The sequence below is a fragment of the Odontesthes bonariensis genome, chromosome 13, assembly GCF_027942865.1.
Source record: "Odontesthes bonariensis isolate fOdoBon6 chromosome 13, fOdoBon6.hap1, whole genome shotgun sequence".
Taxonomy (NCBI): Eukaryota; Metazoa; Chordata; class Actinopteri; order Atheriniformes; family Atherinopsidae; genus Odontesthes; species Odontesthes bonariensis.
In genome coordinates this window covers 12,446,134-12,549,364 of record NC_134518.1, presented here as the reverse complement: position 1 = coordinate 12,549,364, position 103,231 = coordinate 12,446,134, and the positions used below count along the sequence as shown (strand labels likewise).

Sequence of the window (103,231 nt, the reverse complement as noted above, 5' to 3'; positions counted from 1 at the left end):
ACCTCTTTACTCTCGGATTCGTCCTTTTCGCAGACACACGCATGTTGGGGGGGGGGGGGGTGAAAAACTCGGTGTTCCGACATCTGCTTGTTGTTCCCTCTCGTGTCACATGGGGGCAGTGTTGTCCCACCCAGACTTCTCAAAATGCCTTTGACGTCACACGTGGTGTCAACTCCAACATATGCATCTTTTTTTTTTTCAGTATGTGGGGGAAATGGGTTTTCTCAGACAGTATATATATATCTTGTATGTGACGCCTTTTTTATATTTCTCATCAAAGGGCCTTTTAGCACAAGTAACGCTTTGTTGTGTGGGGACGGTGTCATAGTTTTATGATAAAAGTGAGCTGATGAGGAAGAAGAAGAAGAAGAAAGGATGAAAGCAGCAGAGACTTCTGTTTTAAGTGCATGATTAATACACAGGCGGGCAGATCAGAATGGAGCCTGCCAGAGAGCTCTCTTCATGTCCAGCTTGTAATGCATGAAGAGGCTCGTCTTTCGCCGCGTCAGTCCGCTTGTCACATGTCGGCCGTCAGAGTAGAAGGTGCAGAAAAGCATTTCCTCCCGCAGCCTCGTTGGATGGTCTTCAGAGCTGTCAGCCCTTCTTTAGTGACGTGCAGAAGAAAGACCAGAGAGAGATTTTTTTTTTTTTTTTTTTTTTTTTTTTTTTTGAGCAGCGTGTAGCAACTGATGAATCAGTTTTTATGAAAGTTCCTTCTATGTCTCATCCTGATGTGCCTACTTCTGTCACTGTTGCCCGTTCCCGCTGCAAGTGCGTCTGTTTGGCTGACTTTGGTTTAATCGTGTTGCAGGGGTCAGGGCTGCTGAGTTTAAATCAGAACCATGGGCTCAGTTTGGCTTTTAGTTGGTATTTACCCCTGATAACCCAAAAGGCCTCCACCTACCCTATCAGTTCAACTCGTGTTGAAACCTCAGAGGGTCAAGGAGGACTGGGAACCAGGACTCGCACTGGGGCACTCGCCCCGCAGGCTCTGGATGATGAATCGTGGTCATTTAGAACATGTTTGCTTTTCAATTGTAGCACAACTTTCACAACATAATTGATCATAGCTCACCGAATGGCTGTTGTATGTATGGGATTAGACCTGGCCGAGTCTTCTGCGAGAAGATAAAGCAACAGAATGTTAATGCCACGGATTAATCATTAATGGGTGCACTGGTTGTAATCTCTTTAGTTTGTAAGGGCAGAGGAAAGCAGCTGACCCTGGAAAATCATTTACCAGGACCTACCTAAGATTAGAAACAGGGAGTTGAGCACACAGATGGACCAGCTCCCCCTGGCCTACAATACTCAGCCTCTTGTGCACCTCACGGGTCACGGTGCACTTCTTCATATTTACTTCACATTTTTCATTCCTGCACCGTGCATCCACCACAATACCTGGCAAGCAAATAAAGACGGGGAGAGAATCTTTCCTGGGTTAACAGGAGACGCTCTGTGGGTTGTAACAGAGATGTCAAGGTGAATGTGAAATGAGACGACACATCAATGCCCTTCATTATGAGGAGCAGGTTTCATGAGACAGGCCTGAACAGGTCAGAGATTCCAGTAGAAAGCTATGAATAGAGCGCCGTGGGAACCTACTGTCTGCCTCCTGTCGGTTTTCTACGTATTGACACACGGGCAGAGCAGCTAAAGGTATGTTGAATGAGTGAACGAGTGACAGGGCTATTGTACTTGGGGGGGGATAGAAGCAGAGGATTAGCCTCCCTTTGGCACCGATGGTCCACAGTGTGGAGGGAATCTGTCATCAACAGAGCTGCAGGTGGTCCAGAGGTCTGAGCGGGGCATTCGACCCCGAAAAAGCGAGAAAACAAGGCGAGTTTTCAGCTGGGAGCGGGGTGATGTTTACCCTGAGCTCCCCTGGAATCTGATTCTCTCCTCTCCTCGCCTCTCCTCATTGTTGCGGAGCCACTTTCACTCGTCCCAGCGGGCCCGAGCTGTGCAGCGAGCACAATAACGCTTCTCCCCGCTGGAAGGGGAAACGAGATTATGGTTTTTCAATTAGATGGAGACTCCTGAAAACATGCAAGCTAGTCTGGTAGCAGTACTCCACGCAAAAGGCCAACATTTCTGCTCCTCCATTTCCAAATCCCCTGAGGCTCATTCAAAGGTGACCTACGGATGACTGAATGGATTTCTGGGCCAAGCCAGCCCAGCTAAATCATAAGTCTCTGTAAAGTTTGGATGAGTGTCTTATAAGGGCGTGATGAGACAGGTCTCATAAAGATGATAGAGAGCCCTGCATGTCACCAGCCCCTGCCAGGAAACCCCTGTGATGTATGAGGGCCAGGAGACCTCTTCTAATAAGACTCATCTCTTTAATTGGCTTTATGATACGGCTGTGCAAATGGCCCAGGGTGTGTCTGTGTGCCTTTTTAATGTGCGCGCGATGTCCCCGTCTGCATTATGTCCATTTTTTTTTTTTGCATGTATCTGGACTTGTCTGCACGCGTGCACGTGGGTGTGTGGCTCACACTCGTGCCTGCTATTAAAATTCTCACTTCCTTTCCCTTTGGGATACGAGACGAGGAGCCTCATTAGAAAGGGACCACTTCTATTGCTGGCCAAGATTTAACACCTCACCCGCTAATAATTTATTCAACCTATTCTTCTGAGTATTGCGTGCACTGGTCGATAGGGGTTAGGTTATGTAAGGGTGCAACAGTGCGTAGTTTGAATGTGATATGATGATAATTATAAATCCAAGGAAGGCGGCAGATGGCGAGGCACTTTATAAGCTCTGCAGGTAGAAGTATAACTGCTCTGCTGCTCCCAGATCAGTCCTCAGGAAAAGAGGATGGGGGGGGGGGGCTAAATTAGAGGTATTCAAAGACAAGAAGAGAGAGTGCAGACACAGTAAGAGAGAGCTGGTACTCGTTAGCACGCTATTCATCAGTCTTGTGAGGTCAGGGTTCAGGGAGCCCCGAGGCTCGGTGTGCGACCGGTCACCTCTCACCCCTGACCCCCAACCAGCACCTGGAGCTGAGGTATTTCCTCATAACATTTACTGGTAACATTGTGTCTTTATTTGCTGATTCGCAGCCAGCGGGCTGGCGGCCTCCAAGTCCAGACTGAATGGATCCCGGCGACAGTGGTTGTGGATTTGCATTCACCTTAGCAGCTAAATCGACTGCTCTTGCTCAAGCTGTCGAATCGGGCCAGATGGGAGTGGATGGCACGCGCAGACGGAAAGGAGGAAATCCAAAGACGACAGGGAGGTACAGGAGACAGAACGGCTGGAGGAGGTGGAGGAGGGAGGTCAGGGTCACAGCTGCGATAAAGGGGTCAGAATGAAAGATGTTGCTTCAGACGGGCCGTGAGGAAAATAAACATCCTCCCTAAAAATAGTTTAGAATCCCGTTCGTGTGTCCCAGCTCTTACTTCAGCCAGGTGTCCGGAGGCTTCGCTCCCCATAACTGACCCGGGACCTGCTCGCTTTTCAAAGTAAACCGGCCTCATAACGTAAGAAATGTGTCTGAAAGCTTTGATCTTGACTCCCCTCAAAAACTCAGAGGACAAACAGTCTGTGAATATTTGAACCCCTCATATAAATATGACATGCCTGTCTTAACTTCATATCAGCCCCTGGCCCCTGAAGCTCAACTCTGACCTTTCAGCGTGACCCACGCCGCTGACTTTCCTCCCCTCCGTATGTCTTCATTTCCCTTCGTGTGTTTCTGTTGAGCCGAGCCGAGCTGAAAACAAAAATCAATTTGAATACTTGAATGTTTTAACGTGCGTCTGGCTGATGATCACATTGCACTATGATTGAACCCAAACGTTTGAGGCAAATAAGACGAGCAGGAACGCACAAATCTGAACCTTCCTCTGCCTATATTTCATCGCCTATTTTCAACAAGGTTGTAGCCCCTTCAATCCCCTGTCCCTCTTCCGGTACCCCTCCTTCCTCTGTTTGTGCCTGCAGAGCTACTTTGTTGTGCCTTTAGTGGCGGGGTTTGTAGATGGAGCAGATGCTGGAGCAGATATTCCCTGATCTTGCAGCGAGCTGAGATAAGAGCAGATTTATGCCCGAGTGAGGGAGCATGGGAGTAATTGCTGAGGCTTTGATGATGCGGCTGAGAGCACTCGTGTACCCTCGGCTGCTTACTAACAAGTACATCCTCAGATTTAGGGGTTTGTCTCCCCGGGTTTCGAGTATGCTTTTCTCTGTATATCCTTGTTTGCCAAAGGTGTGTTTGTGCAACAGTGCGTGGCGGGGAGTGATGCCTTCTTTTGAGAGCGGCCATTGTGCACGTAGCTGTGAGTACATCGGCTGTGATAAGTCTTGTCTTCCTGTTCCGAAGGCGTGTCACCGTTAGTCTTATGTGTGTAAGTGCACATGTATTGGGGGCCTCCTCCAGGATTTTTATGACCTCTTTATTTATAGCTGCCCAGAATGGCGCTCAGCTGGAAACGTGTGACATAATCGGGATGACAGATAACATTCTGTTTGCAGATAAAGCTCTCTTGTGGGTTTCCTGCGACTCAAATGCAAGTGTATTTCCCTTGAAAATAGATGACGACAACCACTTCATGTGAAATAAAAGCACATTCAGATGATGTTCCTCTGCCGGGATTATTAGGCCTGCATGCGGGGTCACACTCAGAATATAAATGTACGATCAAAGACTCGGCAGCCTGCACAATTTACTCAGCACCTGCCGCAGGATAAAGGCTGCTGATGAGGTTGTTGGGTCTACTTTATGCTGGACTCTGATTAGAGGTGGATGTTAGTGGCTCTTCAGCCGAGCATTGAAGAGAGGTGAGTGATCTGTTCTGTGTCCTGTGATGATGATGTCACCGAGGACATGTCAGTGACACCAGGCAGCAACAATGACATGTTGATCCCAGGAGCTTTGGAGGCTGACCTGATGCTTGACTGGTACAAGAAGGTACAGACAGGACTGATATCTTTGTGAGCCCTCCAAACACACACATACACACGATCAGAGGCATGCCAAAGACACACACACACGCACACACGCACACAAATAAATCTTATCTCTCTGCCTGTCCTCCCCATTAACGTAGGTCTTAGTGTTTTTCTCAGGGGCCTAGAATAATTCCAACTACTGGAGCCGTGTGAGGCTCTTAGCTCTGCTGGGAGAGACACTTAGAGGGGTATCTACTGTAGGGAGTGAGGTGATAAGTGGAAGATCATTAGAGGCCCAGAGCTGTAGCCAAATAGAATTAAATGACGCACACTACAAGATCATAACGTAGGCCAAAATCAGTAAGGACGCTGGGATCAAATTAGATGCTAAATCCTTCTGTATCATTTAGCAACAATAATTTCTTCACCACGTCAGCGCTGTGGGCTACTTGTTTCAATTCCAGTCCCACCAAAGAGAGCCAGCGCACAGTTCAGAGGGGGAGAGCAGTGAGTCAGATCCTATGCTCCAATTATATCTGCATCCTGCAGTTTGCTCTTTAAAGCAAACGCACACATTCTCAAATAAGACCCAGGCAGAGAGACACACTTTGAAATCCACACTGCGCGCATAGCTGCCAAGAAATGCATGTAGCAGTCAGAAAAACAGACTCACACATGCCGTGCCCCCCCCCCCCCCCCCAACACACACACACACACACACACACACACACTTGAACAGGAGCTTGTTGACCATCACACAGCTGAGGGACTGTGAAGAAGAAGGGGGTGAGCTCACAGAGGTCGCTTTGAAGTTTCTATTGAGGTCTTTGTCCCATTCAGGCTGCTGGCAGTAGACATCTCTACTTGGGGCTTGGCCCCTCCCATCATCACACCGTCTCACACAAAAAGAAGGAAGAAAAAAAAGCAGGCACGTCCACAGGTCCTGTCCATCACACAGGCCTTAATTAGAGTGGATTCAAATGCACCCTTTTGTACCCTTCTCACTCTCCTCTCTTTCTTTAACCCCCACCCTCACTCATTTCACTCTCTTTCACCAGCTCCCACCCTCTCTTTTTCTCCCATTTCTCACTCTTTCTCCTAACCCTTTTCCACTTTTGTTGCCCTCCTTTTCTTGGCAGGGAGTGGGGCACCTCTCCAGACGTTTTTTTTTTTTTTTTTTTGTATGCCATAAGCCCCCTTCTATGCACCCCCTCCCAGAGTCGGGTAGCTGAGTGTGACCTAATGTTTGACAGACAAGTAGCCCTAGAGAAAAGACTCATCTATCAGAGGCTTGTAATTCTATTAGAACGGACAGAACCCCCCACTCCTCAGCATTTGGCATATTCTCTACATCAGTTTAGCTCTTCTTTAAATCCTCCGGGCCATAGGCCACAAAATACTAACAAATAGTCACAGTGAGTTAGTAACACATATGTGACTCTTCCCATTTTTTCCATTGGAATTTGTCCTGTTTTTCTTGAAAGATATCTATATTTTCTCTGAAATTCTAATCTCATCTGATTGGCCAAGAGGGAACTGTGGCAAAGTGAGAAATCCAGCTACTAGCCAGGATTCTTATCAAGATTCCACTTAGTTTATATGTCAGCAAAGATCGTTACATGAAAATGTGTCTTTTCTCCGCTTGTTGCAAAGAGAAGAGAAGCCGGGATGTTAAATCAAGGAGAACTTGTTTAGCGTAGATTGTTATTTGTCTGTAATCAGTGCTTTCCTGTCAGTCATGATGGCTGAGATGAGTAAAAGGGAACCGAGAAAGTGAAGCAACCGAATGAGAGAGGAGAGGAGGAAGACGTCTGGACGGCAATCAAGTGTACCACAAACAGGAAATGGAAGTCTGCGGATGCCCCAGCTGTTGCATTTGGCCTCGCTGCAGTTGCAGTTAAATCAAAGCAGCATGAATAGCTCCTACAACAACCTTCAAGTGTCAGCCTCCAAAAATAGTTTGTTTACATTAGTAGAGTTTTCCCATTGCTTTAGCTGGCTGAGTGTTTAGAATGAATCGGTGTTGTTTGCGTTTATGCCCTTGTGTTTCCTTCAGCTAAGAATTTACAGTGCGTGAGATGGACAGGAAACATACACTGCTAAGTGCTTGTGTGTGTCTGTGAGGATGTGTTGTCTCAGTGGTTAATGGCTGTTCGATATTGATTACAGCTGGAACATCCGAGTCACATGTTCCTTGTCCTCTTCAGATAACGAGGGTTAACCACTTGACCCAGTGCATGCCAAAGAGAGGGTCCGCTCATACCTGGATCTATAGCCTGGGCTAAGGCCACATCTCCCACTGCTCTACCAAGGCCACAGCCCTTTGGCTTCCAACTCAGCCCATAGATCAAAGCTGTGTCAAGGAGCCACACAAGAGGGAAATGTGCCAGACTTCATTAAGGGCAGATTAAAAAACAAGAGGACAGCCCTTTAACTGTGATTTATTTCCACTTTGAGGTTGCTGGACTAACTTCAGCAGCTTCATCCCGGAATGATGATGTCATGCCTTCGGTGTTTGCTATGTGTAAATATCAGATTGGGAAGGAACCATGTCCTCAGCAGCAGGGTTCATCTTGCATCTTGGAGAAAATGGAAGCAGCAGCAAATGTCTTGCTATCTTTCGTTTAAAACTCGTGACAGAAGATCAGGAAACGAATTGAAAAGTATTCAGTGATATTTTTGGAAGCCGTGTAAATGTTTTGGTCGTCTACTTATGCAAAATATCCGCTGTTATCAAACCCAGACAGAGAGAATTTCCTGTTTCTATATTGTTAATCAGTACATGTATTTTTAGACAGGCTTCCAACTGGGTTGAGGGATGTAAAGTCAGCTTGACTGTGAGTTCATCTCTAAAAAGTTTGACGGGAGTTGCTCGTTGAAGGGATTGCTAAGAACGTTTGCATTTCAAAGTAATCTTTAGCTTTGTGAATGCTGGCAACCCAATAACCCTCAGAGTGTTCAGAGAGGTGTGGTGGGAAACCAAATGTGTACGAAAGCATACAAAAAGAAAAAAATTCAGTTAAAGTCAGAGTAAAGCTGTCTGTATCGTGAGTCTGAGATGCTCAAATAAACCACACAACAGGGCAAACGGAGCAGAGTTTGCCTGAACCAAACCAAACTGCTTGGCAGTAAAATCAGGAGCGTACACTACAAATATTAAATATTTCAGTCCCCTCCCAGCTATGGACTAAGCTAACAATACCGTTGAATTGTGCAAACCATATTTTCGTGGAAACTACATCCTGCCGAGTATTCAGCAAAGATATTGGCACTTTTTCTGCTTAAAGATTTGAAAACTAGCGGGTGAAACATGAGGCAGGTGTTGGGGGTGATCCCCCCGCTATCTATCATCATGACTTTGCGTAAAACCAGCCCACTGAGTGTCCACCAACATGGTCGACTAGTTCGGGAGTAATGCCATGTTTGGTGGCCTATTTATGATGTAATGGTGGTAGTGTGGGGTCGGCTTTAGCCCAGCTTTAACATTCACTCTACTACATCTTAGTGCTCTGATTTTTGCATATTGTCTGATCGTCTGTCTTCTAATGTTTGAGATCCACCAACAACAGGGCGCTAGTCTCCCCTACAGAGGAAACTGCCCATGAATTGCTTTCTACTGTATCTACTCTTGCTGATCTACATCATTATGAAACATGCTTGCATAGCAGCCAGTTTGGCATGCAACAAACAGAGAATTAGCAGCTGTCTGCACTCTGCCATTTATTTATTTTTTTTTAAACTGTTGACAAATTAGAGGAAAATGAGTGTTTCTGCTCAGGGTCTTGAGAGACAGGAACTAAAATTGAGCCGTAAGCAGAAAGAAATGGACAAAAGGTGCTGCAGCAAAGTACAATGTGAGTTTATGAGATTATGAGAATAATGAGTTTTTCCAAATGTCAAATTATGTTAACCCTTTTAGATTACCCTGGAGATAGAACTATGAGCAAATAAGCACAATGTGGGTTACTGTATTTGATAGTGAAAACACAGACGAGCTGATAAATAAAAGATCCACAAGTCTGAACATCTGTCGACAGCACAACAATCACAAAATAAAGTCAGACAGTATTCCTCACAGTATCAACATGTTTTTATCGTTACCCATCAATGCCGGTGAGTAGTAACATCCCTAATATGCATTCATGGTTCCCTAAGGATCAGTCCTAATGCTGACCACCTGATATCTTCTGTAGTGCCACCAGCAGGCTGACATTTCTGTTTTTTTTATAGCAAAGCAGCAAGAGACACATTGGATGGACTGCTGTAAAATCCGGTACAGATGGTTTTCAAGACTTCCTTAACTTCCTCTAATGCTACTTGACATTTGCGATGCTTGGTAGCCATTCATCTTGTCACGGATTGCCAAGAAATCTGTACATTTATGTTTCTCTCAGGATGATGTGTTCCGCTGGTGCTAACATCTGGCGAAAATTTCAATAAACCCAGTGCTTTGGATTAGAATAATTGCTAAATTTCCTAATCACCTTCAGCTGCACTTTGTAACTCTGAGGCTAAGATGGGGAACACAGTAAACACGGTGGCATAGACTCTGCGTGATATCTGCTCAGCATCTGAGTGATTATGATGTTGTTTTCTGGATTTTAAGCTGTTGTTTGGACACACCAAGTGAAACATGCTTAGCAATTGTGAAACACTTTGTGGCACGTTTTCTGTACTGAAGGATTCATTCAATAATTAAAAAAAAAAAAACAATTAGCGAGAAGCTGTTTTCCGTTCTGAAGCTTCGGAAGAGTGGCTGTATTTCAGCTTCTGTGGAATCAAAGTGCATACCAGCTATTTATAGAACCACCTTTACACATTAACATGATGATCTCATTCCTTGAAAATGCCACTGTTTCGTAGGTAGCTGTCTGAAGCGGGGGGAAAAAAAACCCTCATATTGTTTTCCATAGTGTGACTCAACATGCTCAATGCCCTCCTTTGTCCCTTATATGTTCTGTGGTGTGTTTCCCACCGAATAAAGCGTGTAGAAATAGTTCTGTAGAGTAACGTGGACAGTCCATCTGTCACACGGCCATCCATAATCCTCTTGTACAGAATGTGATGGTATTTTTGCTCATGTGAATGTGTTTTGCTACATACTGCTGTAAAAGATTAGTTTCGGTAGTTCCCAGGACAAATCTCTTCATCATATTGCACGATGCCGATGATGTGTTTTTGGACTCTGCTGAGCTCAGGCCGTGGTTGGATCACACGCTTACGACGACAGCTTGAACACCATCGTCCTCCCGGAGCCATTTTCCCATTGGCCGGTCAGCTTTGGCAGCAGCTGTGGCGGCCATCAAAGCTGTACACCGGAGGCATCTCATTGGCTAGCAGGAGATCAGGTATCTGTCTGTGACCGACTGATTGGCCTTCGAGTTATCAGGTATCCCAGACGTTCCGGACATCAGGCGGAACATACCAGCTCTGTGGCAACTGGCCTGTGTTTGCTGCTGCCACGGCAACACTCTAAAGGCCTGTAGTTGGGCTCTGGAGGATGCTGCCATGACACTTTTGTGGCCCCTGTTATCTCTTCCTCTCTCTCACACACGGACCACACAAATATAAATACACTCAGATAACTTTAGTGGATAATAATTAAGAGCAGGAAGCTTGTGCTGAGCTTATTATTTCACAAAAATCTATGGGCTGTCGATGTACAAGAAGATTTAATCATATATATAAAAAAATAATCAGACAAGTCTGGAAAAGTCTGCATTCTTCATAATTACACATAATTCCCCTCTGAAAGTCTATAAATTGATTCCATCACCACCGTTAGGGGGCAGCATTGATTGAATAAATGCCACAAAATGAAGAGAAACTCTCCCACATACACGCACACAAAGGGGGCAGAGACATGGACATGATCAATTATGTGTCAAGCATTTCTTCCTCAGTGAATGAATGGCTCTGTGACTATAGGCTACCGTCCGTCTATTGTCAATTGACACTGGAGACGAAGTTCTCATGCAGTTCATTATCCCGAAAGAGGACAACGAGAAAGCGATCCAAAGAGGCCATTAATCATCATCATTCCCTTCAGAGAGGAATGACGAAGCAATCAAACCACCAGATACTGTAATTGTATGTAGTCGATTGTAAAATAATGTTTATAGAATACAATAAAATAACACCATAAACAGTTCATGATCTCCAGGACCAAGCAAGTCCTGGACTTAAAGGGGCCAAACTTTTCTCACAGTAAGCACTTTCACGCGCACTCCCAGGAGCCCATCGCCTTCGTTTTCAGTATGACGAATAACTCCAAAGTCCATTTGAGTTTGGGTCTACGGCACAGGCAGAAGTGGTCGAGTCGGTGATGCGGGGGTCAACCCAATAACACCACCTCCCCACCTCCCCACCTCCCCACTCCATCCACCCCTTCACGTCCCCATAAATGCCTTCGCTTCCTGCTTCGAGTTCGGACAGAGCGCTGTGATTGGCCGCGGCTCTCACTGTGGGCTGGTCGAACTCCCCCTTCCTCCCTCCCTCCCTCTCCTCGGCTCGGGTTACAGTTGAGCTCGAGCTGTTGCACACACTCACACACCCGGAGCACAGACTGTTTCAGACGCTTTGTCAAAAAGAAAAAAAAAAAGATACCGGCACGGAAATGTCGGTGAGCTGAATCAGAGACACCTCGAAGGCTGGCGAGCGGCACTTTTTTTTTTTTTTTTAGGCTGTCCAAACGGCATTAAAAAAAACCCCCCAACCTTCGGTAGTTACGCACCGGCCGCGCAGCATGCCCGAGGTGGACTAGAAGCTGCCCCTGCTGGAGCGCAACACGCACGCGGAACGGCGCTGAGAGCCGGGGGGGATATTTACAAAAGAAACTCAATTCCTTTGCAAGGGAAGAATAGCAGAAGGGGAGGAGGAGTGAAAGATAACACTGGAATGAAGAGGACCTCGAGATTCCTGGCGTGCTGCGGAGTTGTGACTGATGGATGAACGCGGTCATCTGTAGGCTATATACGGCGACAGGTACACGCACCATCGGGGGAGCTCCGACAAAAGACGCGGCGCTGAGCCTCACCGACAGCCGCAGCGCCGGACTGCGTCCCCACAAAACTCCGCCACCGGTTTAGAGCAGCCTCACCGCGCACTGACAGACAGATCGTTGAGTTTTCCTCCACAGGGTTAAAAAGAAAGAAAGAAAGAGAGGAGGAAAAAAAAAAGGTGGTCTTTTTTGTCTCAGCCACAGGTCATACAGGACACTCGGGGCTGCTTTCCCCCACGATCAGGCACCGGGCGCTTCCTCGCGCGTCTCGCGGACAGTTAAGTCAAGGACACGGGGGTCTGGGGCAGATTTTAAAGGAGCCGGGCAGAGGGACATGTATCTGATATCGACCTCACATGCTCCCGACTGATCGTTGCTCACCTTCCCACCGGGCGAACCGCAGATAGGCTGCCAGGCGCACCGTCCGCCTCTCCGAGTTATCGGCTGCACTGTCTACGTCCTCTTTTTTTTTCTCTTTAAAATAAAAAGAAGAAACAGAAACAGAATGGCGGGACTCGCTTGTTGGAAGTATTACCTCTGGATCTTTATTTTAATGTGCAGGTCGGCACTGCCCTCGGCGAAATCACTGGAGACTATAATTTGGAGCTCGCAGAATACCAAGTAAGTCTCGTCTTTCTCATTTGTTCAAGCATGTAAACTCCGGTGGGTGTGTGCGTAATGGCAGACTAACGTGAGTGGAAAAGTTGCCATCCCGAGCGAGCTTTGTAAATAAATGTTGCGACTGAAAGTGAAATTTGTGCCGCTTTACATGTCGGTCCCGCACCCCGGACTTTCAGTGGGGATGTATTCTCAGATGGGGAATTTCCCAACACGCAAATGAAACAGTAAGTAAAGGCTTACACAATGTTAAGCAGGCCTCTCTTAAATCACCATAATTGGTGGTTAATTATAGTCATTTCTGATAGCATTACATGCTTTTTTTTTTCTTTTCTTTTTCATTTTTCAACCTGGTGGCAAAGCCTGCTTGGACGTCTCCGAGCTGGGAGAGTTTTTTTTAAAATTATTTTTTTCTTTTCTTTTACCCTCTGTTCTCTGCACAGGCTACTAATTAGTGTTATTAGCTAATGGCAAACAGTCAAGTAAAGCACACACAAAGTGTGTCAAGGTGTTGCACAGCGTTTTTCTCCACTGAGCTAAGCCTCGTTGGCAAACCCAAAGTTGCTTCTTGGGCAGATCCCATTTTGGATTTGCCCACAGAAATGCCTGATAAAGTGGTCTCGCATATCACAGAGGCCAAAGCCTGGATTGCAAATAATTGTTCTTAATTGTCATGGCTGGCATCCACATGGATTTCTTCACATGGAAACAAGAGCAAGATTCTCTGAAGCGGAGCAGTTGAACTTTACCCCCCCCCTCCCTCCTCCTCCTTAAATAATTCATTTTGTTCCCCTCCAAACAAGCAGACTGAGCCCAAATTAGTGATAACACATATCTCTGGCAACAATTATCACCCACTTAGACATGGCTCCTGCATTTACATCATGTTGGAAAGCATTCATATGGGGGAAATAAAGTGAGAAAAATCTGCATGGTAGGAGTTGACCTTCATTTGAGCTCACAGCACCGGGGGGAATTGGAGAGTAGCTTGGGCAGCTTATAACTAGAACTTACTCATTCAAGTGAATCCATGATTTATCCCCCAAATGTCAGATGTCATAGGGGCTCGTTGTGCAGTCAGCGAGTACGAATATTGCTGCCATGTTCACTGGAGTGTGTATATATGTGTGTGTGTGTGTGTGTGTGTGTGTGTGTGTGTGGCCCCGGCCCTAATGGTGAGACTACGGCCCATCAGATTTTATTTGACTATGGCTGCTGGGGTAGTGGAACAATGAGCGTCATCAGAGAAATATATACATGGACCAAAAAAAAACAAAAACCCCAACACCTTCAGTCAAAGTGAGGAAAAAAAAAAGAATAAAAGTAGGGGAGACATTTATTGATTGATGATGTCACCTGGAGGGAATGTCTCAGAAGGTTACCACGCTGCTTTTGAGCGGATCGGGAGATCATTTCTCCATCTGTTTCTCCTCTCTGCTCCTTGTAAAGAAAGAGGAAAAAAATAAAAAATCCCCACGCCGGCTGAATATTTCATAAAGTTCACAGTGGAACAATAATGCACTCTGCAAAGTGTTCTCCCGAGCTAATTATCCCGCCGCTCTGCGCTTAGGAAACAAAAGACAATTATCTCGCTGTGTGTGGAGGACTTTCACAATAACAAAAGACAAACCTGTTTTTCCTCTGAAATGTATCAGTCAGCAGCACGGTCTGAAAGGCAATAAAAATGGAATACTTGCGCAGCAATCAGCATCCGTCTTCTCTGTGTGTTATTACAAGCTCCATCTCTCTGTCTCGGCCTATATCGCTCCATAGCGATAACAGAAGGAGACTATAGAAATGTACAGTATGCTATCTGGTGACTTATCGAGATTTACGATGTCTTACTTCCTGTTCCTGCTTTGGGGAACACTCCTGCCACTGTTAATAAATTAATCTGGCCCTCCGCTCGCACACTGTACCGCATGCACACAAAATATAACAATACCCGCACCTCCCCACAGGCCGTGAGTTATGAGGCAAAGTATAGAAACCCAGCAGGACTGGGCCACTGTGGTGTGTGTGTGCGTGTGTGTTTGTTTTGTTTTCTTTCTTCCATTTTTTTAAAAAAAAAGGTGCAGGCGAACCGTATGTGCGGGTCCCTCGGTACCGTCCCGTTGTTATGGATTTTCATGTGAGGATGCAATCACTCCAGCTCCTCCATTATCAATTACTGGGCTTTGCTTAATTGATTTCCTCCCAGCGTGCTTGAACAGGCAACATACATCATCACTGTAGCGCTGACTTGAGAGAAAAATAATAAGAGGGAACTTCCTTGAGTTTTGGTTTGGCTGCGGGGTGTTTTTTGATATTTAATTTGAGGCCGGGTGAGCGGATTGGCGAAGGGGGGGCTGAGGCTGGACGTGTCGATGTTCCCCGGCCGGTAAAGAACCGTCTTAACATTTGATCAGAGCAAATTGGATTAGTTCTCATTTGGCTGAGTGGGATTACCCCAGAAAATGTCACTTTGTTATGACTAATCGCGTCCCATCGGTTTGGCTGAAGCTAAAACGGCTCCATACAGGCACACTACTTACACCGTGTAAACACGCACTGACACTTACTGTCCTCAGGAATGCCGCAGCGATGCCAATTTAATGATAATCTGACAGGGTTGCTGAGAGTGGCTCCTGCACGTCCTCTAACCCTCCTCAGCTAATATTTACCTCATGACCTGGAGCCACCACGGCCTGTTTGCAGCAGATCAGGAGACAAACAAGTTGACGGGGGGAAGAGAGGAAGATGGAAAACACACTTGCACACCTCTGAAAGCGTACAGCAAAGCAACAGCCACAGGCTGGCCGAGAGTCTGCTGCACTGCTTTTGAACTCTTCCCCGTTCTGGCGAGGCTTTGGAAACCGTTTGCAGGCATTTTTTGGCCTCGGTGTCGGTTTTTTGAGGCCCACAGAAGCGCACAAAATAGCATGAGAAAAAGAGGCGTTTGTGCTGATTACAGTCAAGTTGAGCCTCTGTTGCTGTGGGTCTCTACTTATTTTGCTGTCGGTTGACCTCATCTGTCTGGCTCACAAATTCACAGTTTTAGTTTATGTCATGCTTCAGTGGGTTTGAGATTAAGCTGAACTTGATTATAGCTCTGATATTTATCAAACATGTTGACATTTCTCCAAACCAGAAAAAACAATATTGTGTCTTATTTTTCTTTTCTTTTTCGACTGGACTTTGAGATGATGTGGCAGAAAGTTGTTAATTCTGTTCCAGAACAAGACAATTTTGTTTCCTTTGTGTTGGTTATGTTTCCTTATTTAGCTTTTCCCCAATAAGATAATCGAGGGGGGGGGGGGGGGGACGACATTTTTTGGGATGAGGTAATGAGGACAAACATTGTCTTTGCTTTTAGACGCTTCGCTTGTCAAAGCAAACGTTTTAACAGTTTGTTCCTGACCACTTCAGAACCTTCGTGTTCTCCACGTTCCAATAATGCCATTTGAATGTAAAAGCGATTTCAGTAGCTGGTTTTAAAAAAAAAAACAACAAAAAAAACAAGCTTGAAACTGACGCAACTTGTTGAACAAGAGCCGCATGAAACTTCAGGACTAGATGAAAAACAGGATTTGGTTGAGAGTCGCTGGTTTTGCTTCTTCCCTTCCCTCCGCCCTCCTGCTCGCCCCTCTTTGCCCCTTTTTTGCGATACGCACCTTTCCTCTTTCTGCTTCCCAGTGTCCCCCCCGCCTTTCTCCCCCCTTGAGACTCTGATCGTGTTTCCCTCTGATAGAGATCTCATTACACACAGAGAGGACTTCTCGATCCTGAGCCTCACTCGAGAGAGGACCAGAGAGGTCCCAACCAATAAGACATACCTCTGCAAAGCAACTGGCCCCCGGTCCTGTAAATGCACCCTGTGTCTCCCTGCGAGGACAGCTGCGTTCGCCTTCATGTGTGTGCTCTTCTTGTGTTGACGTGACTGTTGTTTCAGCGGTGTGTAACGACAGATTCTTCATTTGGTTATCTACATGAGGCACCTGGCTTCAGAGAGGTGGGGGTGGGGGGTGCGGGGCTTCAGGTTATTTCAGGAGGGGGGGAAAAGAAATGCAGCATTTTCATCCATCGCGGGTTTCTTCCAGATGGACTCACTTTATCCACTGGTGGTTTGGCTGCCACATCGCTGAAAGCTGATCATTCTGTTTTTTGTGTGCCACTGATGCATTTATTTCTTGCACACCAAACCAATGCGTTCTCCAGACTCGGGGGCAAGTGGTGTTTGCTGTCGATTCTTTCGGGGCGGGCCTTTCTTTAAAGCGTCCATGACTTTTCAACCGGTCCTCGTGACTCACTGTTACAGTTGCTGCTCTTTCAAGACGTGTTTTTAAGGGACAACAGCTGAAGACAACAAATCATGTGAAAGAATGGATGAGGGCTGTGAGGATGAGTCAATTAAATGACTAATGAAGTCCACACTTCAGCACTTTGATACGTATAAAACTTTAATGAAATCCTCAGCAATATACATGCAGTGTTACAATGATGAAACAGACTGTTATATATTAGGAATCTGAAGGAATTGAGCTGCGAAACTCTTTATGACCGGATTAAGCAGACAGTCAGGCCTGGGTAGTTTATTATTTTTTTTATTTATTTATTTTTGATAATGAAGACGCACCATCGCATTGATTCAAAAATATTAAAACAACAGATTAAACAATCTGAAACCAGCAGAGATACTGTTGCCGTACTGCAGCTGTCAGTAGATACTGTGGTGTAAAAGCCACAGAAAAGTCTCCCACTGCCCTGCCTTTTTAATTTTTTTTATTTTATTCATCACCTGTAATTTATCAGACAAAAAGTTGATGCTGTTTCACGTTTTCTTTCTTCTGAAGAATTAAAACTGCACAAAACCCGCCTGCTTTGAAGATGGCAAGCTTGGGCTTGGACAAGATTTTTCAGGTTTATATTCCACTTTGTCAGCAAAATAGTTGATGTTACCACAAAAAAAATACAACAAACACTTAGGCTGCCCTTTAAGTGACAACTTAGTTTGAAGTTGGCTCATAAGACTCGCGTACAGGCGTGACAGTTTCAGAAGCTTAGTGTGTCAGAGGCGAGTCAGAACAGACAAAGTACATTTGCGGAGCGCGTTGCATAACAAGAATACCTTCAGGGTGATATCACATTCATTTAAGAGGGCCAAAACAATCACAAATGATTGGATTTTTTTTCATCTTAATCTTGTGCAATAATTGCAAGTGCAATTGCAGAGATAATATTTCACAGGTAAATACGAGCTTCGGTGTGTCTTTATGCCGTTTCTCATACTTGGAATTGAAACCTCATATGAGAGGGTTCAAGTATGGGCTTATGGAAGTGAATGAGTGCCTGAGCGTGCATGTCATTGTGCCATTGTTCTTTGTCCGGCCACAGTGGAGCATTAAGGAAGTGTTAGGAGCGTGCCAGTGTGCCCCTGTGGAAGTGTTGAGGGCCGAGCGGTGGACGAGTGTGGAGTGGCTGAACAGTGGCTGTCTTACAGGCAGTTAGCAACCCGGCTTCATTAGGCGGAGGCTGGCTGGCAGCAACCAGGAAGTTCCCATCGGCTCCAGCGCTGCCAAGCAGAGGCACAGGCGCTGGTGCTGGAAACCTTCCCTGGGGGATTTCATCTTGTCGCCTCGCCTGCGCATTTAGCTGGATTGAGAAAAAACGTGGGGTTGGAGGGAGGGGGAGGGAGGGAGGGGGGGGGGGGGGGCGCAGAGTTACAGGAAGTGGAGAAAAAAAAGTTGAATGGGCAAAGTCTGCCTTTTGTTTGCCATCTTAGGTCTTTTACATAAGAGCAGTTGAAAATAAGGGGATTAAACAGAGGAGGAAAGGAAGCTAATGTAGAGCGTTGAAACTCAGCCGTGGGCTCAACCACACATCCTTTCAGTTCAGCATGGAGCTCCTAGATTACTTCCATGTGTCAGTGCAAGGGAGACGGAGAGGGAGAAAGGAAGAGAGGGGGACAGGCAGAGAGAAGTTGAGCAATTGAAAAGCAAGTAGACTTGCATTGGTGGAGATCAGCAGCGGTATTGGACAGTGGAACGGATCTGTGTGACAGCCATCTCTAAAACCATTACCCCCCCGGCTCCGACTCGGGGAACTCGTAACCTCCTCCTCGGGACTGACCTCATAGACTTAACTCTTTCTCATAGAACCCCTCTGTTCTGAGGAGGCAGGCCTCATCAGATGCCAGTCCCAAACCGCGGGCAGGCACCGTTAACAGCCAGCTGCACTGCAACAACTTCAAAACGTCAGGAGTTGTCACCGGTATACAAGCAGCCAGGGATCTGTTTCCCCACAGTTTGTGGCACTCCAAAGACTTCTGTGGGGAGGTTTGAATTAAGCGTGCCAGGACTTCGTGGAAGGAAATGACGGATTCCAACAAATAATGACAAAAATGTGTGGGACCGGGCAGGAAGTGCATGTTTATTGACAAATAAAATAGGTGAAAGCGTTAAGGTGGGAATATAAAACAAAATCCCCGTGCAGAGGTTTTCACCTTTAAACGAAACTCTGGAAGTACTTATTGCTTATCTTAAATCTACAAAAGAAAACTAATTACGACAGATTTGAAAGAAAACAAGAAACCCCAATTTAATTAAGGGTTTACTTAACCTTCCTCTGTTAGTTTAAACTTAAAAAGATAAATAAAACACTCTGCGCTTATGAAGTGTTTACCTAAAACTGCTTTTTTTTATTTTTCCAAAGCCTTCATATTTTCAAATTTGTTAAAAAAAAACAAAAAACTTAACCCAAGATCCAGTTCTGAACTTTTGTTTAAAAAGCAAAAATAGTATGATGGCCAGTTTTACTCATACTTTAAGACACTTTTCAGGAACTTTAAAGGACTTTTAAACCATCACAAAAACTTTATCAGACCAAAAAAAAAAAAAAAAAAGTATTTACCTGTACAGACCACACATTTCGGGATATTTTACTGGTCAAAGACTAATGATTAATGGGGCAATTTTAGGTTCATAAAATCTTGTCTATGATATAATATAATGTATTTTTACAGCCACTGTTGCACATTTACCTGTGGCTTCTCTCTTCTCTGCTTGAACCAAAAGGAGCTTCACTTCTACAACAGACCATACTTTTACAAGAAGAGACTGGATGAAGCATGACCATGCCGAACCAACTCTGAACATATCATTAATGATCATCATGGAGCTCTTTGTTCAGTGTTATGAGTACACTAATGGAGTGACAGGGTAATTGAATCGAGTGGTAGGATAATAGAATGATAGAATGATAAAGTAATGGAATAGTGTGGTAGGAGCCAGCTTTTCCCAAGGGATACCCCCAGTAAGTGTGTCAGCGTGGCAGATGGGCGGTCTGTAACAACCCCCCTCCCCCATGTTAATTATAAAGCATCATAATCCATCTATGGCATACAGAGGCAGGACATGGAGACTATTAGGGGGAGCGTGGAAATGGCACAGTGTATAATCCTCGGGACTTTGCCACTATTAGTCTCCCTAGGCATCCAACAAAAACCACTCATTTCTCCAGTAATCTAGTTTAAGCATTCCCTCTCCTGCTCTCTGTCCCTGGTTCTCTGCAAATGTGCGTCCCAAATTTTTGGATGTTAACTGGAAGTTTTATTTATCTTTGATTTACCCTTGTCCTAGCTTCGTTTCATTCCCCCCACCATGCCCACAGGAAAGACAGAGAGTCCTGAAAAAGTATTTGTGTGTGTTTGTGTGTGTGTGCGTGCCTCTGTTAACCCGTTCTGCCAAGTCTTGGCTCAGCCTTTTCTAAGCAAACTCCCAGCGTGATCCCGGTCTCCCTTGTGCTGGTGAGAGGAGTTGGAAGAAAAGGCCAGTGGGACTCCTGCTGCTCCCAGGCCCGGCCTTTGCGGGCGGAGGAGCCGGGGCCGGGCCTGGGATTTGGTGCGCGCCGGGGCTCTGTGTGGCAGCTGTGACTGACGCTTCAATCGCCTCTCCCTGGGACACCCCAATGCAACCCTGCATTCCCTTTCACACCTCGGAAACGGGGGGAAAAAGACAATTACACACATATTCGGCAACCTCCCTCTCCCAGTCTGTCCACAGTCCCGCATCTCTGATGTATGGCCATTTACCAGAGCTATAAAAAAACATTTGCAAAGTTTCTGGTGTTTTGGACAACTTGCAAATTAGTTTAGTTGTCTGGACAGCCTGTCTGGAATTCCATTATGTATTTTGCTGCTCCTGTTTATTTAATTTTTTCCAAGTTGTCCTCTCCCTAAGTAAACATTAAAGCTCAGCTACTTCCTTTCAATTTCCCTTGATATTTAGAAAATTTAAGTCGGGGGGGGGGTTTGAGCCTTAAAGTGGAGTTAATGCCATCATGTATGGATTGTCAGTAAATTGAGTTTGTCTCGGGGCTATTGGAGCAGGGACTCGAAAGCCAGCAGGATTTAAGTCTCTTAATTTGATTATTTTGATTGCTGACTTGATTGATGGAGTCATATGTGGAGCCTTTTCCATGAGTTTTTGTCCGACGAATTCTTCTTCCAATAGAGCCGTACCAGACAGATACAATAGGAACCTGCAATCAATCACAACTGCAGCCCTGAGCATTTTGTTTGGAGAGAAATGTGCCTGCCATCAGGTCCGGCTTCCACAAGCCATCCAGACAACGTAAAACCAACAATGACATCAGATAGTAAAGCACTCACAAGTCTAATCTTCCAATAATGCCATGCTAAACCCCACAGAGACCCAGGGCAGGGAGAGAGGCGCTTTTTTTTTTTAAATGCCCCAGTGCTGCTACTCCTCCCCCGGCCTCTGGCTCTGTGAGTGTGTGTTTGTGTGTGTCCATGCATGTTTGGAAGAGAAAAAGAATTCAAGAGTGAATGGAGATGTCACTGTCAGACTCTGGCCTCCACATGAGTCCTGCTCCAGAAAGGCCATATTGGCAGCTTGTGTGCGCGGGTTGAGTGAGAGCGCCTGTCGGGGGGTCCGCCGTTTCCCCTCCACGCCGAGTTCTGACGGCCCGGGATTGGAGCTCGGCAGGACGCAGGTCTATATTTCATCCTCTCCATGCGTTGGAAGCCGTTTCATCTCCCACACACATGTTTCCCATTAGATGTGTGTTTATTCTCCCACATGATGGGCTTGGCCGTGGAAGCTTCTCATCTCCCGAATATTGGAAATAGCAGGAAAGGTCTGCTAAAGCAAACACAATATCTGCAAACCTCTCAGCTCGCTTTATGAACTATGCAGAGAATAAGCCCAAAGGCACTACATCGGCTGGATTTAATGAGTTGCCTAGGTAGTTTTGCCTCTTAAGACTCTTCTGTATAATATTTCACACAATGATCCTGACCTGCTAATCTTAATGCGGGGCTCTTTCCACATTCTGCCGTCTCATCTTCAATTTTCCGCCTGCTCTGAAAACTTTCACTACTTTTAGCTATTGTCCTCCTCTGTCTCTCAAGTCTCCCTACTGTGAGACATGACAGCTCAGAACCTCCGCCACATCACTCCTCTCTTCTCCCCTCCTGTCTCCGAGATGAAAGCTTTCCTTTGCAGGCGAACCTCTCTGTGAGTCCTCTCTGCGCGCCGCGCCGAGGCCCGTGTTGCCGCTTTTAGTGGATCTGTTTGCTGCATTTTCTGATTTATTTATACACTTCTGATTGTCGCACCTCATGCCTGTCAAGACTCTCAGTCTGAGCCTTTGCGTGTGCATTATGCGGGCTGAGTCAAAAATCCTATTTGAAATATACATGAATGCATGAATAAATTTATTGTGGAGAAGACCCGGTACATCCGGGAAGAGTCTCGTTTCCTGCTGGCGGCCCTGTTTTGGAATGGAGTGGCGTGATTCTTGAAAGTGCCCCCATATGCCGCCGCCAAATAGAGCGGCTGGTGCACCTCTCACACAAAGGAAGGGTAGAGGGAAGGGAAATGGCTTGGCTCCTATTAGAGGAGCCGGGGCAGTCGCTTCAAAGCAGCGTGAATCGCTAAGGCTTTAAGCGGCCATCTCTCTGCATTAGATTTGCGTCCTGTGATGAGTCTTTGAAGGGTGTGAGCAGCTCTGGTCATGAGATTGCAATTGCATTGCACGGCTGTTGGGATTCAGCCCAGCAGAAAAGTCTTGCAAGTCGGTGGCTTCCTCGGAAACAGCGGTGGCGCCCCCCGTTCGGCGTCGGTTAAGGAAGTCGAGTGAAACGTGTTGGACCGAAAGCAGCAATGTGACGCGGCGGCAGCTGCATGGACGCACACATGCGCATGTCACGGCGGAAGTTATCATGGATGCGCCTTGTGCAACAGCTCAGGAGTCAGCTGTGGTTGGCTCGTGCAGATTATGGTTTGAGTGTGTGTTACAGATGGCTGTAATAATGATCAGATAGCCCTTGTAATGGAGATGGCCCAGTTTGTAATGGCTTCCTAAAACAATACATGGAGCCTCTTTACGAGGCCACAATCCGGGCCGGTTATCACAGAGCAAACGGAGCGAAATGAGAATAGCGTCGCGTCAAACAAGCTATTTATTGACACGCACATCACACACATTTCATTTTAATACAGACAGCCTGCATCTTGCCCGCGCTCTGCTTGTTAAAAGGCGAGCGTTATCAGAGGAGACGCAGACTCCCGCCGCGCCAGTTAGGCCGTCCTCCCCCCTTTTTTTGCATTAACCGTTAATGAGCCTAATGATGTGTGTCTCTGTGATTGCATCAGTCAATATGCTGTTCAATATGGGTTTTAGAAACTCACTGACAACTTGAGCATGTCCGCCCTGGATAAGATCTCCCATCCAAGGGAGGAAAGAAAGAGCCACTAATTTGTCTTGGATTTGATGGGACATGTGTTGCTGTCTTTTACAATCATGAGCTGAGATTGCAAGCAGAGAATAGACTCGACTTGTCACTCACATACTCTGATAAGAAGCTGCATTTAAGACACAGGAGGGAGATGTGTATTAAAAACACTGCGCCCTACTGATTACAGGGCCCTGCGCTCACTTATACGGAGCTCTGATGTTTGATGCCCATAGCTTTTGTCTTTCTTGTCTCCCTGTTGTTCTTTTTTTTTTTTTTTTTTTTTTAAAGTCGGTGCGAGTTTAGTGAAGGTCTTATGTGTCGGAAGGGGTTTAGCTGCAGTTAATTTCTTTTCAGTCCCTCAAGACTTTCATTTGTCTTACTTAGTAATTCTTGTCACATTAGTTAGCACTGCTTTAAGTGCTCCGACTCTTCTGTGCTAATGTTGGTTTCTTCCCTGATTGGGGGAAAAAAAGCAGGCGGAGACCCCCGTGACACTGATAAAAGCTGTTTCTTTTATAAACCACACAACATTTGATTGATCTGTCCCACGGTCTTGATCCCTGGGCTTGGCTGATTAAACCCATCCATCAGCTTCTCTTATCAGCACCCTAACAGATCGACTGCAGGACACTGAACTAAAACCCCCAGTATTGTTGCTACACAGAAAAAGTCAAAGGGTAAGGACAGGGAGGGGAGAGGTTTACCAGAACTTCTCTCTTCAAGGCCTCGTGAACAAAGCAGAAAAATCCCCACTTTGTTATTCTGAAGGAATATCCTCCGTACAGAAATAGGACTTTAAAGATAGGCACCCCTCATGCTATTGTTGTGAGTGTTGTGCACACACGTGCACTTTTCTGTTGTGGATATTGCTATAACCTCTAAATGAGGTCGACCAGTGGTATTGCAGACCGTGATGAGAGTGTTTCCATTCTAGAGGGAAATCATAAAGTAATGTTTCCTGTCCGCAGAGTGTCAGCTCCCCCCCACCATTGATTTGACCCTCTCCCTGGTCACAACTCACACAGACATCAGCCAGATAATGACATCTCTTTCACAGACGGGCTGTCATTCACATGCCTGCACTAGCTTCGACGCACACGCTCACATTGACGAACACACGTGCTAGCTCGAAAACGAGGGCAGACGAGCAAGCTCGCCGTTGTGAATCATCGGAGCGATTTGCAAGTCAAATAGCCAGTTTCATAAGATGTGCCTGTTATTTTCTGAAATAAATTTGAGTCGCTCATCTTCCGGGTGACTGTTAAGGCAAATACATCAAGGCTGTTAAAACGTGGATGATTGCATGTCACTTTGCTCTCATTTATCTGCAAGCATCTATTACCATCGCGTTGTCAGATGGATGAAAACGGCACAGGAAAAAGCCAACAGATGGGCTTTTCAAATTGACTGATGCATGATTTGGGGACAGTTTTTTAAACATAATGCCTCTTTTATCTTTTGGCTAATCGTAAGATTCTTAGATTGAATTCACTTTAGAGCCCATCGCAATCACCGTCCTGGTTTAGAAACACCTTTAAGACACGCTACCATCAGATAGGCCCAAGTGCTTAAGTTTGCAACTTGCTGCCTTATCAAGAAGCAATCAACCTACGTTTACATAGACAGAATATCATGTTGAAAGGAGATGGTTTATTGAAATCCTGTTGCAGCATGCCCCACAGAAACAGGTGTAGACTTGCTAGCTCGCCTACTTGCTGCAGGGAATTTTTAAAGAAGGTGAACACTCCCCAAATGCTAGGCGGGAGAAGTTGCCTGCGTGGCACATTCATTAACCTGGTATCCAGCTAATCTCTTGGCTAATTCATTTAGCTCTCCTAGTACTCCTGTGTTTTAATATCCTCTCTGTGCTGCTGCACATGGGATGTAGTAGGAGCGTAGCCATGGCGATGATTGTGTCATTATTTTGCAGTCAGATGAGTGATATCCCAGAGGGCTCTGGCTGAGTTGTCCAGGCCAGTTGAGAGGGACTGATTAGAATTGCAAATGGCCGCCAAGTGTTGTGTTTATTGTGTGTCTCAATATTGGAGACAATCAGGCGAATCAAAGCCCTCAGCTGGAGGGACGGGGCTGAGGCACGGTGGGCCTCTCTGGTTGGCACCACGTTCTCAGTGCTTGCACGGTTTCCCCCTCCCTCCCGTCTTTTTCCCCTCTCTTCTGCCCTCGCTTTCGGCCCACTCTGTCGTGTGTATGTGTCCTGAAGTATGTGAACACAGCTGGAGAAAGAGAAGGAGAGACGGAGAGACACTAAATCTAGTGCACTCAATCATCTGTAGAGTGGCGGTCCTCTCGCACAGCTGAGAAACATTAAACACGCTTTATGATAATGAAAGCACTGGTGACAGACATAAATATCAGAGGCAAAGTGCTGAAGGTTTGAAATCTTGTATGTTTACTCATAACACAAATTTGTCACAGATTTTATGGCCTCTTGAATTGTTAGAAACACAATTATCAGCTTTTCATCAGTGCAAATTTCTTTTTTTTCCCCCCCACCAGCGCAGATGAGGAATATATGCAGTGTCTGCACATATTAAGGGCTCGGGAATGCTCAAATATCTGTATGTAATTGTGCAGTCAGGCTGTGTAAATGGAGCCCATTGGCTGCGTGCCACACTTGTGATGGCTGGTTGACAAGACTGTGGTGCAAAGTGCCCTAAAACATACATTTTCTGCCCAAATCACTTGTGAATTGTTCTTCCTCAACGACTGGCCATTACCCCGATATTGACTCACTGTTTGCTCAAGATTCAACGGAATCCATCTGAAAGCCATCCGGCGCTGATGTGTTCGACAGGAAGCAAGTGTTTTAGCTCTGTGTGTAATTCACTCTGTCACTTGCTCACTGAGAGGCCCATCTTCTCTTGTTTCGCTACTGTTGGCTTTTAAAGAATGCGTGTGCATCTAAAACGTGCACGCACACGCAAGAGTGTGCGTGTGTGTGGGAGGCTTCATGCATGCAGATGTCCATGTTCGAACTCAGGATAATTCCTCAGGTCATACATGTTCCTCATATAGCACCGCGTGACCAGTCACAACAGGCATGTGTGGGGCCCAGGTACGGGCATGCACAGTGAGCAGGTATTGCTACAGGGGAAGTGACTGCTATGACTTTGTTTTATTGCACCGCGCACATTCTGTTTTGGCTCCTGCGGCTGTAAGCTAAATGAAAAACTAAGTTATAAGGAATGTGTCCGCACTGCTGAAGAACAGCTCTGACTTTGCTGAGAGTTTTTACTGTGACTTGTGAATGAAGAGAAGGCCGGCAGCCACCACAAGTCTCGCATGTCTGACATGATATGATCAAGAGTCAGCAGCCTTGAAAGGCAACAGTCGGTGCATGTGAGAGGCAGCAGCTCATGGCCTGTTTAGACGGCGCTCTGTTCTGTTCAGCTTGACAAGGACTTGATGAGAGATGCTAAGAATTGTGTGTGTGTGTATGTAGAAATAAGAGAACGGGCGAGAGGGAGTGCGTGTGTGTGTCAGATGACCGACATAGCTGCTTGTGAGTGTGTGAAAGGAGAAGAGAGTTCATGAGGTGACATCTCATCAGCTGTTTGACTTTCCCAGTTTCCCAGGGAAGTTGTTTCAAGAACAATACGAGAGAAAAACCACCAACCACTGACAATTGAAATGACACACACGCACAAAAAAAAAAATCCCCCTCGGTTCTGTTTGTTGGGTGACTGAATTATTGCCGTTGTTTGAGATTGGAGACTCTGGAAATCTGTGAGTGACTGCACTGTGCTTGTAGCAGACAGACATATCACCTACCGGACTCCTCTTCCCATCCATCTCTCAGTGTTCCTCACAATAGCAGGAATACATTAAAAAAGAGTGAGTCAGGCGGGAAGGGGACACAAGATAAATATTGTGTTAGTATTTTCCCTCCCTCTCCCTTGCAATTGTCTTTCACGCTGACAGATGAACAATGAAAGTATTTTGAACTTTGCCGTGCACTATCTTTTACGTCTGGGTTCAGATGTGTGCTGTCAAAGCCAGACGTGCTCTGGCAGGGATTGATTGATTTGCTTTCTCTGCACCATGTCTTCTCTTTGTTCTTCCAGGAAGGCTTTGGTGTCTCTCCAGCGTGTCTGGCTGTGTCATATTAACACCTGTTAACAACATACAAACTTATAAAATATCAAGTCTGCTCCATTTTGATCATAAAGTGTTGCAATAAGATTTTAACTGGAAGCAGTTAATTTTCTATTTTCTGAAAGAGAACAGAACCTGCAGACTGGTAGGCCAAAAGTACATATTCTTTAGTTTCAGTATATATCACCTTAGTTTAGGAACAGAAAGTTTTGAGCTATTTTTGAAACTATCCTGCTTGCTTTCTTGCCGATGGTTTAATGAAAAGAAACGGTAGACCCATGAACAGAAGCAAACTGTCATAGCTGAGCTTTAAAATTGAAGAAAATGCTATTCTGGCTGTGTGAAATAGGGACAAAATACGCTCACCAGCACTTGTAAATTTCACCATTTGACATTTTATATCCAATTTTTCAAATTATGACATAAATAATGGTATACTGTCATGGTGTAACAAGCTGTTCTTACTAGCAGCTGAGATCACCAGGCTAGCTGTTTGCCTGTGGAACGATTGTGTATGCTAAGCTAAGCTAAGCTAAGCTAATCTAACCAGCTGCTTGTTCCAGCCTAATGTTGACTTCACGAATATGAGAGCGGAATCAATATTCTTCCCTCAGAAGAAAGCCAATAAGCATATATCCCAAAATGTCAAACCAATTTCTTCAAGAAAAACCTCATTAGTAGTGGGTTTCAGGTTTGTTTGAGAGATTGTCTTCAGCTCGAACACTCTTTGATTTGATTCCCAGATGTGTGGGTGCCAAAATATACTAATGGAAGAAGGCAGCTAAAGCTTCTCACCTCCGGTGCGCCTCAGAGCTGACTCCTTCCAGGCATGGGGTTGAAAAATTAGCCGACTTTAGCAGCAAAGTATATCCAGTCTCTTATCCTCAGTGAGCTTTTCACTTTGCTTCTTTGTTCAGGGAAAAGGTTTGATCTCCCGAGCAATGTGAACCCTTCTGAAATGGCAGGTCAGTTTTGGAAAAATTTATTTAACCATGATGTCTCTATACATAAGTCAGACAGGACAAAATAGATGTTATATGTTATGTGTGTTTTCTCGGTGTTCGCCTCTCTGTTTATTAGGAAGTCTGATTGAATAGCAACATTAGAGAGGTTTTTTTAAATAGTCTCTCAGGGCTATAGATGTGGTTGGAGATACAGAGCAGAAAAAGGCCGCTGGTAACAATTTGGGAACGCTGTGTGGTTACGATAATGGTTCTGATTCTTTTTCTGTTTAGTTCCTTCCTCCACTTCTCTAAATGGAACTGAAACACAATCGGGCAAATGTATAAGTGTTTCTATTGTTGGTCAGGGTGGTTCTCTTTCTTCTCTCCTGCTCTACTCAACACTGATTTCAAAACGTGCATCTCGGTCCAGCTCCTCTCGTCTCTCATGCAGTGCTTGGTCCTGGGGGGGGGGGGGGATTCCTCTCTCTATGACCCCCACATCACATCTTTGGCTCATTTCGATTGTCTGGCACAACAACACACACATTCACACTCACCCTCTCTGGCCTGTGTGGACACATGTACCGCACACACAGTCACACACATAAGCAGGGAGTCGGGGCCAGGCGGGTTTGGCTGTGACTGTAGACCGGGCCTGTGGAGAGATCTTTACGGAGCATGCAGAGCCCATCTGTGGCTGCTCCTCGGTGATGGGAGGCAGCTGGCTGTGTGTGTTTGTGCATGCATGCATGTGTGTGTGTGTGTGAGAAAGAGTGTGTTGTGTTGTGGTCAGGGAAGGGACCAGTAGAGGAGGATAGAGGCTTGTGAGTGGGTCACAAAGCAATCCCAGAACGAGGGCTAAACTCAGGCTGAAACTGACCCAAACGGTCTCGTCTATAGCATGGCCAAATCGTCTCTTCTCTTCTCTTCTCTTCTCTTCTCTTCTCTTCTCTTCTCTTCTCTTCTCTTCTCTTCTCTTCTCTTCTCTTCTCTTCTCTTCTTTTCTCCTTTCCTCTCCTCTCCTTTCCTTTCCTCTCCTTCTCACAGCCCTCTAACTGGAAGAGCTCAGTCCCTGCTGCAGGATGAATAAGTAGAGACCCAGAGAGCAACAGTCTGGGCTTTCTCTCGCTGTCAGTGATACCGTGGATGACGTTCAATCACAACCGCATACACCCTTGCTCGCTTAACTCCCCTGCTCTTAAAGAGGGATGGGCTCAGCATTGACAGAAACCACAGAGGCCATAAGAAGAAACAGATTATACTCTTTCTCCTCCCTAATGACTTCTTGCACTCCCCTCGCTCAACAGTCCTCTTCAGCTCGTACGTCTCATAACAACGTCCACTTCTGTCCTCCTTGTGGGAAGGCCATCTGGACGTCATCTTGTTAGCTCATTACAGTCACTGATTGTGTGATGCTAGCCCTTCATGTGACAGTGATAGAGGGCGAACATACTGAGCTTGTTTGGTGAACATGAGAGGTGTGTGTCAGTCGAGCTCGTGTCTGTGTTATAACTCGCCGGTGTGCAACTGTTATGAGTCACGCCGAATCTGATCTGCTCCGCATGCCAGCCTGTTGACTGAGCTATCCGAAGCTAGTGCGCGTTGGTCTGTGAGAGTGAGAGGGCGTCTGTGTTCACACGTTCAAAAGCAGCTCTCAGCAGGGTGGAATTCTGGATAATCTGTCCGTCTTATTTGCCTCTGACAATGTCATTTATGTCTCTCTAAATGGGAACGGCCTGGGGGGAAAAATACCAAGCGTTCTGCTTTTCAGCAAGTCACTGTAGCCATGTCTGGCTTTCTGGAGCTAAAATGCAATGCGGTTTATCCAATACCACCATCCTTTGGCTAGTCTGTCCTCCTTTTCTATGATAAGGGTCAAATCCTTCCTGCTTTGCTAAACAATTCAGGAGCCAGATGGACCTTGTTTAGCTTAATTTCAGGATGCTTATGTTTGTTCGTGCGCATCTCTATATGTGTGTGTGGCCATTGCTAGCGCTGAGGCGACTTGTTTACTGTGTTTGACATGTGAGGAAATCAGTGTGTGTACGCTGCGGGGCGTGTGTTTATGTGTGTGTGTTTATAGTCAGGCCTCCCTAAGAACATCTGCCCCCGCGACGGCCTGACAGAAGCCAGCTATGTATACAAGCACTCAGGTTTAGCCCAGGGCTACAAGCGTAGACCCATGACCAGCTCACCTTCTCGCGAGACGGAGACGCGTCTGGTTTGTCACAGCTCACGTGGACTTGAGAGTATCATAAATGTGGCACATTTTTCTGGAGCTGTGCAAACATACTGACAGTTTGGTGATATGGGCCTTTCTCTCATGTATGAAACGATCACACTGTGTCAGCTGCGTTCAGTGGATCTTAACCACACATTAAGGGGGAAGCCATTTCAGAGGCGGCTGTTTAAATGTTTCCATTGCGAGGCTTTGCGGCTCTATCTTGATGGATTTGAAAGCGGTTTAGCGCTAAAACAGTCCCTGCTAGCAGACAACCATTTGATATTCACCGACTTGATTGAGAGCAGAATGCATTTGTGCCTTTTGATTACTTATGACATAGATTGCTTCAAGCAAGTTAATATGTTTCAAATCCTATGCACAGTATATATGTATTACACAAGAGCTTGGGTGCAAAAGCCTTTGCATGCTGCAGCTTTGTGTTCTATACTGACTTCAGTGTAACTCTGTCACATGCCCCATAACACATTGATTAAAATCGCTGTAAATATCTCTGCCTTATGTAAAGAGTCATGTCTAATAATAGTGGGAAACAGCCGCAGTGATTTTTGTGGATAATGTAGGAGAGGAATAATAATGGGTGAGGGAACACTTTTCCTGGTGTGATAATTACCACGGATATTCAGGGGGGGATTAGAATACCTGTTGTGGCGGTGAGCGTGTACATGCGCTTTGTTTCTACGTGACACATTCATATGTTTGTGCGTTTTAGAGACTTGAGAGAAAGGCTGCACATTCAGCCGCTGAAACGCGACATCAGAGGACCTGAGTCTGAAAGGTTGGCATGGACATCTTGTGGAGATGGATTACGTAGTATGATATAATAGAATTTAATTGATATGTATGGCATGTTCATGCTGCTGCTCAGGAGGAACAAATCAATTTGAAGCCATTCTGTTGATATGAGCCGTCTCTGCCTCTTTCTCTCTGGGCTCCTGTGTCCTGGGTCCATTCATTCAGCAGCAGAGGCTGCCTGCCAGTGGAGCGCTCAGGGCAGAGGCTTGAGTTGACTGGACGGGGGTGGAGAACAGGGGGGGTGGGGGGGTTGAGGCTCTGTAAGGGGCTTTGAGTGGGCCTTAGTGTAGGCGGCGTTTTATATGAAAGTCGGTGAGGGCAGGGTTCTTGAATAGGGGTGGCTGGGAAGTTGGGCTGGGAAGGTCCAAGATGCACCCCACGGTGCTTTTGTGTGCTCCCACATCCATGTGTGCGTGTGTGTGTGTGTGTGTGTGTGTGTGTGTGTGTGTGTGAGTACGCGTAGATTGGGGGGAGTGGTAGTGGTGGTGGGGTTTAGCATATGTGAGATCATGTGCTCATATTCACCAGTGGAATGTAAAAGGAGGAGGAGGGGGTTCTCGTCTCTTTTGCCTCGTTGTTTTCTGTTCTCTCTCCGCTGTGCTATAGCGTAGGTCTGTTTGCATAAGCTCTTTACAGGATTGAGCATGCTGTGGAGCCATCCAGATGAAACAAAATCAACTTCGTTCGGTTGTTTTGAAAATGATTCTCTTTATTTTGCTTGGTCCAGGCAGATCCACCTCGTTTGACACGAGGGGGATAAAGGGCTGTCTCACGCTCAGGGTCATTTCCCAGAAACATTATTTTTTATCTGCACAGCTCTTCCTCTGTGCACTCAAACTTCTTTCATCAACAGGTCTTAAAAGGTCTCTAGACAACATGAATGAAAGATGCAATTCAACCTCCCTTTTCCCCCCCTTTTTCCCTTTCGACCTCCTCAACAGTACAATAATCTTCAGTCACTCGTCTCCTCCTCTCCATTGCGTGGCTGTGTGTAGCACCGGAGTGGTGCTGATTAAGCCAACAGAGAGACAAACAGGAGACAAAGTCCCAGCCCACCAGTTTAGTTTCACATCCTGGACTGGAGCTGGGCTGCAGCTTGCCAAGTGGAGGGCTTTTAAACTGGGCTAAACACTAATTGCTGCCCTATTTCTTTTATGTTGCCTCTTTCCCATCTGCGATGGTGCTTCCAGACCTCCACAGCAGCCAGAGCCTCATTATAGCAGACAGTTAACAAAGGCTGGGAAACAGAAGCAGAGAATTCACTTAGGATAGCTATCTAACCGCCAACTATGAGGCCTGCTTGGAAAATTGAATCAATGACAGGGGCCGGCTTGCGATAAATCCTTCAGGGATATTAAGATATTAAGATTTTGGGAATCTTAATTATTCATCTAAATTCTTGCGACTCACTTTCATAATGGAGAAAGTGGGTTGTAAGACCGAGAAGTGGGGTGTGAGGCTGATTGTTTTATCTGAGGGCTAGTTTTTATGTCTTTTAAACTTTTTTTTTTTCGAGGACAGCATTTCAAAAGAAAAACCCTAAGACATCGGTTTTGTTGCACAGAGAATGTAAAACACCTAGTTGTTGAGTGCAGCAAAATTGAGGCATGACTGTGATATTTGCCTTATCTTTTTGCTCCTGGTTTCATGCTTGTGCTTTTTGTAGGTGTTTTTTTGTGTGTGTAGGGTGAGGGGGAGGTAGGGGTGAGGGGAGTGAGAGAAAAACCAAATGAGAGAGACGTTGAGGAGATGAATAAGAGGAAAGGATAAAGCAGGAGGGAATGAGATTGCAGAGTCAAAATAGAGGGGGGCTGAAATTGGGGGATAGAGGGAGGAATGGAGACAAGGTGGGTAGTGGGGGGGGGGGGGGTCAGCAACAAAGCCTAATGTTGCCATGGAAACTTGTTTATGCCTCACTGATGCATCTTGTAGATCCAATTAGAGAGTGATTGTGTCTGTGTCTCCATCGACACACGCACGTGTACCCCGACATGATGTGTGTGCACGCACGCGCATCTCCGTGTAAACACACGTCTGCTTAGATGCACACAGAAACACACCCGGTATATGCAGAGTGGTGCCGCTGAGCACCAGCAAATTGTTGGGCAACGCGGGACAAAGGATACCCCGTGTTCTCTCTCTTACCGGCCCTTGAATTAGCGCAACCCCTCCTCTCACCCCGAGCTCCCCCGTCCTCCTCACCCCCACGAGCATCAGACAATAGCTGGGGAAATAACGTCTCACCCGCGTCCAGGCCTTGTACAAGAGCTCCACACATGCTCTCATGACATCATGCTCGGCATAGAGAAACGAGAGTGGCAGGAAGGATTTCGACTCTTTAGCAAATTGAATTTTGCATTTATCTCTTTTTGAGAACGAAGTCATTTATTTGGTAATACCCCTATCCACGAAGAAGGGCCATGAATGTTAATCCAATAACGCTCATTTTCACGGGGGGTAATTCTTCAGAAAGTGGGACTTTAAATGATCTTTTCTTACAATAGCCGGCTGTTTGCCAGCCTCCGATGGTTAGCCCAGACACCACCATGCACTCACACACTCAGTCACTTTCAGGAGGCATCACAACCCTCCTTTCGCCAGGCTTGTCCGAAGAGTCGGTTATTTAGTGGTGAAATGATGTGTGTGATGATGGAATGAGGGGCTGCAGATAAGGTGAGATTATTCTCTGTGAAAGAGAAAGAGGGGAGACGCAGAGAGAGATGGAGAGGGCCCCCGGCCGCTGATGTCTTGTTAAAACGGGACGGATCAGAAAGAACAACAAATGCACTGCGCGTTGCTAAATCCTGCTTAAATCCGCTGGCATGGGCAGATCTAGCAGATAGCCCCGCTGCTGTGCTCACTGTCTGCGATCCCAACACACACACACACACACACACACACACACACACACACACACACACACACACCAGTACATAAACACACCCGTGGTCAGTCCGGCTGTCTGGGTTAATGCTTGGCTAACTGGGACAGCAGAGCTGAACCATGTTGACATTTTAAGCCTCAAACAAGTCCAGAACAATGATTCAGCCCATCTGCCCCCCACCCTCCTCCCTCCACCCTCCCCTCACAGAAGTGCAACCTCAGCCCATTTTGCTTACCGACCTGCGCACACACACACACACACACACACATACATGCAGACGTGCATAAAACGTACACACCAGCGCCCCGAACGCGCTTTAGTGTACGCGTTGTACCCCCCCTTCACACACACTTGCATACACAGTCGGCCTCCTCCGGCTCCCCACCTTTCGTGAATAAAAGAAAAGAGAACAAGAGCCGATCTGATTGAATTGGCAGCAGAAGGCGAAGATGAGAGGTACTGTAAGGTCAGATGGCTTATCTTAATCCTCCAGAAGATGATCATGACAGGAGGAACATGTATCAAGAAGCCTTAACCTCCCAGTTGACCCCTGCACACTGTTTTCCTACAGAAATGTAGACCTCTGAAGTAGCAACAACATTGGTTTTATGTTGAGGCACAAAGTCTTATCTGTAACTCTGTAACTAATCTGTAAATATTGGGGGAAAAAATTAGTTGCATTCTTTCTGCGTAACCCTATCTGGAGCCGTATCTGCGGCAGCCATTTTGTGTTGGGCCATCTTGTTTGATTCTTGCAAACCTCTTGGTATGCTTTGATTCTGATCCAAGTGTGAGGAAAAAAAACTTCAGGGGATTTGTGTGAAACGCTCTGTTGACTAATTCTGAACTATGTCAAGCTGCTACATGCAGCGCTTTTTTGTGGGGCCGAATTAACGACACTCTGCCTGAAAGGCAATGTCAGACAGATCTAAACCCATAACTCCCAGAGCTCAAAGTATTAAGACTACATAAACTGTTGCTGAATTATGTGGCCGCTTTTCCAGACTATTCCGCTTTTTTTTCACGTGTTAGTAACAGTTTGTCTTCTTTTTTCCCTCTCAACCAGGTTTCTTGCAGGAAAGGGCCTTGTGATTTACCCAGACATTGGAGACAAGCTGGACATCATTTGTCCCAAAGCAGACGAGGGAAGAGATTACGAATTCTTCAAGCTGTACCTGGTGAAGAGGGAGCAGGCTGAGAGCTGCAGTACAGTACTTGATCCTAATGTACTGGTCAACTGTAACAAGCCGGAGAAGGACATCAAATTCACCATCAAATTCCAGGAGTTCAGCCCCAACTACATGGGATTGGAGTTCAAGAAGAACGTCAACTATTACATCACCTGTAAGTGTCATGAAAAGATGATTTATTGTTGATGTTTAGCGTTTTAACTCTCATTGAACCGGAGGAGGCTGACTGAGCAAACCCAGTAATAGTCTCTGCTTCACACTCAGTTACACACAGTCACACCCGGGAGTTTTCCTGGTAAAACTGCATTTTAATGGCTGCTGCTGCAGCTACAGCCCCGTAGCAACGACTGGAGGTTGTGTGCCTTGCTAAAGGCAGAGTGGTATAAGGTGTTAAGTGTTCCGTGTCATTATAGGACTCACTGGCAAACGCAGCTCAGTTCTTAATGATTTCTTTGCATTTTTGGAGAGTCGTACGTCGCGCTTGTTTTAAAAAAAACAAAAAACCCAAACATATTGCACTTAAAACAGCTGTATTGTGGTCACCACCTGTAATGCTTCAACCACATATTCATGCGGTTTTATTATCACTGCACCAGCATTTAGAAAAAAAAAAAGGAGTTCAACTTTAAATGTTAAAGAGGTGAACTTACCTCCTATTTTGAAAGCAATTCGGTTGCCAAAAAAAAGGCAATTAACTAAAAACACAATCAATTGAATTTGACTGATAGCAGCATATTATTTTCAAGTTTTCAATCAATGTTGTGATAATATCATTATTATCTTGAATGCTTTTGGCTGCAATAATCTGCTTTAGATAGAAACTTCCTAATATTCTGGCATTCCAGTATTTTGGTTCAAACCATCCATAATAAACAGACTTTATTAGTTTACAAGGTGCTTACCACCTGAATTATTACCACTGAAATGCGACATTTGCCACAGGAGAGCATACAGTTGAACACAGGGCTGTAGTGGTCAAATTAGAGGTGGGTAAACTATGAATTTTTTGATCAGACAGACCGTGACGCGACGTGACGCGACGCAACGCAACGTGACGCGACACAGCACAAAGCAACGCAAGGTGTCGCGAATCTGTATGGCTGTCCTGGCCATATTCCATGACGTTATCAGTTAAAGTCATATTAAATCAATGACAGTCAACAAATGTGTTTGTAGTTTGTAGTTTATTAAATTTCAAATTTCAACAGTAAAGAAAAGTATGTGTAGAGTAAGAACTATCTACAGTAGATATGGTGTGTGTGTGTGTGTGTGTGTGTGTGTGTGTGTGTGTGTGTTAGTATGCATGCTTTTTAGGCTACGGCTACACGAAAACGAAACGAGGTTTTTTTTGAAAACGGGTTCGAAAATTCTTGCGACCACACGGAAACGCGCTGCTGTCCAGACGAAAACGATGAAACGAGGCAGTACACACGCCACTGTGTCACGCCACGCAGTGAGACAATAGAGAAGTGTTAAAATTGGCTCCCAGCGTCAACGTGTGACTGACGCAAAAACGTTTTAGCTGTAACAATGGAAACGAAACGAGGCCGTTTTCAAACTTTCCCACTCTGGAACCCGTTTTCAAAAACTATCGTTTTGGGGTAGTGGGAACGCCGGCTCCGTGTGGCCGCGACAGCGAAACGATAAGAAAAAGTATCGTTTACAGTGAAAAACGTTTCCGTGTAGCCGCAGTCTTAAAGTAGTGCCCAGAGGGCCTCCTTGTCCGCTACGTCAGGTTCTGCCTTGCAGGGGCGTGTTCTGGGGTCCATGGCTCCCCTGTGCTTCACCAGCCAGGACTTCATTTCCAGGACACCAAATTTATTTTGGATTACAGTGAACCCTCGTTTTTCGCGGGGGTTACGTTCCAAAAAGAACCCGTGATAGGCGAAATCCGTGAAGTAGAAACCTTTTTTTTTTTTTACAATTATTATACAATGAAATACTGCATAATGCATCGAAACCAAAGAACAAAGCCTTTTTACAGGCCCAAGCATTTGTTTAACAAATAAAAGTACTGTATAAACGTTTTTTTTTGTTTGTTTGTTTGTTTTTTACAAATAACTACTGTAGCCTACTGTAAAATAATCATTTTCATCATCAATACGAACTGAAGGCTTCAAATTGCGGAGATCAGCACCGCTCCACCGCGACCCGAGTCATTGGATTAGAACGGGAGAAAATGAAAAATGATTTTGAAAAAAAATACAAAGTACAGTGGGACAAATAGTGACTCACGTGTATTTCACTGCTCTTCTGACTGAGCCGCTGCATCCTGACTCGGCTCTGTAGCGTTTTTTTCTTCTAAAGCCCGCGGTGCAGGTGTGTTTTTTTCGAGAGAAGAAAATCGGTAGTTGTTGTTGCTCTTTTTTCTTCTGGGCAAAAATATTTATATATACCGACATGCCACCATCGATTATGTTTGAGAACTGTAATGAACGTGTACGTGTACATATTAAACCACAACATTATTGACACACAGGTAGAGAAGAAGCGGAGAGACTGTTTAGCCAATCAGAATGCAGAACACAATGCACGATGCAAATCCGTGAAGCAGCGAGACCGTGAAAGGTGAACCGCGTTATAGCGAGGGTTCACTGTATTCCAACGGCAGATCACAAGGCGCAGGGAACTTTGACGTGCGTAATTGCCATTAGGAGCTGCGTAAACGCTATTTAGAGGTGGGTAAACGCTATTTCCTAAATTCCAGAGGTGCGTAAACGGCGTTTACGTGCGTTTACCCTCCACTACAGCCCTGGTTGAACATATATGGAGACTGAAATTTCCTACATTAAAAGCCAAGTGAAGACATCTTTCACGAAAACTACCAGAATCACATCTGCTGGGGAAATTTGTAGGTGAGTACTATTAGCCTTAAAGAAAATGCGCCCCATTTGCCTTGTGATACTTAAGAATGTGTTGATAATGATACTTCTGTTGCTAGGGAACCCACCTCTGAAACACAATCTGTTGATAGGTATTACCACTAAATTATCAAACTTGTTTTACTGCATTTGCTCATTTCAGCTATGTGAACGATGTTGAAAGAAGAGAAGCGACAACAACAAAAAAACCTGGGCTGTAATGTTGCCTTTGCAGTTCAGGGATTGATGAAACCGTCTAGATTCCAAAACTGTTTTTCCAACTTTTAAACAGGGTTTCAAAATGATCTGACATCTGACTTCAATTCAGTTAATTTTTTTCAAGCTCTGCAGTTTTATTGAACACAGCATTCATTCTGTGTCTGTGTGGCACAAAGCAGCGACTCAGTGGTCGGCACAGCCAGTGGAAGAAGCCCATTGCTCTCTTCTCCTTGGTCACCTGGATTTCTGAGCGATCTATAACCATGATCGCAGTTTCAAGAGGAGGACTCAGAGGAGCTGGTGAATTCACAATCACAGCAGAGCCATCTTCCAAGTAGGCATCTGCATTTGTCACCTCTTTGTTCTGGATATCAGTACCGTGACAACGTTCAGCAGGGAGTGTACACAGAGTTGGTGGAGGTGAAACCACTCCAGAGTCTCTCTGTGGACGGGGTGTTGGCTCGGTTTCGTTTCTGTTCAAACCTTCCGGCACTGCAGTAAAGACCACAGGTTGAACGGGAGGAGTCAGAGGAGCAGGAAAAGCTGGAACTGCGGTAGAGTCTGGCTCTCTGGCAGGTTTTGGTTCTTTGTCCAGGTTCAGTTTCTCATTTCTATTCTCCTTTGCCTGAACTTTAGTAACGGAGTCGGGTTCAGCAGTGGGTGTCGGTGGAGCTGGTGAAGCCACACCACAGTATGTGTTTGGTCTGGCTGTTGGGTGCCTCTCTGTAACATCCGGGCTGATGTTTTCCTGAACTGGAGAGCCAACAGTGGGTGTCAGATGAACCGGCACTTTGGCGCTCTGGGCCTGAAACATCCCGCAAATCTTTCCGACTGCAACATCAACAATTTTACCCAGCAGCTCTGGTGCAAAGTTCTTGATGCTGTTCACCGGGATGTCATGAGGGTACATCTGTCTTATCTCTGTGAGGATAGACAGGACCACGTCATCCCTGATGCAGCGGGAGAAGGTGGCCTGATGTTCCACAGCTGTAAGAACATTGGAGACTTGGGCCAGGGTGGCCTTTGTAACGCCAACCATGTTTAAGGGTGGGCGAGGAGGAAGAACCCAGAGGCCCTGCAGAGATCCCATTGAAGCGCAGTTTAAATTATTAGGAGAATAAAATCAACATTATCTCATAAATGAATGCAAAGTCTTCACAGGCTTCTGGTATGACCAGCATGAGAAGAGGTTTGGCCTCGTCCTCATCAAAAGCCTCCAGCTCAAACTCCCAGAGGCTTCAAACAGGAGACAACAAAGAGGCTTTATTTCTACTTTTAACTCTTTACTTTGTTAGAGATAGATTGGACCTACCTAGAGGGAAAATAGTGGTCCGTTTGTATCTCAGAAACTCACCGTTCTCTCAGCGTATATTTGCTCTTCTCAAATATAAATGTGATCATGTCTTCAGCGGTCATCTGAGATGGGATCTGGTTTTTCTGCTGAAGCCTTAAAAGCCCAACTAACAGAGCAATCTAAGAAAAGAAATATCAGGAGATTTATCAGAATTTCCCTGACCTTTCATATCGGTTTCAACTTTTGTTAACTGTTTTACCTGAGACTTGTAACTGCTGATAGTCCAGCAGAGCCCGGTCATATATGGGTGTATAAAACAGCACCTTTGAAAGACATGAGAAGATGTCACTCATTTGTTTGAACTCGCTCTTCAAAATTCATTACAATGTGTAATCGTCTAACTCCAGTGAAAAACAAACCTCTCACATACCCCGATGGGTCTGTAGATTCCTCTGCTTCCCTCAGTAAAATCCATCGGTATTTTGTCGCTGAGTATCTGAACACAGAACAAACCAAGCGGTCAAATTGACAACAGAAAATTTCACAAGCGCTAGTTCAACAATAGACTCGAGAGTTCTCAAACACAGTTGATCTTAGTGCACAAATGAACAGAGTTTGTTCAGGGTGAGGAGTGTGTGAGTTCTGAAGCAGAATTCTCATTGTGTTGTCACAGAACTCAACAATCTAGAAGTGGACTCCTTATCACGCATTCCAGGAGCTAAAGATAAACAGTTGAAGGCTGCGGTATATGTTTCTGCAAAAGACACGTCCGACACATAGAAATATGAAAAATATTCCGCTGATTCTAATGCACAAGTCTAATAAAAAGTCCCCAAACCACATGGATTCATCCAACCAACATAAGTTCCTTTGGAATCCATATATATGTCTGTTATCAGTTTTACAGATTTCGATCTTTAGAGGGAACACACCGGCATGGAGGCGCAACAAATATTACAGAGAGGCACTGAGACACAGACTAATGTCATGTTGGATTTAGTTTTTTAATGTGATTTTACAGGAGCTACCATACTGTAGCACAGTGCAATGTGATGGCGTCGCTGTGACATCACGTTGGCCTTATCAGACTTGTGCTTCTTTTTTACAAGCCTGACTTTGGTGTCCTCTTGTCATATCTGGAATCATTTTTTTTCTCTATATCATTTAAATGATCTTAAATGATCCTGAAATTAGAAATCCAGTGTCTGAACTAATATGCAGCAAGCTGCGCTTTGCCAAAGAAGTGCTGGCACAGCAAGGAATCAATAGAGAAAAAAATTGACCTACCATCAGCATCCACTAAGGAAGTACGGGATATGATACTGTTAGTTCAAATATGACCAAACTTAATATTGTACTGGATATCAGTGCAACACTTTGAAAGGGGATCTTCTGCTATTATGTCTTCTTCAATCTGGCTGTTATGCTTTCAACGTTTGGAAGTGCTTCAGATGATACAAAGCTCCGGCAGATTGTATTCTCATAAGGTGCCTCTGTTTCTTCATCCTCCTCTGAAAGAAAAATCCACTCAAAATTAAATCCCACATACATTTCTCTTTTCATCTCCCGCCGTTCGATCGATATTCCTGAACTCTCCCTCGCAGACGGAATGCGGGGAAGAAGCATGAAGCCTGTGGTGTTATCAAGCGACAATTTTCGGCTGCCGCTCCTGTGGCGACATGTCGTGCGAGCTTCAGGGAGCATTTCAACATTTTGGGCCTATTCGGCGTCTTCTTAAAGATTCCTTGGCCTTCCTGTTTGCAGGGCTGCTCCGCATATTACGCGATAAATATTTGAACTCACTTTTTTCGTGACATGTGCGTGGGCACGCCTCCTGACTGCAGCTTGATTAAAAACTAAAGCGATCCTATGTGTCAACTTTACATTTGGTTTAATTTATTTTTACACAACACTCGATCTGGTGTCTCCACAGTGTTACAGCAGTCTCGCTGGTGCCTGTTTTATGCAAACATGAAGAACACTTTACGCTCTCTCTATAGCTTTTCCCTCTGTGAACTCATAACTAGAGGCAGTTTTAAATCCCTCACCAGGGAGACCTGTCTCGCAGGATCCAGCCTGATGGTCGATCATTATTAGGCTCGTATACTGTAATGCTTGCGCGTCAGCAGTAATCTGATGTGGTGTTTGTCTTGGTGTTATGTTAATGCTGTTGTTCTTTGTAACAGGAAGAGCATGTTTTATCTGTTCCGCTGCAGCCTGTGCATGCACCATAACACACTTCATCTTTCATTTAGATAATGCCTATGTGTGGTCGCAGTTTGTGTGTGCAAGAGAGGGATGGTGACCACCTGCACTTAAAAGACTTTTCCAGCTTTACCTGTAGAGTTCACAGGGTCCAAAGTGTATATGTGTGCGTGCGTAGAGGTGCTTTTAGGTCAGCCTATCCCTACCTAGAGGATGTGAGTGCATTATCCCACCGTCTCTGCTGGGAATGAGGTCCAGTCAGCCAGCAGAGCGGTGTAAATCTGCCTTGCCTATAAAGACCTGGCTTATCTGCTCTGATTAACGGCCGAACGCGGCAGACACCCTTAGAGACGAGAGGAAGATGCATAGGAGGAGAACATTCCACTGAATCCTCCGGCAGTCTTTTTCTTGCCCCCCCCCTCGGCGGCCACCGGCTCTGTTAGTCTTTTCCTCTCCCCCACCGCTGCTCGGGGCTGAATAAGCAACAAAAGGTGTGGGGTAAGGTAAGCAGCAAATGGTGCGTGTGTTTGTGTTGTGCATCTCATGCCCCGGTGTCACCACGGGGGATCCCCGTCCACTCGGTCCCGTCCATCCCAGCCCAACTCTGACAGGAGTCACAGGGGGAGGTTAAAGGTCAAAATGCACAGGGGTCACGGAAACACCACAGGGGGGTTAGTAATGATAACCCAGCACTGATCTAAACGCCAGACTCGCACCAGCTTGTGCTGTCCATCAGCACCCCCCCTTCCCCCTCCGTGTATATATACACACACACACACACACACACGCACACGCACACATATGTATACTTACACCTTCAGGCCCCTGGTGCATGAGTGAGCGAACTGGTTGTATTTCACTGCGTTGTCTAAATACAGGATATCGAATGAGCTGTTTGTGAGCTAAGTGGCAGTGCTGTGTTTAGGGGGTTAGAGTTAGCAGAGAGGTGATTCTAGACAGGAGGTTTTCAAGGAAAAGAAAATGTAATGGGAAAAACGAGCAACAGAGTGAGAAAGAGGCAGAAGGGACAAGCTAATATTCCTGCACAATTGCATACACAGACAGTCTTTATACAGCAGCAAGCGGAGCAAAAGGGAAAGAAAAAGGGAAGAAAAAGCATCCCTCTATTTTCTCTCACATTCCCCCCTGTTTGAAATAATGTGGCGTGACTGTAGTTAGCAGGGCCGGTGACTCTGTTGTATAAGGCTGAGGCTGCGGAGCACTAAACAGAGCCAGCCTGTCGAGATTTACCTCTCCTCTCTCTTGATTTCCCGAGTAGCGGGCGCGGTAAGCCTGATCTCTCCTGACAGCTGTCACTCTCTATAGCAGTGTACCATCAGAGACTCTGACATTCGCTGACTTCCCCACCAGAATACTGCCACAGTGGAGCTCACGCTGTCGCACCTCAGTAAACATCATAATTCCCGCTCGCAGCAATAACTGAAGATGAGCTTATTTTTGCTTAAGTTGGTCTGACTTCCAGGTGGATTTCCCAGAACTTCCTTCTTTTGTTTATCTGGAACGCAAAGAGGATCTGATTCGCTGCTAACGCAGTCTTTGAAAAAAACAAAGCCTTAGATGATATTTGACACGTGTCAAATTGACCCTTCCTGCAATGCTCACCTGAAATAGGCTTAAGGTTTGGAAGCCTGTGGCGTATCAGTAACAGCGTGGGTTTGCTTTTCGATCACTGTTATTTTCTCCTCAGCAACCCACACATTATACACCCCACAATCTAAATGGCCCCCAAAGGAATTCTCTTCCATTGGGCAAAATGCATCCAGTACTTTCTTTTCTTGGCTCGTTACAAGTCAGCCTCTTTTGCTCCCTTGCGCTCCGGGAGGAGTTGAAGGTCAAGGTTGAAATCGCTGTCCCGGCTGCGGCCCATCACTGGATCCTCCCCTGCCCTAGATTTGTGTGGACGCTCGGCCTCATGTGAATATGTGCGCTCCCACGCAGGTACTCGCGGATCTAATGCAAAGGAGTCCACCGAAGCACTCGTACAAAGGAAGTCTTTTATGCTGCCACATAAATAAAGATATGCAGTGGCGGGCATAAAGCCTGATTAGATGCAATGTAATAACAGCAATCTGATTAGAACAAAACTGTTAAATGTCATCGTTCAAAGATAGCATAGAATTAACGTAATCAAATCACAGGCATGGATTTAAAAAAAAAAAGAAAAGGCAGTTATCAGGTCAAAGTCATGCTGATATTTGGATTGCAGGGATGCAAATAACACACACATTTTTAACACGCAACTGAATGAGTTTTTGAAGAGAAACGTTTGCAGTTAACATCTGGCAACCCCCATCTATAAAGATCACACTGAAATACTTTAATTAGAGGCGAGAGACACTGTGCAGGATTTTCCTTCTGCATCAATTATAGACTCTCCCACATGGTCTTTATGACTAAAGAACAAAGAATGTCTAGTTTTATTGCACAATTGTCAGATTGGGGACATTAAAAAAAAAACAGAGTCAAGGCTTGACACAACGATTTGTGGCGTCGGTTTTCTATCAGCCCTGCTTGAAAATGCTTTTTCATCATAAAAGTTCCAAATATGGTCCAGTAGAATCCATGTTGCCACTGACAAGCCTTTGATATAAAAACATGTTTGCCTCTAAATATCAAAAGGATGTCACATTAAACGAAAACCAACAAAACAAAACATGGATTTGACTCCGTGATTGTTATTTATGTCGCCGATTTGTGTTTAAAGCAGTTAATCACTAAACTTTAATGGATTTAATTTTCAAAGTAAACCCAGCCAGCAGGTCAGGTTAGCGCTGGTGGAGAAGCCTGTCCTGGGATAAGGAGATTTAACCCCCTCGTGAGTGAATATGGCCCCGTGTTTATTAGTGCGCCAGTGTAATATATGACTTTCTGCTTGCTTTGCAAATCTATCCAGCCTGCCTCTGCTACTTCTCCTCTGGATATTTCATTCGGTGAGGGTTAGCAGGCACGGCGTTATTCTCGCTGGTTATTGCCTTTCGTTTATTACAGAGGAGTTTGTTTAGAGTGGAGGGCTGGGGTGGGGGGGGCTTGTACTGGGGCATGAGGACTCTGCCTGAGAGAGAGGGCTACTCACATGGCTGTACAAGTGAATGGTAACCATTGGTTACGGCTGAGCCCCGTCGCTGCTCGATGAAGCTGATATATTCATGTATTCATCTCAATTAGTTGGCTCCAAACGCAGACACTCATCCCTCCTCAGCACTGCTCCGTGCTTATCTTATTAGAATATTTGATCCTGCATGCGAGGCCTTCCCCTTGCTCTCCCTCTCACCGTGACAGCCCTTGTTTCCACTCCTCAAATCATCGGTTCCTACCTCCATTATTCAGAGTTTGGGAGTGTGTGCAGGTGCTGTGGGAGGTCTGTGTTCAAGTCATTTTTGTTGATTACTCAGATCTCCTCTCAGCACGCAGACCACAAAAGACCACAGAGCTAACTCGGAAAGAGCAGCAATGTTTGTTTTTGTTTTCTTCTCTTGACGAACATAAACTTCTTTGCCGAGTTGCCTTTTTTTTTTATTGTCTCTCTCTGGAATCAATTTACGAATGCTGAAAGTAGCTTCCTGGATTTCTTTCATTTCATCCGCTACATTGAAACTGTCTCTGCGCTTTTACAACTCTAAAGTAGCTTCAGGCTAAAAGAGCCGGAACATCTGATGTATGGATGTGGATAGATGTATGTTCGGAGTGCATGCTGATTAGGAAAAGTAAATGTAGGACAGGAGAAGATGAGCATCGTTGTCCATCAGGCAAATTGTGCTGGACAATGGTGTATTGTGCTTTTTAAAAAAAAAAAAGAAAACGCATAAGCACTGGATAAAACAATGAAGCCCATAATCTAAAACACTGTGTAAATGCATATTTCCCTTTCCATCTGAGATGTCTGAGGTCGTTTGCCCTCTGCTTTGCCAACAACACATATTCTCAATGTCTTTCTTCTCTGGCCAATAGCTGAGCTCAAATCACAGCTCTCTGACTGTCAGATGGAGCTCGTTCTCCCTCTCCACCGTCCCTGGAACGGTGGTTTTTCTTTTCCAAAGCGCACTCTGAAATGGCTTTGTTTTCCGTCAGCCATTCAGTGGCACCCTCAGCCAGGGCCTGCCAAGAAGTCCGCCTCCTCGAGCTGGAGCCCGGGCTTGTTTACACAAACTCATCGGAGAAATATGGATGTATAATTATAGAGGTTGTTAGTTTTAACGTCGCATCCTTGCAATGGAAACCGCCGCGTGCTTGGTCAGCTTCGATGAGGGGAGGCTGATGAAACTCTAAGCGGGTATGGCGTGAACATTTCTGCGGAAAGCGTTTTGGGGGAGCAAGGCAGAAAAAAGAAAAGGGAAAAAAAAAGAAAAGGAGCTTCTTGATGGAGTCGAATCAGCTCTGAGCAAAGCAAACAAACATGAATCACAAGGCGGTGATAGAGATTGCTGTGGTTGTCCAACGCATAAATACAGAGTCTAAATACTACTCTGCAGGCCAGGACCAAGCCCGTTTCTGTGAATTCGTCTCAGTGGCAAAACGTCCATGTTCCATTCCAGCACGACCACAGGCTCACAAACACAGTAACAGGAGCAGACAAACACACAGGAGGCGTGTGTGCGCACAAACACACAGGCATAAATAAGCACAAAGCCACATAAGCAAATTCAAATTTATATATACTCATAAGCTCAAACTAGCATGCGAGTAGATGCACACAGAAGAACACAATGTGCTCTCACACGTCCATCCTGCATCTCCGAGTGCACAGATTTGCTTGCCTAATGGGAGCTGCGGTGTGAATTGTGCATTCACTGCTAATGCACGTTCAGGAGAGCTGGTTCGGCTGAGCTCAGGTACTTTCAGTAAGCGGTCCCACAGGTGCAGCATGTGTGCTGTCAGAGTTTGTGCAGGCTGTGATGGATGGATCCCGAGAAGAAACATGTCTTCAAATTCACATGTTGGAGCGACTTGATGTTTCCGTGGAACAATTTCCCCTCCTGCTCAAAACTTATGGGTCACATTCTTTCCCTCTCTTGAGTTCCTCTTTCCCCATTTTCTCTGCAACTCTATCTTTGCCTCCTTCTGCCTTGGCCATTCCATCTAGTTTCTCTTCCTTCTTAGGTCTCACCCTTCTCCTCCCTCCTCCTGCCTCTGCTGCACAGTGACAGATCCTTCAGGAAATTGTTTCAAGTCTGCCAGACATTTTTGTGTTGTAGCTGTTTATTTGTGCTGGGGGGGGGCACGGGGGTCCGGAGCCTCCGTCTCTCTCCGCTCTCGGGCTGGAGGTTAAGCTCCTGAACTCTTTCCCCATCCTGTGCCAAAAAGTACTGATCCCCGATCAGCGTGGGTTTACCGTGTAACCGATACCAGGGATGAGGAGAGGAGGAGCACCAGGGGGGATGTAATCAACGTGTGTGTGTGAGCGCTCGCGTGTTTGTACGCGCGCGTCAACTGCTAGCTTTGTGTGTATTAGGATGTAATCAGCAGCATTTTCTCTGTGGTCTGCTGTGCTCTCTGATTGGGGGGGTTTTGGTGAATAACGGAGGAAGGGAGGGAAAGTGTTTCTTTTCCTGCTTCTTGTGTTGCATTGGCCTTCGGAGCTGGAGAAGCCTCGCTGCGGTTTGGAGCTGCGCTGGGAGCTCTGGCGCTTTACACATTAGCTTCATCATGCCCTCCATCCATTATACATCCGCCTGTGTGTCAACATGTGTCTCTCTGTGTCTGTGTCTGTGTGTGTCACTGTGCATTAGGGCTGCTCCGGCTTAAAATCGTGTTGGCTGCAGTCAGCTCGCCTCCATGTTTGCAGGTACGGGAGACACCCCCCACCCCCCCACCCCCCCAAGGGTTTAGACACACAGGCATTCGTGGCCCAAAAATCACGCACAGCTGAGACGACATGTGCACACCCACACACCTATCTATGTCTTTGTTCCTCCTTTTTTGCAGATTTTGTTCTTGTGGAGAACAGATGGGCTGACACCAACTCTCTCCTCTATAACAAGTACTCTCTCTGCCTCTCTCAGCCCGCCTCACTGTCTTTACTGTCCGTCTGCAATGTTATCTGGTGCTCAGACAATTAGGCGGCTATTTGTTCGAGGTGTACATCAAGCAGAAATGTCAGTCATTGATTGCTGGTATCTCTCAGATGTGAGGATTTGCTCATTTGCTGGATTGTTATGGGGAGGAAGTTCTGCCCACATCGCGACCCTGCTCCCTCTCACAGCACTTGATTTGGAGTGCTTTGCATTGCCTATTTGAAATGGGAAGCCCTGAGCCTGCGGAAAGAGTGATTGTTTGTTTGTTTGTTTCCCCTCGTTGATGTGTGTTATTGTGCTGAGCAACACAAGGCCAGCTCGGTTGTCATAACTCTCTTCCGGAGGCCAGATTGAAAAGGTCAGTGAAAATGAAGCTCCTCTCTCTGTGCAGGATGAATGGATGTGGTGTCAGAGCCACACACAGAAACAGAGGAGCCTGAATCACACACTCGGACATCTAAATACGTTTACATAAATGCACACACAGACACAAATGGCCCCCTGTGTGCTCATATTTTGCATGCACCAGCAGGAGTAGTGAGAGCTCTGAGGATTTTTCATCCAGCACAATTCTTGCTTGCCGACTCGTTCCATTGGGTTAGCTCTGGCTTCCCTCAGGAGGGACTTTACTCACAGATTACCTCCTCGGTCAGTGGAGATTTTTTGGAGCCTTGTGGCCTTTGACATGCCACCACTATCTCCCACCACATTCCGATCCATCCCAGCGGTTCTTTTATCAGGCTGATTTGTGGCGCATGGATTTTTGCTGTGGATCGACGAGGGCGACTCCTCTCCAGAGTCCCAGATCACCTTTGTAGGCGAGCACAAAGGCCAGAGAAACAGATGAAGAGGATCACTTAAATCATCCGCTGGGATTTAGCGAGTGAACCGCGGTTCACCTCGTGTGATTATCAGGGCAAATGAAGCAAGGCGAAAACTTCAATGAGCCTCCTGCTGAGGAACAAGCTTACTAAGAGACCTTCTGTATACATCTGTCAGCTGATTACACATGTGGAGGCTGATAATACCAGTACCACCCACAAATACTTTGGAAAAAACTATCGAACGCCAAGCTTCCCACAAAGCTGTTTTCATGGGGAAAACAATAGGCTGACAGGAGCTGGACTTTTTGTGAGAACTGTAGTTTGTTTTGCATTAAAAGTTTGGATGTTGAATGTTAGTGGGAACATTCGGATGTTTGTTTTAGGGGAAAATTGTTCTCAGTTGCTCGCTGAATGCGCTCCTCATGTGCTTGATAGATGAACAGAAAGACTGGCAAAAACTGTCTAGTTTAGGCACTCTAAAAGGTGTCCCCTTTTTGTTCATGACAAACTGTATGAAGCTACAATTAGAGCTTTTGCCCTGAAGGTCGCCCAAACAATAGAAACAAATCTTACCGTCTTTAGAGCGGTTTTTGCGAAGCTAAGGGTGGAGACTCAACAAGTGGCACAGAGAGAAATCAAAGGGGTTAGAAGGTAATTAAAGGAGTGAGTGTATGAGTATTTTTTCCACATGACGTTTTTCTGTCTCCTCTTTTGAATAACTAAATCTGTAACAGTACTCAACCACTTACTGTCACTCACCCAATTCATTAGTGGAAAATTTGTTCAGCTTCTTGTTTAAAAGCTGCTCTTTTTTTTTGAGCCGAAGGTAGCTCACCACTGTTCTCAGTGTAGTTAGGTGGGATCTGAGCTGATATGATGTGCAGTTTTATCAGATAAACAAATGGATGCATAATCACTAAATTAAGTTCCAGTTTATAATATAGCAGTAGATATTGCAAACATTTCATACAAGGTTTCCCTCATTATATATATATATATATATATTTGTCCCACACATTTGATTTACTCCAGAACTGAGTTCTGTTTTGACATTACAGCAACCTATTGTCTTGGCATTGTCCCGGCTCTCCCCATTATGAAGTGAGGGATAATAAAGGATGAAATCCGAATCTAAGATCCCTGAATGATCTTCATCAAGGGACACAGCAAAGCTGTCGGATAGACTTTTATTTGACGAAGCAACAGGAAGCGATCCCCCAGCTTACCAAAAGTTTCTCATAACAAATGAGGATGGATCAGAAGCTCTTTGAGTTAGATGAAAGTAAGAGCTGAAATGCTGGAGCAGAAGTCGTGTTGACTGACCGTTGATGTGGATTTATCGACAGTGATAGGGAAAAACTGGGCCTGTGATGGAATTAATGTAACACTAATGTTAAACCCCCCTCCCGGCTTTAATAAGGATAAAACTGTGCGCTTGTGCTTGTGGTTGATTACACACATTGTTAGCTGCGGGCTAGCCTTGTGCACACACACATAATGATTAAAAGTGAGATAAACCGTGACGCAGCAACTCCCACATGCACAATATTAACCTTTAGCTTTCGAGCTTGTGTGCTTGCGCGTGTGTCTGCGCCTCAGCATGTGTTGCATCTTTCCTAACCTTTAACTGGCACCGACAGGAAGGTGAAATGCTTCTCTTTTTTTCCCCTTCTTTCTCTCTGACCCAGTTTCTCCTCGACTTACTTCTCTGAACACGCAACGTTTCAGCTGCTATTAGGGAAGCGATGCACTGTCTGAGAAGGTTCCGAGACAACTGTGCGCGTTTGGGAACTGTGGGTATAATGTGTGCGGGGGTCTTGTTCAAGACGTATTTGTTCACCTGTTCGTTTTGTGTATTCAAGGGTGTTAATGTGTGTGTGCCCAGGAGGGCTGTCCTGCGTTTCTAACAGCAGCGGTCTAATAGATGAAGAGCGACGTTTACAACAAACAAATTACACTCAAAACCTTTACTCTAACCTTTTATTTTAAACTTTTATGACTGAACCTTTGCATGGAGTTTTGTACAACTGCTTGTAGTTACTGCAGCCACTTCTTCAGGCTCTTTTACCCGTTTTGTTTTAGTCTGCCAGTGATTTGTGCTAAACTGCTGGGGTTTTCTGTGGCTGCAGCGCGACGATATCGGTGAGAAGAGCCATTACTGCCAATTAGCTACTCTGTCATTAGGGAGGTTTGTGTGGGCTATTGGCTAAATTCTCCACACAACAGAATGTACAATACAGCTGAAATAGCAATCTAAAAATGTTCCATATCAGGGGCAGTTAAGTCATGGAAGGCTTGAGGTTTGCAGTCAGTTGTTATGGTTATGAAATTAATATTGATGCTTTGGGTGCTGGCATTGCTCCCCTATAACTTTAATGCTGTGTGCATCAGCTTATGGCATTAGAAGCTGCAAGTCCCCACACCCTCGGGTTACACAGTTTTAATGTGCCAATCGAATGCATTCACAATTCTGCTCTCCCCCAGTGTACACCTGTCAGATTATGTGGGCTTCAGCTCAGAAGCATGCCTGCACATTTTGATCAGGCCTCAGTCATGTGTGTGTGTGTGTTGACTGTGCAGTGGCGATGGTGGGGAGGGGAGGGGAGGGGCGGGGGCGGGAGAGGGAGAAAGGTCCAGGATGTGATGTGCTCTTAGATGAGTCTGTCCACATCATGTCATGTTGGAGTGTGCTCAGTCTGTTCGTGTTTGAGACAGATGACTTGCTCCGCTCCCCAAGGTTCTCCTGTTATTCTGCATCCTTTATCTCCAACTGATCCGACAGACGGCTCGCATCGCGAGTGTCTCTGTGTACGCGCGTTCGCTTTTTTTCTGTCGAGGTGTGGGCTTTGTGTACGTGAAAATTTGTCCCCCTCTTGTCTTTTCACGTGCTCGCGCGTACAGGACAATGTCATCCGCTGTCTCTGTGCGAGTGTGAGGAAGTTTTGTGCTGCGGTTGGGAGAGCAGGGGGTTTTGTGGCATGCTGAGCTGGGAAATGGAGAGTGGAAAGTGCAGGGGTGTAAAAGCTCTGCCCTGCCGGATCCACCGCAGAGGTGACACACCGACACCCGCAGCTAAATGATGCAGAATCTCTGTGTGACTGCAGGTTGTGAGACTTTTACAGACACACACAGACACGTTGGGAGCTGCTGACAGGTCCTCTGCAGAGGTTAAAAGCTGTCATAAGTACTCCTGAAGCACTAGCCCAGTGGTGTTGGCTGTGGAAGGCCATTACGGCCCGCCTTTAGCTTGGTAATCTTGACTGTTGCACGAGGACCACACACATGCAAACACACCCGCAGTATAAAAGAAAATGAAGATATTCCCAAACATTCATGTGCATACAGTATAGAGTTTTAGCCACCGCACGCACATCCACAAGAATGCATTTAACACAGTTTCTCAAATCTGCACCGTTGCAAAGAGGCCAAGCGCACGCAACTGAAGACTATAACGGAGAGTTTAAGAGAAATGCTGAGTGCGAGTGAGAGAAGCAAGCTGGCACACATGCACACATGTGCACACCATCCAACACACACATATGCTTCCTCAGCTTCACAGAGAGAGATCACCTCCCACCTCTTCTTCTTTCCAAACTGAGCTCGCCTCCCCCCCTTCTCCTCTCAACTCCTCACTTCATCACCTCCTTCCATATTCACTCGCAGACATATGCACGCACGCCCATCCTACACCCCTGCACGCACACTCTCATGCGAGCGCACTTCAGACAGATCAAGTCTCACTCTTCTACAGCTCAAACACTCTGGCCTTGGGGAGAGACAAAAAAAAAGAAGAGGAATCTCCCGCATCCTCTCTTGCCCCTTCTCACCCTTCACTCCTCTTGCAATCTCCCTCTTTTACACCCCCCCCCCCATATCAAACTCACACGTATGCACACCTCCACTTCACCTCCCTCCCACACCCCCCACGCCATCCCATAGTGCTCTCTGCTGGGAGGATTTAAAGGTACCCTGTAATTTTGCTGCCGGAGGAGCTTTTAAGTCCCGCCTGATCTTCTGGCTACACAGGCAGCCAAATGTGTACACGTGTGCATGTTGTGTGCGAGCTTGTATTTGTTTGTCTGCATGTACGTGCCAGTGTGTGTTCACTTCTGCAGGCGTGAGCGGGCGCTTCCGTGTGTGTGTGTGTGTGTGTGTGTGTGTGTGTGTACTGTCGCTGTGTTAGAGGGAGCAGTTTAATCAGGACGCAGGAGAGGAGCTCCCCCTCTGGCTACTGCAGCTGGGAGCTGAGCAACAGTTGTGTGCGCTGGGCAGCTAACCACCACAAACCTTGACACTATCTGCCTACTTGTACCCGCAGCAAAATGGCTTCTGGGAGCAGGCGGCGCGCAGCGATATCATATTTTAGCGGCGCTTTGCAGCACTCGAATGCGGGAAAAAAGAATCACTGCTGAACAGAGACATTAGAAAATCAGCTGTGTCCACCCTCATCAGTCAAAACCACATTTGTTCTGGCCTAAATTCAATATTGGATCTACAAAATAGCATGAAAAATGTGCACATCAATCAATGAAGCAATGACAATTGTATATTGTCTGTCAGATTTTATTATGGAAAGGAAGCATGTGACAAGAAAAAAACCCACCAGCCAAACTGAGAGTGCCCGATTTAAGTGAGATTATATGAGAAGTCTGAATGAATTTTCTTTGCCGATGTCGGACCTGCAGACGAGGCTTTGTGGAAAGCGAGGGGGTTTGAAGTTGATTACTGATTTCCATTTCTATTTCAGGGACAAAGAAATGGAAGTCTGATGGGCTTGGACATCTATTTAGATCCATTTCATTCCACCATAATCAGGCTTTAGCCATGCCCTAATACTGAGGATTAGAAAAGGTTCAAAGTGCAAACATCCAGATCCCCCAGTATTATTCCAGTCTGTCAACCTCGGTCTGTATGTGTTTTTGTGTTCGTGTGCGTGTGTGTGTGTGCACATGCATTCTTGCATGCATGCCAGATCTGCCGGGGAGGGTTATCTCTGGAATCAGGCACATAAACCTAATCTAACCCTCTCTGTGCTCATTCAGGAGTGAAATATTTTGTGCAAATAGGCTCTCTTTTGCTCCTCAGCACTTCGACTCTGGTCCGCTAATGTAAACAAAAACCATGATTGGGAAATGGCAGGTATAAGAAATAGCCATCTCTGTTGTGATGCTCTGTTTGACACAGACACACAGACACAGACACACACACACACACACACACACACACACACACACACACACACACACACCTGACTCGGCTGGGTTTAGTTCCCTGCTTGGCCCGAAATGGATGAAACATCTCTGTGTGCGGCAGTTTTTCCTTGATGTTAAGCGTGACTGATCAGATGCTTGTGCCTGTTTATGTACTGAGTTTTTTTTTTTAAATTTCTTTTTGGAAAATGTGCACATTATTAATGGTGGTTACTGTGACTACCCAGTGCCTGCTTTGCTCGTCTAAGTGGAAGTCTGAATGCTGTGGAGAATGGGGGGGAGGGGGGAGGGGGCGGTGTGTGAGAGGTAGCCAATGAATGTCACCTCTCATCCACTTTCTCATTAAACAACCTGCTCTCTGTCTGTCACACGGGCTGTATCCATCCCCTTTTTCTGTGCTTTGGGCAGATGTTGTGCATGCTCGCGCGCACATAGACACGGGAGCGCACGCGCAGCCCTCCGCGCCGTACAAAAGCAAGCCCCCTGGGCTGGACAGGAATAATAAGCAGTAGATGATTCATGATGGAGATGGGGAATGTATTCAGCAGGACCACCTGAGTGACCTCATTTAGTAGACCTGAGAATAAATATAGACCACTGCATCGCACTCTAGCCTTAGCGCGTGTTGTCTTGGCCAGTCAGCACTGTATCCCCCCCCCCGCACATCTCCTACTCCTCTCCTCGGAGCACCTCGGGGAGCCGTCCTTCCTCCCTGCTCCAAATGTCCTTGTGAAATCTGTGTGCACTGGTGTATTTCAAGAGAGCCTTTTTTCACATATGCACGGTAACATGTTGGGTTTTTAGGCAATGTGCGGTGGTGGCATTTGGGAAGTGCTGGTACAGGAGCCTTTCTTCATGCCAGCTCTTTCCCCTGTAATGCTTTCTCTCGGCTCACACGTTTGTACTGTAGATATTTCCCAACATCAACACTTGGCACCTGGTTTCTCTTACGACTTCAGCAGCTGTAGATCTTTTGTTCTCCCAGCAGTCACTCTGTGGCCAATGATCCACACCCACAAAGAAGGCCTTAAATCATACAGAAACCCCTCTTTGGAGCCAACCGCTTTATTTCCAAAAAGCAGCATTCCTTCATGCAATGACCAGTTCTTTGGGTATTCTGGACTGCTAAGGCTGAACCAGTTTGTTCCACTAAATCATTAGCAGCAGTCCAGGAGTTTCTTTGTTCTCCGGCCTGCCATTGCTTTATCCCCCTGTGTTTTTATCTCTGCCGAGACACACAGGAAGACCCAGTTCCCTAGTTTCCTCTTTCCAAAACACGACATGACCGTCGGCCGCTTAATATCTGGAAATCCAGATTTGGATTAACGTCAGTACAGCGGGATGAAGCGAGGGAGAGGGTTAGAGAGGGAGGAAAAAATGAAAGGGAGGAAGAGAAAAGAGAATGAGAGGCTTTTAGATTAAAAAGAAAAGCTGGCAGTGTGTCCTTGTTGTCGAGGAGGGTTGGGGAGTTTGAAAAATGTGGCTGGCACAGTTTTTCAACGATCTCTGACATGATAGATGTGAACACACTGATTTGAGGCAGGAGTAAAAAAGCAAACAGGAATGTGCGGTGCTTAACCATCTGCAAGTTTTATTTAAAGATGTGCTCCACGTTTTTTTTTTTTTGAATGCACTCAGCAGTTGTCTCTGCAAATGATTTCCGTCTTGACTCGTGCTTGAAAGACGGATTCACATATGGAAATGTGCTTAGGATTGGACACAGTTAATCAGATTATGAATTTCCATCGAACGTCCGGTGAATTATGCGAAGTTTTACATGGCCTGAACGCAAACAACATGTGAAGTGGCCATCTTTTGCAAATCCAGCTCTCCTCCAGTTGTTCGGCTAAACAGAAGCCTCGAAGGGCCAATTTATCACCCCGCCACATCAGTCATGCAGAGGCCTGTTCAACCAGCCTGAAGGAATACTTAATTTAGATGACAGAAGTAAGTTAACACTGAGAAGCTTTGCTTCTCCCCGAGTGGATATAAAATTCGCTCTTTTAGGGAGGTAATTCAGGCGCCTCTGAGCTTGATCTTCAAAGAGCTCATTTTTGTGTAACTTTGCCCTGAATTTTTAGAAATTGACAGAAGAGACGAAATTGGATGTGAAATCGCGAGATGAGGTTAGCACTTCTGGCAGCACGTGGACCGTTCGGGGCAGGGATACAGCGCGCCTTCCTGTTCACCTCGCTGTCTTCGGATGTTCCCTTTGAAACAGACATGCTCCCTGCCTACAATCTACATAAATCCCCAGACTCACTTAGCCTTGAGTGTTCGTTCACATTACTGCCCAAAGTAAATCTCAAATCTTTTTTTTTCCCTTTCTGGTTCCTGCGCAGCACTTTGCTCCGCCGGCCCCTGGTATACATTTCAGTGTCCGGCTCACTCAGTTGTGTTGAGTCTACAACGGTTGGGGGATTTAGCCAAAGAGCTCCTGACATGATGTTATCACAACCAGTCTCACAAATTATCACGCTACCCCCGGACCCTCTTAACAAAATGTTGTGGTTCTGCATGTAATTTAGAGCCTGAGAGTGATCTGATAATGTAACATAATATTAGTGTAATTCATTATTTAGTTTTCTTTAATTTTGCTGAGGTACAAAGCTGAAATCCCACCGGGCAACATAATGTCAACATTAATAATACTTGAGAATGACAGGACATGAATCAACAAGATGAGCACAGCCAGGTTTCAACACAGCTTGATACATGAGTTTATAGCAAGTAAACGCTTGTAGAAGCATTAATATACCATGCTGGTGATTGTAGTGCCTTGTTTGGACCCACCCAGCAACACCCCCCCATGCCTGTAGCTAAGTTTGCTTCTCTTTGTGTCATCATTAGATAAGCACCCTCTCCAGGACTCATCTCATCATAATGAGGGTGCCATCTGAAGCAATCACCCTGGGAGATGGTCATTGAGTTAAGAGGCAGGGGAAGGGGAGGGGTAGAGCCAGATATCGCAGATAAGAAAAAAAAAAAGAAAAGAAAAAAGCTCAATGAAGTGAGACCATGACGAATAATACGAGGAAGAGAAACAAAAGCATTTCAGAGGATGGGAGTGCACTGAAAAAGCAGACTAAAGCCGAGATGGAGATCATTTTGGGGAATTCCAAAATTAGAACTGCCATCGCATGTGCCCACACAGGCGCACGCCCATGCACGCACACACGGCCTTGTGCTTAACTGCTCAGCGTTAAGGTCAGAGTCACACTCTGTCTCCTCAGGTCATTATCGTGAGCCCCTAAAATAGACAGCCAATTGTGTCACAGCCTGTGAAGTGCCTGTGACATTGAATAAACAACCCTCGACCCTAAAGCTCTTCGTTCAAGTCGGAGCGGAACGAGGAGCTTTGAAACAAACGGAGCTGGACTGACACACACATGCTCTAATTTACAAAAGGGACACACAGGCGTGCACGCACAAACATTTAGCTCCCTGCACTACCACCAAGTAGTGACACATGTGGTCCAGAGGGAGTGAGCTGCTGGAGGACTTGGCAAGCAGCTGGAACTCTCGCAGCCGTGCCTCACTGCTGAACTATGCACAGACAGAAAACACACTCAGATATGCACACACACACACACACACACACACACACAAAGGTCTGACCATGTTCCTCCTCTCCACCTCAGCGCCCACCCGCTCTCAGTAGACTGTAATGTTGTTCCATCCATTTGACTTTACTTTCTTGTGTTAATGAGAGCTACTGTGGAGAGGAGCGGGCGGTTGATTGAGGGTGAGGACTGCTAATCACTGGAACAGCTAATCAGTGCTTGTCGTAAATATTGATTAGTTCTGTGCGTTCTGGACGTACTCATTAACCGGTTTGTCATCATCTCTCCTCCCCTTTATCCTATTTCTTTTGCCCACCCACCCCCCCTTTCACCTCCTCCCACTCCTTGTCCTTCAACCCCCCTCTTTTCCGTCTTCCCCTCCAGCAACCTCCAACGGTACAGTCGAAGGCCTGGAGAACCGGGAGGGAGGCGTGTGCAAGAGCCGAGCCATGAAAGTCATCATGAAAGTCGGGCAAGGTAAATGTGCGCTCACCTCACATGTAGAACACAATCCGCCGCTGTTGCCTCGAAGCCATGTTTCACTTTGGTGTGACATTTTCATTTATCGCCGCGCGTGCCCACCATGACTTTGACCAGCGTCTAACGAGACCCGCTCTCGGGAACTGGAAAGTCGTTCTGTGAGCGCGCCGGCCACCAGTTTTAACGTTTTTTTTTTTTTGCCATTTTTGTTTTCCGACATCAAGGTGAATAGCTTCTGGTGAATAGCATTGCATTTGGTGATGAAATTTTTACTCATCTTGATGTGAACCATGATTAACTTTCAGTACAATTAAGCAAATTAGGTCAGGTGAGGCTTTCTCTTTGTGTGGTCAAATGTGATACTAAACAATGAATCATGATTTGCTATAAAAATTAGTTTATTAATTCCTTGCATTTTTTTTTTCTTGTCCTGAAATTTATGTAAAATATTTATATACATTGACACACTTTATAACTTTGTGCACAGGATTTGTGTCAAATTGTTTAGCATCTTTAGCTTACTAAAGTGAATGTGCATTTTGTTGGTCAGTCTCAATATAGATATAATTAGATAAAAGTAGAATATTTTTTTTACTCACTTAAAAAGAAAATAACAGTGTCACACTTGACTTTGTGGCCTCCATCAGGAGTATTAAAACACTTAATGATTAGTTGATAACACATTATGTTATCAAGGTGTTATACGCACATGTGACGTGTGTCAGTCTGAAATCTGTTTATAGATATTCCCGGAAATATTGGGATATGTTTATTTCTGACCATAAAATCCAGTAGTTTGACAAAAACTTTGTTTTTCAACTCAAGGAAAATTTTCTGGAATTCTTTCTGAGCTCATAAACTCCTGAGTTTGTCAGCTGTAACTTATTCATTTCTTCTTCATAATTGATGCTTCAACAAAGTAATTTCCCATTGTCGATTAAAGATTTTATTTTAAATAAATGAGTTTGAATAGAATGAATGAATTGATTGATAATTCAGTTCAATATCTTGTAAATAAAATGAATATGATACAGTTTATGAGATCAAATATCATCTTTAAACCCTGTACTTCTCATTCATGACATTTAAGAACCACTGAGTAGATTTCATGGATGCCTCATGTGAGAAACTAAGATGTTCTCTTGTAATTGTACAAAGAGTTAGTTTTTCAGTATATAAATGGTTTATTTTGTGTTAATAAAAGCAAAATGGAAGCATTAAAAAGGGCTTGCATCAAAAAAAAAAAAAAAAGAAATCTGAAATTTGAACTTTCAGACGCAGAAGATTTAAAGTTCCCTCTTGAATCAGGAGTTGGTTATTTAGCCTTGCCTGTAAGACAATAGGGATATAGTGTGTTAATGATCTGTGTAACACTGGGTCTCCGGTTGTGTTAGATGATTGCAAGTAATCAATGATTAGGGCTGCTTCATGGACTGCGCTAGTCGATTTTCAGGATTTGTGCGTCATTGTGATGAAGTGACCTGATTAATTGGCCATTGAATTCCTGTCTGGTAACATTGGATATTACGTTTCCAGCTGTGCTCACAGAAAATGTACCGTTGCGGCATACATCGTGATATAAAATTACATAGGCCTTTCTGATGATGGATGATTTTATCCATTTTGCCCACCCCTATTGGTAATGTAGACATGTTGAATAAATCTTTTGTATCCATGAACAGCTTTTGCAAATTGTTTAGAAAAGAGATCTCAAAGAAATAACAACCAAATGACAGATGACTTGTGTAGAATAACTCCGCTTCCAAGTAGTGTAAAAGCTCTCTGATGTTCATCGGTTGTGATTCTTCCACAGTAATCACAGAATGAGACTGTTTGAAATTGGTATGTAAGTGCATGGCCGGGGTAAATCAGCTAAAAATGCTGGAGGTAAACAAGCAAGCTTTGTTTAGATATCCTCGGACCCAGCATGTGGTTTGCATCATGCATTTCACTTTTATATGTAGTTCTACTCACTATGCGGACATCCGTATCCTGGGTTTGACAGAGTACAGTACACAGATGTGTTACTCTGTAAACGTTTCCTTCGTCCTCAGTGTGGTTGTTTTGACCCAAACAGACACTAACAGCCATCTGAGAGGAACATCTGCCCGCCGCGGTGATCTGATTCCAGACTAAAAGCAAGAGCTCGCCATGTCAAAAATAAACCGAGACCCGCCGAGTGTGTATGAGTGCAAATGTGTCGGCAGATATTTGGATGTTGGTTTGTGGGATGACAGCAGCGCATCCTGTGGCTGTCCGTGAGAGAATAGAAGCTAACAAGCTGCTGATGCTAGCAAGGTGTGAGTGAGAACAGATTCAGCAGAGGCAGGGAAAAATAGCCACAGCCATCTCGGCAACAGACAGCCGGCGCATTATCTTTCCATGTAGGTCAATTTGAGCGTCTGACAGCCTGGGATTGCAACAGCACGGCAGAGTGACAACACGGCCGCATGAGTGCAGGCGACTCTAAACTATTAACTAGGAGCAAAACAATCCCATATTCACCCGTCAAGGAAAGCTGAAAGGAAATGCCTTTATCGAGGGAAGTTAGAAGAAAGTCAGCCTCAGCTGGGGTTCCGTTGTTGTGGCTCCCCGACTGGTCCTCGACTTCGCCAGAGCCGAGCACTCGTTTCCCAAATATGGTGCACAGCGAGCCGTCACTCACAATCGATATGCCCTAAAAACCCTGTTAGAAAAGATGCTGTCGGCCCAGCTGCTTCTACTTTTAAATCTATTTCTGTGGGTGGAATATTTGATGCATAATATGCCCGTCCAGCCCAGTGGCTATTTGAAGAAGGGCTCTGAGAAATTACAGCGTTGACAGCAACTTTGATTTGGCTGCTGGGTGCAGTTTCTAAGTGATTGTTTTTCCTGAAAACGTAGCAAAGTTTCCATTAATGCCATCTGCACACACATAGGGCCTCTATTTTTTATTATTTTCATTAATCTGCTGCTTATCGTCGCTGCAGAAAGTGTTGAAAAATGTCAAATGTAATTTGCCAAAATGACCAAAGTACTTTTTTTTTTAATAGTTTTTTTTCTTTTATATATATAATCTGACCATGGTGGAATATAACAAAGTACTTTCACATTACTCAAGATCAGGGGACATAAATGTAATAAGTGCGACTTTACACTTCTGTTCTACTGCAATTTATAGCAAAATGTTGTCATTTCATTTAAAAAATTGCAGTTTAAAGACACAAAACATACTTTTATATACATGAAACATGAATCAACATCCATATGACTTTATTGTGTGGTGTTATAGATAAAACAGTTCTCCAGTTTAGTATAGTTACCTATAATCCTGATACATTATATGTCATTGGCTACCGTAACATGAACATAGTCTATTTTTGGCATTGTGTTTTGATAGTTATACCAACATTATTTAGAGATTTCTTTCCCCACAATGTTTTGACAGAAATTCACTAACAAATATTGGTTACTGACACAGTTTTTCTTAGGAGCTCATACCTGCCTCTGAAATATGAGGTCTTTCTCTATTTGTTTGTTTATCTTTAGACACTGAAGAACTTGGGCTCTGGTCAAATGTCTGCACTTTTTCCCCCTAAAATCTAAATTAAATAAGAAACTAATCAATAATGAAAGTGCACATTCTTCACAGGCCCGGGCTCTGCCTTCCGCAGCCGCACGCCGTTGTATTTCCTTTTCATCAAACGCAATAAAACCAAAGCTGTTGCTCGGCCCTGACCCCAGATGTGATTGTGTGTTTGGTTCACGTATCCTCCGTCTCTGCAGCCGAGTGCCTTCTGCTCGCCAAATCCCCAAGATCCTCGCATATGTCCGCTTTCACTTCTCTGCACTTAAAGCTATGGGGTTTTATTTTAGGGATTCATTCCAGTGTGAAATATGCGCTCCTTCTTTTAATGCTACATTTGCAATGCGTTTACATTTAATTGTGCCAACACTCTTGGGTATTATCACATTGAGTCATCTGTCTCTGGCAGTTTCTGTGCCAGAGACCAATGAGTCTTCGCCGCTAATTGTGCTTTAAATGCTTTGTGTTTTTTTTGTTTTTTGTCTGTAAACCAATAAGTAGTTTTGAAAGAAAAACAAAAAGGAAACTGATGGCAGCCCTTATTTCATACATACAATGCTGTTCGGTTGTCTGTTTCCCCTCCACCACATCATGTCAACGGGCTTATTAGAAATATGTTGACTCACGCATCTCTCCCCTCGTGTTTTCTCTCCACCTTCCTCTCCCAGCATCCACTGTGTCCCTCCTCTATCGCTCGATCATTGCCCCTCACCCCCACCCCCCACCCTCTCCCTCCTTCTGGCGGGTTGGCAGTTCTGAGGTACTTGCTGTCTGCATAGCTAAGGGAAATGTCAGCAGCACGCGCAGAAAAATGGGTCAGAACATTAGAACGCTCCCTGCACATGCTCAGTGGTTGGCACAGTGTTGAGGCTATGTGCACGGAGTGAGTCAGATCAGTGTGTCCTCTCATATCCTCTGTCATGCGTGAATGTTCCCACTTCTCACTCCTGTCTCCTCTCATCAATTATTGACAGCGCACAACAGCTCACGGCTAAGTTCGCCACGGCTGCAATCAGTATGGAGCGCGGCTGTGGTCTGGACATAGAGAAGATAGAGGAATAGAAGGGATTGGATTGTGAGGAGAGTGATTTGTGCTCAACCAAATGGATGCAGCCATTAATTTTCTCCTCCTTCTTTTTACTCGTATGTGTCCGACATCCCGCACCCAAATCCACTCAAGACTTTGCTAAAGCTGGTTGAAAGTCAAAAATTGACTGCTGGACTGAGTGCCCCTCTCCAGCCAAACACGCGCCCGTGCACGGCCACACACACTCGCCACAGGGGACTCAAATACAAATTGCCTCCCCACACGCCCTCCTCTCTTTTTCTCATGCACACACCCCTCAAGCAGGCCTTCGGGCAGATGCAGATAAAGCCTAGTTGAAGAAGAATCTGATAGAGTGCCGTGGAATCCATCTGGCTGGTTTGTTAATAGCGTATAACCGTCTTCTGTCTGCCGGCCCTGCCCTTGTGAAAACCACACTGAGGGCCCACCAGTGTTTGCTGCACAAAGACTTCAAAGTGTGTGTGCTGAAATCACAACAGACAGCACATTCAACCCGCCCCCTCCGCTTCTCCTCCTTTCCTCCTCTCCTCTTCTCCCCCCCAATTTCTTCCTGTCCTCATATTATCTCCCCCTCAGAAGTGTGTCTCCTCCATGCAGAGTTAAAGCCAGGGCAATAAATAAGGCATATTATGGCCTTTTAACGTGATGAATAATGTAGAACAATAAAAAGTTAATATATAACTACTTTACCCCCATTCTGCCAGGCCTAAGTGTATTGTAAGTATATTGTAGGTGTGAGCTTGTGTGTGTGTGTGTGCATGAGGTGTGTGTGCGGGCTACGCTCCCACGAATGTGTCGGTGTTGGAGATGCCTGTCTGAGTGTTTGCCGAAGGAGCTGCTGATGTAGATGTGAGCTCATTTTTTACGACAGGACAGGGATATTGGTGTGTTTCACAGCAATCGCAAATTCGTCCTTCCTCCTTTTTGTGCTTTCATCTTCTCTCCTGACACACTTTCAACACATGCACAGATAACCTTCTCAGTGTATAAAAGATATATCAAAAGATAATAAAAAATAATCCGTGCCATTGTGGGGAACAACTCATTGTAATTCAGCGCATGAAGCCGGCCAAGACTGAGTTTCTTGTGTGTTTTTTTTCATTTCCCACAGACCCAAATTCAGGGAACCCCGCGGCTCCGGAGACCCCAGAGGACAACGCCATACCGGAGTCCAGTCCCAGTCCGCCCGACCAGGGTCAGATTGGGCCCGTGTTGCCGGGAAACTCTGGTAAGCAGACTGACAGACCAACATTGTACCCATAAACTGCCTTTAAAGTCGCCTCAATGGTGCTTTCTAGTTTTTAAAGTGCAAATATTTTAGTAAAGCAAAGGCCACAAGCGCTCCACTTATAGTTAATCACATTTAGCCTTACAAGAGAAAAATAAAAATAATAGTTCAGCATCTCAAAGTCTATTATCTCTCGTGTAGCTTTTCCATGCTGCAGGCATTTTTTTATGGGGCGAGGAGAAGGGGGCGTCAGCATGCTGAAGTACTTGCAAAACCACCACGCAGAATAAACTGAAACTCTCCAAAATGCAGATTGCAGGGAAACAACATAAAACCGCACCCTAAACAAACACAGCTCACCCTGAGTCACAGTGGGTGTGCTGCACCCAAAGAGACTCAAAGACAGACTTTTTTAATGTAAGTCTTTTTAAAATCTCATTAGAATTGCAGATAAATGAGTATTAAAAGGAGCGGTAATTGAAGAAGTCACTCAAGCCTCCGCTGATGCTTTTGTTTCCTGTTTTTGCCGACAGGTTTCTTAGCCGCCTTCCACGGGAGGAACTACTTCTTCTTCTATTTTTAGACCGCTCCCCGACACTAACTTTATGACTTACTCCACAACTTCGATGCCACAAACTTCCTCCAAGTCCAGACTGTTCCGCCTGTCCCAATGTGATAAGCCCAAACTTATTTCATAATTGCTTATTTGACATTAGTTGCTCTAAGAAATGTCACTTCCCCTCCCATACCGTTTTTTTTTTTTTTTTTTTTACCTGCCTGCCATTGTAAGCCCACTTATTATGTCGAGTGAGGAATCGGAGGGTGGAATGAAGGACGAGTCGCTGTGGTTTGAGGGGCTGATATTTCAGGAATGAAATTTCTGACAGCCTCTCCTCAGCTCTCAGAATGTACAAAATTCCTTCAGCGTCGGATTTCACCGATAAGGCCAGAATTGGTAGCTTTCAGTCATGTCATTTGGTGGCGATAAGGCACAGGGCGCAGTTATCCCTTTATCAATAAATGGTTAAGTGCAAAAGTGGTTGGCCCGTGTGTAGAGACAAAGTCATTAGTGGGGATGGCAGTCTCCAGAGGTATGAGACTTTTGTGTGCCTGTTGAGGGTGAAGGGTGAAGGGGGGTCATGGACAGTAAAAGAGTGATGGCGGGGGGGGCGAGTGCTGCTCTTTGGCAGCAGCTGCGCGCATACATGGAAAACAGATTTGGTTCTTCTCAGATTTCAGTCACCAAAGGAGCCAGCCATTCTCTTTCCCATCCAGTAACAACCCCCCCCCCCCCTTCTCATATCCCTCCCATCCTGAACCCCTTAAAACAAAGGGATAAAACAATATCAGATGTTCAGATATGCCCTCAGTATTTTTTTTTCCATCCCTCACTTGGCTTTTGCCACGCGAACGTGGCCTCGACATGTTATACAACTTGCCCTCGCCCGAATCTTATCAAAGTGTGAATCTTTATCAGGTGGAGTGATGACTACACATATCATTGGGAGGCTTTTTTAATGGAGCTGATTCACTTAGATCATATCAGTGGGACTGTTGCTCTGTCGAGCAAACAAAAAGCTAGTATGCTCTCACAGCTGATTTGGTAAGATCTGCACATGACAGGACTGGCTTACTGTAAATGTCGTGCTGTCTCTAAGGGACTGCATGAAAATGACTTTGTGGGGGGGTGTTCTATCTCCTGTTAGAAATAAGTGAGAACCTTGTTGGCACATTAATATTTTCTTTGGATCTACCCCCCTCCCCCTCCCCGGGTGGTTTTGTCACTTCGATATCTTAATCAGACAAACAAATGGGGTCTCTTTGTCTCAGCCGCTCTTTGTTTTATTTGGTGGTATTATTAAGTAAACTGATCACATAACAACCATAATTTTGTGCAGCTTGTGCACCTTCATATTCAGCATTTTAACTCCTCCCCGAATTTTCTACACATGGCGAAATCCAACACAGAACACATGAAAGGTTCGATCATTTTTTTTAAAAGGTGATAAATCTCTCAAATGTGAAATATGACATAAAACAGGGATACAAGGCAGGAGTTTTCTCCAAAAAACTTTCCTCCCCTCTGCGAAACTGTAACTTATGATTGTCTGCCTTCCCTGACCTTCCGCTCCCTAAGCCTTCTCTTTTTTTTGTTTCCCCTACTAGACCACATGAATCAAGACCAGTCTGGGTCCTCTTCAAGCTCAGATGGCATCCTTAACTCCAAAGTGGCCTTGTTCGCCACCATCGGGGCCGGCTGCATCATCTTCCTGGTGCTCATCCTCCTCCTCGTCATCCTCCTCATCAAGATGCGCAAGCGTGCCAGGAAAAATGCCCACTCGCAGGCCCGCCCCTCGGCGCTGTCACTCAGCACGCTGTCCAATCCCAAGCTGCCCGGCGGCACGGCCGGCACAGAGCCCAGTGACATCATCATTCCGCTGCGGACAGAGAACAACTACTGCCCTCACTATGAGAAGGTGAGCGGCGACTATGGCCACCCAGTCTACATTGTCCAGGAGATGCCTCCGCAGAGCCCTGCCAACATCTACTACAAAGTCTGACACGCTTCGCACAGCCAGCGACTCGGTCAGGAGAAAGGGGGAAAAGAAAAAAAAAGAGGAGCGCTTGATTTACGTTCTTGGGAAGAACACTTTCCTTCGCATTCTGGGGACTTGCTTCCTCAAGCCCCTGTTATTTCTACCACCTGCTGCACAAATCTGGAGAAACACGCACTGACCAGTAACCACCAGGGTTGCGAGCTGACTGATGAGAAAGGTTTATTCTGTTTGTTTGGGTTGTCTGACAATCCCCACCCTCCCTCCTCCTCCCCCTTCCCTCACCTCCCACCCCCCTGCATCTCCCTGCTGTGTTCCGACAGAGAGGGGGGAGGGGCCGGAGTGACCAACCAACCAACAGATGGAACTCTTAACGGATGAGATAGAACTTATCTCAGCTCCCCGAAGTACAGTCTGTGCTACACCCAATTAAACACACCATCCTAGCACACTAAGCCAGGCGGAGGAAGACACGGGCCTGAGCGCCACTCAGCCTGCCGTTTGTGTGTGAGCAGAAAGCGTGTGTGTGTATGTGTGCGCCTCTGTGCATGTGTGCGTGTGTGATAGTCGGGGCCCCCGTGCTGGGCCAGGAAACTCTCCAGATAGCTCAGGTATCTTACACAGTGTGTGAAATAATGTGCTCCTCTCCCTTCGCACCTCTGATGTTTGCCTTACTTACTATTTTTGATGGAGGATTTCCTTGAACCCCGATTCAGTTCACAAAGCAGTTGTATTTTGTTAGACTTTTTCCTACAAGTGCACAATGTATAGAGTTACATAGATCATCATTATTACTCCACCTTCTCGCTGCCCATGTCATCCATAGCTCTTGTGTTCTTTTTCTTAAGGAAGTACCTTGACCCGGACTGTAGATGTCGAGGTGTGTATGTGTGTGTGTGTGTGTGTGTACGTGAATACTCCCTTATCCGTTGCTCCGATATGAGTTTCACCATTACTGTGGTATTTATGGCCTGCTTGTGTGTATTCCAGGGTGTGTCCTCTGTAATGTGTGTATGTGTTTGGGCATGTCCAGACCAGTTTTCAACGTGGGGAGACTTCATTGGCTTTGCAGTAGAACACTACGTTACTGTATCCTAAGCTTCAAAAACAGGACAGACAGAGCGATACGCCGACAGAGAGACAGAAGAATCCTACTGTCTGAAGGGCTTTCAGGTTGGTGGTTTCTAAGACAGGCAGATTGGTATTTCTTTGCTCTATCTTGTGGTGCCACAGTTTAAGCATCAAACAGACAGGTGGGCGTCGGTGGGACGGCTGTTACTGATTGGCTGGCCTACATAGGTAGGATATCCTATATATAAGTTGAATGCAGAGCTACGGCTGAACACTGGGATACAGTATTGTCAGATGCCAACTGGCTGCCATCTGTAGATGAGTCATCGGAGTGCACAGTCAGAGGTGTCACCAGCGTGTGACAAATCTATGTGCCATCTTCATGCCCACACTCGCCAGCCAGGGAGAAGAGCAGCGGAGCAAAAGAGAAAATGTTCTTTTGACTTGGCTTTAACCTGAAGAAGATGACGGCGGTGGGAATGAGGGCGAGGGGGTGATAGGTAAGGCAGGAGTTTGGGGAGGAGGGGTGTTTAGGATTCATTTTTCCATCCTCTCACCAGTTGGGCTGTGAATTAAAAAACGCTGCGCCGAATATTCTATAGTCAAGGTGTTCAGCCAGCGAAGACACTGCAGCCCAGCTATCACACAGCCCAGGGCAGCCAAACGGGATTTACTGCAGCTGGATGCGCGGGGAGGACGAGGACGAGACCGTTTCTGTGTGAACATATGGGTGCTTATGTGTGTGAGGGCTTATTTGTTGCTTTACTTGCAGTTTCTCTCCGTGTATGCGTACATGTGTGTGTATATATGCAGCTGAACAGACTAGTTTCTTGGACTGGGACATGCTGCCATGGCAGAGAGCGCCGCAGTCCTGGCTAATGATGTGTGAGAGGAGAGGGGGGCAGATAAGGACAGCCATTCTTCAGCACAGAGACACGAGCTGTCGTTCGACACACACACACACTCACGCACACACACAAACACACTGAGACTGACGGGTCCAGGTCTATCTCTAGTCGAACGGTCAGACTTAATGTTTATTCTCTGGCAGAGGCACCTATTATCCTCTTCCACATACAGCACCACGGCCATCCACCGACAGAAACTGCTGAGTTAAAAGGCAGAGCAGCTTCAAGACTCCGGGAAGACTCCAGTGGCTCTTGCGTGTCGTTAACCTCGGAGTTAACAACCAAAACAGCTGCTGCTTGTGCTTTTGTGGTCCTGTGTTTTAACTCAGCATGCAGCCCTCAGTGGCCCTCTGCGAAACGCATCTAGAGCATATATTTTTGTTTCGGATCGCTGCGCATCCATTCAGCTACACCAGCTTAGGGAGTCATTACCAAATTACCACAAACCATATCTCATTTTCATTCATCCTGGTGACCACTTAATGTTCTTTGAATTTTCGGGGGGGAGGGAATTAAAAGAAGTAAACGGGAGAAATGTAAATATATGGATAGAGCCCAATTTAAAACGTAATTTCACCTGAACACTGCTCATAAGGAAAATTTAAGATTAGATTTTTGTAATGGAGGATGTTTGTAAATAGCTGTCTTTTTAAAGTGTGTTTTGTATGAATCCTTGCATTTTTGTCTCTGCGACATGTTTTTATTTTCTTTTCCTTTAGATTGAAACTTAATATTGCAGCGATCACACAAGCTGTCTTTTACGCAGCATCCAGTATTGTCAAAAAGTCTTTGTTACCACATGTGTTTATGAAAAGAGAAAAAAAAAAACAACACAAAAACCTAGAGTTCAGAATTTTTTATTTTTTTTTCAATTTTTTTTTTAATTATTATTATTACTTTGCCATTCAACAGGATTTATAGAAATTGTTCAGGACTGAAGCTTTGTCGCCAAGTGGCTCTGAAACAGATCGCTCACTGAAACTATGATGATAAGGCCCCCCCTTCCCTGTTGGAGAGGGCACTTGACTCTGCATATGAAGACTGTGTTATTCCGCTCCCTTTCAATTATCTACACCCTCCACTCCATTAAAAGATGTGACAAAAGCATTTTTGGTCCAAAAAGATGAATCTTATCTCAGTTTTAGTAAGTCCACAGGACCAGATAGGGAGAGACGCAGAGAAAGACGAGGAGAGGCAGGAGAAAGGAAAAGGAAAAGAGGCCATGTAAGGGAGTGTGACCGTAGTGCGCCGGCCAATAAATCATCTGGTTTACTCCACTCATTATCTCCCAGGCGGTCCTTTGTTTTAAAGATGCTTTCTCCTTCTCTTTCTCTCCGGCCGCCCCTCTCCTTTGTCATCCCTCTCTTCCTAATTTCGCAAAAGGATGTCGGTTGCCCATAGTATGAGCCTCACTGTAGGTGGATTTCTGCTCTTGTAAGCCACAGTATTATTTTTTAATGTGCATGTGAAAGCAAAAACCTGTTGAATTGATTTCCTTTCGTTTGAATCACAACTGTCAAGTTTTGTTATTTTATTTTATTTCTTCTTTTTTTTCTTTTCTTGTCGCCATTCACTTATTTGCCGCTTCTCAGCGTAACCTGTTGGCACCAGCTACAATGGAAATAACGTTCCACCAGTTTGGAAACTACCGCATATTGATAAATAAAATTTTTCCCATGGAACTTGGTCTGGAGTGATCTTATTTATCTTCCTTTTTTTTTTTTTTTTCCTCGAGGGTTTATGAATGTCCGTCAAAGATTTCATTTCCCATCTCATTGACCATCTCGGAGCACAAACCAGCCGCCCACGCGCACAGCAACTCCCAAAAACCCTCACCTCAGGGGTCAGTGCTGCGCAGATGGGTTTGTTCCGATACATTAGTCAGATTGAAATCACAAGCAGGCTTCATAAATTCATATTCAGGGAATGTGGACACGCCTTTTTGCATAGCAACTAATACCCGTATCAACTCGCTCTGGCCTGGTGTCCTCCAAAATTACATTTCTTCATACATGATTAAATCTGATTGGCTGCACTCTGCATTTCCAGTGCGTTTGTCTGAAATTACAGTCTGCATTTATGCGGCCGAAGAACAAACGCCAAGTCCTTGGTGAAAGCAGAGATGGCATGAAATGTTATTAAAGTGATTGGGCATTTTCTCTGACAAACACATCAGTGTTTGTGGGCATGGCTTTCATGCTGATGATGATGTGAGCAGAGACGGAGTGGGCGAGTGAAGAGACTGACGGCGGAAGAAAAAGTCAGAGCAATGAAAGGCATAATGTGCCTGTGGCTTCACTAACCCCCCCCCCCCCCCCCCCCCCCCACCCTACCCACCCCCCACTCCTGTCATTCCTCTTGACTGTTTTCTTTAGCCCCAGGACAGGTACACGTTCATCTGGTTTCCTGGCTCCGTCCCGAGTCGCCCCCATAGATCTACAATACTGTGGATTTATTAAAACCTTCCCCCTGCTGAGCTACTGTGTGTGACTGCTTGTATTTCTCTGTGTACATCGCTGACTGAGACAGTGTTTGTGTATGTGCATTACAAAAGCCCAGCGTTGGAGCATGCACTGCAGCGTTTTTATTTCTTTTGGAAAATCCATCCTCTTTATCCCAATTAAATCGGATATATTATTACAACTTCGATCTACATCATATTCTTCTAGTTATGCATCGTTTATCTTTTTTTAAATCCTGCAACATGAAGGCTCTCACGTCTTTATAGATGAAACGAGTCAGCTGGGAAAAGCAACAGCTGCCAGCAGATTGTGGTGACTTGGGAACAATTTCATTTACACTTGTTTTAATCCACATGCATGAATACTAATTGAGAAAAGAACTTCCAAGAAGGTTTTCTCACCCCGTGTTTAGTTTAAAAAAACAAAAAAACAAAAAAAATACATTCAAAATACTGTAAAATGGGAAAGACTTAGATTAGGTTACTTGAGTAAATCAGGGGCCTTGTTCAGACCTGGTGCTAAAACATACTGTACCTACAGTCCAGTGGACATCACTAAATCCAGCAGTGAATGTACTCAGGGGGCATTAAGCAGTACGATTACATGCACAGCTGAGTCGAGCTATGTTTATAGACCAACTCGGCCAACCATGGGACTGGAATTAAGATATTAACCAAAGTATGTCAGACACCACAGCGCTGAAGACATTCTGCTGCTTCTAACTTTCTCTGTGGGAGGTAATTTTATAGCTGATTAGCTTTATAGTTAATCAGACCTAATCAGTTATTACTTAGCGATAGTCATGATGAAGCTAACTGCATCCAGCTATCATCCTTTCCTGGAGCTCATACATAATATCTCTCTTTCTTCCCTTCCACTCACACTGTTGTCCTGGGTCTCTTTGCTATATCTCTTTAAGTGTCTCTTTTTTACCCCCTTTTTTTGTCTTTTTTCCACCAACTTCATTTATAATGGCGATATTGTCCTTTTCCTTTTTCTCTTTACTTTATTTATTATGGCAAATATATGTTGTTATCCTTTTGCTCGTGCAGTATGTGGAACCATAAAGCAAATTAGCATCGTGCCCAACTGGAAACCAAAATTGTGAACTGCAGTATCACAACCTCCGGACACTTCTGGGCAATATCAGTCCCGGGACAGTCGGAAGCACCACCTCCTCCTTGGGAAACTTATAGTGTGAACTTGAGTTTATCAGGTCTGGTCCTGAAGGACAGTTGCTGCTAATTGTGACCATTTATTCTCAGCCTTCTCTTGAGTGAACAGTTCAATCTAATTTTCAGTTCTCATTTAATGCTCTCTATTTTCCTCATTTCCAATTTGGGACGTACAGTGAATGTAAAAGGTTGTTTGTAAGTCTTTATTCAGCAGAGGTGGGCTGACAACATCATTCATTAATTATTTCATTCTTCTTTTCTGCATACACAGTGATAAAAGGAGATCAGATCCCAGTTGGTCACTGAAGATGCATGTGGGAACGCATTTAAATGCGGGTGTGAACGCACAAACTCAGCTCTAGCATGCCGATGCATGATAATGCCAGGTCTGAAGAGCTTTTTAAAGCCAAAGTTACATTTCTATTGGTGAAATAATTTCTAACTTTCCTCTTGAGCCGTCAAAAATTGCACCCTCTAAATTCATATGGCAGTCTCTGGCCTTCGTATAATCAAAGAGATGCAAATGTAAAGCTGGATCTTTAGAGGTGAAAAAGCGTGGATGAAAGAGCTTCTTTTTTTTTTTAACCGTGCTGAGCCGTTCATTTTGAAGGAAGTAAGTGTTCGTTTTAGATTGCGCTTGTGGTTGTTTGCCTCAAATGATCACCAACAGGTCGTGCATTATCTCCGCCCGCAAGGCCTGCATATTTTGGTTCTGAAGAAGCCGGCGCAGCTTGTGAAGCCACAAATGGAAAATAAAGTTGGAGAGGTAAAGTGATATAGCTAACCAGATGAGGGAAAGAATTCAAGAACACTGGTATCTTTGACTGTGTGAGCTGGCACTACACTGTAGTTTCCCCTCACGTTATTTCACACACTTTGCTCCCACATAAAATCTGCAGCATGTGCAGACACTCCTCTTGATCTGTAGCAAGTAAGTGTAAACTCTGCAACTTCTCAGCTGTGACCAGGCATCCAGTGGCGGGTGGCGGGATGAGGGGGGGGATTGTCAATATGGCTCTTAAGTGATTTGGTGTTCAATCTCCTCAAGTTTTTTTCCTTTATTAAAGATTGTCCAGGAGGCTAGTAACTCACACCAGAATCAATATGACATGCTATGGAACATGTTCTTTCTCATGTAATGTACATATACATATTTAATGAGTTAATGCATCCCTCGCCATTCATAAATTATGCAGGCCTGCTAATGCCTTTTCATCAAATGCTGCTCATCAAATATCAAGCAGATTTTTGGTCAATCTCTGAGCTGCAGAGGAAACCTGAGATGGCACAAAGAGACGGAAACCTAGTGAAGAAAAACCACAAAAAAAGAGTTCATTAGTCAAACAGTGACACATCCTGTAGATCATTCATGAAAGGGCTAATTAATGTGATTCAAATTCCAATCAGTGAGGGAAGTATGTCTAAATAAGTCTTTGCTTTAATCCCTTCAGAGCAGCAGGAAAACGGAAATTCCTACCCAGTGTCCTGCTTCTCTGGGTTATGGTATGTTTCAATTTTATGTTTCATTACAAACACACACACACACACACATGCGCACACCCACACACAGCCGTCAGGCACATATTGATGGCGTTGTTATGACCAGAACATGCCTGATCAGGCCGGGGCTGCGGCAGGGATCCAGGTCTGACCACGACTCATCAATCATACAGAGACTGAGAGAACCAAAGAGACTTGCACACATGAAAAGCGCACACGCTTAGTGGAGAAATAACCGTGGCGGCTGGCTGCTGGGTCACAGGTGTGGAGACCAAGAAAGAAAGTGGGAATTATTCCACCTTTTTTTTTTTTTTTACCCCTCCTTCCCTTTAAAGAGAAACAGCCCTCTCTGCCTCCTGCCCGCCCATGTCTTTGAAAACATCCCATTTCCATCCACATTTCCTTCACCCAATTTAAAACCCACACTTCATTTGCCCCCTCAGCATCACCGCTCCTCTCCTCCTCCATCTCCTGCTCTCAATTAGACCATGCTTCGAATCTCAGGCATTATCTGTGCTGGCCATTTATATAACATGACTCCAAAACGCATTTGCACAATTTTCCAATTACAGTATTATGCCTTGAAGCTTTTGGTTCCTTCTGTCTCTTTCATTTCCTTCCTTTTCACTCAAACTGCTCTTGATGTTTAACACTAGAAAAAGTCACCTCTGCAAATACAGACATGCATTTGTACTTCTAAGTTTTATGTAACGGCTTCCCCCTCCACCCTTTGGGCATTGTTGGTGTTTGTGAAAATTTATTTTGATTTACTTTTATCTGTTTTTAAGTTGAATTGTTTGGGCGCTGACCTGGCTGACTGTGAAATACCAACAAAAAGTGAACGTACTGATTTTTGCTGCATTAAAGAATGCAGTGTCATTCCATCCCATCAAATAGTCACAAATTGGCTCTTACTTTACATTTAAAAGGCAAAAAAAACAAACAACATAAAAAAACAAGTCAAGTTTTGGAGGTCTGAGAGGTTGTGGGATGGTATTGGACACACGACTGCTGAGCTAAAGAGCCAATCTCAAATCCCATCCTGACCACAAGTGTTCTCTTGACTTTGAAATGTCATTTTCACATTCACTCACTGTTTTCTTGTGCATTCACGTGCTGTTACGGAAAACTACCTGGTCAAGGTTAGGCAAACGTCACTACCTGCATTCTAACAGACACTGTAGCATAAAAAAAAATCCTCTTCCAGGATTACTGGCTGCCGAGACCCAACCTTCCATACAAGTCTTGCTAGAAACACAAACCAGATGTCCCATTGCCTACACTCTCAAAGTCATGCTGGGTGGTATGAAAAAAACCCCCCAAAAAACAAATTATGTGTCCATCAGCACAAATGCAGAGTTTTCTGTGTCGTGTTTTGCTGTGAGACCAGGCTGGAAACAACAAGGAAAACAATTTATGGCATATTTGGAATGTAAATAAAATATATTCAAAAGAAAATGTTGAACAATTTGGTCACGGACTCCATGATCAGTTCTACTGATCAACTCTAACCAAGTGATATTACTAACTAAATCAAACTGATAAGTGACAAAGGTGTTTCATGAAAGTATTGTAGTGTTATTGTGGACTATTGTGTTATTGTTAGTTCAAGGAAACACTTGAGAAACACCCATATGAGTCGTAATTCCCTCCTTCTGCCTGTAAGGGCGGTAGTTCAGTGCATGCCCATATTTAAGTGTTTCAACAAACAAATCTGTGGGTTTTTTTAAATTCTTTTAAATTATTTGGGGACTTCTTGTAATACTTGGGGCATCTCATGAAAAGTTTTTTGGCAAAACAAATTTACCAGAAAGTAGCCTATAAACGGGATGTAAAATTAGACTTAAACTTATACTACATTCTGTGCGTTAGCACGTTGTTGCTGCCATCTTTGTTTTTCTGTGCTTTGCGTGTCAGCGCCACTGTTTGGCTGGCCTTGCATGTACTGACTCAAGCTCAAAAAAAAAAAGAAAAAAGAAAAAAAAAAGAGGGGTGGGGGACGGGATTAGCATGATCAACATGCTGCCAGAAGTACATAGTCATATGAGAAATTTTATCTCTGCAGGATTTGATCGCTGCAGTTGTTGTAGTAACTGGACCTTAATGCTGTTTGGTATCCTTAAGTTAACACTGTCGGTTATTATTACCAAGAGCTGCACTTCCGTTCCCTCCAGGGTGGCCACTGAGAGATGACTGGCCTATTGTGTCAGATTGTGGAAACCCAAGCTGATACAAGCGTTGCTGACCACCCATCTGCAAGCCAACTGACCTAAATACAGAGCAACATCTGTGGGGGCAGAACTGAAGGATGCTGACAGCGTGTATGTATGCCAATGTGTTTGGCAATGACAGTGCCAGAATAACAACATCTCTCAGTCAGTGGTGCAGCGAAGGATCTCTTAATGCCCCCCCCCCCCCCAACTTGAAGAGAGCAGAGCAGACCTTTTATGCTGGCACTTCTCAGTTTAAGAGACAAATTCACAGCTGAGAAATTAGAACCGAGACGAGCAGCCGGGAAGCATCATGAGCGGGTGTGGACGAGCTTCTCTGCTCTCTGTGATGCTGTGGCCACACAGTGGTTGACTGGACGCATTAGAGAATCTCTCAGTGAAGGGTGACTGACCTAAACATGTGACCTAAGTGCTGCCCTAGTTCCAGGAGTGCCACATGAGATCAAGACCATTTCACTCATCTGTACTTTGTCGCTGGCTGCAGACCACCTCGCTTTGCAGTTAGAGGATGATCTATAGTACACATCCCCTGTTTTTCTTTTCTTTTCTTTCTTTTTTTTTTTTTATTCGGCAGTAAGAATGGCTTTGAGAGAGTAGTTTTACTGGGGCAACTCGTTTTTCCCACACGCAAGCCGACATCAGTGGGACATCAGTGGAACGTGGGGGGTGCCTGAATATTCATGAAGGGCAGGGACCCATTTCAGCCTGCTGAACACTCCCTCCCTCTTAGGCACACACACACACACACACACACACACACACACACACACACACACACACACACACATGCAGTCCAGTCACAAAATCATGCACACACAAGAAGTGCAAGGACTTGTTCCATACCAGCAAGCACATACTCATCTCACGCCTCACTGCTCTCATTCATATCAAAAGCGCATGCTCATTACATACAACAGCAGAGTGCGCACGCACGCACAACACACACACACACTCACATGCACACACACACACACACACACCCACATATACACAGCGATTAGCCTTCATACAACTCATCTAACTTGACTTCTCCCATAAAGATGTAATAAACATTTGAACAATATCTCATAGCAGCAGCTGCTTATGAATCGATTAGCTCCATGGGCACATTTCTTCTTTCATTATAAAATAACTGCTTAAAAATGGCTCAAGGCAAAAGTCGTCATACGCAAAACAGCAACTCGAAGAGACAGCTCTGCTTTAAGCAGATGGTTCCTTGCTGCAGCTAACAGCTGGATTCATGTTTCCTTTTCATGGAGACATTGTTTGACATCATGATCATTAAACAGGGCCATTTCAGAGCTTCTCCTCTGCTGTGTTATTCTGATATTGGTATGCAGAGGCGGCCACACGAGAAGGAGGAGTGGATGCCGCGATGAGAGGATAGACTTGGATGTGATGAGAGGCTGAGGGCACTCAGTCAGTCTGGACATTTGGCACAGAGACAGCAGATTCCATTTCCATGCCAATCTGCCTTGTCTCTTTCTGAATCAGACTTGACCTTCACAGGCTGATGACTCCAGAGGCCTGGGACCTGGAGACGCTTTCTGCTTAAAAGCAGAGACACGCACACATGCTGAGATGTTACAGAAATGGGAAAAACATTCCCCTCCGGCGCACTCGCATCTGTGTTTGCACACATGAACATTCATCTAGACATATACATGCACGTAAAATGTTAAAGCAGAGGAAAAAAAGTCTCTCCTCTGATTTACTGTAAAGGAGTTATACAGAGGACTGAAATGAGAGCAGACTGTCTTTAAGGAGCCAGCCCTCCACGCAGATGGCTCTGTTTTTCATCTTTCCCCTCATGAGATCTAATTTTCTGTACTCTGTTCAGCAATTTCTCTCATTTTTTTTCTTTGTTTTTCATTTGTCTCTATAAAATACCAACAGATTCCACTTCAACAAAACAAAAAAACAAACAAAGCAAAAGACTCTCTGGAGGTTATTTTTCTTCCTCTTTAAGGATGTAAACCTCCCCCACGTCTAGAACTACAACCACCCAAGGTCCAGGAGCCCAGCACCCATTCTGTCTGCCTCCCTTGTGTTTCTGTTTAAAACCAGACTAAAATAGACTTTTACAAGTCGTCTAATGAAAGTGACTCTGGGCCGTCTGGTTAATTGACCACCTTTAATGAGTGTCAAACTGCAACAGTCATTAGACTGGGGGTTGCTATGGGTCACTGCTGGGGTAGAAAAAAAAAGGAGGAAGAAAGGAAGAAAGAGTGAAAGAGGGTATGAGGTTAAAAAAAAAACACACAAAACAGGAGAGGCAGTAAAATAGCTCAAATTCTTCTCCTTATTTTGAGCTCTGCTTTCTGTGTGTGATGCACAGCATGCGTGCGTTTTGTTAATGTGCACTGCCCGAGGGTAGCACCTGTCCCGCTAAAGCTCCCTGACATACCACAAGAAAGCAGTGGCCATTTGGTTGGAAATGATTTCATATCTTTTACTCTACACCCAGAGCCGCTGCCCTTGACGTCTCCACCGCCCTGAGACAGTTAGCAGCAGCTGGTACTTCCTCGACAACCAAATCTAAAGAACGAGCCAGGGAAAATGCAAAAGTAAATACTTTCTGCATGAGCCTACTGATCTGTCTGCCATTTTTCATCCCTCCATTATCATTTAGAAGCCGAGGTTGCAAAATGACCACAATCAGCTAGTCTGTCATCACTGATGGGGAAGAGATTTCTGTTTCCATGTGTTTCACTGGATCATGAAAATCTCTTGTTGCCTGCATTTTCTGTTGATGACCTCATCTCAAAAGCATATTGCAAACAAACACAATGTCCTTGTCCTTTATTTTGTGTACTGCACGTGCAAGCGCTCCACAAGGGCACACAGACACACTCATGCATGTGCGCACACATACCAAAACCCCTCATGTTATTGAATTGAAATTGAGCCCACCACACATTTCCTTGGAGTATTGATTTAATCAACTGCGTATCATGTTGAGACCCGTATCATTTGGTGCAACACACACCAGCAGTGGCAAAAAGAAGCGATCCATCACTATTTAGCCAGACAGGCCCTTGTAGTCTAAACACGGAACCATTACGCATGGTTTAACATGGACACTTTGACCTCTGGGAGGTGGCAAGGCCAATGACATCGTTAGAAGAGTCAGGCTGTGTGGCGGAGCGGGACTAATTGCTATCAGACCTCAATCACAACTAATAACGACTTAGATTTGTTTCGATACTCATATCATCCACTTCTAATATCCTGACAGATTTGTTGTCATCGTCACACTGACACCGGCTGAAGCTGGTCTGCACCTCATTTTGGCTTATTGCTACGGCAGCTCAGTGGAGCACTCTTCCTGAGGCTCTGTTAGTCTATTCAAAGGCAACTAAGCTCACAAAATAGCTGGAGGGTGATTTCCCACACGCAGATAAAGCCCAGACTTGAAATCACTTTCAAAGCAGCGCTCTCGTCTTAAGATGCTTTGAAGCCCTGGAGAAGAGCTTGAAGAAGCGACACATGGGAACTTAAATTCTCATGAGAAATGTTGAGCCTCTGCTGTCTTTCCTCTACCCTGTAGTCCGGCCCGATGCTGTGGTTCACATCTGCGACCCGGGTCTTGTCACACCAACCTGGGCCCGCCCTGTAGGCGCCACACATGGCCTCGCCCATCACAGCTTTGTCAGCGACCTCACTGGACCGTGAACGGAGGCAGACCGCTCCGGAATGTCAGCAGAGCCAGCCTCGACCTCAGATGGACTAGCTCACAGATGAGCACATGCAGACACACACACACACACACACACACACATCCGCGCACAGAGGTAACGTGATCCAATGACACAGGAGCTGCCTCAATGTGCAGCTAACTGCCTTATCTCCCTGTGGCCGCGCTCCTCTTTCCTCTCAACATTCTTTCAGGTATTTGGCCGGGACCTTTTCTCTTTGTTTGCCCTTTTCAAAGACCTGCTTTATGCTGGGAGCCCTCCAGACGTAGTGCTGCAGTCTCCTCACTGCCTCTCTTTCTTTCCCTCTGTCTCTTTCTCTCAGACCTCACATCTCCCGGACTTGCTTCCTTGGCTTCCCTCTCACCAACCCTCCCACCATAATGTCTCTCACACCCCTCTCTCCTTCACTCTAATCCCCCCCCCCCCCCACCCTCAACTATCCCAGCTCAGAATTTAAAATACAATGCCACCTGTGCTGTGTGTGCTGTTGCATCCCAAATGAGTGTGTCTGGAAGAGAGAGCACACCTCTATGTCCCAAACAGTTCGGACCTGTGTTAAATGGAAAAATAAAAACACAAAGAAATAATCTATCTATTTTTACTCTATTTGAGGCAACATTTTCACATTTGTTTCTCTTTTTCTTTATGAACAAAAATACTCATTTAGAATTTGACGCCGGAAACATGTTTGAAATAAAATTTGGACAGCAGCTTGTTTTCCACCATGTTGCATCACCTTTTGTTTTAACACTCTGCATGTGTCTGAGAGCTGACAAGGCCAATTGCTGTAGTTTTCAAGGTGAAATGTTTTCCCATTCTTGATTGATATGAGGCTTCAGAACTTATGGCCTCCTTTGTCATACATTATGATTCATTGAGTTCCAAATGCATTCAGTGGGTTACAGGTCTGGATTGCAAACAGGCTACTTTACCACCTGGCTTTTTTTTCTTTTTCTTTTTCTTTTTACTGCAGAGTCATGCTGTTGTATTATGTGCAGCATATAGCTTGTCATCGTCTTGCCTACATAAGCAAGACCTTCACTGAAAAAGAGCTCATCTGGCTTCATATACTGTATGTAACTCCATGCCATCAGGAATTCTAGCTTTTGAACTGTGTGCTTACAATAAACTGGATGGCCCCTCTATTCTTCGACAAGCAGCACTCGTGATTTCAAGAAAAATCTTCAAATTTTGATGAGTCAGACCACAAGACAGTTTCCCACTTGCCCTAAATAAATCTGAAATGACCTTGAGACTAAAGGAAATTGTGTGCTAGCCCTTACACCAGACTGTCAAGTGTCAGTTTGGATCGCATTGCTGTTTTGATGTACCAAAACCACACTGCAGCCAAACAGTCTACTCTACTTTATACAGGTCCTCTACTATTTTCCCTGACATATATCCCTGATATATACAGTCATAACTACATGGTTAATTATTACAGTCAGAATCAATACAGCTATAGTTTCAGAAATAGAAGTTAGCTTCACCCAACAGTCTCAAAGGTCAGTGCTGGGAAAGATGGTGACTTTAACTGAAGTTAAGAGCTTTCTTTCAGTTGGAGAACAAGAGCCAAAAAGAAAAAAGTATTTTTTTTGTCAGTAGTTCAATGACCCTTAAACATTCCTGCAGTTTTGGCAGTAAAGTAGTCATTCTTTCTCATAGCTCTTGCTTTCCATCCTGGTTTGGCCTGCTGGGTGAGCCTTAGAAAAAAACAACTTGGGCCCCATTTCACCTTACACTTGGGTGTGAAGTATTGACAAGAATCTGTTCATTCAGATCCTATGGCTGAAAACACCAAGGCATAATAAAGGTATAGTTCACTCTCATCAAATCATTCATTCATTTTTTTTTAATCTTAGGCATAGAGAAAAAGTGTTGGCTTTGTTTTCAAATCCGATGGTTAAGTATTTATCTGATTTAAACTTTTTGGATAGGTCAATTGAGTCTGATGGCTGAATTTGGGCTAAGTGTACAGATGAGGAGCTCCTACAAATTTAAGGGAGATGAGGAGAGAGGGGAGCAAATGCCAGTAGAGAGTGAACTTTAGTTGATATAATTATCTTTGCACAGTCTACAGCACGTCTCTCTGCTCTTCAAACAACATTTTCTCTTAAGTATAAGTTCTTCAGGCAAACACAAAGGTCTGCAAGAGTTTACATTTGTACCCAACTAGCAAAAATCATTGCACTGTTACATACCGAGAAAGCCTTGACCCCGAAGTAGAAGCTAAAGGAGCACAGGGAACCAAGATAGGCCGAAGTTCCTGTGGTGCATCTGCAAAAAAAGGGCTACTGCCTGTAGTAGTTCCAGAGACTATAAAATGGTTCATATGGAGTTCAGGACACATTCTGCTTTTGTGAGGTTTCGTTTGTCTGCAATAATATTGTCTGGTAAATACCTACAGCTGTTTTTAAGCTTCTCTTTGCTTGGCACCATGTTGGCACTAGCAAACCTTTTCCTGCAGGTGATGCCCTGAGTTCAGGGCTGTTGACTTAACCTGTCCACATGAAGCCATAACAAAGGTAACTTTCATGAAATTGTCTTTTTTACTTCTTTTCTTTAGGCGATGGCTCATCTGTCCTTGACGTTTGTGTTCTGCTTCATGTGGGTAATTGATCCATTTCCCGCTCGCAGATTTTGTTTTGCTCTTGGCTGTCAATCAAAGCCTTTGATGTGCTTCTCTTTAAATATTCCCCCTATGCACACTCCCAGAGCTGGGGTTTCAGTTGAGAGATGGGTTTTAAAGAATTTGATCTTGGTTTGGGAAATGAGTTCGAGTACAAAAATAACTTTAAAAAAACGTTAATCTGTGTGTTAAAGTGTTAAGCTTTTTGGAATAAACAATGTTTGGTTGTCAAAAATCCCATGACATACTAAGAATTGTGCTTGGCCACAGTGGCGTGACAAAACACACAGTTTGAGTACAACTTTTCCTTCAGCAATATTTATCATTTTCCTTTTTCTTCTTTTTTTCCTTGAGTGATTGACCTATGTTATTGCATTGCATTTGTTTCATTGGTGGCAAATAGAAGAATCCTAAATATAGCTCCAGTTGCAAAGTTATTTGTGCCTGACAGTATGCAACATACAAAAACAGGCCATGGTTTAAAAAAATCCCTCTCCAAGCCATTTTCCCTAGATCATTTTAAAAATGTTCTTCTCAAATGGATATTTCAGGGCTGGTTTTTTCCAGTTTAAGCGGGAATGTGTGAAGTCTTTCAGAATACCAAGTGTCTTACCTGAAAAAAGACAGCAGTGGGAGAGTAATATTGGAACAGTCAACTAAGAGTAACTCAGAAGGGGGGAAACAGATGAATTTTCATCATCTAAAACAGCTCAAACCTCATACAAATTCATAGCTGTTTGACAAACACTTTGCACACTCAATTTTACACCGCGTCACCTTTGCATCAGCCTGCTATTTGCTTCGTCACTATTTTCTCAACCGAAGAACACCCGCTTTGCTCCACGTCACTGCATGCACGGTGGCGGCCTGATCTGTCCCGCCACTGATCAGTTGAGTCTATCAGGAGTTGTGTCACACTTGTTGGACAGCTTACTGCTGGGCATGACTTTTGCAAGGATTTTAAAGGATGATGTTTTAGCTTTTCCAATCTCTTCGCTCTTTTTACGGTCTCGTAGTTGGTTTTTTGAGATTAGACTGAGCCGAATTGGGAGCAACAGCTTACACGTTGCGTGGATACACTGTGCATGTAATGATGCGTAGCAACACAAATATTCTTTGGTTCCGAAAATAGTGACCGAGTAAAAAACTGTCTCATGCAAAAGTGACATGGTGTATAATTGAGTGTGTATAGCACTGGTTTAAACCGCAATGGCATTTTTTAAAGGAGTTATTTTAGAAATTTTGTTCCCCTAGTTTCCCTTGTGGAGGGTTCCTGGTTTGAGTCCCAGCTGGGGCCTTTATGTGTGGACTTTGCATGTTCTCCCCTTGTATGCATGGGTTCTCTCCGGGTACTCTGGCTTCCTCCCACCGCCCAAAGACATGCATGTCAGGCTAATTGGTGTCTCTAAATTGTTCCTAGGAGCGAGTGTGTGCGTGGATGCTTGTTTGGCTCGTTTGTCTCTGTGTGGTCCTGTGATGGATTGGCGACCTATTCAGGATGTACCCTACCTTTCGACCAATGACAGCTGGGATAGGCTTGAGCCCCCCTGCGACACTGAGTTGGATTAAGTGGCTATATAAAATGGATTGATGGATAGTGTCCCTTGTTATCACAGTCGTTAGTTTAGCTAATGTCAACATTTCTCCCTGTTTTTTCAAACTGAGAGCACTCCAATTGTTGTCTGTTACAGGTAAGAGACTAACTACCCATAAATACTTCACAAGATCCCACTTCAAGAATAACAATGGGTTATGCCTTTAATTGATCAAACTATGTCCCCAAACTGTCTATAACAGGTCTGGCGAACCCTTTTTTTATTATTTCATCTGAAAGCCTCTCTTGGAATCTCTTAGCCCGGATTGACACGCATGCCTTTCAGGTGTCAGTGATCTTGCTCTTCATTCACTTTGAAAGAAGGGATGTCTTGAGTTTTGCCGAATTGAATTCTGGGTCTGTTGCTTTGCTTTGCTAGCATAGTTTATGGTGGAAAGTTGACAATAGTTCAACTTCTTCAAATGCCAGTCAATCAAATCTCCAGACTAATCATGTGTCTGATCTCATGAGTGATCGTCGCCACAGCTCCAAATGTAAGGCCCACCCGAGGTTGACTGTGAACACATCGCATCCATGTGAATCCTGTCTTAGTTTGACATTTTGTGTTGCCACTGTTAAAACTTTTTTTTCTAGAAACTTGCTGCTGGTATCAAATTCAAAATTCAAGATTTGCAAATCACTGGAAACTATTCTTGTTTACATTTTACAGATGAGCCAAGTTTTTTGAAAAACATGACTGTAGTTCTGACATTGACTCAGTGGACTAAGATTGGACTAATGGGACCTGTGCTTTGGCCTCTTCTGAGGACACAGGTGAAGTGGGTCTGGATAGATATGGGGGCAGATCTCAATCAGTGTGCATCTGCAAGGGGCCATCCAGCATCTTCAGAATCCACTAGACTAATCTGTCATGGGATAACTGACTAGTGATCACACTTCAGAGAGCAATTGCACCCTGCTACCTACACATATGCTCTTTCCCAAAGTGATCTATGGACCTATTTCTCCCCATGCTCTTATATGAGTACAATCAACACAATACCTGTGCAGCTTTTGGAGAGCTTTTGGACTAATCAGCTCTGACAAGTGGAACAAAACAATTTAATACAGAGCTGATTTCACATCTGAGCGGTTCGTCATTTACATAAGCTTTTCACAGTCTGCTCACTGAGCTGCGACTGGCATGTGGTGCGCCAAGAGAGACCAAAAGGCTGCTCCAAATATTCTTGCCCCTCTTTATCTGACCTCACCAAGGAGAGTACCGCACACGCACCAGTACATGCAAAGACTCATTAGGATGCACATGTGTGCATATCTTAGCCCACAGCCACCTCGTTTTCATCCCACAGACACAGACGCAGGCGTGCACACTCACACTTTTAGTGTCCTGTGGTTAGCAGAGAGAGGAAGCAGTGGCGCGTCTCTGTGCTGACTTAATGTCTTTTAACAGTTTGGCTCCAGGACCAAGGGCTGGTCAGAGATGAGCTAAAGCCAAAACCGGGCCCGATCATCTGTGACAGCAAGAAAAAAAACCAGAGGCAAAGTGTGTGTGTGTTCGAGAAGTGTGTGTGTGTTCGAGAAGTGTGTGCGTGCCCTCACTTTCTCTCTCCCCACCCCTCATTTTCTCCTTTTCAGTGTGTGCAGATGTGTGTGAGGCGCTTCGCTGGTGGAGGCTACAGGGGACAGAAACACCAGCAGACTGAATTACCCTGGACAAAGCCATTGACAGAGGCATTAAAGTGACAATAGAATATTTACAGCACACAGCGCTGATTCAGTCTGCTGCCTAATATGCAGCACATCAATATCCTGGGGAATGCTTGTAGCACACTGCAGTGCTTCGCAGTGGAAATTAGCCTGGTACACAGTCTTGCCTACTCATATTCACACACACACTGAACCACTAACTGGTGCTGACTTGAAGGCAAACAGGGAGGGACTGGGTGCAGAGCGGAGTGGGGAAATAACTGCTTGAATAAGTTCCTCTCAGCACTGAGAAGAATAGATTGGAGAGGCCTACCTCTCAGGTGGCCCATAGGACACCATGTCACCTTGCCATTTAATATCCGACACAGTGGAACAGCTGTACCACACGAGTGTTTATGCTGGTAGGGATCGGTGGCATAATTACGTGTGAACGTGCTCGTCCATGGTTGTTAATGATTCGTAGTTAGCCTGAGCACCCCTGGGTAAACCCCATTTTCCTCAGGAAAATCTGCATCGGATCACACAAACATGTCACTCAGTTTGCAAACTTTCCTCCCCAACCACTAACCACTGCTCCGATCCCTGTAGTCACAGCCTGTTAGATCATGCTCACATGCACGACAGACCTCTCTTCTCCTGTCTCAGTTTCAGGGTCTAGAGCTGCCGAAATAGCCAACATATGTTTGGAAAATGAATGTGCTGTGTGGAGGTCAAACTATGGGCTACGAACAGCTCTGTTCTCATTTAGTTAAGTACAGACCACCACATACTTAGCTTGATTATGAAAGTCTTTCTGCTGTTGCTCCTTTGCTCGTATTTAAATATTTTATATCATTCATAATTCACAAGCTCCGGAAAATTAAGAGCACTTCCAAAAGGTTGTAATCCGAGAGAACAAGCGAGTCGGCGGTGTGCTGCATGTTGACAGTGATGTATTTACGCAACACTGATTAGAAATGTACAAACTGCCATGTAACATGCATTAGAGGAGAACTAGAGACTGATATATTGCACGTTGGCATACGGCACACTGTACTGAAGTGTTGAAATACACAGAACTGTGGTCCAAGAGTTTTATACAAATGAGCCAATTTCTTAGTTTTTGGCATTACATATACTCGACAAGAAGATGTACGACAAGGATCTGCAGTCTTTATGCAGCGGAACATTATGTGTTAAACCATGACTTCCTTATGTTACAGTAATTAAAGGGGGGAATGTGCTGTTTTATCATACCCACTACAAAGATTACTTTTTGCACGCAAGAAAAATGCTCCAAAATCTACTGAGATTTGCCTGTGATGAAAAAAAAAATTAAAAAAATGAAGAAGAAAAAAAAGATTCATAACAGACAAAAATGACCTAAATGAAAACCACTTGCAGTCTTCCACAAAGAGTACCCAAGAATGTCATGGAGCCACAAATAAAGAAACACGAACTCCCCAGCCCTGGTAAGCAGTTTCTTAATTGGTGTTTTGTACTTGTTATGGGGCCCTGGGATCTTTGGTAGCTCTTAAGATTTGACAGATTGGTGCTTTTGTTTATCAGAAATCACTTGAAATGTTTACATTTTACTTACAGGCAACTTCTCACAAGCTACAATAAACATTCGCTGCCAGAGCCTGAGGAGGACATGGTGTGACACTGTACAATGTGACCGCTTTTTGTTGTCTCATGCCTGCAGTCAGTGCTGGTATAGATTAACAATGATCTCTCTAACCAGAACAAAACCCTTTCTGGTCTCAAACCTGACCACATCTTAATAGATTACATTCTCTGTGACATGTGACAAATCAGAAGACACAAATATGGAGGATTTGTTTTGATATCGAGAGTCAGTGATGCTGATGAGAATTGTTGTGGACAGATAACAAATTCTAAATATACCACACTTCTTTGCTACTAGATGCATTACTCCTATTTAGGTAAATGGAAACTTTGTTGTGGTAAAAAGGTTTATGCAAAATGTTTTGAATGTTGTGTGAAATGTAAAACAGAAAATAAGGTTTTAAACAAAACTCCTTTGAAAAAGAAAATGTTTCACATAAATGAATAGATCAAAAAGCCAACACCCGTGATGATATGGTGGTGCATTAGGGCACATGGCATGGTTAACTTGCCATATTCAATTATTAAACATCAATGCTGAATCCCATGTAAAGGTTTTATAGGAACATGCTTGCCTACAGATGCTTCCCTTCCTTGCGTATTTTCCACAAGACAATGACAAACTGAATCTCCGCGCATTTTACAAAACCATGGCTGTGTAGTAACAGAGCCCAGGTGTTAAACTGGCCTTCCTACAATACAGACTTATTACTGACTGAAAACATTAAGCAAATTATGACCAACTGTTGAGCATGTTGAATTCCACATCAAGTAAGCCTGTAAAAAAATGTCACTCTCATAACTGCAGAAACTGGCCTCCTCAGCTCCCAAACAATTACACAGTGTTGTTAAAAGAGGCGTTGATGGGACACAGTGGTACACATGGGCCTGAAACCTGTTGCAATGTTCACTCCAGATGAATAGATATCGACCAAAAATTAATTTCTCTGTTCAAACTACTATTATGTTGTGTTAATATGTTGTATTAATTTTACTTATATCAATTTAATTATTCATTGTGTGTAATTTGCAAAGTTTTAGCAGCTTTCTTGGAAACTGGGCTGCAGTCATTAAATGAAAGAACTTTGCTTTTGGCTCACACTTATTACTACACAGAAAGCAGCCACTTTCTACTCCCTTTAAAGCTTTTCTGGGGAAATTTTCAAACTTCTTAAGGGGTATGATTTATGAAGCTTCACATCTGGAGAACAAAATGGGATTCAAATTGTTTGAATTACATAAAACAAAATAGTTTTTTTCCAACAATAATGTTTGGAATGTGAGCGACAGGAGTGCAATAAACTATTCAGACTTGTTACTTGTTCGTACATGAAAAAAAAATATACCATCCGAAGACCTTACAACTTTTTTTGAATCAAGAGTTGAACATTTGCAAATAGAAAAATGAGTTGAGAAAGTTTTGAACGGGTTCCCCCTCCTCCACCGCAATCCCATGATATAAACACCAAAGGAATAACATCACTCTCGCAATGAGATGTGTGACTTTCTCCTCAAAGTCGAGTCAGAGATGAAGCAAAACCAGGCGGCAGCCCAGAGGTGTGGATATTGGACAACAACAGAAGACAGATGAAAGAGTCCAGAATGTCTGCTGTCCTTCATTAGGACTTGTCCGGGATGCAGCTGGATGTACTTACCTTTAATAGTGCTGATAATTAGCCCTGCCATTCTACATTCTCCTGACATAAACACACTGCCACTCACCCACGCACACAACCACACACACACACACACCACAGAGTTTATTACTTGGACGGGAATCATTATCAGGGATAATTTGCAAGCAATTTTGAGGCTCACCTATTACCTCTGTTTTGGTTCCTTCTGGTCATTAGCAGAGCTGTCAGGAAGATTGAATATTACACATTCAGAGGGGGGTCCCTGACTCCAGGTGTCAGGAGAGGTTAGGTAGAGCAAACGCAATGACAGACAATCACACATAAAGCCATGGCCGATCCCATGAACTCCACCTACATTTGTGTTTCTTACTGAGAAATTAGTTTGGTTAGTGATTTTGCTAGTTTGTGTATTTATCACTTTATAATGCCTCTGGCTGAGATGGTAGAGGATTCTGCTTGTTGTGTTAAACGTACTGAAGGAAGTTAAGCACATCTCACTGCAATTTTTTTTTCTTAGCGAGAAAGATTAATCACTCTTTCTGGTTATGTGCTGGAGAGCCTGTGGAATATCAATAAAGGGCCCAATTATGAAGCAGAGGTGCAACCATTGTCTGTGGAAGTCTTCTCTTTGTGGGATTAATTATGAAGCTGCGTTTTACCTGCTGATTTTATTAATGCCTTTCATGTCTCAACTTCCATCTTTTCTTAAGGCATTAATATGCAGATCAAAAAAGAGACAGATTTTCTCTGGCAAACAGCGAGGTCATGCTTCAAATTAGCATATTACTAATCTACATAAAACTGCTCCAAAGACATAGTCTTATTAGAGTCACAGCTCTGGGTGCCGTTTCACTTCGCCTGAACCGTGACAAGGTTGAGTGGGCTTGTTATTCTAAATGTAACACTATTAACTTTACACTGGTACATTCCATGGTATGTGCTTGCATATATTTTGTCTAAATGGCGCTATATTCATGGTCTACGATTTATAACTCCTGTATCAGATAACATCCCATTTTAAACTTCACTCACTCAACTGTTTCAGCTCAAAGTATTAAAGAGTGAAACTGGAAGACAGAGAGAGATGCCTTTGCCAATGTCATCAAGGCTTATTGAGAGACAGTTGTGGAACAGGCAAGGCTGGGCCTATGAATAATCTGCTTGAGTGTTGTTGGTATTTACAAGCTGAATGCAAATGTCATCGTCTCTATAGATCACATTTTCCATCTCCTGCCGGGTGCTTTGGACTCTTTTGTATTCTCCCAGCACTTTAAGGTAAAGCCAGAGAAAATTAAATCACAAAATCATTACTGAGAAAGGTCAGAATATAAATATTTCATAATCTGATATTTTCTATGTAAGATTGGGTTTATGCATGGTGATCTTAAGGCTGTGAGAATACATAACAATCAAGCCACTGTGTCTTTATCTTTTCCAAGCAAGTTCCCGCTGTGACGGCAGCAAATTTCTTGCTGAACTTCTAAACTCAGAGCAGAGTCTGGACAGAGGTTGGTGAACAGTAGAACGGCAGCAGTCCTTTGTAGTTTTTGCTCCAGCTGTCTTGCATAAGTTAATTCTTTTTACCACTTCAGGCAGATCAATAGGGTTCCATACCTGCTGGTCTGACTAATAAAATGGTCGGGTAACTCAAGTCTCGGCAGCCTGTCCTGGGGTGTGGAGGCCCACTAGTCTGTGCACTCTGGCTCCCCACACCCTTTCCTTTCTTAATGATCTGGATTAGAGAGGCTGGGGCCTCTACTGTAGGAGGAAGCAGCTGCTTCCATGCTCATTATAACCTCACAACTCCACAGAGTGGTAACAGCTGGAATACACGTTTCAGAGAGAGAGAGCTGAGATACTATGAAGATCTCATGTGGCAATAAGCATTCCATGTTGAACGGTGAGCTGCAGAGCGGTGGCATCGCATGACAAGAAGATGACAAGCGGAACAGAGGTGCACTGACTGATGCATTAACAGAATCTTTTGTTTGGCTCTTTTCTAATTTCACGTTGATGCCCGCTTATTGGAAATTCTGCTTCCATTTCTATTGCAATCATGTCATCTCATAATCCCCCACGTTTCTGTTCAGATGAAGAGATGGATTCACAGCAAAATGACAACAGAGTGTCACTTAATAGATCACTTTAATCAACGGGTAGTGTGGTTAAATGACAACTGTTATCTCCGCCAGACAATATCAGCTCCTGATGATGGTAACAAGATGAGGTGGGCTAATGAAATGAGTGGTGCAGTGTGCTGATAAGGTTGCCTTGTCAGAGTCTAGACTCAAATACTACTTTAATGACCTGATTATCCTTTGCATTTATAATGGGACATGACTTATCTGCAGTGGAATGATGAAACCCTACAGCTTGCAACAGTGACAGGCCATTTGCTAAACATAGAATCTCGAAGTTGTACCTGCAGTGACATATAGAAACACTGTAAATACTGCTCCAGAGGCAAACATCTGCCAGACACACTTGAAGTCCGTTTCCAACAGTTAATAATCTCCTCAAAACTCTTGTGTGTTCCTTAAAATTGTATATTTGGAAGTTTTTGCTGTGAAAAAGAAAACTAAGTCTTATGGTTATTCTAAAGCCCCATTCACTGAATAATGTAAATTGACTGGATGGGGATTTGCTAGTGCAAGCTAGGGAAGTTATCCATTGGCTAGTGGGGCCTAGCCTTGGGGCCAGGTCCCAGATACTGGTGGCTAGTAACCAATAGCAGCTCGCAGTTCCTTGATTGCTTGGCCCTGGCCGAGTCCCATGTGGCCAGCAGCTAGCTCCTGCTCACCCTTTCTGGGAATCGGCTGTTAGCCCCCAGTTAACTTCTCCTCATAGCATGTGCTAGCTTCTCTGCAGATTAAAAGCAGAAATTCCCGGCAATAGCATCATTAGCTGATTTTGCTCATTAGTCATCTTGTAATATGAAAAAAAAACATCTTATGGTTATGTTAACAATCTGATTTCTTAGCCGAGGGGGACTTTAACAATAGTGGACAGTTGGAGCATTCTCATTTTGACATCTCCACAATACATGGAGAATTGAGCTTGCACCTTTTTAAGTTCTTTTAAAACATTCATTTTCTTTGTCCCAGCCAAACCCCCTTGCTGTGCAAATGTGAAATATCCCTGCTGGCTTGCAAGGCCAAGGCTAAGAGGCGAGACAGACTCTGTAAATTACCCAAAGGCTCCCCTTCTATAATTCTCCACTAATTGTCGGGAAGGTTCTGCATTCAGGTGTAGAATAATACTGACCCAGCGGCGTATTGAAATTCTGCTTCTCTGCTCCCTGGGGTCACATTCACAATATTCAGCCCTGCAGAGCTGTGAATCTGGAGTTTAGCCTTCTGCATGAGGTAATGAAGAGCGGTATGCATTCAGACGAGTACCCCCTCCACCACGATGAGGCAGTGGCACCTTCGGGCCTATTATCGCAGCACTGCTGTGACAGGTACAGACGCCTCACACCCAGAAACCCTGAACTTTCATTAAACCTCAGAAGAAGTGTCGAAACAGTAACAAGGACTTTTATGTTCCTACACTCATCCTATCATGCCTGTGATAGAGCTCCAATGACAAGATGAGACAGAGAGAGAAGAGAGCAGAAAAGAAGTAGGGCACCAAAAAAAATGACAATGGAAAATCCGCAAAACAATAAGAGACAGGGGGGAAAGGAAAAAAAGGGAAGAAAAGATTTTGCATGATAAAGTTGCACATAACAAAAGCTCCACGCTAATGCAATAGCAAGACTCCTTCCTATTGTAATCCAGCTATTGAATGTATGGGCACCATGTGGGTATTCATACATCCTCCCCAGTGATGACTAACGAAGTTGACACAGGTCTTTCACCTATTCATGACACGAGGCCTGAATTATTTGTTGGGATGATGTAAGCAGACAAACTGTTTCCAGCTATCAAACCCTATAAAAGAAACTGTCCCCCTCTGTGAAAATCTTCAGACTAGGCGTGCCTTTGATTTCAAAAGCACTGTCTCTGTTTCCTGCATCAGCCCCTCACAGTTTACAGCGGCTCCTTTGGGTGGACGCTCTCCGTGCAGCTGTGGGCATGTGGGGGAGAGATGGAGAGACAGAGGAAAAAGAAAGGGAAGAGGCTAAACTAAAGCTCATTATGCTTCTTGCTTACAGGCGTTGTGTGCGTATTCTATTTGCCATATCTAAAGTGTAATTGTACCATTGGGGGGAGGACAGTGTTGTCGGGGTGCCAAGCTTTCTCTCAGCGACTAGCGAAGTGTGGTAATCTCACACACCATCTCATTACAGTTTAAACCCCCAGCAGCTGCTCGCATTAGACTTTTATTACACGCTGCAGCTCACAGCTGTGCTGGCATAGCCCCGGACAGGATGGTGAGAGACGGGAACAAAGGCAGACAGACACAGGGATTCCAGCACAACATTTGGCTCCCATCAAAAAAGTGGAAATATCGAAGCAGAGGGTTGTAATGACCCTAACAGCCTCTCAGTGTGATAACTCTGCGCCCCGCCTCCTCCCCAAACCCTAAACCAAGGCCAAGGACAGTTGCACAGATGGACCAAGTCAAACCCAGTCAAACTGGGATTCAATCAAAACTGCCAGAGCAGTGGTCATGCTAAAGCTTCACGCAGGGACAGCTTTCATAAGCATTTGTCTCATTCTGGAAACAGTATGGAGCAGCGGTACTCTGTTATCTCTACAAATACATCTGTTTTAAACAAATGTGTGCCTTTTTAATGTGTTGAGTACATGTAATGTTCACAACTGTATAACATACAGGTCATACTCTGGGTTTTATAAACAGGTCCACAACAGAGATGTTATCAGTCAATTGTTCTGACCTTACACTAAGCAAATTCTAACGCTACATATACTGTATATATAGTGCTGATTTGATGTTTGTGTAAAGTGCTAAATTTGATTTCCCAATATGAAGATATACACAGGAAATCAATTTTAATAAGATTCAGATGGGGAAATAATGAGTCTTTTTTGGCTCTGTATTCTCAGCTCTATAAAATCCAACTATCCAATTTCACAGAAATGACCTCAGTGTCCTCACTGGAAGTTATATTCTTGGTTATGGGAGCTATATTGTGATGGCTTAAACTGTTTGAGCAAAATGGAACAGAAATGGGAAAATGTGTATATGTACAATAAAATGTTAGTCTTAAACATGAGAGAAGGTCAGGCCAATATCAGCGACACGCGATGGAATATGTAAACAGATCGGATTTTATGTTATCTAAAAAGTTCTTTAAGTGATATATTTAAGTGCCTTGAGATGACATTTGTTGTATTTGGCCCTATATAAATAAAAATGAATTGAATTGAATTTGATGTGAGGTGTTAGCATTTAACAGAAGTTTTGAAAATCCTCTGTAGATAAGGCTACAGAATTAAGGTTTAAGTAAATGGCTTTCCACACCAAAACACTATTTAGTCTCGTCAACTGGCCTGCTTAGGCTAGACCACAAAGAGATCCTGGAAGATTTTCTTCTTATTGTGTAACCTGGAACGTAAAATGCAACATGCGGCAGGAACAAAGTAGAAAAACCGCAATATTTAGTAATGCTATCAGATATAAAAGCATGAAGCCATACAGTCGAGACCACGAATAAGCTCTACGCTTCAGTAACATCAGTCTGAAATAAAATATGTTCAAGTTAAGAGATCGTTACCATCATTGTTGAAGAAACTATGTGGCGTATAAGACCACCTTTTAACACACGCTGAACAAATTGCAGTGATTTAGAAGTAATTTCATACTTGTCCTTTCAACTTTGGTTCATGCACAAAAGAGCTCTCACGTAGCTCACAGTTGACTAAGAGATTTAAATCTTTATATTTATAGTCAAGTAGAGCAGCCTGTGAGGCTTACGAATGGGTGATTAAGCACAAGAATTACATATAAAAAGAAATAAAGCGATCAGAGATATCAAAGGTTGCTGCTATAATCAACAGCTGACTTCGTGCCATAAAATCATGTCTGTTCTTGAGGAGCACAAGACTTGTGGGTGGGCAAAAAAAAAAAAAGAAAGGAAAGAACCCTTTATGACTGCATATCAAGAATATTCAGCAGGATGTAGGCGTTTCCTTGTCAACAATCAAGAGCGGACTTCATGAGCTACACCTCAGATGATTCACCTTAACATGCAAACTTCTGGTGAGCCTCAAAAAACAGCAAAAATGTGAGGCAAATGGGCTGGTCTTATAAATTATTTGAGTCTTTTTTTTTTTTTTAAATCTGCTTTTATCAACATGATGGGGAAAAAATCTGCTGGGACCTGGGCATGTACAGTATGGCTGTAGAAGGAAATGGAACAATAGTGTTTGCTGGTGATTTCCATCACTGACGGAAGCAACAGGATGAAGTGCATTCTGTGTTCTAAAATTCAACCAATTGCATCAAAACTCGTGGGGGGAAAGAAGTCATCACTGAGTGGGACAAAGATCTTAAATCCAAAATCAAGAAGCTTGAAGAGGTGGAAAATCCTTGACTGGCTGAGTCTGTCACCTGACCTCAATCGGATTGGCCTGCATTCCACTGAAAAGCAGACGAAAGGCAACAGAGTCCCCAAAAACCACTAAGAGCTGAAAGTGACCATAGACAAGGCCTGAAAAAGTCTAGCCATTGAGGGTACAAAATGCACGTTCATATCTGTGGACTTCAGACTGTTATTGAATGGAAAGAATTTTCGATGTGATATGATCTTTTTGTTTGACCTCATGTATATTTACTCAAATACCTTCAAACAGTCAAATTTTAGCAATAAACTGCACAGGTGTTCATTTGTTTAGTCTGCTGCTACTGATCTCTGTGTGAATAGTCTCTCAGTGAGGCAGCATGTCAGTCTGCGCCATCTCAGTGTGTGCATGCGTGTGTGTGTGTGTTTGCGCACTTATATCTGTGTCTCACCTTGACTTCACTGTGAATGTGGCATACTTGCAGAGGACACTGGGACACAGAGCCCAGCTGGGGAGGGAGATGAGGCACAGCTGGGGATAATTAAACTCAGCACTGTCTCCATGAAAGGGCCGGGCAGCCAGGCTGGCTCGGAGTCCCCCTAGACAGAGCTGCTCAGATTGAGCCTGTATACACAAAAGTCTCCCCTCGCTGTGCTCCCCAGTAGGAGGAGAGAGCACAAATGTGACAGCGACTCAGCGGTGGAAATCCAAACAAATAACCAGAAGCCACAACTCGACTTTGTTGTCCATCCCCTAAATTGAGAACAGTCGCACACATTCGTTTACTGTCATCTTTGGCTCATTGCAGAGATACACAAACTGGTGGGTTCTGAGAAGATAATTGGCCAAAGCACTGATAAGATGGAGGTTCACTGTAGCAGGCCTGGCCAGCATGATCAGCCCAAAACTCGCATTGGCTCTCCATGAAACATGGAAGCTGGCCATCGCACAGCCAGGGTGTACAGGCATCAAGCTGGGGCTGGGGTTTGTCTAATTTGTGGAATGCCGTTTCCTGCTTCTCCTCTACAACGCTGATTCATTTACAATAGCATTTCTCTCTGTTTCTGCCTTTCTGATTCTGTATCATTGGAAATGAAAAGGTTTACTTTGGATGTTGTGTTAGGAAAGTGAAACCCTCTCCAGATCGCTAAATATCTTTTTAAAAACGAACGCAGCAGGCCAACTCAAACAACTTTAGGGAGAATGAATTGACCTGTCCTACATTTAAAAAGCCTGTACTTGGTGGGATGATAAATACCGCTTTCTAAAAGCCATCAAACTCCTTGCTGTTGCCAAAGCTGCTGAGGTGAATGACCTAGTGCACAAAAATTGCAGCGTGATTAATCAGAAACGGCTCAGAAGGACTGCGTCTGAGCTATCACCACTGTTTTCACTTCCCACTGTTTGTTTAAATAAGTTAGACTGCTGAGCGGATTCATTTGATTACAAGGGCATTGAGTTGGCTCATTAATGATGCTGTTAATGGCATCTTCCATCATTCTGGAATCAGAACATTGCGAAAGCAGTCAGCGCATCTTGCATTTCAACAGCTACCCTTTACTGGTCTGTAAAATTTGACTGCAGACATTTTATTTGCCACTTCTTGATAACTGCGCTTGAAATATGGGCTGCGAGGAGCACGCAGGGGCATCTCTTCAATGTATCTTACTGCACTCACAGGGTTGTAAATAATGCAACGCTTCATTCACAGCAACCTTCACCTGTGTGCCTCTTTGTAGCTACACTATAAAAGAAAATGAACTGGTCCGCTGGGAGATTATTAGCCGTTGTTAGTTCAGTTATTTTTCTGATTAAATCCTCAAAGCTGAGTCTGAGGATGTTCAATATGTCTTCATTACAGAAATCATTACAATGTGTTCCTTGGGATTGGAAAGCCTGACCGCAACACTTGTAGCTCAACAGCTAACGGAGTTTTGATTAAATCCCAAGATGCGGACTCGGATGAAATGAGCTTCATCTGCTGCTTTATTATCATTTATTTCCTGAGCTTTCAGAAGAGATTATATTTTAAGAAAAAGCAAAACTCCTTCTCTATGGCAGATCTCACAGGAAGATGTGTCACTGGTTTGGCTGTGAACATCACACACAAGCTCTCGTACACTCACGTGCACATACCATGATCAGTCAGGCGTGGGTTGCAAAATAGACTCTGGAATCATTATCAGTCGGATTAGAAACAAAACTGATAAACCCTGCAAGAACATCAGCCCCCAAACAAGTCATCTGTTTGTTCATTTGGCTTTCATATTTACTCCTCTCTCTACAACCAGCAGAGAATGACACATTTCATATCAGGTAACTATAGAGATTAGCAAACTCTCCCGCTTCAGTTGCCAGCACAACAGTGATAACACAGCTCCATCCCTCGGTTTTACACCCACACAGATGCACACACACACACACACACACACACACGCAGAGCAAAGCAAACATTTTAAGTTTAAAGCGCATCATGTCTGTGAAAGGATCATTAAACCGAGGCCTAATAAAAGCAGCTAACAATGATGGATGGCTGCAAAACTTCATAGTCCTCTTCCTGCCTCGATGGAGATAAGTTGCCTCTGTGAGGCTTCATGTGATGTGACGTCTCCTTCGGGTTCTTGCAGGGAGGAAACTCTCTTCATTCCCGTGAATCCATCAGGGCTCGGAGGGAGGCTCCATTCGGCTTGTTAGAGTAACATGTATGACCGTGTAGGAGCCCTAATGAGCAGGGAGCTAGCCTGGAGAACAGTGTGTGGACGACAGAGAACATAAATCTCCTGTCCTGCTCTGCACCCTGGGGACTGTATGAACACCAAAATTGTGTGTCGGAATGAGCTCACTGAATATGAGTGTGTATATGAGGATATGTGCACAGTGTGATTGCACATGCGTGTGATTGCACACATAATGCAGATGACTATATGCTCCTGGGCCTCTCATCGACGATAGTTGAAAGAAGCAGGTTGTCTGAATTATGGTCTAACAATAGTGTTCCTCTCCCACTCCATAAAGGAGTCCAATATGGGGATATCTATCATTACTGCAGGACGTGCACTCAACTCACTTCATTTTATTTGTAATGAATTTTAGAGATTTATCCATTTTCGAACAAACCATCCTCCAGGGTTATGATATTTTCTTGTTTTCAGATTTCCTCCTTTTCATTTCCTTCCTGCATCCAAAAAGAACTGTCATTCCTATCAGCTGCATCATCTCAGAGTGTAATGGACACTTGTAGTCTTTTCTCAAAGACATGCCTTTTTTCCACCTTACAGGGCAACTAACTGCAAAATGCTTTGTAAAGACGGTATGACACTCCATCGTATTGATTTGTAGCTTGTGTTTATCTAATCGACTGTTGGATACAAACTTTAGAGAATGCTATGTGTTCATGTCTGCATGAGAGTGAGAAAATGAGAGGACAGTGCGCTTGCATTTGCACCATACCAGTGTGTGTGTGTGTGTGTCTCTGTGTGTAAAAGAGAGACACTTTATGTGTGAGTTATATAGCCTCGGGGAGCTGCTATGGTCATATTTTAATAACTTGCAGTATGTTGGATTATGTACTGTGGGCTTGTAACATCACACCATCAGAGCAAAGTCCTAACAGATTCTCTGTTAGCTGGCCCTTACCAGAAAAAAAAAACATATCAGGGGACTCGCCAAAACATTGTTTTCAGTTCTGCAGCACTTGTGAAAATGTGAGCTCCCACATGATTCCAGTTCAAAGGTATGCCTTCGCCGTTTTGTCTGCCTCAGCACACAGTGCTGCCTCTTCCAGCCACAATGAACAGAGCTCCAGGTTTAATAGGCCTTAAGTAGCAACCCCCTCTGTGCTGCCTTTGAAGAGCAAACACTCTCTAGCTTACACACACATGCAAATATGGTACATGTACACACACACTACAGGGTGAGCAGTGCACTAAAAAACAGTGGAACAGTGGCTAGCTCTCCCTCTGACACATCAAAAGGGGAGCTGAGGGGAATGTGTGGAATGATGTGTGTGGTGTCCAAGCCCGGGATGCCATTCATGGTTGTACTGTTGTGGTTTTAAATGCCCAAGGAGGCTTTCGAGCTGTGACTGGCAAGTATGACACAGTATTTTTGACGCATGGCCTCAAATTGCTGTTTCTATCAAATAAAAACGCCTCCTCGTCTTTTTTTTTTTAATTATTCGTACAAAGTGCAGAGCAAATAACTATATGACTCTCACGTGCTGGAGAAAGCAGCAGCACTTCTCCTAACTGTGTCACGTAGCTCTTCCTATAAAGTAATAAAGAAAAAAAAAATCTTTTTTTTTTTTTTAAATACTGAAAGTGAAACTGCTGTAGGTGCTGACGCAGCATGAGGCCATCTGTGTGAGCATGTAGGCACATATGCATGTTGCTGGGTCGCACTGCGAGCTATCGTATAACTCAAGCACTGAAGAAGAAGGGGAAAGTTACAATTAGCCTTCTGCCAAAAGCATAGCCTCATGTTTACGCTTTACTCATGCGGTAATTACATATGTCGTCTTTTGTTTTCTATTTCTCATAAAGCGGGGAACATAATGAGGGAAATAAGCTAATTTCTGCACGGCATTGTGTAACACTACACGGTGCTTTTTTTGTCTTCAAGCCCATTTAGGCCTCCAAGGATGTCTACGGGGTTTGAAATGGGAGGAGAGGAGAGAAAGAGAGGACCGTAAACAGGGACATTGCGACTCCAGATGGGAAACTTCTGTTAAGCTGTAATGAGAATGCATAATAACTCAAATGAGCTTGATGAAGCTCGACGTAGCGGTGCCTTCGCTCAGATATATGAAACTAAAAAAGCTATTACACCCTTTTTTTCCCCCTCTTTTCTGATTTTATTCTCTATGATATCCATTTCATGCCATAATTGAAAGAGAAATGTCTTCATTCAGTGTTTGAGGGAACATGTTTTATTTCTGTTTCCTTTCCCCACTTTTTTTTTCTCAGCCATAACCAATAGGGAAAGATGATGAAAAGGCAAAAACAAATGATTAAAAAAAAGGAAAAAAAGAGTGACTGCTCCTATTGGGATTGTTTTCAGCAGCTGCATTAACAAGCCTGTTTGATTTGCTTCTCCTCAGTGAAGTTGTCAGCCCATGCGTCCAGTGTGCTATGTTTAGGATGTCTAAAAGAGTTGTGTTTTCTGGCACAGGCGGATAATAAATGCTAAAGGGTTGACCTTACGTCTTCTTCCAGCATGTTGCTCTACGGTCACTCTCAAAACAGACCAAGAAATTCTCCTCGGCTGAGGTCAAAAATCCATCACCGGGTTTCGTACAATAACATGAATTTCCATACTGGCTCAGTGAGAAACAGGCTTGAGGGAAAAGATGAGAACTGCCTCTGGAAGTAGCGAACCGCTCTAAAAACATCATAAGGCACCATATTGCTTTCAATTGAATTGCTGGTGTTTTAGATTAGGTTAAAATACTTGCACCTCTATGAGTGTGGCTCTTTACATATGCAAATGAGAGCATACTGAATTGTCTGCTTTCATTTCCATAATGTGAGTCAGTCACGAATGTGCCTTAGATTTGCTTGGCTGATTTTAAGCTATGCTAAGAAATCAAATCCACATTTGGTCCTGTAAAAAGGCACAAAGAAGAGGGATTTTTTTTTCTCAAGGAAACACATGTCCTATTAGATACACATAGTATATATCAACATCAAAACACTTGCCATAAAGCGAATAGTAAAAGAGTCCCATGATTGTGGATTACTTTGCCATGACTGCTTTGATGAAAATGTATTGCCTTGTCCTTGGAGATGTGGCACAGCAGTCGATGTGGTTCTGGAGACTTATTCTTGTCTGCGAAGGCAGCAGACTACAGGCTCTATTCGACAGATGAAACAATGCTAGAGGAGGAGGGGAAACATTCTTTTGCAGAGTCTGCATTATTGGATTTGGATAGTAACATTGTAGTATCAAGTTAGGCTAAGAGAGGAGTGTGAATATCACGTTGGACTCACAGTAGACAAAGGCCGATTGTTATTGCACCGAACCTCCATTAATAATTCAATCATTTGACCCGTGACATGATTTCCCATAAAACAATCTGATACTCTGAGGGCTGATAGAGATATTTGAAATCACTGAGTGTGTGTGGTGTGTATGTGTGCGTCGGTTTTGACCTTCCCAGTATGACAGAACTGAAGCCTGAGGCTGCGACTACAAGTATAATGTTAAGCGGGGAGGGGAAGAAATAGAGGAGAGACGAGATATCAGAAAAAGAGAGAGAGTGTGTGTGTGTGTGTGTGTGTGTGTGTGTGTGTGTGTGTGTGAAAGATAGCTGAAGTGCGCTGCAGCTATTCCCCAAACCAAAGATGCGCCTGCCTCAAGGGTGCTCCAATAAGCACGAGACAGAAATGGAAGGTCTTACAAAAACTATGCAGTTAGACCTGAGCCGTGGCTAGGAAGTTAAGCAGAAATTCCGCAAAATGTATGCAGAGTGCATTAGATATAAAAAGACAGTGTGTGCGTAAGTGGAAACAAAGCTCAGTAATATCGTAACACATTGTTTTAGAGATCACTACTGACAGAGGAAACCTCGTTGTTCCAGCTTAGGCCTGCTCCAAACACACAGCCAAACACACATGCGAGACATAGATGAATGAAGGGACATAAAAGCGCATGCACACGTACACACGACATAACAACAATGCTTGCATGCATGCACAAGCAAAAACAGGGGTGCCATCTATCAGACTGCGGACGGGAGCCTTGGAAGGGGAAATCTGCCCTGTGATGGCTGTAAATGAGGGCTGTGGCGGCACTGTCACATTGCATTTGGCCAAGACATGGGAACTATGAGGGGCTATGAGGGGGCTACAAGGGATGGACTGTCTGTGTGTGTACCGATATAATGAACTTGGAAGGTGGTTGGAGCATGGGCAGACACTGCAGCTCTGTCACAGCCAGTGCTGGTTCTCTGCTGCTGGCAGGAAGGAGGGAATGAGGAGGAGAGGAAATAAATTGAGTGCAGAGAAGAAAAGAGAGAAGAGGAGGCAAAGACAGTGATCAAGACAGAAAAACCGAGGGGTGAGAGATAAAGAAGGGATGAGGATGTATGAACAACCCTGCAGAAAAACAGAGTTAATCGTTGTTAGAGTGATGAGGCAATACTGGTGTTATACCAGAAGAATATTTACTCTAATTAGAGACAGCTAATGTGTCTCCAGGTATAAAAGCTGCCGCACTTTCCTGAGAATAATTAGAAGCACAGAGCTTGCATTGTCCAGGAGAGTGCTGCAGAGCTCCCTTTGTACATCATTAACAGTTCACTGACAACAAAAGCAGAGATAATAGAATGTAATGTGGTTTCCTCAACCATCCGTTTGTTCTAATGGTCATTAGGGTAATGCAGAATAATTCCTTCCCTCTGCTTCAACCCAAAACTCAACTCCTCCCACCTCCCCATGTGCCCTTCGACATTTTTTTTTTCTCCCCCAAAAGTCCAGCCTCCATTTTCCTCTCATTCCCCTTGACAGGGATTTTTCTTTGCCCTCTGTGCTCCAAATCAAGATGATAAACATGATTTCACGGAGTGTAACAGTCATCAGTCTTCGTAAAACACACCAAATCCTCTATAAAATAATTAATTCTGCCTCGGAGAGACAGAGCCAAATGTATAGATTTACAATTCCACACTGTAATTCCCCACCATGTTTTAATGCATCATAAACACTTGGTGTTTTTTGGTCTCTGTTCCAATAAAAACAGAGCGCGCGGGGGTGTAATATCTGGAGCTGGGGGAAATTAAAGCTGAAGTTCTTCTCCTCCTCTGTGCACTCCCAGCTCAACACACACACACACAAACACACGCACAGACCATGCTACACACACACGAGCGTGCACACTTACACACAGTTAATCAGTAGCCCAGAGAGAAATCTAAGACCACATCTACACCCAGTGGAGGGAACCTGATACAACCACATCTTATCCCCCTTCCCACATTCCCTTCTTCTTCTTAATCATCAACACACGCACGCACACACACACACACACACACACACACACACACACACACACACGCA

General features: G+C 44.5%; 1 protein-coding gene across 1 annotated transcript; it reads left to right on the top strand.

Annotated features, from left to right (window-relative positions):
• Positions 1-11,422: 11,422 nt before the first annotated feature.
• On the top strand, positions 11,423-70,187 carry efnb1 (ephrin-B1). The gene is made up of 5 exons (XM_075481008.1): positions 11,423-12,518; positions 35,301-35,578; positions 58,017-58,109; positions 63,855-63,971; positions 66,138-70,187. Exons 1-5 carry the CDS (start codon positions 12,403-12,405, stop codon positions 66,530-66,532), a joined length of 999 nt encoding a protein of 332 aa, XP_075337123.1. The 5' UTR covers positions 11,423-12,402; the 3' UTR covers positions 66,533-70,187.
• Positions 70,188-103,231: the final 33,044 nt, after the last annotated feature.

What these genes read in the sequence shown, in the direction of transcription:
- efnb1 (XM_075481008.1), top strand. Translation starts at nt 12,403, where the DNA reads ATGGCGGGACTCGCTTGTTGGAAGTATTACCTCTGGATCTTTATTTTA. An exon ending in CGTCAACTATTACATCACCT is followed by an intron (nt 35,579 to 58,016) that starts GTAAGTGTCATG and finishes CTTCCCCTCCAG; the next exon opens with CAACCTCCAACGGTACAGTC. An exon ending in CATCATGAAAGTCGGGCAAG is followed by an intron (nt 58,110 to 63,854) that starts GTAAATGTGCGC and finishes CATTTCCCACAG; the next exon opens with ACCCAAATTCAGGGAACCCC.